The following is a 144,179-nucleotide window of genomic DNA, read 5'->3' on the forward strand; positions in this document are numbered from 1 at the left end:
CAAGTAAGTGGATTAATCTCATAAGCGCAGGCATTAGGCTGCTAGAGTAGGACCTGCCAAGAAAGGGGTACATTGATGTTGTGTCAGGCCCATGTAATGTATGGTCATATAATGTAATTAAACCCCCATTATTTTTGCCTAAGTCAGGTATTATGCATACCACCTCCATGCTGTCCTTAGGGCTGCTAAATATGATCCAAGACCGGGTGCACACTGAGGAATTGTGTAAAATCAAAGTTTCTTTAATTTACTAAAAGGTACAGCAGTTATTGTCAACGTTTCATTCTATTAACGTGACTTTTATCAAGACACTTGGCATGTGCAGAATGCTGAGTGTATATAGCCTTAATGAAATGAGAAATGGCTGCGTGACTTCAGCATGACCTCATAGACATAAATAAACGTAAACAGACAACGAAGTGTTCTATGCAGCGCTACAAAATTTCATGAATATAAAGGTAAAATATTCCACTGTTTGTGCGCTTTCACCTTTTTTTTCTGTTCACTACATGGAGTATATAGTCTATGGTTGGTTGTGAATACTTATATTAAATGTGCTTTATTTACTTTTTAAAAGCCAAACTAGGAACTGCACTCATCCATATATAGAGAAGACTTGGCAGCACCAAGGCCCAAATAGTAGTTTGCAATATAAAAAAAAAAAAAAAAGTCCAGGAATTAGGAAAATTTATTGGAACCAAACTGTCTAGTAGGAACGTTGCGACCTTTTGGTCCAAATGTTGCTCCTGGACATTTTGGTCCCAATAAATGTGCTTACCTAAGTCTTGGAGCTTACTTTTAGACATCTATAAATATGGATTTTTAATTTTTTTAGTTCTAACTATTCAGCCTATTTTCTGGTGACTATATCTGTTAGTTATTGGAGTACCATAGGTACTGAAGAAGTTGTGAGAGGAAAAAAAAATCTCTCTCAAGCTTATCTCCTGTTTTCTGTTATGTTTATGTACCAATTTCTGATTTTTGTTTTCTCTGTCTACTGCTTGTGTTCCTCTAGAGTTCATTGAGCTTGGTGGCATATGTAGACATGTCAAATAAATGCTAAAGAGCAGTCCACCATATAAATGTATGTCCTTCCTAAAACGTTACTTCTCTATTACTAGATCTACTTCTCACACACTTTCATCAGTTTTTATTAAGTGTTCCAGGTGAATGTCACATTTTATGCCCAAAAAAACTTTTCCAACAACACCTCATATCCTCGTCCTGTCTGAGTCCCTCAAGGTCCTTTTGTTATACTGCCTCTCTTGGCAAACTCATTAATTAATTTGGATTCCACTACCACCTGTGCGCAGACGACACCAAGATATGTCTTCTCCCCTGCTGTCCTACAACAAGTCACCAATTGCCTTTCTTCTATCTCTGACTGGATGTCCTCCCGCTTTCTGAAACTTAATCTCTCTAAAACAGAGTTTCTTATTTTTTCTCCTGATAACACTGATCCTCCATCTTCACTCTTCCTGCAGGTTGACGCTACCTCCCTCACCCCATCCTTTAAAGCTCGCTGTCTTGGTGTCAGTTTTGATCCTTGCCTCTCCTTTGTGCTCATGTACAGTCTGTTGCTAAACCTGTCTATTCCAGCTTAAAAACATTGCCTGTATTGCCCCTTTCTTACGCAAGATGCTGCCAAGGAGCTTGTTCATGCTCTAGTAATCTCTTGCATCGATTACTGTAATTATCTTCTAATTAGTCTCCCCAGAAGCCATGCTGCCCCCCTACAATCTGTGAAGAATGCTGCTGCCAGGCTGATCTTTCTCTCCTGTCGCTCCTCTCACACCTCACCCTTCTGTCGATCCTTACACTGGCTTCCTGCACCTTACATTTCTCAATTTGAAATACTAACCCTTACCTATAAAGTTCTACCCAACTCTAGCCCCTCTTACATTTATTCACTGATTCATAGGTATGCCACCTCTCGGTCTCTCCGCTCTACTGGTGACCTTCTCCTATCTGCTGCTTGCACCCTTACTGCAAATTCACACCTCAAGACTTCTCACGGGTGGCTCCTTTCCTTTGGAACAGCCTGCTTACCCCTGCGTGACTCTCCCCTAGTCTTCAATCCTTTAATAAGTCCCTCAAAACCCATCTTTTAAGGAATGCTCATAGCCTCCAAGAGTAACTTCTATCTCTCAAACCTTCCTCTTGCTCTCTCCTATAGGGCTCCACTCTCACCTCCAGTTCTGCTACTTTCCCCACCATGTCCATTTGCTTTTCCCCCCAATACCCTTCCTATTGTGGTTTTTATACCCCCCACCACCTCCTCTAGACTGTTAGCTAGTTTGAGCAGGATCCTCAACTACCTATTGTTCCTGTTACATTTTGTTATTGTCTCATTTGGTAAATTCCCCTTTTATTGTAAAGCACTGCGGAATAAGCTGGCGCTGTATAAATACCAATAATAATACCTTACATTACTGACAATTCCCATTTCAGTGAATACTCCTGTAAATGTAGTTACTTGGTAGGTACATAACTGGAACAACACAAGACACAATACAATGTTACATCAAACTATGTTTATTTTACAAACACATATGCTGAAAATAAACAATATTGTATGTAGCATTCTATTTTAAACAAGCATTCTGCAAAATAACGCAGTAATATGCAAAGCAATTGGAAATGGTACAGCAGGTTTAAAAATGTTACACAAAAACACAACTGTATAAGGTTTGATTAACAATGTAACATTTCAATCGAGTCTGTAATACAAACAATACAAAAAGTGCAGAATATGACATGAACCCAACACTACAAAATTCTGTCCCCCCATTTGAGATTGACTGGGGAACAACATGAGAAGTACAGCTGCCATGCCAAGGCTGCTAGAGAATGTTAAAATGCCAAAATATTTCGCTGCCAGATTATCCATGGGTGCAGTGTCCTAAGGTGAGCTGGCCTGTGATGATTGAAAAAGGCTATTACAAACTCACTGCTCAAACTACATACCGAGGGTGCTAAACACAATCATGTAGGATGCATTTTAAACAAACGTGCCTATAGTTTACAAGCTGCTCCTCTTACAGCAGTATTGGCTAATCCTTGCCCCTCAACTGTCTGGACAACCTTTCCCAAGACGTTTACCCCAACATTCATGGTGCCAGGAGCTGGCCATTACTGGCTTAGTGGAACACTGAATTCAATGCAAATCGAATCTGTGTAAAGTGTTTAGGCCCCCGCTTGTTAAGTCAGATTTAGTAAAACTGTACAACAAGCATTGTCTCATGCTGCAGAACAATCTCAGGCAGAAATACTAATCTGAAATGGCATTCCAAGACACAAAGATCTAGAACCATGCTGGTGTAACTATTTTATTAGAAGTTCATTCTTCTTGTATTTTTGCTGTACAGGTGACAATAGACCATTAAGGTATACCTTTTTATTTTTTTATTTTTTATTCTTTCAAACATTAGTCATGTATCTTTAAGAAACCATTTTAGCACTCTGTAAAATGCAGGGCTTTAACCTCTGTTTCTTACTGCAACATTAATTTCATGTTAAAGGTTTGAAATGATGCTGTAGAGATGGAACTTTTAAGTGAGTCAATACTATATCCTGATATGCCATATAATGACAAAAAGAGAACATTAAGGAGTTTTTTTTTTTTTTCTTTTTCAAAACAGAATTGTGATAAACTGAGTTGCAAACATTAGGCTAAATTAAGGGGTGAATGAGTTTTTTTTCATGATATAAAACTGCACAGAAATTGAAGCAGGGATGCTGCTTTTAAACCCAACTCGTATATATATTGTTTTCATGTTAGGACCTGTACGAACGGGAACACATTGTAACACAAAACATATCTATACCTGTGATGCCTCAAGAATGGTAATAAAAAAAATACATAAAATGGAATGTTTTTGGCAATTGATTTTGACATTGAACTATACATGCTTTCAAAAGAAATGGTTTACATAAAACAGAGAAACACAAACGATACACCATTGTGGGAGAGAACTGTGTTCATTTTTAATTTGAATGCAGCAGTAGATGGCAAAAATGTTCTATATAATTTTCATTTTAATGGAATATTTTAACTTTATCAGTCAACCTTACATGTAACATGCATACCTGCCACCTGATCTACAATATATTGATAATGTAACAATACAAAATAAAAATAACAAACGCAATCAAATCGATCAGGTCACGGTGAGTTCTATTTGGCACTACTACTGTATAATCTGAAATAAATACTAAATATTGCCACCATCCAAACAAGTTTGTCATTTAGTTATATTACATATGGGTTTATAAGCACCATGTGGTTTCATATGGCCGAGAAGATAAAGGATCCAAAGTGCAAATATTTATTATAATTTTATTAGCTAAAAGGATTTCAAAATTATTTTTTTTATCTGTTTTTATTAATTTACTACATATTACAAGTCAGCTGGCTGTTTTCTACCAACATATATTTTGTTTAGAAATAATTAATTATAAGGGACTGCCTGCTCGGTGATTTCTCTCTCTCGCTTAGACCGTAAACCCCAGAAATCTCAAGTAACTCCTAGTACGAAGAGCCTTCACATACCGTACAAATGGATATTATTCTTAAGAAAATGTACTTTAATAATTTTCATGCTATTTATGATGTAATTTGCAAACATTTATTTCTAGTAAATATTAAATCAGGAAAAAAAAGAAATAAAATCTGAATCTGGCCTTGCTAATCTGACGGTTGCCCAGGTTATGTATTGGGCGATAACACTTATGTAGATCTGAACTATACTACATTTACTTATAGAGAAAATTTAGTAAAGTTATTTTTTGGACTTTAACTGACAGGTATTACCTAATAAGAAATGATGGGATATGTAGTTTCATAAAACTGTCTGTAATGTGCGATAGGGTGGGTAGCTTGCCACCTCTTGCATCCCCATATGTTTGTTGTAAAACCTTATAGGGAGAAAATCATATTGTATGTTATTTACTTTAAATAAATAACCCCCATTATTCTCAAAGCCATTGCTGTAACCTAGAGGATGATGGTAGTTTTTAGTTTTGAAACCGTTTGAAAGCAGAAGTTAAAATATGCATGCAAAGTAAATACAAACATATTACATTATAACATTATAAATATATATGTATTTCAAATATATGTATATGTGCAAAATAGAATAAAACTTCTTTTGTATAAAATAAAAAAGTAATACCATTGAACCCCTTGGCTACAATATGTTCTAAAAATACAGGAATAATCTAAAGTGCACCCTTCATTTTGTAGAACTCCACGATCCCAAGCAAACTAATTTTCTGACCATTATTGGCAAGTTTAACTGGCAGAAAGGCACGGGATGTCTACATCTGCTCTATCACCGTCAAAGTCCGAGGATTTTTTTTTATTTTTGGCATCGTTAAGGTATCATCAAAATATATTCTAAAATAGTGCTTGGAATATAGTTTTTTTTTTTTTTTTTTTTAAAGTTGGCTTTATTGTGCAATTGAATTAGCTTTAAACAATGCTAAAAGATTATATGGGTGTGATAGCACTCATCTTTTTCATGCTTGATATTTCAGGGGATTGTAAAATTGATACTAAGAGTAGAACTGGAGATTGGTTATTTTCTCCTAAAATGTTCATTTTTATGGTCAACTCATTGCAGTTCCAGGTTTAGAGAATCATCCCCATGGAGTGATCGTGAGATACTCTGCAACCTCACATTTGGTTTTTAACACCCATCAGCTTTAGACGGTGGGTGATAGAATAGTTGCTATGGTAAAACTAGAGCCTATGAAACCAATTTTAGTTAACTGAAAAGCAAAACGCAACATTTTGGTTTTTAATTTATTAGATTTAGAATTTATTTACTAAATTGTGACTTGTTGGGAATTCTGAATGAATTTCAATTGTAGGCCAATATAGCCAAACTGAAAGTGTAGTATATTTCCAGTGTGGATGCTATGGATTACAGTTTCACAATTATGAATTACTGACAAATCACACTGTAGTGAGTAACTCTGTCGATGTTTAGTGAATTATTTTTAGAAACTTTCCCTAGTGAAAACATGACATACCAAAAGCCATTCTTCCTCTTTATTGCATAAACCACATACAAGTGCCCACTCAGTTGCTAATGCTAAACTCGGGACAGGACTATGTAGATTCCATCACTGCCCCACTAAGTCTAAGGAGAACTGAGTTGAGCCAATCTGCAGCCAGAGATAATCAGAAAACACTTTTTCAGAAAGAAATTCAATGCTAGCAAATATTGCCAAGCTATACAGCCAAATGCTACGTGAGCGGTTGAAACTCTGGTTTTGGTTAATTGAAAAAAACAAAACACTGAGAATGGCCTGTGATCAAGAGATCATGCCAGTGGATGATGGTGGTGTTGATCACCTGGTTTGTTTGGCACTTTGTACCTGTAGCCACAGGAAGGCTATAGGTATTGTCCCTTATTTTAATCATTTGTAATGTACGTTTTGTGTGTGTCTCTTTTGTATCTCACTCTGCAGTGGAGGGGGTTTCCACCACTTGAAAAACTCTGCTGTGATATAATTAAATCCGCATTGTTGTATAGAGGGAAACAAAAGTCGGTCACTATAAATATTTATAGCTCATTTCCACGAGTGGGTCAGACAGGTAATTTAGGGTCATAAAGGAGGCCCATTCACTAAAGGCTACATTGGTATGTGACATATTAAATATAGTTGATTTATAAGCTCAGAAGATTAGTTATAAGAGATCTAAACCCTGCAACTGAACTCAGCAGTTAAACAGCTCAGACACTGCACAATCCAGAGTTAAATATTTGGAAACGTCTCCTGTGAAGTCAATTCGGACTTGACATCAATTGCGAGGTCTTTGTGTAACCTGGTGTATGGGAATTGTTCTAGCGGAGACTTTTTATTTGGCAAAATCTAATACATAAAACTCACAGCTCAATGAACAGAAATCTAACTTACATTTTCTTTTCTGGCACCACACTCCAGTGTCAACCTGGGCCATCAGATTCTGATTTGAACAATCTGTGTTCCACCATCCGGTCACTCCTAAATAACTGACAATTAAGGTTCTCTTTTGTGTGTGTGGTTTTAAATCATGTTAAAAATAATGTAGGTAGTTTTCGTGCTATACAGGGTATAGTTGTACTATTTTTTATTTTTTTTTGTCATGTAAAGCCATGACTGACTACTGAAAATGCTCAGATCAGCCACAGTAATGCAAATTAATGTGATTTGCCCTTCAATTCTCCTTTTGTTGAAATTGTGCCAGTGAGTATAATCTGCTTGTGCTCGTGAGATACCAGTGAATCCCCACTAGCTTTACAACTGAAGAAAATTTTAGCAGCAAAATGGTATCTGCACATTCAAGGGAAAGGGTTATTTGCTAAATTCACCCAAACTCTGAATGGCAAAAATAGCTGATCCTGAATGTCTCAAACACAGCCATATTCATATTTGCCATTTGGATAGAATTCATAAAAAATGTAGAGTTTAGTAAAAAAGAAAAAAAAAAGCCTGTAAAGAAACTGCTTCTTTCCGAAGTCAACCATGCCAAGCTTGAGTTTGCTGACAGTCTGACAGAGGGATCACTTCATTTGCAGAGTAAAAATGATGACACTTAACTGATCATCTGCAGAGTTGGCAAGCCTATTTCACATAGAGTTTTGTTTGAATTTCAAATGTGACATGTAAACAGAGATCATGGGCCTTGATATACAAAATCAGAAATATGACCGCTCCTATTTTAACAGTATTGATTGTCATTAAAGGAAACTGTATTCACTGTTTTCTACTGGATAAACTCTTACAATGTTTAAAAACAAACACCTTAATATTTTTGAATAACTAACTGAACGTGGCAGGCTCCTTCCCAGCACACTGTTTTTTTTTTTTTAATTCCGATTCTAAGTGACGTCAGACTGTAATAGACTGCCATTCTGTGAATAGCTATTTATGATGGCACCTGCCAATCACTGAACTGTAAATGCTCAAAATCTTAGTGTTTGAAAAGAGCGGGAGGGTCAAGCTGCTCTGCTGGAGGTAGCTCATGAATTCTGAAACATTTAGCTTAAATGCCTTTTTTTTACAGTACTGTTTACTTCTATCCTGTTGTGTAAAGAGCTTAGTGATCAAGAAAAAAAATGCTACAATTTCCTTTAACAACTGGAGGGCATATAAAATATATAAAAGTACAACACACTGAACGTTGACTATATGCATACAAAAAGTAAATTTTTAGAATGTTCTGAATAAGTAGCTTAGAGAAAAATATGAATTAGTCATATTGATATAAAAAAGACCCTTAAACTCAGACATTCCAAATGAACACTTGGCGGACAGTCAGAATCAGAAAAGTTTACTCCTTTTTAAGAAAAATACCTTCTCATTCCTGCTTTCATAATGTTATATATCTTACACGTATCCTGCAGAGCTGGTTCTATAAAGATTCTTATAATAATGACACGTCTGCAGCTGTTGCAGATAGAGGTAATACTGTCCTGTTCTACAACAGAACATTCATTGTTCTGATTCTGATGAAAATTAAGCATTGTTTTACCTTGAATGGAATGTCAGCAATTCTAATGAGAAAGATGTATCGAATTTATGTCGGCATATTTCTTATTATTTTTTCTATCAACAAAGAAAATATGACGCCATTAGCTTTACAAAGAACCAAGTCACTTAGGAAAATAATCTGTTACTCAATAATGTAGTTTAGATGGGAGTGATTAAAATAAGTGTTTAAAGAAACAGTCTATAAATGAAAGTCAAAATCCTGCCTTAACCACCGTTAAGGTAAGATCTACAACTCCATTTTTAAAGGTTAAATAATCTCCTGTTGTCCTATTTTGATAAAGAGATGTGTGCAATCATTGGGCATGTGAGCACCTTATTGGTTCTTTTGACGTGACTATCACACTATAGTCAATACGAACTTATGGGATTGCCTTCAGGAGTTCGATTGCTAGAAAATGTGGAACTCCATCAGAACTAAACCTAAAGTTGGATGTAACTTGGAAATAGCAGATTCCAGCAGAATTTAAACTATCCATATACAAATCTTTTCTTTAGTAAATACTAACATTCCACCAAGTCAAACTGAATATTTCAATTATTTACTTTTTTAGGTCTTCATATCTCTCTTGTTTAAGAATTCTGATAATACAAATTTCAACCACTCTGATGAACTGGGTCTTATGTGAAGACATTTCCTAATAAATACTGTATCTAGTGACTCAAGCGTGCAAATCATTATTCTGCTACAACAAACCATTCACGATGGGTAAACATCAGAACGGCGACATGCCAGTTGCAGATTGCGCTACAAAGAAGCCAATAGCACTGATTCAGTGTCAAGTAATTTATATGCTAGTTCCGGTTTCATACATAATGCATATTTCTATATAATCCTTCCTCTCTTTGGTCATTTAGCTCGGTATGCTATTAGCCAAAAGATTTATTTTTTTTTATCCAGGTTTGCAAAAATTTACTGAAATGTTGCCTTCATTCTTCTTAGGGTGTCCTGTATCTTTCGGGAATGTTTTTCTGATGGCATGTGATGAAAATTGGTGTTATTGGAAGCTGCCAGAGCTGAAATGTCTGCATCACTAAAATGTGCAATTCGCTGTCTAAGGTAAAACTGAAGTTCTGGATCAGGAACAAAGGAGTACGGGATCTCTTGAAATGCATGAACCTGGCTGACAACCTTGGCAATATTCCTGTGGAATAAAAGAGCAAATGGAGAGCAATTACAACTTGAAACTTGGTAAACCTCTGGTCATTCATATTTACTAACCATTATCCTGCACCACCGGGGTATATCAGAACATTCTAGGGCAGCACACTGCATTATTTCCTAGGGTGGTAAAAATCCTTGCACTGGCCCAGCTCACACCGATACAGCAATACAATTATAAATCAGGTTCTGGCAATAGAAAATGATAACTATGTCTGATAACAAATGCCTATGATTACGAGTTTCAAGCCCTCATGTTCAAGCTAAAGCAGACCAGAAGTTGAATCACTCAATGATTTGTATAATGGATCTACAAGAAATTACTGCAGAAGTTTTGTTGCATCATAGACGTGTCTATAGCCATTTACAGAGGCATTTACAGAATAGGCCATATACAGAGGCATTTGTTATCATACATAGAGTTCTCGTTCTCTATTGAGAACCTGATTTTTAGTTGTATTGCAATATAGGTATGAGCTGGGCCAGTGTAAGGATTTTTACCACCCTAGGCAATAATGCAGTGTGCTGCCCCCTCTTAAATCTTCAGTCTCTTTTCCCAAGGATTCCATCTCTTTAGTTCCTCCCTCTATCAGTTTCCCTCAGTCTATTTCCAGTGATTATCTTTCTATACATTGAATATAGAATGATATGAATGAGACCCTGCCATCTACACATATCTGATAGCTGATACACAAAAACAAACTAACAAGCTGGTATAGCTAGCCTTTGTTTCATAGATAAACGTTTATTGCAACACAAACACCGCATAAGGGAGTTTTTAGTTCCTCTGCTGGTCACAGGACTAAAGCCTTCTGAGAAGTTTCTTGTATATTCACAGGCTTTACTGTCACAACCTGGAAAAGTTAAACGGTTACATTTTTTTTCTTTTCTTCAAGTAAAAGCAAACCGAATCACTATGTATGTATGTATGTATGTATGTATGTATGTATGTATGTATGTATGTATGTATTAATCACTTCCGCTATTTAAAACTTAGAAAGAAAAATATACTTTCTTTATTATTATAACTGTGGAAATTGATCTGACTTTAAGCTGGTATTGTTTAGTTTTCTAGGTTTTTACAAAAGTGAATTGCTGATGTGATACTGTCATCTGGTGCCAAGAAATCAATCATTTAACTAAAACTAAACGAGCAGCCTAACAATAATTGCACAAATCTGTCTGTGCAGTGGTGGAGGTCATTCACTGGAACAAACCTTTTCCACTTGTGATACACTGCAGGCAGCTCCTTCTCTCAGGGACGCTCAGTCCAGGATAAGAGATTTATAATGTTTGTCTTTCCTCTTGTATGATTTTAAAATGAAATGATGGGGAAGAATCAAATGTTGCTTTGGGCTCAAGCCTCATATTTTTGGAGCCTAGCAATGCCCCAGAAATGCACAAAATTTAAACTCACCTTAGTTTATTCCACTTGAAGGCCCCATTAGCCATAGTGAAGCCACCCGTCTCAAGCTGCTGAATGTGCATTGCTAACACATAAGCTGATGGAATTGTGGGTAATGTTCTAAATCTGTCTCCTTTCATCAAACACAAGCTGTCACTTTTTAGAAACACCTAGAAGATAAAGGAAAATCTATATACTCAACACATGCATGGAGCTAATGGTATATTTGCCACTACCTGACAGAGTACTCTGCATCATTCTGAGCTAAAAACTATATATATATTACAAAAGAAATCAAGTAAAGAAGGCGCTGTGAACACAATTATATAGTGAAAATAAACTTAAAAAAAAAAAAAAAAAAAACAGTATTCAAAAGGTAAGAAGCACCTTACCTTACGGCTCAAAAACACTCAATATAAAATTATATGGAAAAAAAGTGCGCTATGCCTTTTAGATACTTAAAAATATAAGTGCAAACCAATATAGTTAAAGTGCAATATCAAGTGCACTATAATAATGCAAATTATGCAATATTATCACAAAGACATTGTGGACTATCTAACCACTGTGCACTCTGTGGTATGAAAAAAAGAGCACTTACTCCTTTTGTAACTTGAGGAAAGGGACTAGGCAATATACCTTTCTAGATATGGGTAGTGCAGCTCAGAACATAACATTGGGAAAAGAAAAAAAAGGGGATATATAGTGTAATTCTGTAACAAAAGTATTATATGAAATACAAGAATCAGGCAACTCACAAGAGTGGAGCAGTGAAAGTCTGCTCTAACTTTGACAGCTTTGGTGTCCAATGTACAGGACCACGATGTAACAAGCAGGACGATGTGATAAGATGTAACAGGCAGGACAGCAACTGGATGCAAGTTCTACAGCAATAAAAACAAACTCTCTACTTAGTGGAATGCTGATGGTGCTATTCCTCAGACCCTCTGACACGTACTGACGTTGTGTTGCATGACGACACGTTTTGCCTGGGCGGCTTCCTCAGATCACGTTTGGGTTTGCCGTCCATCTGAATTTAGATTGACCTCCATGGGTGTGATAACTTAGAATCACTAAATGGTCCGAGCATTTTTTCTTATTTGCATAAGGACTTATAACAAGTTTTATGCTAGGACCACTCAGTATGTGATTCTAAGTTATATCACCCATGGCGGTCAATCCAAATTCAGATGGACGGCAAACCCAAGACGTGATCTGAGGAAGCCGTTCAGTCGGAACGCATCATCACGCAACACAAAGTCAGTACGTGTCATACGAAATTCAAACTCCTGGAAGTGTATCAACTACCCGAGGACCGCAAGTGCTAGCCGCATGTCAGAGGGTCTGAGGAAAAACACCATCAGCATTCCACTAAGGAGAGAGTTCGTTTTTATTGCTGTTTATGTTACAAATACAGGACTTGTATCTAGTTGCCGTCTTGCCTGTTTATCTTATCACATCGTCCTGCTTGTTACAGCGTGGTCCTGCACATAGGACACCAAAGTTAGAGCAGACTTTCACTGCTCCACTCTTGTGAGTTCCCAGATTCTTTTATTTCATATAATACTTTTGTTACAGATTTACACTATGTCCTCTTTTTTCTTTTCCCAATTTTATGTTCTGAGCTGCACTACCCATATCTGGAAAGGTATATTGCCTAGTCCCTTTCCTTAAGTTACAAAGGAGTAAGTGCTCTTTTTTTCTTACCACAGAGTGCACAATGGTTGGATAGTCCACAATGTCTTTGTGATAATATTACACTATTTTATAGTACCTTTATATAGTGCACTTGATATTGCACTTTCACTATATGCACACACACATATATATATATATATATATATATATACACACAGAAGTATATATTTTAAGTATCTAAAAGGCATAGCACACTTTTATCTATCTATATCTCTATATATCTCTATATATATATATATATATCTATATATAGCTATATATATATATAAAAATTCCATAGATTTGCTGCTGAAGAACTGCAACAATGGGCTTCTTCTTTTTGTTACTAGGAAGAGCATCATGGCATATAGTGCGTAACAAAAAGGACATGCCCTCGAAAATTACTCTCAATTACATTGACTAAATAGTGTCCAACAGTGACTATGCCTAAAATAAATGGATTTCCCCATAAAAAATACTTTCTACAGGTACCCTAAACTTCTTGTGTTTTGACTTTTAATACAACATTAAAAAGAGAGGCTGAAATTGAAGAAAATAGCATTAATAACTCAAGGCATTATATGAGCTGCCATGTCTCAACAAGTGCCTTTTAGATTATATAAATGAGACATTTAGAAAACAAAAACAATATTGTTTTACCTTCCTCTTCATCATATCACACTCCCCCTTCAGGGAAAATCAGGGGCAAGCATTTTAATCATAAATACAGAACCAAAACACACAAAGGGAATAATTCTATACCTTGTACTGTATTTTGTAAAGTGGCATTGTAGGCACTATAATGATTTAATCTCATTGAATTATTTATAGTGCTTGGAGTGCCTTGCACTTTCAGTGTTAAGCCACTAAATGAGGTTCCCTGGTCACTGGAGCAGTGGCTAAGGCACAAAATGACATACTTCCTTGTAGCCATACCGATTCATAACCGCAATGGCACTGTGATAGGCTGAATAAGGTCAGTAGACACTAGCAGCCCCCTCAGTAGCCCGAGCATCACATAGGCTGTTGGGGACTCTTGCATAGAATTAAAACCGTAAAAATGTTTAATGCTGAATAGAAGGACAGCACTAGGGGACTCCAGACGCTATAGCCACTTCAATGAGATGAAGCGGTTATGGTGCCTACAGTGTCCCTTTAAGTACTTTCCTTTGAGAGAAACTTGTTACATTTAAAGGGACACTATAGTCACCAAAACAATGTTAGCTTAATGAAGCAGTTTTGCTGTATAGAGAATGCCCTCACAGTCTCACTGCTCAATTATCTGCCATTTAGGAGTTAAATTGCTTTGTTCATGCAGCTCTAGTCACACCTCCCTGCATGTGACTTGCACAGCCTTCCTAAACACTTTCTGTAAAGAGACAGCTAATGTTTATACTTCCTATATTGCAAATTCTGTTTAATTTAGAATGCCATATCTCCTGCACTGTTAATAAGACTGCTAGACCCTACAGGAGCCTCATGCGTTTAATTTACAGAGCAGGAGATAAACGTTTCAAGTAAGTTAAAATGTGATTGAAAATGAAACCATTTTGTTTTCATGCAAACTGTCTCAGACATAGCCAGGTGAAGGCTAGGGCTGCATAAACAAAAACAAAGTGATTTAACTCCTAAATGGCAGATAAATGAGCAGTGAGACTTCAGAGACATGATCTATACACACAAACCGCTTCACTAACTAAAGTTGTTTTGGTGACTCTAGTGTCCCTTCATTCAACATGCTTAGCTTAGAATGCACATAATACAATCACTTTTAGTTGAAAAACAGATGTAAACAGTTTTTATTTTTCTTTTTACCTCTACAGCTTTGAGTTCTTCGAGAATTTCGCACACCTTAGAAGGTAAACTCTTCCATGCCTTTAAAAAAACCAGACATTTATAATTTGTGGGCATTTTCAAATACTTAAACAAAACACACAAACAAAATTCCACCACCTGATTATTGAAAGCGTAATACTCACTGGAAGCTGTCGCACAATAAGGTTTTCCAGCCCGACCAATATCTGAACAGCACTTGCGAAATCTCGTTGTTCATAGCACAGTTTTGCAACAAGAAGAAACTTTGTCAGTACGCTTGCCTGCAACTAAAGTGGATGAAAAATGTAATGTAGACCTTGAGATTATAAGGTACATTTTAATCAACCAATATAAAAAAACAGTAACAGTTACAAATTATTTGTAGGTGGTGACAAGTATGAAGATATACATAGCTTGGTGTAGGATTCTTGATTGATTTAAATAAAGCCACCCTTGGCACTGAGTTTTCTAAACTACATTACCCACAATGCTTAGCAAACTTAAAGTAACAATCAGCTTAAAAACATCTTTGATGCCAAATTAAGTTTTTTCTCTAGTAAGACTGTAGATAGAGACTACAATCAACAACAAAAAACTCTGGAACTGGGTGCGGCCACACTCCCAACAGTAGTCAACTGAAAGGAAGGACCAGGCACTCCAAGTTCCATATAACTGGTGATTACAAACAGCAGCCATCTCAGGCCTTGTGTCAAGTTTAGCCTTCATTGTCTTGCAAATTACCAAAATCCTATACTATCTTTTAAGGAACATTATAGTATTAAGAATAAAAAGCTACCCCACTAATGCGCATGCCACGCCTGCATTAGCCCTTTCCCTTAGAAAAGCATTGAGTCAATGCATCCTACTGGGGGTTTGAGGACGCTGGATGTCCAGCATTGTTTCACGGAGTGAAACAGCAGGAAGTGCCTCTAGTGACTGTGTAATAGACAGCCACTAGAGGCAATTTTAACCCTGCAATATAAACATTGCTCTTTCTCTGAACGAGATGAAATGGTCTGGGTGACTATAGTGTTCTTTTTAGTAACTTCCTTGATTACAGTAAAAAAAGCTTTCTGGCCATCCACTCAACATCTCTGGAGGGTTTTAAAACTGGTGTATTAAATCTTTAGAGGATTTGTGTTATGTCTCCACTATGTCTGAAATATAAAGCAGTTTTCTTTATTAATGTAATGTTGTGGGTGCTAGTTTGTGATATTAACATTGCTCCTCAGTGCTTCTTCATAAAGCTAAGGATATGGAAGTGGAGAAGAGCAGTTAGTCTGGGGCTGGTAAAACTGTGGTTACTTGCATTGGAGAAGTTGACACTACTAAGATTCACACACATTTATTCATTAAAATGAGAATTGTCAGAAGTTAAAACTGCATTTCATATTTATAGCCAAAGTAGCAGAGCTGGAGACATTTTCTAAGTCAACTAAGCTTCTAGTTAGAGCCTTAAATTTACTTTTAAATCCTGACAATTCGCACTTAGTGAATAAGCTTTAAAGTACATAGTTACATAGGCTTAAAAATAACTTGCGTCCATTAAAGGAACACTATAGGGCCAAGAACACAAACGTGTATTCCTGACCCTATAGTGTTAAACTATTGTCACCCCTTGTCACCCATAAAGCTAGTAAAAGTTCCAGTGCAGTGAGGGCTTCCGGTGCTGGCTTCGCCTCCGATCCGCCTCCTTGGTTGACACCATCAGAATTGATTATCTCAGCCAATCACAATTCTTTCCCATAGCAAAGCATTGGTTGAATTAGTAAATTCTGCTGATCTCAGGCAAGGAGGTGGGCTGAGGGTGGAGCAAAATACCACCCTGGCCAATTACCATCTCCTCATTGAGATGCATTAAATCAAAGTTCAGCGCTGCATCGTGTTTATGGTCAGTCCCTGCAGGCTTTATGACAAAGTCTGCAGGGACTGATTATACTCACCAGAACAACTACAATAAGCTGTATTTGTTCCGGTGACTATAAAGCTCAGACTCTTACCCATTTGTTTCTGCTGTTGATCCAAAAGAAGGAAAAAACCCAATTTTGGAACAAACTAGAAAAAAATCCTTCTTTACCCCAATGGCAGCTTGATCTCTCCTTGGAGAAGCTTTGTGTTTTACACAACAGAAAAAGCATATAAAATATCAGCCTTTTTGAGAGAAGTTTGAAATGTCTTTCACACATTACTACACAATTCTCACCTTAGAAGTAGCACTGGTCACAATCTCAGCAGCAACCCAGGAGCTGACATTATCTGCAAACCGTAGCAGCTGTAATAGATATTTATCTTGAGTGCAGTTTGGCATAAAGAGGCTGCAGACTTCAGCAGGAAGAGTCTCCGCAAAAAAGGCCCTGAAAACACAAATTCAGAGATGGTTATTTTTGCAATCTTGTGTTCTAGGGTTTTTGTTTGTTTTGTAAGCAGAGTTTGTGGTGCTCACGTTACTCTAGTGTGTGTACAGGATGATTTGCAGCCTTTATTAAACAAGTAAATACACAGCGAAACTGGATAAACTGTGTCTAACTGGTGCTGCAACAGTATTATGATCTTCTAGGTCTGACCGCTATATTTCCCAGGCGTCTTGCAATGCGTGTGACAGAGTTGCACATGGCATTCATTTCTCCTTTTGGCATTTACTGTACTAAAAGCATTCAGGATACAATACAGCATTTAAAACCTGATATTTACTAACAGGCCTCACACTGGCTATGTCATGCTCATCTGGACAGCAGAGTTATGACAGCCCGCCCACCTTCCACCTGACTCACAGGCTAGTGTAACAGTCATGATGGGAGGTCGCTTGTCTCTCAGAGACCAGAGCAGTAAAACTGCAGGAAACCTTCACAGGAAGTAACATCAATTATCACTGTGGCCAATAAAGATTACTCATAGCCAAATGCACAGCGATGGATGACTAAACACGAAGTTCTGCAGCAGCTAAGGTAGATAAATATTTGTCTTCAATATACTGGACGTTCCAATCAATCACCTCCCCCCAGTTACACTTATCAAAACATTGGCCACTGAAGTAAAGTCATCCATCTTTTGTAGTGAAATTTGTCACCTAAGCGGAGACAGATACGTACGGCAATCATGACACAGTTAGTGTCCATATATAGATATATTGCAAAGATGATTGTAGGAACCGCATTTAATCTCAGCAGCCACCGGTGCTCCGGAATAGGACCAGCAATCCCAACACGTTAAGGCAACAAAGAAATTCCCAGGCACTCAGAGTGTTAAAGCCGCAGGCAGATTTAATGAAACCAAAAAAAGGCAGCAATATTCCGACCTTCTAAGAGGTCTTTTTCAAGCATATATAGATATAAACCCAGATAACTATTAATTGTGTGACAAAGGGTTACGTCAACACAAAAAAAATAATATTGATCATAATAAAAAAAACAAAAACAAAAAAATAAAATAAAATTCACCACAATCCATCCTGCATCCTGATCCTGGAGAGAGGGATGGATGCCAGGAGGGTGGGCTGAGGGGAGGACATGGGTGGTGCCATTGGCTGTTAGTGGCTTCATGCTGTGCGTACTGGCGTTAGACAACAAACATGCAAATAATTAATTTAGCCACTTGTAATTGGACACGTTTGTTCCGGGCTGGCTAATGCCACTAGAGGTGGAGTAACATGTCTGGCAGCAGAAGAGATAAATCTATTTTTTACCTGAAATGGTCATGGTGCTTGGAGTAACCCAAAAACACAATCCAGATTGCGCGCAAATTCACCTACTGGAATACTATCATACAGGGATTGTGAATCCAATATTCATACATTTTACATGACAATTCCACAATGGTTTCAAAATTATTACTATATGGATATATGAACATGTCAGAGAATATCTCTCTCATCGTGGTAAATTATTTGTATCCAAAGACCTAGTCACAAAAGTGCACCATTTGTATGATCATTGTATTATGCTAGAATTGTATGCCATCCTGTATCTGATCTCATCTTTACTTTATGAAAACTCGCCAGGTAAAATTTAAAAAAATGCTTCAAACATTGTATGTAAAGTCACAATTATGTATATTTTTGGGGGGGAGGTAGGGGGGCAAGAAACCCATTCAGATAAATACACATTTATATAGAACAAATTGATTACGATCAAATGGATAATGCTTTTAAAAAAATAAACTATTTATTTATTTACACATATGTTCGAAAAGCAAAGTAATCGCCATAAAATCCAGAATGTTCGAATAATAGAACTTCACAGCATAAATACGGTAAACCCCTATTGCATGGCTTCGAAAAACTTACTTTGGGACATTGGTGGATTTATCTTTAACTCCCAGTGCTCTCGAATTCAGGAAGTGGACAGGATGACATTTCTGGAACATTTCCTAATAATCAAAGGGAAATAAAATATGGCGAATTAATGGGGACACTAACACTTAACATGGCGGGGCTTGTAAAGCAGTGTAGTGGCAGGGGAATTATTGTTGGGAATTCAAAGTTCCCAATAAAAAAAATAAAAATAAAATATATTTTTAAAAGTTTTTTTTTTTTTTTTATAGCAGTCCTGTATAAAATGGATTAAGCAGTCCGTATTACATAAAATGTATACAAAAATAGGTCATTTTTCTACAACCACTGGATTGGAACTATTTTTCAATTTACGGTTTCTATTTTATTGTTTCATACCCTTTTTTTGCATCACAACTTAAGAATTTAATGGGTACATTTGCCATAGAAAGATGAAGATTGTTCAAAACTGAAAACATTTTTCTTTTTTTTTTATTTTAGGTGCAAACTGGGATTTCCACTGGCATTGTACTAAACGCGGTACAGACTTTGTTGTGGAAAGACATGGCATTAACATGGCACTATACATCTTTTGGGGGGGTGGGAATATCAAAATATTCTTAAGAGCCAGGGGATAGGAATAACAGCTTGCACGTTCTTTAACCAGGGCTGAAAAGTTAAAGTAATATGCTACTAGCCATATTTTAAAGCTTAGTCACCACTTCAAGCTATAGTATATTTGCCAGGGCTAAATTTTCACTCACCAACGGCTAGTGGCAAGTGGAAGTTTTAAACCTTGCTTAACCCCTTAAGGACCAAACTTCTGGAATAAAAGGGAATCATGACATGTCATGCATGTCATGTGTCCTTAAGGGGTTCAACTGTATTTTCCAGTACCACGGCAATCTTAGATATACCCTAGTCAGGGCTCCAAATTTTCCACAACCACTAGCCAGCAAGTGAAAATTTTGCCCTTGAGACTAGAAATTCAACTTGGTGGGTACTGGTGAGTTTGTCATGGATCCTTTTTACAGCCTGGATCACAGGACATGGTATTCAGAGCCCTGTCTTAGTTATAAGTTTGTTGTCTAGAGAGTCACAGGATGGTGATAGCTCCCTGAGAATATTTTTCCAACACCATTTGTTTTTTTCAGCTGTTTCTAGACACAAGGCATTATAGTCTAATTAAAAACAAAACAAAACTATAAATGTTAATAAACACAAAATGTTTACAAACTGTATTTTCTGAACATTTTCAAGGAAATTGCAAGGTTGTAGATCTAGATTGGGGGAGATGTTGCCCAATGTAGCAACGTTACATATAAAAAAAATATTTAATATGTAAAATAAGAGTAGTGATGCAATTGTCTGAGTTTTACTGCAACTGCATATGTGAAGCAGAAAATTTCCCACGAGACATTAAGATAGTGTTTAGCTCCCTCCAGTGGCATAGACTTGCAAATATATTTTAAAGCATGGTTCATGGTTAAACTTTTATTTTCACTGGTCCTCCTGATCTGCTAACATCAGACTAATCTGATCTATATAACAATTTTCTGGCATATCAATTTATCCAGTAGAACAGATGAACCTTCGAAAAGTAGCAATAATTAGTATAAAAAAAACAAACAAAAAACATTTTTTAAACTGCATACTTCAGAGATGCAAGTGGTAAATATAAGGCATCAAAACGAACAGAAACATTTTACTAACAGACATTAATAAACGAGACAACACAACTTGCTCTGACTTTATTCCACTATGTATTCGTTAGACAGCAATAGGTTCACTTGTGTAGTACCAAAGCCAGTCAGTTTCTAGATGGGTCTACCTATACAACTGGTCAGCAGTCTGGAGTTATAGGTTACCATTATATATGTAAAACTTGTGGGCGGTACTAACCTAGGACATACTATAATTATACAACCTGTAGAAAATGTACATAGTCATGTGTAAATGTTATCAGTTTACCCAAATCAGTCCTGAGGTATGCATTTTTAAACCAAGGAACAAATAAGCAACACAGTTTCAATTGTCAAATGCTAATACAGTCACATTTTATTTTTATTTTTCTCAAACTAAACAAGATTCTAGTTAAAGATATACTGAGGATTAGATTTGTGAAGCAATCGTAGAGATTTAATCTAAGGATTAGCCATCCAACATAGTAAACCAAACACTTCACATATAGTGACCTCGACGAATATTGGCAGCCTTGGTAAATATAAGCAAAAAAGGTTCACATTTTAATTTAACTTAAAAAAAATAAAAATAAATAAACTTATTGTTAAATATATGTATGGCACAATTATTGGCACCCCTATGAATTCATATGAGAAAAATATATTTGACATTTTACATTTCCTTAGTACAGCTGGGTGACTAGGAAAAGGAAATTGTTCACCCAGGACTTCCTGTGAAAAGGATAGTTTGAGTGGCAAAAAAATACCCAAGGATCATAGCTGAAAAATTGCTGAAGTTCGTTGCGTCTTGGGTTCAGAGAGTCTCCAAAACTACAATCCAATGTCACCTACACCACTACAAGTCGCTTGGAAGGGTTTCAAGAGAAAATGCCTCTACTCTCATCAAAAAGTTTGCCAGACACTACTGAATCTTCAAATGAGATCAGGTTCTATGGCCAGATGAAACCAAAATAGATCTTTTGGAAATAAACACCAGAGGTGGAGTTAGCACACAGAGAGAGGTAACCAGATGGAAAAATACCGCATAACCATGGTTACATATGGTGATGGCTCTCTAATGTTTTGGGGCTGTTTTTCCACCAGAGGACCTGTACATTTTTTTTTATTTTTTTTTTAAATACAATCCTGTGTTGTGTATGCAATTGTTTGATATCCATGACAGCAGAGTAAAAACAACAAAATATCAAAAGGTAAAAAAAAGAAAATTTGAAGTCTACTTTGCTCATATTTACCAAGTGTTCCAATATTAGTGTTTGGCAAAACATATAACGCACATCCAAAGAATGACATGTCTGAATATTTAGTAATTACTTTTTTTGTTAGCTTGTTAATGTTACTTTTGGGTTTATTCACTAAACAGCATATTGCAGAGTGTTGGTCAAACCTGACTTTTCATTTAATAAAATAATATTACTTTTTATATTCTGTCTATATAACTTTTTTTTTATCAAATGTTTTTACTACCTTCCAGGACTTTAGTCCTCCTCCTTTGTGTTTTTTTTTTTTTTTTTTTAAATAAACCATATTGGAGCTTAGACACTAACCAGTTAAGTGAAAAGTGAATTATAAAAATGCTTGGCCCAAATACCGAATAAAAAAAACAAAAAAAACTAGACTATACTAAACTTGAATGTTTGTTTTACTGATACTCTTAGTGAATAATCCCTTATATGACTTAAATGTTGTCTGATTCAGTTATCCATAACATTACATGGCAAGGAATTCTAACAGTCACCTGGACAGGAAGTTTAATACTCTTAACAAAATGATCACTTGAAAAATTAGACACATTCAAAAGATAGAAAATATATAATGGGGCAAACATTTTAGTAAAAATTTGACATGCTTCTGCATAATTGCTGAAGTCAATCCAGTTGCCATTCATTGGCGTCAGATGAGTGGTCTCAGCCAAGGAATGGCACACTGCGGGAAAAAAAAAAAAAAAAAAAAGTGCACAGAATTGACATTAGCCAGACTGGAATTCTGGTTCCATGCTGGCTGAAGACACCCATGACACTGCTGGAGTTACACCTCCGGTAGCCAAGTGGTTAGATTCGGTATGTGCAGCGTTTCAAAGCGAAAATAGATTCCAGGCACCACGGCCACTTCAAATATCATGGTACTTGGAGTAGCCCTTTAAGTAAATTATTATGATTCATTAAGTTAATTCTTACTTCTTGAAGTATTGTCAGTTGTGATGCAATCTGCCCAACACTGCACTCATATATGGAATACATTCCATTTTCATCTCCTTTCATATAAGACGGTGAATAATCCTCCACAATGCTTGGATAACATGGACGAGGTAAAGCAGATGCTAATGAGTAATGCTTATCCTTATTAAACACATTGGATCCATTTCCCTTGGACAGTTTCCAGTTAAAGCTCTGTAACACAAGAGTTAACGGTAAACAGGTAGTTCTCATATTTTTAAAAATTCCCAAATATGAAGCAACCCCATATACTTAGATGTATGGTTTTTTTAAGGTGCTGTCTTTGTAATTCAGCCGTAAAATTTAAGGATACATTACATTTCCAGTATTCTTGATTTGGCACAAAAAACACTGTAAAAGCGGGTTAGACTGGCATTGTTATGTTAATGTGATACCGAAGAACTATCAATCTGAGTAGTTAATAAAAAAATAAATAAATACATAAACAGATTTTTTTTACTTGAGGTCAGACTGACAGATGCATTTGCTCTATGTCCCAAAATTCCAGATCGGGGATTTGCTCAAATGGATTTTGGAATAGCATTAGTGAACATAATTTTATTTTACATCTAATGCGAGAACACTATAACTATAACTATATATATATATATATATATATATATATATATATATATATATATATATATATATATATATATATATATAAAAAAATACAAGTAGTGTTGCACTCACTGTGGTTAAATATTCACTGCCGGGTGCTTGTCTGGCAAAAATATAAAGGAAAAGTAGATAGCACTCCACGGACTCGCTTTGTTTAAATATAAAATTTAACTTTTAATGCTCCAAGTTAAAAAATCGACGTTTCAGTCTGACCAATCCTTGTCCTGATGAAAGTCTGAATGGTCAGACTGAAACGTCGATTTTTTAACTTGGAGCATTAAAAGTTAAATTTTATATTTAAACAAAGCGAGTCCGTGGAGTGCTATCTACTTTTCCTTTATATATATATATATATATATATATATATATATATATATATATATATATATATATATATATATATACATACATATATATACACACACACACACACACACACACACACCTAATGCGAGTGTTCTCACATTAGATGTATGTATATAAAAATGTATATATATATACACACACACACACACACACACACACACACACACCTACATACATGTATCATGTATGTACTGTTATGAGGTACTGGTCACACTGACTTATTAAGATACTAAAATACCAACATCACTCTTACCTTTCTGGATATGTTATCATCGGACAACTTTGTACACAAGGAGTGTAGAGATTTGGTATCTTCCTTTTTATCACCAGAATTAAAACTTGGAGAGGAAAATGTATATTTTCGATTGGAAATTTCTTGCAGCAAAGACAATAGGTAATCACCATATTCATCTTGTGGAAGAACCTGAAAAGAGATTTATTGAGGAACTTCTGAAATAGTAACAGGCACTAAAATCATTGGAATTTGTAATGTTAGACATGTGGGAAAAGCACCAAGAGAAAACAGTCCATGCACAAGCTAGCATTAGAGTAGTATTTGGAACCTACTGTTTATGAACAGGCTCCATATGTTTTAATGTGGCACAGTCACATCAATGTAGAGACTACCTTGTCTTATGTAAGTAATGAATTTTAGCAAAAAAAACGTGACAAAGAACAGACCTTCAAATATTTCTTCTACTTCACATTTTGCCATTTCCCAGAGAGGTTACACAAGTTAAATACTGGAAGATCTTGTAATTTCACAAAATCATCCACACCACTAGAGCAGGTCCTGGAAGATGATCCCCGCCAGGAGCTGAAGACTAGGCCAAACTAGAAGATGGCAGTGCGTTAAGATGAGTATATCTGCTGTCCCCCAGGAGCCATCATGTAAGTAGACATGTCTGTTGTTGGGTAGTTGGGTACATAGCTCAGTCATGCTCCAGTTTGTCACAAATGTGACCGGTTTACACAATTTCAAATAAATACCATTCTAGACTTCTCTGTACCATTGCCCTATATTTATTTTATATCCCATTAAGAAGTTTGCATTGCTATTCTAGAACAATACCTGGGAATTGGATAAATGTTCAAGCTTGTCCAGAAGATCAGGATCTGAGATAAAATCTATATGCCAACAGTCTTCAATCCAGGTCTGTAGCAGAACAAGAGAACGATGGTAGACCTTTTGCTTTTCTTCTAGTGGTGAGGGATCTTTCCCCTCCCTACAAACAGAGACCATTTCTTTAGTCACAGCAAATGTAGCAATAATTGTATCTATGCTGTATCAGATAACATTACACAGAATTAAAAAAAAATATCATCTTCTTTTTTTACTTTGATTAGTGACTAGTACAAACTTCCCACAATTCCTCCTTCCCAAATACGAAGTTATTGAATCCTTATTCATTATTTTTTAATATCTCTACATGAACCTTAATTCAATTTATTTTTTGTGGCATTAGTATCAGTCAGCTCTTACACAACTCAATGAAGCCCCCTAGTGGAGACTAGGGACTGACCTTCCCAAATCTACCTTGGCTATCGAATATTTATGATCATGCAAGGCAGTTTAAAGATTTGCCAGGTATCATGGGGTTACATAGTCACCGTGGCAAACTTATGCTGTGCTTTACCACATTTTGTAACTGAATAAACAACTTTATATACATTTTAATGTTAGTTTAAAATGGAGTATTGGCATCAAAGAAGCACAGTTTCTCTGCTGTGTTATTTGTTTTGCTTTTGTTTGCTGATACTCTTATACATGGCCAACCACACTTTGTTTTTCAAATATGAACCAATTCATTACCTGAGGAAGTGGTTATCGATTTGCTCTATAAAAAATTGGAGAAGATCTTCTTGAGAACAGAAATATCGGAAGGTGTAGAGGAAATGCTGAACATACCCATCGTGGAAAGCATTGCTGCAAGAAAAAATAAAAAAATATAAAGAATCAATGGAAAACCATATTAATTCGTAAACGTATTTCTGAGGATTCATAATATTAATAAGTACTGGCTGTTTACACGGTAAAAGATAGTGATCCACAAGATCAAGGTATGAACCCTGTAATTCTAACGCACCAACACAAAGGAAGTAGTGGCCAGGGAACCTCTTTGATAAATGTCAAACCCAAGCTGCTGTGGCCTACGTTTGGTTAGATCAGGCTTCCCAAAACTCCAGCCCTTCAGATGTTGCTGAACTACAACTCCCATGATTCTCAGGTAATATACAAGACAAAACAGTCTTGTCTTGTATATTACCTTTGTTCATAGGGCTTAGAGGGAACCCTATTTTTAGGTTGCTGCCTCCTACTTTACCTATTTATAGGATTGGTCTATTTTAGCGCTGTTTCTTTCTTTTGTACATTCCCATGATTCCCAGCCTATTTCATTCATAGAATCATGGGAGTTGAAGTTCAGAAACATCTGGAGGGCCGGAGTTTGGGAAAGCCTGGGTTATATGGACCCAAGTTAAGGGACTAAAACAATAGTGATTACTGGTGGCAATTTCTTGAACATTGTGTGCTTTATTCGTGGTTTTTTTTTTAGAAATAGGACAGGGAATAGATTAGAGGAAGTAGATGTAACTTGAGGGATATAGCTGAATGGAGAATGATGTGATGAATATAGCTGCAGTATGACGTGGAGGGATAAGGCAGAAATGAACAGGTGAATGTAGGATTTGGTGGAGAGAGGATGGGTCAAATGAAATGGCATTTGTGGATAAATTGGGAGAATATGGCTATAAGTTGGGGGAACGCAATAAGGGGTACAGGGATATTACATTCTGTGGGGCAGGCAATGGTAGAAGAGTGATGTAAGAGATGGGGACGTATGTGAAGTGGGGGGATTGTTGGCATTTCTACAGAAGACATTTTTTTTTGGTGAGTCAGGGCACAGGCAGCATTTTGTATTTGGATTTAGACAGCAGAGTGTCATAGTTGGTATTTGGTTTTAGACAGTTACAGTTATTTGTACTTGCTAGACAGAAAGTTAGTACGTGGGTAATTTGGTTGGAATAATTTTTCCTAGCGGTGCTGAAGAAACATTACTGCAGTGAAACTGAACATACCAGGAGTAGAGATGCACCATCAGTCCAAGTGAGGTACCAGACTGTAAACTTTTTGATGTGTTGTTGTGACTCGTTTTCCCTCTTTGATTATAAATCAGCATAAAGGTGGTATCTTCATCAGGACCCCGGTCTTTTTCTTGGCTTGAACATTTTGCGACTGTAGGAAGCACATGCGGTTCAACTCCCCACTGTTCTGCATAAGACACCTGCAAGCAGAAATAAGAAAATATAAAAAATAAGCTATAGGTTGTTTATAGAAATAATACTGACAATTCCATACAGGTGAAAATGGTATATTTTAAATGTAATGTAATGTAATAATAAAAATGCAAATATGATGTATAGCTACTCATGTACACATTTATTAGATTGGTGAATAAAACATCACCAGTGAATGACCATCACAGCCACTGATGAAATCTGAGCAGGCATATATACTTCTGATACACAATGGTAATTCCCCCTTAAAACAGTCCAAGATTTCATTATCTATGTCAATTTTAAGCTTGTAGGTTATAGTTTTAAGCAACAGAGGAAAAGATGGAACAAGAGATTATGGAGAAATCAAAAATGCACACATAACTCTAAAGTCTATAATACATAAACAGGAAAAAAACAAACATTTTAAAGCCTTATGCTGGAGAAATACAAAGAGGAAAGTGTTGTAATGTAAATCGTTATCTGTATAATGAATAGAATAAAAAAAGATGGGAACTTTAACCTCTAGAGTGTACCTTTATTTATATACTATATAAATACAAGCCGTCAAAAGAATACCTAATGTAAGAAATTAAAACCGCATTTAATCTGGGGATCAACCCCTTTTGTTAATGAATTATATGGATAATGTATAATAAAATGCAAAATAAATACACACCCCTGGGCTTTGCAGCTGCTGCATTCATTTCTGCATCCCAAAAGAGGATGCAGACATATTCCATTACCCCTGCTCAGCAGAGATTTATGGGACATGTAACTTCATTAGTTATATAAGATGTGTAGAATATGCCGATTGTACCTTAACCATATCTCCAAATCCTCAACAGTTTACTATTTCAGTCTATTGACTTTCTTAACCATCTATTACACTCGTTTCCAGTGTCATTGGCTATAGTCCTCAGTCTTGTCATCGCTTAACATTTATAATGTTAGGTCAAGGGATTTGATGATGGTAAATATTGGCACTACAGTTGTGGAGTGCATTCCATGTAATCCCCAGGGAACATTTATTCCAGCTGATAAGATGACCTTCAATTTCACTTTTCACATCACAAAAATGAAACTCTTAAGATTGTCTGCCAAATATCCAGACTAAATAATGTCAGACTGCTTACCTGAAGTAACTTTCTGCACAATTCCAGAAACTGCACCTTTATTTTCATTTCCTCCAAATGCCCTTTTAGTTTGGGTAGCAATTCTTTAACGTCAGAACCTTAAAAAAAAGGAGTCAGAATAGAAACCATGTATAAGGCTAGGTACAAGCAGTACCACCTGTATTTGTAAGCAAAATAGACATACAGGGAAAACTTTACTTCTGAAGAGGAATGGTAACTTAAAATAACTTTATATTAACTATGTGTCAAAAAGAATCCAAATGTTGTGTTATTTTAAAAAAAGTGATCACAGGAAGGTAGACATCAATTTGTTGGATAGTTATCAGATTTAAGATGTATAAATATTTTAGCAAACATGCCAGCTTCCGAACAGTTACAGGTTTTACAACACAACATAGCATTAGGAAATTGTTGTGATAATAAAGACACTTTGTTTTCGATTTAATAACTTTCCCTGTGACCCAAAGATCTTCTCTGGAGATCTCATTATGGTGATGGAAGTGTCCCTCGGCTAAAAGAGTATGAAGCACTTATAAAAGAGACAGCCATTTTTGTTTAGTTTGGTATAATGGTTACATTACTGTAGGCAGTAATTTACCAATGTTTGTTTTAATATGGTTTTCTCCCCTACAAGCTGAGGTATGCAGTGTGAGTGCCTTGTGTACCCATGTCTATTTGCAATATAGCAGACTTCCTATCACAGGGTCTAAAGCCTTTGGATTCTTACACATGCACATTGATATCACCAGCAAAGTTGGTGTAATCTATTACACACAAGAACATCGTATGTATAAGTTAAACAAACCGTAAGAAGAGCATTTATACAAACAAATCTTTGTCACAATCACACAGGGAACACCACTCCTTTAGTTAACGCAAGCAATGATCTTTTGTGAACTAGATGAATTAGACATCACTTGCAAGGTTTAATTACCCAAAATCATTGGGGACGAGTTTGGCAAGTGAAAATCTGCATTAACCAGAACTGTGCTTCAAATATATTGGTATTGGGTTCTGGTATTAATCATATACTCACCTTTATTTTTCTTCCCTTTAAGCAACGAGTTCTGGTATAACTTAATGGTTTTCCGATAATTTTTAGTTTCAATCATAAGCTGCTGTTCAAGTTCCTATAATGGAAACAAAGTTTTAGTTTTATAATTGAGTCAGATGACTCTCAGTCTCTTTTTTAAAATCTATTAAGAAGCAATATGCCACACCGTAGATCTGCTATTTTAAGCAACCATTAGCACATGACAACCAATGTAAAATTAAACAAAACATTTTAAAAGCTACCAAAAAGTATTGAGGATTGTATTAGTGTTAAAGCACTAGGACACATTTAATATAAATGCAAGAATCCTGCAAAAAGTGTTTTGCTATCACATTGTTCCCTTTCTGTATTAGGTATATCAGCTCCACCCATATTTAGAAGTACTGTAATTTATTAGTTGAGAGCCTTAACTGTAACTCTTAAAGGGACACTATAGTCACCAGTGCAACTACATGTATTCCTAACCCTATAGTGTTAACACTACCATCTAGCCCCCCTTGGCCCCTCATGCCTCCATAAATATAGTAAAAATCTTACTGTATTCAAGCCAGAAGCTGTAAATCTGCATGCTGTTAGACTCAGGAAAAACAAGCAGTCTGCTGACATGTGAAAGCCTGATCCAATCACAGTGCTTCCCCATAGGATTGTCTGAGACTGACAAGGAGGCAGATCAGGGGCAGAGCCAGCATGATTCAAACACAGCCCTGGCCAATCAGCATCTCCTCATAGAGATGAATTGAATCAATGAATCTCTATGAGGAAAGTTCAGTGTCTGCATGCAGTGGGAGGAGATACTGAATCACAGGATGCTCGTGCACAGCAGATCTGAGTGGATGGAGGCACTCAGAGTTCACTCTGAGTGACTGCAACTGGAGGTGTTCCTAGCTTTCAATGTAAACACTGTATTTTCTAAGAAAATACAGTGTTTACATGAGAAAGGCTGCAGGGAGCTATAGTTCTCACCTGAACAACCTTATTAAACTGAAGTTGCTCAGGTGACTATGGTGTCCCTTTAATGAATTCTGCCCATAAACTATAGAAATTATATAGAATTTTCTCTTTTTTAATTCTTTATTTATTCTCAGCCCTTCTCCGTGGAGTGGGCATGTCATATAATGCATAACAACATTTACATATAGAGAATATCCAGTTGTACACATCGTTGTGTAATTAACATCTTGTAATATGCTGACTGGTGAGCTGAGGGGTTTTATGTGTTTAAAATATTTGCATTAGTCTAGTGTAGGTGTTCCATCGCGTACATGGTCCATGACTCGAGTGTACCCCGTTTGCTAGGTAAGTATCTCCATGCGTGTGGTGTATTGCCTTCCGTGTGTATGCCCCTGCCAGAGGGTCAGTAGACCAATTAGTATGTAGTGTGTGACGCAGTGGGTGTCACATAATGGGGACTGACAAGTAAATTTATGTGTAGCACGCTGGGGGCTAGGCGCTGGGGCGATATGTTAGGGCCAGGCCTGTGATCGGTTGTAAGTGGCCAGGTGGATTCACAGTGAAACAGGCCCTTGGCCCCAAAGGCTAATTTTGCCTCCGTCATTACCCTGGTTGTTACAAGGGGACAGAGGCGGGGGGGGCTTATCACCGCTACGGGCTATCACCGCTCGGTCAGTGAGCGGAAGGGAGAATCATATCTTAGCAGGTTTGTTTGAGCAACATAAACAATCATGAACAAAATCATAGAACCAAAACTGGTGAACTGTAGGGTGCCTGGCACCATTCAACTCAAAGTCCCGGTGGAGTTCTAACCGTTAGCGGATACCGGATAGCGTTCCGACATCCAGGGAGCTAGTCCTGTGCTTCAGGTAGGGGCCAGTGCAGGGGCAATGGAGCGTGCCTGTGATGGTTTGGACGGTGCAGCCCTTGTCATATCTCGTGGTTGCCGGCCTGTAGAAGTCCCCTTCGTTGTGGGCAATGAGAGAGAGTCTCTTGGTAGGCCCAGGGCTTCCAGTATTCCAGCCGCTTGTTGTAAAGGTCTGCACCAGGTAGGTTGCATCTCCTTTTTGTACGTGGTATCGGTACCGAATGTTGTGGGCTCTTAGAAGGCTCGTGAAGGGTTGTAGGGACCTCCTCCACTGCATAGTGTCCCCTGTGAGGTCCGCGTAGAAGGAGAGTTCCATATTTTCAAAAACGAGGGTTAAAGCCCCTTTCAAAGCAGTTTGCACCAACACGTTGTCCCTGAGGCTGTGGAACCGGACTACTACGTCTCGGGTGGCCTTTTCGGGGGCTCCCCTTGGCTTCGGGATCCGGAACACTTCCTCAAAAGCAAGGCTTTTTGACAGTTTGGGGTGCAAGAGGGACTCCACTAGTCTTCTCATGAGATGTGGGAGCTCCGCGTTTGGTATCTCCTCTGAGAACCCACATACTTTAATGTTCGTGCTGCGTCTGGCATCCTCCATTTGTGCGAAACGCTGCTCCAGAGTGGCCTGATGTCGTTTCAGGGCTTTTACCTCCGCGTCTAAGGAGTCGAGGGACTTGGTGTGGTTTTCGGATACTGTCTCCACTGTTGTTAGCCTGCCAATCATGCCTGTTAGGTCCGTCCGTAGCAAGGCCACGTCTGCCTGTAGTGTTTTCTGGAGATCGTTCAGCATCTCCTTCAGTGTGGCTGCAGTTACTGGCGCCGAGCCCAAGCTTCCTGGTGTTGGAAAAGTCTGCAGTGAGTGCAGCATGACCACCGCTCCTCTACTCTGCAACATCTCCTCCGAGGAGTCAGAGTAGTCATCAGTGTTGGTGGCCATCTTGGGCCCTCCGGAGATATCCTTCTATATTACCCCTTTCCGTGGGTTTGTCCGCCCTTGATTTCTTGTTTTTTAGACCCATCGTAAGTACTAGCGGTGATCCACCGTTTTTCTGGATATTTTGCAGAGAATAGTGATTGTTTTATCGCTGTTTTAGTTTTGGTTGCCTCGGACCTCAGCATGCGTGCGTGCGTCCGTCCGTTCTATTTGGCTGCTTCTTGTTATGTACTTCAGTGTACTCTGTATTATACATCATGACTTTAAACACCTGCCATTTCCAATTTTGATAGATAAGGATGGAAATCCACCTCCACCCCCCCACCCCCCACCCCCCTTTGAAATTTGTTTTTTTTCCCCTTCCCTTCTTGTTACCCCATATAATAACGGTTAAGTTTCTATTTTATTCCAATATTGTATTGTTCTATAAAAACCTGTTAATAAAAACAATTTGAACAAAATAAAAACATTTACATAAAAAAAAAAAAGAAATGATATCACTGATGTGGAAGTAGGAATGGTATTCATGATCTCAGAAGAAGACGCCAGACCAGAGGCACCCAGGTAAGTGTGAAAGATTTTGAAAATAAGTTGATTACAATAAGAGAGATGCTGCCATGGCAGTGTCCTTAGACAGCCACTTAAAGACTGTTAGATTATCTATATATAGATATCGCCAGACGGATAGGATGATGCTTTTGCCATGATATGTGTATTTTGAAATTGTGTATGCAATGTAATTAGCATTTGCAGATGTTCACCCATACACCAATCATTTGATGGCTCTTTTTTCACATCCTTTTTAATCCAGTGGGTTTCAGAGGAAGGTTGTCTTGTTAAAAAGGCAAACGAGACATAACTGCCTCGGGACTGTGAAAGGTTTCAATATATTTGTCTCGTTATTAAAGGACCACTATAGTGCCAGGAAAACATACTCGTTTTCCTGGCACTATAGTGCCCTGAGGGTGCCCCCACCCTCAGGTTCCCCCTCCCGCCGGGCTCTAGGGGGTGGAAGGGGTTAAACTTACCTCTTTCTCCAGCGCCGGGCGGGGGACTCTCCTCCTCCTCGGCTGAATGCGCATGCGTGGCAGGAGCCGCGCGCGCATTCAGCCAGTCCATAGGAAAGCAGTCTCAAGTGCGGAAGCGCCTCTAGCGGCTTTCAATGAGACAGCCACTAGAGGCTGGATTAACCCACATATAAACATGCAGTTTCTCTGAAACTGCTATTTTTATAGAAAAAAGGGTTAAACCTAACTGGACCTGGCACCCAGACAACTTCACTTAAGCTGAAGTGGTCTGGGTGCCTATAGTGGTCCTTTAAGAAATACTTGGCGTAAAACCATCATTACAAATTAACCTTTGATTTGTTGCATTTGATAGTAAAATAAGCCATGTTGTAAAGCTGCAAAGGTCATCGCAATTGGCATTAAAAAAGTTGAGCAGAGAATAAAAAGACTAATATATACGTCTATGGACATTATAACTTTGCTGATATTAATCCATGCTATAACACAGATTATATTTTAAAGGGACACTCCTAGCACTATAGCCATTACTACCTGCTCTAGTGGTTATGATGTAAAAAGAGCCACTACACGGTCCAACAGTAAGCAGTCAAACAGTTTTAGTATGGTGTGACATGATAGCTCGGTCCAGCAAGGTGTCTGTGGCTGCAGCCTGGGATTCCAGTTTTCATAGAAACATAGAATGTGATGGCAGATAAGAACCATTCGGCCCATCTAGTCTGCCCAATATTTCGACATACTTTTAAATAATCACTGGCCTTATTTTAAGTCTAGGATAGCCTTAGGCCTATCCCACGCATGCTTAAATTCCCTCACTGTGTTAACCTCCACTTCAGATGGAAGGCTATTCCATGTATCCACTACCCTCTCAGTAAAGTAATACTTCCGGATATTATTTTTATACCTTTGCCCCTCTAATTTAAGTCTGTCCTCTTGTTGTGAACAAAAGACTGTCCTCTGGTTGTGGTAGTTTTTCTTCTTTTAAATATAGTCTCCTCCTTTACTGTGTTGATTCCCTTTATGTATTTAAATGTTTCTATCATATCCCCCCTGTCTCGTCTTTCCTCCAAGCTATACATGTTAAGATCCTTTAACCTTTCCTTGTAAGTTTTATCCTGCAATCCATTAACCAGCTTAGTAGCTCTTCTCTGAACTCTCTCTAAGGTATCAATATCCTTTTGGAGATACGGTCTCCAGTACTGCGTACAATACTCCAAGTGAGGTCTCACTAGTGTTCTGTACAATGGCATGAGCACTTCTTTCTTTCTACTGCTAATACCTCTCCCTATACAACCAAGCATTCTGCTCGCATTTCCAGCTGCTCTATTACATTGTCTTCCTACCTTTAAGTCATCTGAAATAATTACTCCTAAATCCCTTTCCTCAGATGTTGAGGTTAGGACTCTATCAAATATTCTGTACTCTGCCCTTGGGTTTTTACGTCCAAGGTGCATAATCTTGAACTTATCCATAATAAATGTCAGTTGCCACAGCTCTGACCATTTTTCTAGTTTACCTAAATAATTTGCCATTTGGCTTATCCCTCCTGTAACATCAACCCTGTTACATATCTTAGTATCATCAGCAAAAAGACATCATCAAGACCTTCTGCAATATCACTAATAAAAATATTAAAGATAATGGGTCCAAGTACAGATACCTGAGGTACCCCACTGGTAACTAGAACTTGCTTTGAATATAACCCTCTCTTGCCTGTCACTCAGCCACTGCCTAACCCATTTAACAATATTGGAATCCAAACTTAAAGATTGCAGTTTATTGATGAGCAATGTCTACTGCACCACCCTGATCTATTATTTTAGTTACCCAATCAAAAAAAATCAATAAGATTAGTTTGGCATGATCTTCCTGAAGTAAACCCATGTTGTCTCTGATCTTGAAATCCATGTGATTTTAGATGTTCAACAATCCTATCCTTTAACATGGTTTCCATTACTTTCCCCACTAGTGAAGTAAGGCTTACTGGCCTATAGTTGCCCGACTCCTCCCTACTACCTTTCTTGTAAACATTCGCTAATTTCCAATCTTCTTGGACTCCTCCTGTTAACAATGATTGGTTAAATAAATCCGTTAATGGTTTTGCTAGTACACCACTAAGCTCTTTTAATAAAATTGGGTGTATTCCATCAGGTCCCATTGCCTTATTTGTCTTTACTTTTGACAGTTGAAATAGAACCTCTTCCTCTGTAAACTCACATGTAACAAATGACCAATTTGTCCTTTTTCTTAATTGAAGTCTGAATGACTCTTCCTCTTCACCGGCAGAAAGATCCGGTTAGCTCTACTGAGCAAAGAAGAGTCCCGCAGAAGGCCCCTGCTGACTGCATCAGCATTGCTTAGCTCTTAGCTTGTAAGTTGTCAAATAGCACTAAAACTGTTTGATTGATTGGCACCATAACGACTAACACGGACTGTAGTTCTTACAGGGCTTGGAGTGTTTCTTTAATAGCAGTTATCATCCCTTTAATGTATGGAAATGAACACTGACAAAAGCTAAAAGCATTAATGATAAAACAGGGTCAATATGCAAAGCCGAATGGATTCCTGTATTTAACCCTTTAAAATCCAATGAAGGCATCGAACGTCATGACATTAAAGAGTATCCCTTGCAGGCACGGGGGACGTTTAACGGACCCCAAGGCTGACTTATTGGCTGGCCACAGCACTCCAAGTTACCTTGGCTTCATCATCTTAATACCACAAAGACTGAATAAAATTAGGGAAAAACGGCCACTTGATAAGGCTTAAAGAAAGCCAATTCCAACATCTCATGGTGTCTTCTTTTACAAATGCACCTGTGGTATAATTATAATTTGTGAGCTAAACAATGCTCCTAAACGAGATATATAACCTGTATATCAATATTACAAGAATACTGGAATGGCAAGTCTTAACCCCTTAAGGACCAAGCTTCTGGAATAAAAGGGAATCATGACATGTCACACATGTGATGTGTCCTTAAGGGGTTAAAAAAAAAAATATTTTTGTGTTGGTAAAAGTTGAAATAATGAATACCTTAAATTCAACATCTCTTGCTCTGAAATAACGGTGAGAATTTTAAAAGCTCAGATGTTTCTGATCTACATTGCCTATCGTGCACAACCAGCATTTATAGGCAAATCTGGGTTGTCAACGATTTCTATCAGCGCTCACAATTACAATTATTTATATAGCACCAACATATTGCACAACACAAAAGAGAAAAGACTGCAAGTGAAATGTTTGAGGACAACAACAACCCGTACACCTATGATGGGCTCATAAATTACACAATTAATGGCCTCAACAATCAGACACAAGAAAGTTACAGAAGTTAACATAAAAGTTAAATACTTACCAGCCTTTTGGCCTCTATGGTTTCTGAGTATTTATCTTTTTGTCTTCCAAGAAAGTTAACATACTGATGGACTTCTGAATCAAATAGCTTGGCACCGTAGAAAGCACTTGTCCAGCCTGTGCTACATTTGTAGAGCTCATCGGGGCTGATGGACATAGCTTGGCTGCTGTCTCGATGCCTCACTATGGAGTCATCGAGGTTCTCTTCATGCTCCTCTGTAAAATCTGGACTGAGGCAGTAATGGTTACAAACTGAGAGCTCTCTATGCCTGCTGTTCTCTTCAAAAGGTCTTGTCACATTGGGAGATTGTGATTGCTGATCCTTTTTGGTCGTCTCTGGCACAATATCAGTCATGTACACCTCATCAAATGAAGCACGTCTGCTAGTGTCAACCACCACCTGTGTCTCAGTGCCTTTAAAAAGGGAAAAAGAAAGGTCAAATGTAGGATAGTTCATGCTGTGCTTTTTTCAGGAACATAAAATGCCACAAAATTATAGCAAAACCTCAAGCTACATTATGCAGTGTTGGAGGAAAAAAAAATTATGAAAATGATTCTCTGGTTTGTGCCTTTCAATACAAAATTGAAATTCTACTGCATGTATAAGAGCACTTGCTCTATATTAAGTTGGTGAAACTAATAATAGATATTAGGTGTATATTATTCAGTCGATTGGTCTATTTATAATGAACATTTGATCATAATAATAAATAAAGAAATGTATTAGGCAACAGGGTTAGGCAACTTTTGGCACTCCAGATGTTGTCGACTACATCTCCCCTGATGCTTTGCCAGCATTAGGGTTTTAAGAGCAATGTAGTGGAATCTTCTGATAAAATGACACTGAATGTTTAGATCACACTGATTGATTTTGCAAACTGTATAAATCGAACAGTACAATTTCTTTGGTTTCTATGAAAGACTGTACCTGAATTGAAGATCAAAGGGCGTCTCTGGGATACGGGTGACATTTCTTTTTGTGGAGTCAAAACTTCATTTGAATTATTGGATATGTCCATTTCTTCAAGGGTAGAAAGCTGCTCATGCTTTCTTGATTTCCGTGACCTTCTGTGCACTCTTTTTAATATCTGGGTAGGAATACAATGATCCTTTGGATTTGTTCTGGAAAAAAAAATCAAGTTATTATGCAACCGAGTACAAAGATCGAGGAAAATAATCCCAAAACAAAACAATAGCTGCTCTTAAAAAAAACAAAAACAAAGATTGATTAGAAAGGAATCTAGTTTAATATAGCACTACTAGGCCCTAAATAATTAAGCATTAAAATTACAACGGAAAAAAAAAACTATAATAAAGAACAATGTAGGTATAAATGATCTTCAGTTTGTCCTGTTGAATTCTGAGATAGTGACGGATTTACTATGTTTTAACTTGACCCTACCTCACCCAGAGATCATTCAGATGTAGGAATTCAAAATTCATCACCTCAGTATTCATTAAGATTTACTAGCTCAGAAGACCACCAATACATAAAGATGCTTTAAATCACACTGGCTCTACCAAGCTCAATGTCAGTACACCAATTCACATTGCCTGCCATGTGGAACTACTTGTACAATGGGTGAGATCATGATTTTTCTCCAGAATTCCAATGCTTGCTGTTTTAATGGACTTGGGCTTTCCACCACTATTTTAGACATCGACTTAGACAGACTTGCATGTCTATGGATAAGTGTACATTTTTAATACCGTGTAAGGTCTCTTTTGCCAGCAGAAAAGCCTGGATTCTTGGAACCAAATAATATTCTGCAGTCAAAGACAATATCTTCCCCATTCTGACATTTGGTTTGAATTGAACCTCTTGACCATGTCTACATACTTTTATTCAAGGACTGTAACCACACAATTGACCAATTGGGTATTTGCATTAATTAGCAACTGTCCAGGTGTACCCAATAAGAATATTTGGCATATGTAGAAAGCAAAGCCTTCTTATAAGTGCAGAAATATTACATTAATTTGCATGGTGACTGCAACTCCTAACAAAAATTATGCTGGTTACATATGACCTGGTACTTTTATGTAAACAGGTTATTTAACTTTTGGATGCATATATACTATATGTTACAGTAAAGTAGAATTTATAAGTAATGTAATAAAATGAATTAGAATGGAAGATGTCTTAGTACTTGAAAGATGGGGGAGATTTTCCATTTACGACTTGGAAGAGGTTTTCAAGCAGCTGGTCATCCCAGTAGAGATCACAAAACTTCTCACTTATTGCACCGCAGAACGTTGTGTATTGGAGGCCTTCCAAGGAAAAAATATATTCACCTACAGAAGAGAAAGTACTCTTATTAAATAAATAACAATGTTATCAAAGTATTTAACCAGGAAATGTACATTATCTTCCATAGGTTTCATCTTGGTTCTAGATGTTTTTATTCAACTAGCATTTAAATGAATAAATAAATAAAATAAAACAAGTAAATATACCAATGTGAAACATTATATTGGAGCAGAAGTCACAGTATAAATCATAGAAGATGCATGAATGATGTAAGATTAAAGGTTTCATGTGAAAAGACTCTGATCGACATAATGAAGACAGATAGGAAAGCATTGGATTGGCTGAAGTCATCCATACTGATTATCTCAGCCAAGGAGGTGGGGCAGGGGGCAAAGCCAAAGGCTGCACTGGCCAATCGGCATCTACTCAGAGACGCATTGAAGCAATGCATCTCTATGTGGAAAGTTATGCGTCTCCATGCAGACAGTGGAGATGATGAATGTCAGTGCTGCACAATGTGCAGCACTGACCCAGGAAGCATCTCTAGTGGACATCTGAGGAGTAGCCACTATAGGTGTCCCTAGGCAGTAATGCAAACACTGCTTTTTCTCTGAAAAGGCAGTGTTTACAGCAAAATGCCTGCAGGAACTCCTATAGACACCAGAACAACTACAATAAGGTGCAGTTGTTCTAGTAACTATAGTGTCCCTTTAAATTGTAGCCAATTTTGTTGGAGCAGATAGGCAAGAACGCAGCTAGCAACATATATGTAAACCAAGTTGAAATGTAAACACGTATGTTAGTAATAGTAGTAATACACCAATACTGAGGTACTCCGGCAAAATTAAGTGTTAGCCTATATGATTTGAATAAATCTCCATATTTAGTATGCAAGACAGGTGATTTTAAATGGCATTGAAAGAGATTTTAAAATGTTTTAAATTTATGTTTGTGTAATATATATATATATATATATATATATACATACACACACACATACACACACACACACACACACACACATGTATATATACATACATACACATACTCTGGTTGTTTCAGGTCAGGCTCCAACAGCGCCACTGTTAAATAATGCATGCTTTGGATGTGCCCACAATGTTTTTTTGTAAAATTAAATCCATGGCTGAAATAACATGTTTAGATTTTGTCTGATACTTGGTAGGTAAAGTTGAATTTCTCTAGAGAATATTACTGTGAATTTCATGAGACCTATCACCACTAAACAATCTATTCTGAAGATGCACAATCATTTATAGACATTTTAAATGAACACTATAGGGTCAGTAACACAACGTGTATAAAAAAATAAATAAAAATAAATACCAGTGTTAAAACCACCATTTAGGTGGCATGTCCCCCCTTCCCTCCCTTAAAATGTAAGAACACTTTCCTTATTTATAGGGTTGCGCAGGCCCGCCGGTGCTGGCCCTGACTCCGATCCGCCTCCTTGGCTGACACCACCAGAACTGATTATCTCAGCCAATCCAATGCTTTCTGATAAGAAAAGATTGTCAACGGAGGCGGGGCAGGGTCAAACATTGGCCTGGCCAGTCAGCATCTCCTCCTAGATATGCATTTAATCAATGCATCTCTATGGGGAAAGTATAGCGTCTCCATGCCAAGGAAGCACCTCTAGTAGCTGTCTGAGGAGCGGCACTAGAGGTGTCCATAGGTAGCAAAGTAAATATTGCCATTTCCCTGAAAAGGAGAGTTCACAGCAAAAAGCCTGCAGTGACTGACTATACTACCAGAACAACTACATTAAGCTTTAGTTGTTCTGGAGACTATATAGTGTCCCTTTGAGGTAAAATAACAGTTTTTTTCAGAAGTTCAGAAGTTACTTACCTTGGTTTCATTATGCAACGGGCCTTGTGTTCCTACAATAATAAAACGTCTATATATACCGCTTTTGCAAATCTTGTCAACTGTAAACGTGCATTTCTAACTAGTGTTTGCTGCCATTATATTATTTCATGTAAATCGTTTTAGAGGTAATTCACAAAATACTGAATGGTTATCAAAATTGCTAAGATCAAACAAAGTGCAAGCTGCCAGATAAGGATATCCACTATATAGTACATATATGTTGCTGCAATAAGTGATTTGAAAGCACCACTGTTTGGCTTGGTAGAATTGGAGAAAACAGAGTGCTTTTTTTAAATGGCCAAACCAAATGCCATAATCCTATATATTCCTAGCATTATACAGGAAGCTTTCCTCTTAAAGTTTCTGCATTTTGTTGCTTGCAGCTAAAGTAATCAGCGAATATTAATTATAGCTGCAAGCACATCGTACATGTTTCTGCCTGTCTCTAGAATTACTCGAAAAGCAGATTGTCTAGATCCAGCTCCAGCCTTTACTGAACCATTCTAAAAGTTTATCAAATAAATTAAATTTGTTATATTTTAAATTCATACCACTCGCAGTAGCACTTTTCTACCACAACAGTGCCACCTAGCAGAGAAAGGGTGGAAACATTCCATTCGGTTTTAAAGCTGATGATACAAACCAAAGGATTATACCTAAAACTCAAAGCCTCCCACTTCTAAGTCACCCTTATCATACCCAGTGACCCCTTAACAATCCAAGGATACCCCCAACCTAAATCCTCCACCCTAAACCTGACTCTTACATTAGTAGCATTTCTATGCTTGTAGCAGGGAAACTGAGATCCAACTAAAAATAGCAGGAATACATTGTGCTTATTTTAGTTACCTTTTGGTTCTTAGTGAAGATAATTAACCACATAGCACTTTAAACAATCAAATACTGGAGAATGGAGCCAAACGCAGACCCCAGACTGTATTATTTTGATAGAAATACAGCTTACTGAGCATTTAGTAACTTTGTTACCAGTGAAAAATAAGAGTAGTAAGGAACATATAAATTGGAAATCCACAGCTGTTTTCCTTTCGCTAGCTTTACTCTTTTCTCCTAGATGTAGACAACAGGATTGAGCTGAGTGATCTCTCAACCAATCCTTGTCCTCCCATTACTTTCACTGAGAGTGCTGGGTATATACCATATAGTCTGCACAGCAGAACTTTACCTCTCAGTTTTCTTTTGAAATCTGTACATCATACAGCAGCCAAAATATGAGTAGTGTAATCAAGCTCCCATTTAATTTTTAAAAATTTAGTTTTAATCCCCCCTCCCTGCTTCTTACTTGGCCAGGGAGGGGGAATTTGGCATTCCCTGGTGGTCCAGTGGCATGGACTGTGCAGAGGGGGCCCAGCACACTCTTACTTACCTTCCCAGCAGCTCCCCTGTCCAAAGCTTGCGGCCTGTGTGCCGTGTGGTGCGTTGCCATGTTAGCGAGGTTTAGACAGGGGAGCTGCTGGGAAGGTAAGTAAGAGTGTGCTGGGCCACCCAGGACCCCGATGGCGGACCTGGTTTGCATTATCGGCATATCGGTATCTTTATTGGCCGATATCGCTTAAAATACAGAATCTCGGCCAATAATATCGTCCAGACCGATAATCGGAAGATCCCTAATTTTTATTACCACAGCTGAAAACTTTAGAGTTCTGCATGTATAATTAAGGAGAGGTATTTTGTGATCAGTACATTTGCAAAAATTCAACTTATCCCCCCCCCCCCACACCCCTCCAAAAATAAAACATGAATTTTCTTTTTTGTATTGCAGTTTCAGAAAAGCATCCTTGTATGTTAGGTACTTAAAGTAACCCTTTATCACATTAAATAAATTTAACTATCCCAATGGGCGGAATCTAAAATTCGATACTTGGGCATATGGCTAACTAAGCATAGTACACACTTATACGCGGATCATTTTGCCACTATGCGGAGCACACTTAAAAGGGACATGAGGGAATGGTCATACCCACATATATCGTTGCTGGGCCGCATCCAGGTGGCCAAGACTAATTTCCTTCCCTGGTTACTTTACGTTTTACAGGCCATCCCTATCCTGATCCCGAGGATGTACCATGACTCTCTACATGCGACGCTAGGGACATATGTCTGGAACGGAAAAACAACCTAGACTTAAATATAACCTACTCACACAGCCCAAGGAGAGGGAGGCCTGGCACTGCCGGACTTTTCCCTCTACTATGTCGCATGTCATCTTCTCCAGATAATTGAGTGGTCCAAACACAAAGTACAAAAACTCTGGGGGAAAAAAGTGGAGGAAACAGATGTAGGGACGCCCATGACCCTGCTCCCGTGGGGGGCTGGGAGAGACGCATCCATACACACGCAAGCCACCTTACGAATCTGGCACAGGATAGCGGGAAGGTATGACCTCACCTCACACCTATCACCACTGTTCCCATTGACACACAATGCGGACTTTCAACCGGGTCTGGACCCGAATACATTCCGAGACCTGTTCACAGACCCACTACCTAGGCTACTCCACATCCATCCAGAGACGGGTCTAAAAGCCCTTCCAGACATCTTAGGTGAGTCAACCCCGACCTTTATGCAATCATTCAAATACAAACAGCTGACTAGCTTCCTTAAAACACTACCACAGGGACAGGCGCTGAAGCACGCACCTACGTTATCTGATCGGACATGCATGGATCCGGAGCCGCTCCCCCTTTCTATACTCCATGTTGCATACACACGTCCCCGTCAAACCACAGAGATTCATGGGAAGGTGGGGAAACGGCCCTGGACCGCAGGTCTAGTGATGGGGACTGGGAGAAAACAAATGCCCTGTCTTTAGCAAAACCCAAGAGACGGCATATAAACTACCTATGAAGTCAACCGATAAGTCTCAAAAATATCTAGACATATGGGCACACTGGGTACTTACCACAGCAGGGGATAGATTTGCTAACAAAATCCACCAGTACGAAGGGAGTAAACCCCCAAACATAGTGCAAGCCACGATAGAGGCCTGCTTCCCCCCTTCTTCCGCACCCCCCCACCAATCTCTCTTCTAAAATGGTCTCATGCTCAACATCCACCAGACACACTATATACACGATAGCTGAATGATTGCACACCTTTCACGTATACAAATTACTGGAATGTTTTAATGTGAGTTTCGCTTGAAAGGACCTGCGAGTTCTGCTCAGGTTACGATAAATCGCAAAATAGAGACCTGAGCGTCTCATCTAATGATATGCATGAGACTGATACGAGACCTGCGTGTCTCATATGACAGTATTTACTATTCTCAATTTACACGCTGTAATTTACACCCTGTTGTCTCCCCTGTTTGATGCCACGCAATATAACATGCAAAAGAAACACAATAAAAATATATTTACCCAAAAAAAAAAAAATACATTTAACTATCATCAGTATGATGAATCCGTGTTATATTATGCCAGCCAATCGCAATACTTATTTATATCCCATAGCCTGCAAATGATATTATGCTGCTCGGGCATTGCATATTAATTTTTAAGCAAATAATTACTTATTTGGATGCTATTCCAGGACATTTTAATTATTTATTGTTTACTTGTTCAGAGCAATCTGATTTTTATCCCACTTTGATTTGTCTTTTATAGAATACTGCAAATTTCATCTGAATTAGAAAAGAAAAAAAAAAAACAATCATGCAACAAACTAATGTGACTAAACAATATGCTCAATATTTATTGTTGAAGCTTTGACACATACCCATTGCAAGATCTTCTATGCCATTTTCCAAATACCCATCAAAAGCAAATTCATCTCGTATAAGGTCCACCACTTTTTGCAGAGGTGAGGATACTGTCCTCTTATCGGGTGAATCGCCATTAGCAGCATTCAGTTCTGAAACATTGTTTGTTTTGTTCTCGCAGTCCTTAACTGCTTCATGAGTCCTAGCAGTATTGGAGCTGGAAGTCAATACCCCATTAGTCAGTGGAAGCTCACTTGTGACATCATTAACTTTAGTATGCGTCTCTTTACATATAGAAAGGTCAGAAATGGGAAGCTTTTCAGAGTTTTTGAAATTATTGATATTAACATCATTATTTGTTACAGTGCTTGATGTATTAACAGTCCCAAAGACCACGGATTCAGATTCTAGAGATCCATTTTGTATGTGATCAGGAATGTTTAGATGAACACGTACAAGCTTGAGACTCCCAGTTTTTGGGTCTTGCTTTAGCAAATAATTGTTTATTAATGGGCTGTTCCTCAACGTTGAGGAACTGGAAGAAATTGAAGAAGCTGCAGAGGAAATGTTTTCTTTACAATCAGACAAACAGTCAGAAACCGTGGAATTAGCCTTATTTGAACTCAAGGTTCTTGGAGAAATAACACAGTTTTGATTTTCAGATGTCTTGTCTTCTGTATTGTCTTCCAAATCTGTAACTGATATATCCTCTCCAAAAGGGTAATTTTCAACCGAATCTCCAAATTCTTGCACACCAGACGAATATGGAGTCTTTTTGCTAAAGAGAGAAAAATATATATATGCATCATGTAAAAATGAATTGATTGTGACAATCTACACAAAGAAAGCAAATTATAACATACCCGGAAGTATCTTCATTTTGCATTAGAATAATTGGTTTAAAATATGAGGCCGAAGATGTGAATGCAGCAGGTAAATTGAGATGTTCTTCTTTCATAGGGACAGGACCCTTAACTGCCTTAAGTTTGCTGGTCGTAGAAACAGGTAAAAATCCTATAAATGGATAGCACATACTGTTATTTTTTTTTTTTTTACTCTGTTGATTTAACTTTCCACTTACAACACACAAAGAAAGAAATAATCACAGCCAGGTATGCTAATCAACCTTCAACAAAAAGCTAAGAAACATTTTATATGTACAACAGGGAAGTATAGGACACACACAATGCTTCTAATGACAGCAAACGGAGGGCAAGGATTGGCTGAGAGACCCTGGCTGTTTCCTGCTACATGGGTTTGTTATTGCAGAATGGACAGCCTCCTAGATTTCCCAAATAAGATGCACTGAGCTGGTAACTATCAAAGAGGAAAGAAAACGGCAAAAGTAGCAGAACACATAAGAGAATTTTTCACATAAACAATATAGAACGGGGGTAGGGTAACCTTTGGCACTCAAGATGATGTGAACTATATCTCCCATATTGCTCTTACAGCCATCATCAGGGGAGATGTAGTACAAAACACCTGGAGTGCAGAAGGTTGCTTACCCCAGATATAAACTCCAAACCACAGTTTTTCCATCCAATCAAGGAAGGTCAAGGGAGGATGAGGTAAAGCAAGGGTTTTTTAAGACAGCAAACAAGCATATCTTATTTAAAATACCTGATGAAGTCTCTGAAAAGTTGCTAGGTTCTGCTTGAAATCCAGAGTTTGGCCGACACTAAACATAAACACAAATTTTACAAGGAATTATTAAATGTAATGTTTTTTTCCCAGTACATGTTGACTATTTCTAATTAACAGAGCATGACACCACAAGCATCCTTATAGGTAAACACATACCATAGTGCTATATTACATATATATATAGATATAGAGATATATATATATATAATATAGCACTATGGTATGTGTTTACCTATAAGGATGCTTGTGGTGTCATGCTCTGTTAATTAGAAATAGACAAGATGCCAAAATACCAGAGTATTGCAGTATGCAATGATACCTTTTTTTATTGGACTAACATAATATTTCAAAGACAAGCTTTTGAGAGTTTTCCTCTCTTCAGGTCTGAAGCAATACTGATCAATATGATAGAGTTTAACACTTAAAACAACTGATGTTAGAGAAGGAGAGGTGTGAGTGGGTTGTCATAAATAGCAGAAGATGTGCCTGAAAGTGAAAGGTGCAGGTTGGCTGAGAATAACCAGAAAAAGAAAATAAACAGAGGAGAGTCAATAAGCTAGTTGAAAAAAAACAAAAAAAACACAGCAGAGCAGGGCGTGCAAGTATATAACTGCATATATGTTCGTATATAAATTGATCCAATAAAGGTGAAGAATATTGAAAAAGATAGTTACATACAACTCAACTCTAGAAGGAGTATGTAACATTATTAAAGAGCTACAACTATTAATTTCAGAGGACCCCACACTCAAATAAATATTTCCTAAACCCCCCATACTAGCATTCAAACAACCACCTAACCTGAGACAGAGATTGGTCCGCAGCAAACACACAGAATGGCACTGTACGATGCAACAAATCACTCTGCAAACTGCGTCAACATATATGTGGCACTAACACAGCCAGACAATAACAAATCATACAACATTAAGGGATCACATTCGTGCACATCTGCAAATGTGGTGTACATGATACAGTATACAGTGTGTGACAAAGGTTGCTACATTGGAGAAACTGACATTAAGCTGCATCAGAAACTCAATCAAGAACCACAAGGAAAATGGATATTGTACCCCTGTTGGTCATCACTTTACCCCAACTGGTTACTCCATCCAAAACCTCAGGATTAATGTTCTTAAGTGGAATTTCAAAGACTCTCTTTAACAAAAGACATTTGAGATGAAAATGATCACACATTTCAACATCAGAAATTAAGGACTTAATGTAGATTCTGGCTTTCTCACACACTACCAAAACTTTATATAAACACACATCTTAATGTCTTAAATACCGTATTTATCGGCGTATAACACGCACCTCATTTTAAGAAGGAAATTTCCCCCCCTCCCATTGTATTCCCCCCCCTCATCCCATAGTGTCCCCCCCCCCTTTCCATAGTATTCTCTCCCCCCCTCCCATAGTGTTCCCCCCCCTTTCCATAGTATTCTCCACCCCCTCCCATAGTGTCCCCCCCCCTCATCCCATAGTATTCCCCCCCTCATCCCATAGTGCACTTTCCCTTGTCCCATAATTACTTACCTGTATTGTAGCGTGGGCCGGCTTCACAGCGCGCACCGCGGTACAGGAACTTCAATTTCAGGTTCTGGTTTCCGGCGGGACTGAAAGGAAGTGTGCACACTTCCTTTCAGTCCCGCCGGAAACCGGAACCTAAAATTGAAGTTCCAGAACCGCGGTGCGCGCTGAACACCGGCCCACGCTACAATACAGGTAAGTAAATAGGGTATATCGGCGTATAACACGCACCCATCATTTTCCCCCTATTTTCAGGGAGAAAAAGTGCGTGTTATATGCCGATAAATACGGTAGTTCTTTTTCAATATCCCTGCTTCACCTTTATTGGATCAATTTATATAGATACATATAAACAGCTATATACTTGCCCTGCTCTGCTGTTTTCTTGTTTTTTGTTTTTCTTTTCAATTAAACTATCAGATTGATCTGTATTGCTTCAGTCCTGAGGAAGAGCGGAAAACTCACGAAAGCTTGTCTTTGAAATATTAGGTTAGTCCAATAAAAAAAATGTATCATTGTGTACTGCATACTCTGGTATTTATATAAATACACATGTTTATATATATTTACACACAAACACATATATACACATACATAAACACACACACACACACACACACACGTTTCAGTAAAATGGTAGAAACACAAAGGATTCAAATTCCAGAAGTACTGGAAAGAAGTACAGAAAGATGACGGAAACAGAACAAGTACAAGTATTTATTCTAACAACAAATTCTGCAGTGCTGTACAATAGGAAACATGGGGTATTTTTGGAGGACTGCAGAGAGGAGGTGAATTGGTTGTCCCGGGGGAGGGCATTCCATGAAGAAGGAGCGAGGACCAGCTGCCAGGAAAGATAGGAGTAAAATAAATATATATATTACCATAGGACCCATGCTTGAGGCGGTCACCTCCTTCTCAAAAGATCAAAGGGCCTCAAGAATGAATATCTAATAATTTGTTTGCTGTTGAATTAAATACACACATATCTAACATGTACAGAGCAGCAGTGGGAGGGAAACCTCTGTAATGTAAATATGGTCCTAGCTACAAGAGTTCGGCTTAAGGGTAATAACTATGGCATGTAAGTCAATAAATAAACATTAATTATCCACTTCCTCACCTGATATGCAAGTCTGTACAAATTGGCCCAGGTATCTTTACCGTCTATACTTCTTGGCTGTAGATAATTTCTGCAAACCTTGAAGGCAAAATAAAGACGTGCAATAAAAAAGGTTTAACAGGTTATAAAACAAATACAAGACATAACCCTTTGCATTTTTAGTCCAAGAATCAATCTTTACAGATGTTGACGCACTGCACGTCCCATGATTGCTAGCCACAGTGCACATTACACACGCATGCAAGATCTAATGACAACATACATGGCTATGAAGGCAGTTGAGACACTTAAGGCAAGATTATTATTATTAGTGCTTGTCAAACATTGCATTTAATTATTCATTTTAATTTACACAGAATATATGCTTTATAATCAAAAAGTCTAGACTAAATATACAAGTTTGTTTGCTTGCAAATATGACATCGGATTGTCTTTACAACACTCATGGTTTTGTATTTCATCCCCCACTAGGCACCCTTTCTTTTTGTCCTGAACCCTTCATTAGGTTCTTTATTTCTTGAGGGAGGTAGGGGGTGGCGGGGGGAGGGGTTGCTTTATTTTAAAATCTCAATGTGGGCTGATCAACTCCAATTTGAATCCTCATTCTTGAGTATCCCATCTAAGTGATTGCCAACATCTGGTGCACTGACTCACTTTCCCAAGATGCACAATAAACTACTTGGACATCCTTTCCCTGGGCATGTCTGGCAGGCAATTACCTCACTACCTCAGCTAAAAGTTAAATCCACCCCTCAATTGAAAAAAAAAATTATATAAACAAATATTTGACCACATTGCATTGTGAATTTTACTAAAGTAGTTTACTACTTTCATCACCAAATCAAATTCAGCTACATCCCCACAGTACATAAGCAACCACATGTATACTTCAGCCTCACATTTTGTGAAGTTTGAAGGTCAAATTTGGGCCTTCATTTTGATATGTCTCTTAGCTAGCTCCCCAGGATGTTATCTTATGTGATGGTATCTGATGATACTGGCCAGTGATGTGACGCTATCGGACGATACTAGCCAGTGCCAAACTTTGACCCAATGTCAATAGCAAAGGGGCATTTATATAGCAAGCCTATGAGCTTCTAAAAAAAAGAAAGACACAAGGATAGGAAATAGTGATATGGGTCCCAAGGAAGTACTTGTCCCTCTAAAATGGGAGCCCTTGAGAGATATGTTTTACACACTTCTGCATTAATTATCACATCCTCACCATAAGCATTTTCTTTAACAGAAACAGGCTGTACAATATATATATATATATATATATACACACACACACACACACACACATACAACAAATATGCTTTTTATTATTGGTTACTTTTATTGTGCAAACAACGAATAGATTAATGTATGCAATTCTGTTCATATGATAGTTATACATCATATACCATGCACGTATAAAAAAAAACAGAAAATAAAAGTGTAAAATAAAATCTATCTGGCTTAGCCAATGTAAGTACCTGCAAAGCTTCGGTTAAATTAGGCCGTTCATCAGAATCCCGTTTTGCCATATGCAAAAGAAACCGTTTAAGTTTTTTAGGCAGTGCTAGCTTGTGATTACAAGGGAAATTTAGTTTTGCGGATGACCATAAAATAGCTGCAATGCCATAAACACAACCCTGTAAAATGGAAATTCACTCACATTAATTCTGCAGGAGAATGAAAAGGAAACCAGACAAAAGAAAATCGCAAAAGCTATAATGTTAAACTGATTGTATAAAATCCAGAAATACAATTGAATCCGAAATGTAATAAACTAAAAGACATTGCTTTACAAGACCAGACTATAGCCAATAAGAAATGTAAAATATACTCAACAACTAGGTACAATTCAAAAGACTATAATCATGCAAATAAGATGAGACATCAATACAGTATACTGCATACTGTTTAACCTATGCATTGTGCAAATCAAATTGCTTCTTTAATACAAAAACTTACGTGCATAATCTACATGTATGTTGGTTGGTCTGGGTGTATATGCATACGTGACATCTCACACATATGTATAAAACCATAGACAGCAGGTTACAAACTTCAGGCAAGCATAATTTTTAATCTGAACAATATCTAGCCATTTCACTAGTACAATATATTGTTTGACTTGCAGGACTCATATGATGGAGACCTTGTTATCCAGAATTGGCCTGATCCAGATTTCACATGGTCTTGAACAAAGGTTCAAACATAGGCTCATACTACAACTGTCCCACAACCATCTGGAAAAGTAGTTATCATATTATAGACTGGCGTGTATAGCACATTATGGACAGTACCAGGTGTAGTTGTCATTCAGTCACATGCTTATGACTACAAAAAAAATGGTGGCTGAGAATAGACTGCCTGGCATGCTGTTTTTCAGAAAGTCTGTATTCTAAAGCAGGTTGTGGGCCATGCATTAGCACTGTTGTGATATAACTACGCATTACATAATTGTAAACTGTAATGACTGCCATAATCTGTATAGTTTTGATTATCTCTCTAAATTGTAAGCTCATTTGAGCAGGGTTCTCATCAACGCATTGTTCTGGTCAAAATGTGTAAATAAATAAACGCCAATAATAATACAAGCTAAAATATAACAGTTCTAAGAAGTCTCATCTGACAAAATATCTACCATGATTTACTGTGATTACATGATAATATAACAAGGAAAGTTAGTTACCTTCTCTGTTCCCACTCCCTCAGGGTCATATTCAGGAGGTACACAAAGAGCATCATATGGTTCTAAGGGGAAAGATAAAAGGAAGGGGAAAATAAGCAGCTTATGTCTAGCTTTCATTGTTATTTTCGATTTATCCTGAAACATGAGTGAGATACAAACATTTTCAATTAAGCTATAAAGTGTAAGTGAACACCTAAATAACAGAGTAAATTACTGGGCCTTGAAATATGCAAATACCACAAGATATGTAGGACTGGCCTTACCTTCATTCAGGTGAGGGACAAAGAGGACTTCTCCTCTGTGATCAATCAGGACAGATTCAAGACATAAAACTGCTGAATAAAACAAAAGAAAAACTTTTAAGTTTTTTGACAAGTTTGACATATGAAAACATTTTAATGTATTATATTATTTAGGCATAGACATATACCCATATGCATCTAAACTTTATCCAAAACTAGGTGCCCTGTACAGAAACAAATCCTGCCTAAGCCCTACAGTAAAGGAAAAGATTGTACAGCAAATGCTGATGCCAATCATTGATTAAGGGGATGTAGTATATGCATCTGCATCGCAATCCCACATTAATAAACTCAACACATTGTATAACTCGTGCTGCCGATTTGTGCTACAATGTAATTACAGGACCCACCATTGTGACATGCTAAAAGAACTAAACTGGCTGTCGCTGGAATCCAGACGCACCCTTCATCTTTTCAGACTTGTGTTTAAGAGCTTTTCTGGGAAGCTCCCACCCTACCTGAGCACAATGCTTTCCCCGGCTATTCCCACTTCCTATAACCTCCGATCCAGTACCAACACTTTACTTAGTCTACCTCAATACAAAAAGAAAGCAGCCCGATCCTCCTTCTCCTACAGAGCACCGCAATTGTGGAACGACCTCCCACACACTTTCTAATCTTCCCTAAGCCTAAAGTCCTTTAAGAGATCCCTCTCTACAATAATCAAAACAGAATGCACCTGTCATGGTTGATTATATATTTCCTACCTGTTCTATGTTAAATTTTGTATTTATTGTGTATTAATATTGTTTTTGTATTTTATTGTACCCTAATTGTAACAATTCAAAGATTTGTGGACCCAGGACACACTTGAAAACGAGAGAAATCTCAATGTATCTTTCCTGGTAAAATATTTTATAAATAAATAAATAAATATAAATAAATAAATATGCCCTAATGCTATTGACATGGGTCATTATGGTGACACAGATAGTGACACATCAGATAAACTGGGATGCAAGCCAAGAAATATATCAACATTATATATTTCTATATATAATTTGATCTTTAAACGTAACAAAGTGGGGTTGAAGTATACCTGAGGGTGCCTATGCACTGTGGGATTGTAGCTGAATATGATTTGGGGGTTAAAGCAATTGAAAAAGTCAACTTTGATAAAACTTCCCAAAGACTGCATAAAAAAAAATCAAAAAAAAATTAAAAATCTGCAAATGTTGGCTAAAATTTTTTATTAAAATGAACATGTTAAGACTAAGACTTAACACTTCATTAGACATAACTTATATCATCGATAATAATTGTTTAGGATAGTTCTCATGGCTTAAAGGACCACTATAGTGCCAGGAAAACAAACTCATTTTCCTGGCATTATAGTGTTAATAGGTCCCCCCCCCTCCACCTTCATGGCCCCCCTCCCGCCAGGCTCCAGGGGGAGGAAGGGGTTAAATTCTTACTTTTCTCCAGCGCCAGGCTCCCTCGGCGCTGGGGACTCTCCTCCCTCTTCTGCCGAATGCGCATGCACAGCAAGAGCCACGCGCGCATTCACTCAGTCCATAGGAAAGCAATCTCAATGCTTTCCTATGGACGCTGGCGTCTTCTCACTGTGAAAATCACAGTGAGAATCGCGGAAGTGCCTCTAATGGCTGTCAATGAGACAGCCACTAGAGGCTGAATTAACCCTATTATAAACATAGCAGTTTCTCTGAAACTGCTATGTTTACAGCTGCAGGGTTAACCCTGGATGGACCTGGCACCCAGACCACTTCATTGAGCTGAAGTGGTCTGGGTGCCTATAGTGGTCCTTTAAAGAGATATTCGGTTAAATGTACTTAACGTCCAGTGCTGAGAACATGGCCATCGTGATGGCTTTGAGTGTATTACACTTCGCCTGTACCTTCCTTATTCAGTGGGTGAAGCTTGGGAGCACTTTCTTTGAGACAGTGATAAAAGAGGGTGCGGAGGTTAGGTAGAATTGGGGATGGCTGTATTAGAGATGGCAGGAAAAATAAAGAGTTTAGATCTCCTCATTAAATTTCTACACCAATAATTTACAGATTCGCTGAACAGCAGTTCCACCCATCACATATTAAAGGGGGTGATTACTTCTCTGGAAATTACCAAATTGTAAAAAACACGGAAAATCTCCTATAACATCTGTTAACTTTTTTCCTCGTGGTATGTTCTATTTTCTTTTACTCATATTATAAGTTTAGCAATTAGCATCACAGTCCAGTTATGCTCAGCACAGCAAGGGCACATGGTGCAATGAAGATGAGAAACTGGGACGCTGTTTTGGTTTATCATCCCTTCTCTATGCTGTCTGAAAGGTGTGGAGAGTAGAACTTATAACAATCGGAGCCAAGATGAAGGAGCTCAGTGAAATGGCAGAGTAACATACAGAGGTGTGGAGTACTTTATTCAATTGTAATTTTCAGATCGCACAAACATTATTTCACATACAGTGGATAAGGGAACACAATAGTAAAAGTCATGGAATAAGCTGGTCTCCTTTTACTCAAAACTCAATGCAAGCAGGATGAGTGGGGGGACCATTTTAACATTAAGTTAATAGGAATTGGGGGGGTTCTTAAATTTGCAGATGGAGTGGCGAAGAGGAGGGGGGCCACAAAATTATTTCATGCTACAGTCTAGTAGTGGAGATTTCAGCTTCAGATTTCACACAATAAAACACAGTGGTTTTGCCAAGTCCAATACAATGCATTTCTCACAACTAGCACTAAAACGATTTTCTGTGTGCATGCGATTACGTAAAAATTAATTTGCTTCTTTTTGTCTGGCACTATTTTTTTTTTTTTGTAGCAAGAAGGATCTTTTGTGTACTTTATACAAACAACCTCTGTCGCCATTCTGCTGAGCAAGCAAGTAATAAAGGGGTCTTTCTCTGGATGCTATGACAGCCGTTAAGATCTTATACTTTCCATCCTTTAATTCGATAGCTTCAACAATGCTTTGCAAAACTGGGCATTTCTATTTTTAATAATTCACAGTCACAGAGGCTTTAGTAAAACTATCACCAAAAGGAAGATTCTTCCATAGTGTCCCTTTAATTGGTTGATGTAAAAAATAAATAAAAAAAGTCTTAATTTTCAGATCAATCCTGCCGAAAGGCTTGTGTTTTGGGGAAAACATAATCCATACCTCATTCAGCAACAGTTTCAGGAACAAAAAGTCAATTTCCTACCCTCGCTTCATCTTCAGTGCCCACCTCAGCTTTTCCATCCATTTCAGCTATAACTATCCCCTTACATTTTATCTTTTTTTTTTTTTCATTGCATCTTAATACTCCCTTGCCCTCTCATTAATTTGTTCCCCATCCCCATGCATTTGGTTGTGTATAGATGTGGGGGTGAGACATGTTTTCATTTTACACATGTATTATATTAAACATTCTAAACCCCTAAAGCACGCCGCTAGCTGAAGTTCTTTATATGTGAAGAATGTCTTCTCTTTTTTCATTTTACAATAAGAGCAGATTTCAATAGAAATTGGCACTTTTATAAATTAACCTTGTTACACCCCCTGGATGTCAATCAAACAACAGGTCATGTTACTTCCTGGTTGTTTAGCTCAGTGGAGCTAAACTCAAGAGGCAGCAATATCCCAGCACACCTCCCTTGCAAATACCTCTCATTGAGCTGCATTGGGAAGTCTGTGATTGGACAGTCACTTAAAAAGTAACATGGTAACGGCTTGCAAAGGCATCAGACAAGAGATCTGCAGTGTTTGCAAGCCGTTTTTAGTTATATCCCCAATAAAAAAAGCACAATTAAATGCAAGCATGTTTTCATTGGGGGCATATCTACTAAACACAGATTTTTTTTGTATTTGGGCAGAGTGTCTCTTTGTCGAGAAGATGTGAAACGGCATGCTACATTATTGGATTTCAGTATCCAAAGAAGATTTGTATCACCTCTTTTCCCCTCCTGCTTTACTGTTCTACTTTATGGCATTATATGCAAAGTGCAAGACAGATGATGCACATTTTACAGCCGAGTCATTCCAAGCTGCATGACAACACAGGACAAATTCATGCGCAAAACAGAGTGGCTGAGATTTTCACTTACTGTCCATTATCAAACTACAACACGCTTTCTGGTTATTTGCCCATACATTCATTACAATAATTCTGAAATGCTGCCAATGAATTTCTTACCAGCTTTAAAATATACCCATCTTGATTTTATTTATCAACACAAAAAAATATGAGAAGGCCTAACTTACCTGGACAATCTATGTATGTTTGAAGAGTACATAAGCACTCGTGGCATAATGCCCATAGTTCCTCTTCTTTTAATGGTTGTCCATAGCGTAACAGAAGATCTTTCAATGAAATCCACTTAATAGAACAAAAAAAAAGGTTATCAAATTTGCAGCGTTGTGTAATGCAACATATATGCATCGTGTGATGATTTTATAGTGAATTCACATAGGATGAAATATAACTCATTTACCATCGGTGAATGTTAGCTTTTCTGATATTTCTCAATTTAATAAGCTTTCCAAATTATTTAATACTGTTGGAAAAATGTTGCAAATTATTTATCTACAAAATTCCCAGACTTAAAGGGGACACTATAGTCACCAGAACAACTACGGCTTATAGTAGTTGTTCTAGTGAGTATTCTCATTCCCCTGCAGGCATTTTAATGTAAATGCTGTCTTTCAGAGAAAAGGCAGTGTTTACATGCCCCCCTAGGGAAACCACCAGTGGTCACACCTCAGATGGCCACTGGAGGTGCTTCCTGAGACAGTGCTGCACTTTGTTTTCATAGCACTAGTTTCCCTTTAATTGCCAACTTCATCCTCAAAAAAATTACATATAAATACACACACACACACGGGTTTCTTCTCACCCACAATGTTGTAATCGGCATTGGACAGATTCATCTGCTCCATATAGGATCGACACAGAGAGGAGTAAGACGGTATAAGACTAGTATGTCTCTTATCCTTATCTGATCATTTCTTTAGCATATTGCACAGATTATGGACAAAATAAAAACATTCCCTAAATTGTGAACTGTTAAAAATTGCAATGGTTAACTCGAAATATCCTACATTTCATTTTTAGGCTCTTTTCATTGCAATTCACTGTAAACTCTAAAATATAACATCCCTAAAGTGGACCAAAATGGTCAACTTATTTTTTACATTTTTTTTTACCTCCTGCTCCTCATTTTCTTCTTCTATATCAGAACATTGTTCAGGAGAGTTATTTAGTCTAGAAACAACTGCAATATCACTACTATGATCCGGCACTGGATTAAGTCTTTCATGTATGCGAACGTGTTTACTTCCATTATGCCTGATGGGATGCGGAATACTTTGATCCAAAGTGAGATTGTTCCCTAAAGTCATTGGCTCATCTATATTTTGGGAATGCTGGTTTTCTTCTGCAAGAGCAGCAACTAAATTTTCATAGGAAACTTGAGAATGGAACTCGGACCGCCCTAGGGGGGAGTTACAGTTTTTAGGTTTTGGCATAGAAATATTTGAAAACATGGTGTTATTTGAGGTCTTTGAATCCACAAAACATATATTTTTTGGCTTATCTCGGCAATCCAGACTTTCCTCATTCTCGATATCTTCATTTGGGGAAAGGCAGCTAGGCATTGACGGCCAGCTTTTAAGAGTAGTTTTTCCAACAGGTGGCGGAGAGGGAGAAAAAGAACGTTTCTCTGACATACTAGCACCAGGCTGTGGTTTATTTCTACGATGTTTCTTTAAAGAAAGTCTTGACATTTCATCCTCCAGTTTTCCTTTTTCACAATTCTCATATTTTTCCAAACAGAGCAGTTGTGTTCTGTCGCCTTTATTTTTTTTTACATGATTTACTAACGGTAAACATGGCTTTGTATATGGTTTTTCCACTCTAATATCGGGTTCTCTCCACCAATTTTTATTTTCGATCTCCTGTGACGTAAGGATGTTGCGACAGATGTCTGGGTAGCGGCTACATGCGGGATTATCTATAACAGCCATTGTGTGAACTGGAACATTTTCACCTGCTTGTAGCTTCATTCCTCGGTCCATTTTGTCTATCCCTTTCCATAGGTTTTCCAAGCCATCTATACCAAGTAAACAAGAGTTATGCAGAGATTTTGCAAGGTCTCCAAAAATAAAATAAAAACGTGTAGCATAATACCCCTTTATTACACAAATTAAAATTAAACTACAATGCTTACTGGCTATAGTGGTGGAAACCACGTGTATTTTAAATCCACAGAATGTATTTAGAGGTTGATATGTGTTGTGATATCTATGTTTTATAGTTTGATAGTGTGACGGTAGTCACCAACACTGGGAGCAGAAGGACACTTTACAACGGCTCCTATGAGCCATAGGAGACTTTACAATGGTTCCTAAATGGCTCCTATGAGCCATAGGCCACTTCACAATGGTTCCTAAGGCTCCTATGAGCCATAGGAGACTTTACAATGGTTCCAGAATGGCTCCTATGAGCCATAGGCCACTTCACAATGGTTCCTAAGGCTCCTATGAGCCATAGGAGACTTTACAATGGTTCCAGAATGGCTCCTATGTCTCTTTGGAGCCATTCTGGAACCATTGTAAAGTGTCCTTCTGCCAGTGATGGTGACTACCATCATAGTAATGATGAATACGATTTACTCACAGAATATAATCATTGAAGCTGCCCTAAGGACTTAAAAAGTATATTGTATTTTGTGTGTATCTTCTTGAAAAATACTTCCACACCACTCATTACTTTGTTAAAAGTTTATATTAACACACACCTAAAACACTACTGATAAATTGGGCATTAAATAGTTATTTACTTAAGTGAGAATTCAAAGTGAATTTACAATTTAAGGTCAAAGTAGGTAAATGAAAAGCATAGCTGACTTAGAAAGTTATTCGGGTTTGGCTATTTCGACATTAAATGTGAAATTTACTTTGAATTCTCTCTTTAGTTAATAATCGTGTAAGTGACACATGTGAGCAGATGTTAAAACATGTTTGTGAAACATTACAGATAATCGTTACTAAAATGATGGCTACAATGATTTAAGAATTCTAATATATAAATAAGGTTACGTACAAGGGAGAGACTTTGCATTTTTAAGCTAAAACAATACAATAAAAAAATGGTATTTGTCAGACTAACTTAAATATACAAAGAAGATTTTCTTTCTTGTAATTTGTGTATTAGGGAATGAAAACATTTTCTCTCTCACATTGCATTTACTGTAATGTATTGTTGCAATGTATAGTAAAGTATCAACAATTGTTTTGTGTTCTTTGCCTTCTTTTTCTTGCACAAGTACCGTAACTTCTTAAAAACTCAAATACTTTCCAACATTCTGGGGCAAATGTAACTTAATTTGTTGACTGTATGTGCTTGAAATTAACACCCCAAATACCATAGGCACTTTAGCTTGCCAAGTGATTTATGTATTAAGACTGTGTCCTCTGTTTTTCATTTTAGAAAAAAAGTGTAGATTTCAATGAAAATTGGCACTTTCATACATGAACCCTGTTACACCCCCTGGCTGTCAATCAGACAACCGGTTCTGTTACTTCCTTTTTGGTTAGCTCAGTGGAGCTTAACTCAAGAGGCAGCAATTGTCCAGAGCTCATACCTTGCAAATACTTGAGCTGCATTGAGCAGTCTGTGATTGGACAGCCACAGAAAGTCTGGACTGGCGAAGAAGGGGATGATTTGCAAAGGCTGCAGACAAGAGAGCTGCAGTTTTAGAAGCTGTTTTAGGTATATACATGCATTTTGTTCATAGGGGGTATAACTACCAATTAGAGTTTTTTTTTTGTTTTTTTTATTTGGGCAGAGGGGAGTCCATTTAAGGCTGCACAGATTATTTACCTTGGAGAGCACTGACAGACTCAATAGAAAGCACTCTTCTCCCGATGGATGAGAGATTTCGACAGATCATTGAGGACGAAGGAGAGTTCAGTTTATTTTCACATAGTGATATAATGCTCTGGATGGAGGAAACATGTATTTGTAAGGTTAATGTGAATGTAGAATAGAATAAATAAATAAAATATTCATAAAGTTCACCAAGCTAAATATTCTCCAAGCTTATAATGTATATTTTTAGAGCTGTAAAGAGATACTAATACAACAAAATCTGTACTTAACCAAGAGACATGCGTTGAGATTTCCTCTCATTTACAGCCATACAGATGTTACCTAAATGATACTAGTTTGATCGATCACATGAAAGTGAACTAAAACGACCTTAAAGCGGCACTGTCATGCCGAATCCCGTTTTTTTTTAACCCCCCTCCCGCCTCCACTACATCCAATCGACCCCCTAGTCACCCCCAAATGCCCCTAAGCCCCCCACATTACCTATTTTTTATTCTTTATCTTCTGCCCCGATCTATATTCAGGGCGCCGCCATCTTTGTGTGGGTAGGTGAAGTCCCTGTGGGACACGTCATATACCCACACTACACAGACTGTGAGATTCCCGCACATGCCCAGTGAAACACCTGGACATGCGAACGGGAATTTCATCTATTCATTCATTCATCAGACAGACGAATGAATGAATAGAAAAAATCAGATGAACAAACTAACACTGAGTATCAGTGTTCATTTGTTCGTTCAGTTTATTACAAGGAGGGAGCTACCGGCACGCAGCTCCCTCCTTGTAATATGTAACTATAGAAGCGGCAGGGAGCAGAGCTCCCCACCACTTCATAAGCCCCCCATAATAGCCCCCCCATAATTAAAATCTCCCCAATGCCCCTACTCGCTATACCGCGAGTAGGGGAATGTCCACTAAACAGTGAGCAGCAGGGCCGGACTGGCCCACCGGGATACCGGGAAATTTCCCGGTGGGCCGCGGCACCTGGGGGCTGCTCTGGCAATGTATGTGCCACCGGGTGGCCGGTCCGGTGGCACATACTCTGAGGGGGCCGGCCGGCGGCCGCATTGCACGCTGGAGCCACCGGACCGGGTGGCAGCCTCGCCTGTCCGGCGGCACTCCTAATGCTGGGGGCTGAAGGAGGAGGGAGGAGCATGTCTCTGTACCATGCTCCCTCGCGGTTCCCACAATTCACAGCACAGGAACCGCGAGGGAGTATGGTACAGAGACATGCTCCTCCCTCCTCCTTCAGGCTCAGCCCCCAGCATTAGAAGTGCCGCCGGACCGGCGAGGCTGTATCGTGGAACACGCTGCCCCCCCTGACTCCTCTCAGGTAGGGGGGCAAGAAAGAGACAGATGGGGGGGGGGTGCAAGAAAGAGACAGAAGGGGAGGGAGAATTGGGGGGGGGCAAGAAAGAGACAGAAGGGGAGGTAGAATGGGGGGTGCGAGAAAGACAGAAGGGGAGGGAGAATGGGGGGGTGCAAGAAAGACAGAAGGGGAGGGAGAATGGGTGGGGGGGCAAGAAAGAGACAGAAGAGGAGGGAGAATGGGGGGGTGCAAGAAAGAGACAGAGGGGGAGGGAGAATGGGGGGGTGCAAGAAAGACAGAAGGGGAGGGAGAATGGGGGGTGCAAGAAAGACAGAAGGGGAGGGAGAATGGGTGGGGGTGCAAGAAAGAGACAGAGGGGGAGGGAGAATGGGGGGTGCAAGAAAGAGACAGAAGGGGAGGGAGAATGGGGAGGTTGCAAGAAAGAGACAGAAGGGGAGGGAGAATGGGGGGTGCAAGAAAGAGACAGAACGGGAGGGAGAATGGGGGGGTGCAAGAAAGAGACAGAGGGGGAGGGTGCAAGAAAGAGACAGAGGGGGAGAGAGAATGGGTGGGGGGTGCAAGAAAGAGACAGGGGGTGCAAGAAAGAGACAGGGGGGGTGCAAGAAAGAGACAGAGGGGGAGGGAGAGTGCCACAGGGAAAGGAGGGAGAATAGAGAGACAGAGGGGGGAGAATAGAGAGACAGAGGGGGAGGGAGAGTGCCACAGGGAAAGGAGGGAGAAAGAGGCAGAGGGGGGGAGAATAGAGAGACAGGGGAAGAGATATGTGGGGGAGAGAGAGAGAGAGAGAGACACATGGAAAGGGGGGAGAGAGACAGAGGGGAAGAGATATGTGGGGGAGAGAGACAGATGGGAAGAGATGTGTGGGGGAGAGAGACAGATGGGAAGAGATGTGTGGGGGAGAGAGAGAGAGACACATGGGAAGGGGGGAGAGAGACAGATGGGGAAGAGATATGTGGGGGAGAGAGGGTGGAAGAGACAGAGGGGAAGAGAGATGTGGGGGAGAGAGACACAGGGAAAGGGAGGAGAAAGAGACAGAGGGGAAGAGAGATGTGGGGGAGAGAGAGACACAGGGAAAGGGGGGAGACAGAGACAGAGGGGAAGAGAGAGACAGGGAGAAAGGAGAGAGACACACAAGGGGAGGGGGAAGAGAGAGACAGGGAGAAAGGAGAGAGACACACAAGGGGAGGGGGAAGAGAGAAACAGAGGGAGAAAGGAGAGACACACACAAGGGGAGGGGGAGAAAGGCAGAGGGGGAAGAGAGAGACTGGGAAGGAGAGGGGAGACTCCTCCTTCCCCCCCCCCCCACGAGGCTCTCCCCTGGTGGTCGCAGTGTTGAGAGTGAACTCTAGGCCCATAGACACACTACCCCCACACACACACCATACACATGCACACATTGCCCCTCACACACATTCACAGCCCCCCTCACACACATTCACAGCCCCCCTCACACACATTCACAGCCCCCCACACACACATTCACAGCCCCCCACACACACATTCACAGCCCCCCACACACACATTCACAGCCCCCCACACACACATTCACAGCCCCCCACACACACATTCACAGCCCCCCACACACACATTCACAGCCCCCCATACACACATTTCCCCACACACCCTACGCATTCACACACTACACCCCCCCACACACACACACATACACTGAACCTTTCACACACACACTGCACCCCTCACACATTGCACCACTGCTCCTATACCCTACTACAGCCCCATATCCCAGCAGACCCCAGGTAAGTTGTCAAACTGTTCTTAACCCCTTAAGGACCAAACTTCTGGAATAAAATGGAATCATCACATGTCACACATGTCATGTGTCCTTAAGGGGTTTTAAACGGTTTGACTTCTTACTCTGTGAAGGGGTCCCGGCACTCCTTGCACCATAACCACTACACAGAGCAGTACTGGTTATTGTACATGGATTTTTTCCCCTCCCGGGATCAGGCTCTGGATCCTCCAATGGTATATGACATGTATATTAATGTGTGTATTAGTTATATACATATATATATATATATAATAAACAATACACAAGATCCAGCGCACTCTCCTATCTACTAAACAGCAACTTCAATGTTATTCGTTTTTAAAAGGTTTTGTTTAAAAACACCTTATCTAGGCAAAAAATAAATGGGATTTAGTTACATTATATGATCATACATTGTCCCACAGGACTTCAATATAAATAAGATAACGTCAATTTTTTACAGTTGTGCCGTACATACATTCACTATTTCAGTCCCATTACCAAGCTTTCCTTAATATGTCAAGGTAGTTGGACCGAAACATTGATTACATGCACGTCTGCTTAAAATAAATCAGCACTTTTGTTTATTTTGAAGCCTATGAGTGCTTTTCTTTACATTGGAGTAATAGTTTTTAATTTTAAGTTCTCTTTTCTAACTCTGTATCTGCACACTATGCTGGCGCGATGCATTATGGGGCTGGTAAGTATTTTTTTCCAGGGCTGCTTTTAATTCCCAGTCCGGCCCTGGTGAGCAGCCTGTGGCTGCTCACTGTAAAAAAAAAAAAATGGTAATGGGGGGGGGGGGGGGGGGGGGGACCTACTGTCCTCCCCCCTGGCCCCCACCCTTGCGCGGTGGGTGGGGGCCCTGATAAAACAATAAGGGGGGGGGGGGACCTACTGTCCTCCCCCCCTGGCCCCCACCCCTGAGTGGTGGGTGGGGGCCCTAATAAAATAATAAGGGGGGGGGGACCTACTGTCCTCCCCCCCCGGCCCCCACCCTTGAGCGGTGGGTGGGGGCCCTCATAAAACAATAAGTGGGGGGGACCTACTGTCCTCCCCCCTGCGCGGTGGGTGGGGGCCCTAAATGATCCCCCCCCCCATCAAGGTGACTAGGGGTCCCAAGCCCCTAGTCACCCCCCCCCCACCCAAAACATTCTATCCCCTACCTACCCCCCTCACCCTAAAAATAGTGAGGGGGGAATAAAATAACTAACCTGTAAAAAAAAAAAAATTAAACTTACCATTTGATGTCTTCTTTTTTCTAAATTCTTCTTTCTTCAGCCCCCAAAAAGGCCAAATAAAAATCCATCATACCCGTCGCACTATAAAAAAAAACAAAAAACGAGCGCAAACAAAAATTAATCCATGTTCACCCATGGAGGGCACGCCGCGTACTGAGCTCCGCAGGGCGGGTCAAGGCTTATAAAGCCTTGCCCCGCCCTGCAATTAGGCTTAGAACACACCGATTGGTTGGTTTAAGCCAATCAGAGTGCTCTGTGTCATTTTACACAGCGTGGGAAAATTCAAAAGAACTTTCCCACGCTTGTAAAATGACACAGATCACTGTGATTGGATTTTTTTTTTTTTTTTACAGTGAGCAGCCACAGGCTAGACATGCCCCTACTCGCGGTATAGCGAGTAGGGGCATATTATTTACTAATACTAAGTAATCTTTACTTAGTATTGGTAAATTTGGCTGAAAGACCAATTTAGGTCTTTCAGCCTTTTAGTAGATAGCTCCCTGATACCGTGGGAATTAGGGAGTTATCTACTAAGCGGCTGCAAGATGCAGCCGCGGCAATGAATAGGATCGGAGTTTCATTCATTAGAATGAAATTCCGATACGATCAAAGTACCGAATTGCATCCTAACACCAATGGAGAAACAGTGCTCATTCTGTTAGGATGCAATTCGGCAGTTTTGCCGGCGTTCTGTCTAAGTGACAGGACGTTCGGCAATACTGACAGGAAGCATTGTGGGAACAGGGAGGAAAGCTAGGAATCATGGGAAAATTGCTCTGACCAGCGGAAATGAAGCACACTTTGCTCCTCCGCTGGTCTGAGCTGGTCAAGCGGAGAAATCCTCCATAAGACAAAGAGTCCCTACTTTGTCTTATGATTTTAAAGAAAACTAAAGAAGACAGGAAGAAAAGAATAACAGATCCCGAGAGAGGGGGAGAAGAGGAAGAGATTGAGGAAAGGTAAGTTCGGCATGACAGTGCCGCTTTAAGTTTGAACCTATACTACAGTTCATGTCATAACCAACTGTACAATTACATTTGAAATATAAATTCAACTAGATCAGTTTTAGAACTTTTTTATTAAACATTTGTTTTGGAAACACTGCATTTATTTGTCAAGGACTAAATTAACTGAGCAGAGACACAACGGACTATCTTATCCTTCCCTTAAGGACTAATTGCTACACTAGGTGGTATACAAAATTTTGTTCGATATATTTGCAGTTCACAAAAAGTTCCAAGGCATCTTACCTCGATATCTGGTCTGTCTGCTGGGGTTTCCTGTTGCATGAGATCCAGCAAAGTCTGCAGATCTTGACACATTTCGGTCTCGACTTCTGGTTCAATCACAAATTCGATTGCTGCTTTCAGAGTGGCCCCCAGTGAATATATATGTGCCTGTGTTATGAATAATAATTTATCAATTTGCTGGAACGCGTTAACAAGAATGTCACATAATTAAACATGGGCAGTCTGAAACATGTCTTATAGATAAAACATAAAGAGGGGAAAAAAGGTTTTAACTCCGGGTTTGACTAATACTGACAAAGATCCAATCAAACTATATAGCAAAAAACCAAAAAAAAAAAAAACACAAATGCAAAACAAATATCTGCAGGTTATTAATGGAAAGTATATAAAGGAGTTAAACTCTAGCAATTCCCACAGCAAGGCGGAAGTGCAGTGGATGGTAAATGCTTTAACAAAAAAATTGCTGATGCGTAACTTTACATAGATATTCATTGCTTTCAATAAATTCAAAGTTGCCTGAAGATGTGTTGGCATATTCTACACAAATTTGACAACCACGTGCATTCATATTAAGTGATCACAACTACATTCTTGAAAAATAAATCCACAGAGGTCCATTCCTTACAGGAAATGTATTTATGGAATTTGCGATCGAGGTCTAATACGCAAGAATGAGGTGTAACAGAATATTACAATACTAATGAGAAGCATTGTTACGCCACCTTATTTGAAAGGGATGAGAGAGCACGACTGCTCCGTAGTAAAACACTGCACACTTGGTAAAAGAGCAGGAGAAGAATATGCCATTTAATTCAGGATGGGTGATTTGCTATGCGTAAGCACTGATAAAGAGCTTTCATTTCTTATGTAGCTCACACAATATTGGTTTTAATAACGCTTATAATGTATTGTTGCGATCTGACTGTGATCTTTATTCTGTACCATTTTAGTTTTTTTGAAAAGACAAATATATATAGCTCAAAATGGAACAAAGTGGGATCAGTGCAATATTTTAGTTTAAAGACATGTGAAATGTAGCATTTATTGATATTTGAAACAATTAGAAATGGAATGCAACAAACATACTGTCCGAGTGAATACCGTTCTGTAAACAAACGTTATCCTAACATTATCCTAGTGAAGAGGTTTTTTTCTTCGGGAAAGGAGGCACTTTGTTGGTCTGTAGGACTGTTAGCGTGACATAACTGCCCATCCGCAGTAGGTAGTTACTTTTTTTTATGCCTACTGTACAGTAATGTATCTTTCATTGTATTGTGTATGAGCGGGGGAGGACCAAAACTTATTGCAGCGTCTATAGTCAGTGTGTTATGATTAAGAAAGTGCTGTGAGTGGGAGTTACTTCTACAGAACAATAGGCAGAACCATCGCACTTGGAAAATGTTTTTGTAACGCTCCAATATATTTATCTAACAGTAAATGCTATGCATAAATAACACTGTCAAGACAACATAGAACATGTCCAATTGAAGAGGCTTTATAAAAAAAAAAAAATGCAACAATCTTACTTAAAGACATTTTCAGAAAATCTTTCTCCGCATCTGAACACATTATGATTTACCGTAACAGTTATTTGATTTAAATTTTAAATCCTTTACTGAACAGTGGGTGACGTCGTCCTAATGTTATTCTCAGTTCAATGCAGGAGGGTCTGCATTATCAGGGCAGCTCTGGGAAATACATTTCCCAGCTGACTCTTTTAGCCATTGAATTCTGTCCAAAGATGGACAATATTAATATCGCTAATGCGGAACTAGGACTGTATTGCTTTTCTCTGTGACGAGGCTAGCCTGTAACATTTAACAGTATTTATTTTAACCGTAGGACTCGTAGTGTAATATATAGACACATCACACCATGCAATAAAGAGTATGGCATGATGTAACTTACACTGTTCAATACAGGGGCATCTTATGCCAAATAATTAAGGACAGCAGTTGGACATAGAAGCTATTGCCTAAGCATGTAACCTCACCAATCTCAAATAGCCCATGACATCTAAGTCCCAGTGCTATTAAAAGCAAAAAATGATTTATGCATAAAAACACAACTTAACATAAAAATGAAGAGCAAGGAGAAACTCTGGAGCATATATTAGGGGGATTTAAAGCCATTGTATCTAGAAACATTCAACAGCATTATTGCCCCCAATAAACACGTCATCACTATCTACACACTATATAAATGTATATATAAAAGGGGAAAAACATTTTTTGGAGCAACTTGCTTAGAAAATACCATCGGGGAATTTCATGTCATTTTCTGAAACTAGACTTCATTTAGCTATGTTTGTAACTTTGTTGAATAATATAAAGCAGCTCTGTTCCTTTTTAAAATTTGAATCCATGAATCTTGATGGAGAACATTCAGCTTCTCCTTGAAAATTATGTGCAGTACTGACCTAGGAAGCACCTCTAGTGTTCATCTGAGTGACTGCCACTAGAGGGGTTACTAGCCAGCAACGTAAACACTGCCTTTTCTCCGAAAAGGCATTGTTTACATTAAAAAGCCTGCAGAGACATGCTATAGACACCAGAACCACTACGTTAAGCTGTAGTGATTCTGGTGACTATAAAATCCCTTTTAGTAAAATTCCATTTAAGTTGCCAAGCTAATTAACCCACAATCCATCAGTAAAAAGTAACACACGGTATTAAGATCCAGCTCAAGGAAGAGAAGATAATAAATAAATGCAAAAAGGGGAGGATAATCATTAAGATACAAGAAAAGGATAGAAGAAGGAAAATAAAAAAAAAAGCCATGACAGAGTGGCTTTAAGTAGATCCCATGTGAGGAAACTGCCGGATTATTACAGATGTCCTGCTTGGCTGGAGGCAACTCAGTTCCATGTTAGTGGGCTCAAGGGAAATAAAATGATTTATGTGGAAGATACACTAGTATAACATGCTGGAAAGACAAGCTCTTTTTTGTAGCTGCGATATTATAATAGGGGTTTCACCAATGGTAGTTTGATAACAATAGGTCCTGATTGTCCCCAAGTACAGTGAAAACTGACAACTGCTCTGTCAGTCTAATCTAGCAGTCGTGACATTCATTGCCTGTTACATCCAGAGATACTGAATGATTATTATACGCAGAGGATTGCTGGAGGCCACAGAGTGAACCATTGTTCTATGATTACAGAGTACCTTGCGTTACACTGTCATTTGCTTTAGGGCAGACCTCTAGCATGAGCATATTCCCAGCTGCACATAACTCATATTCCCAACATGTTAATTTTACATGTTTTTACTGTTTGGTAGTTTAACTTTGTAAAACAATAGGCAAATTAGCAGACATCAGAAACCCACAAAAGGATCATTAACAAAATAAGTACGTTAGCACATTGGTAAGTATTAAAAGCACTCGCTATGGACAAGAGGCACAGCTTATTGTAGTGGTTATAGGGCAAAGAATCTTTAGGTGCAGTCCCTCCAGTTTTTGTCAAATATTTTTTTGTGTTTTGAAAAAGAAAAAAAAAATTTTTTTCTGTAATCCACAGTACCATGGAGAGAATGTGAAAAATCTTATTAGCATTTCTAGAAGAAATACTGCATAGCCCTCAAAATATTTACACAGTGCAACAAACCACGCACGGAATAACAGGACTTAAGGAGTCACTCCAGACACTTTAGCTTGCTGAAAAGCTGTGTGTGAACAGTATGCCCTATTTTTTTAGTTTTGGAAATAGTGCAGATTTCAATAGAAATTGACACTTTTAGAAATTTACCTGGTTACACCACCTTGGCTTTCAAGCAGATGACATATCATGTTAGTAACTGGTTTGGTTAGCTTATTTGCACTTAAAGGGACACTATAGTGTCAGGAAAACCGCTTGGTTTTCCTGACACTATAGTACCCTGAGGATGCCCCCACCCTCAGGGTCCCACTCCCACAGCACTGAAGGAGTTAAAACCCCTTCAGCTACTCACCCTTTTCCACTGCCGGGCTCCCTAACCTCTCCGCCCCCGCGACGTCAGCCGAAAGCACATGCGCGGCACTGCCACGCGCGCAGTCAAAGTGTCAATGTTTTCCTATGGACGCTCTGCGTGATTAAGGCATAATATGCCTCAATCATTGCCGTTGCGCCTCTAGTGGCTGTCCGGAAGACAGCCACTAGAGGGTGGCTGAACCCTAGATGTAAACATAGCAGTTTCTCAGAAAACTGCTACGTTTACATCAGGCAGGGTTAACCCTAGAGGGACCTGACACCCAGACCACTTAATTGAGCTGAAGTGGTCTGGGTAACTATAGTGTCCCTTTAACCCAAGAGGCAGCAATTGCTCAGAGCACCTGCCTTGAAAGGACTTCTAATTGAGCTAGGAAGATTGTGAATGGGTTTAGAAGGGGAGGGCTTGCAAAATCAGCAGACAAGTAAACTGCAACTTTTGTTTTCGGAGATACCCCATATGAAAAAATGCTTAAAGGGACACTATAGTCACCAGAACAACTACAGCTTATTGAGATTGTTCTGGTGAGTAGAATCATTACCTTCAGGCTTTTTGCTGTAAACAATGTATTTTCAGAGAAAATTGAGTGTTTACATTACAAACTAGTGATAACTTCACTGGCCGCTCCTCAGATAGCTGTTAGAGATCCTTCCTGGGTCATGGCTGCCTAAAATGCATCCAGACATTCAGTATCTCCTCCCTCTGCATGCAGACACTGAACTTTCCTCATAGAGATTCATTGATTCAATTCATCTCTAGGAGGAGATGCTGATTGGCCAGGGCTGTATTTGAATTGTGTTGGCTCTGCCCCTGATCTGCCTCTTTGTCAGTCTCAGCCAATCCTATGAAGAAGCACTGTGATTGGATCAGGCCACGACTTCTGATGATGTCAGCAGGCAGCTTCAGGCTTGAATACAAGTAAGATTTTGCTATAATTAGGAAGGCATGAGGGGCCCAGGGGGACTAGATGGTGGTTTTAACACTATAGGGTCAGGAATACATATTTGTGTTCCTGACCCGTTAATGTTCCTTTAATAAATACATGCAAGTTCAGCGTATATCAACTAAACTGTGAATTTTATTTTGTATTTGAGCAGTAAATTGTCACCTTAACAACTAATGAGATTACTTTAAACTGGCCATGTTGATGCTATGATTTTTTTTTTTTTTTTTATATAAAGTTCTTATTAATGTTTCCGGTAAATGCAACTTATAGTTAAAATAACAATTGGTTTTTTTCTGGACTATAGATTCCCTTATAGCGAAGTGATCCCTGTCCACCACCATTTGCTCTGTGAAACTTAATTACAAGAAATATTACTTACCTTGATTCTAGCCCATAGACTCCTCCGCTGCAGCCCCCAGCTCCTCCACTGGTGTAAGCATCCAAGCTGACAACACCCCCAATCTCCTCTAATCCATTGGATTGGCACTAGGCATGTGCAGCCAAACACCACAGTCTGCCAATCACATGCTGCTATCAGCACCATTTGATTCCAGGACTGAGTTTAACTCATTTCATTAAAAAATAAGTGGTTTGGGTCACCTTAATGGTCCTTTAAGAATACAACTACACCCCTCAACAGGTTTTTGTACAGATATGTAGACAGAGAGACACACAACTCACCTCCAATGTATTGCCCGTTAAATCAAACTCTGGAGGTACAAAATCACCTTCAGGATCATCTAAAATTGAGAGAATTAACAGAAAATGTCAGCAATCTGGCTTTCTAAGCTATTTATAGTCACAAATCACAAATACTGCACACATGAACAACGTTTAAAAACAGATGAAAAAAAGAACATCACAGAGTAATAGCAACATGAACTTACCTTGGTTGTACTAATTATAAATACAAGCTTGAAAAAGAATACAAATGCTACTAAGGTTTCCTTATACTCATGCGAAAATATAACGGATATGCCTGCAATGCCAAATATATGAATGGAAAATATGTAAAAAAAAAAAAAAACAACACATTTTTCTAGTGTGTGTTTTATCCACGTTAAATAAACTCAATGCGACACCCAATTTCATTTAAATTCTTTTGCAAATTCTGAATTAACTTACTTTACTTTTATCTACCGTAATTGTTGGACGGCAAACATTCTAGTGACTTAAGTCACCAAAACAACTTTAGTTTAATGAAGCAGTTTTGATGTACAGATAATTCTCCTGCAGTATCACTGCTCAATTCTCCCCAATTTAGAAGTGAAACCACAATGTTTGTACAGCCCTAGTCACACCTTGATGCAAGCAATTTACACAGCCTCTCTAAACACTTCCTGTAAAGAGTCATCTAATGTTTACACTTCCTTTATTGTAAATTCTGTTTAATTTTTTGTTTCTTACCTCCTGCTCTTGTAATAGCTCGCTAGACCCTGCAGGATCCTCCTGTATGTAATTAAAGCTCAATTTACAAACCAGGAGGTACAAACTTTCAAAGTAAGTTGCATCTGTTTGAAATTTAAACCATTTTGTTTTCATACAGGCCTTGTCAGTAACAGCCAGGAGAGCGGTGCATGAACAGAAACAAAGGTGATTTAACTCCTGAAATGCAAAGAATTGAGCAGTGAAACTTCACTGGCATGATCTATACACAAAAACTGCTTTATTAAGCTAAAGTTGTTTTGGTGAATATAGTGTCCCTTTTAATTTGGCAGCTAAAGTTCCCATGATAAAACAGAAAAGAGGGCGGTGGTTGCGCACACAGTGAATGATATCCTTGGTCTTAAGTGTAGACCCTTAGGTTCTGCGAATATAAAAAACCATCATAGGGCAATACATCTTAGCCACAGTAAAGAGTGTAAAAAACTTGGAAAACTCACAATATTTAGAGCCTTTCTGAGTTGGCTCTAAACTTTAAAAGCAGTATGCTGAATCTGGTGCTGGTAATGCAGTCACAGGGTCCCTTGGGAAAAATGCCAACCGCCTCCTTTGTGTATAAATCAGGAACCAGGGTCACCAAATAGATAATAAGTAAATACTTTAATTTAATACATAAAAATATATAAATAAAGCTTTATTTATATATTTTTATGTATTAAATTAAAGTATTTACTTATTATCTATTTGGTAGTCTATTTGGTTATCTATTTACTTATTATCTATAAGGCTCTAAATATTGTGAGTTTTCCAAGTTTTTTACACTCTTTACTGTGGCTAAGATGTATTGCCCTATGATGGTTTTTTATATTCGCAGAACCTAAGGGTCTACACTTAAGACCAAGGATATCATTCACTGTGTGCGCAACCACCGCCCTCTTTTCTGTTTTATCTTTGTAGTAAGTGTTATAAAGTGACTATACACTTGGGTGGTTTTTATGTGTGCTGCGCTGTTTTTTTATATATGATATTTTGAACATATTACTATTAATTTTTAGTGCCATTCTTTATCTCTGTTTTTTAAAAGTTCCCATGATGTTCAGCCGAAATAACGGATGATTGAGAATCAAGGGAAATCAAGTCTCTATACATCCTAGTACGTCATACTTAGGCATCACTGTTTTAAAATTGACAGCTGACTGCCCTGAAATATCAGAATTGAAGTCCAAAAACTTTGAGAAATCCGCAGCTGGTCACCCAAGATCTGAGAAGTATTGGTATCATCCCAGCCATTTGTATCTAAACCACAAAAAGATAAAACCACTGTTGGTGGTTCGCTATTCTGTATGTCTTCTTTATGAAAAGTGCTCAAAAGTAACACGTTTTCATTGTTTAAAAAGAAAAAGAAAATTGCACTTTTTTTTTTATGTGAAAGTCTCTCACCTATTATATAATTTTGCTTAGTTTCAAAGCTATTACTTTCCAAAAAATGAATTGGTGGTTGAATAATCTCCAACGGTCTCACCTCCCCCAATGCACATTCACAAATCAGACCTTTATATAAGCAGATCAGCCAAATACTGAATGTAATTTTCCAAAGTACTACGCACAACCTGCAGGCTTCCTGCGTGTGGATTTTAAATGCTGCAGAGTGACGATGGCTCGGCTTCACTCCTGCTGAGTCAAGAAGGGAAAGGGGAATACAGAAATACAGATAATGATGTCAGATGAGACCCAGTTGCCTCATCCTCACTTGCTATTCTACTCGTGTACCAATGGGTTTGTTTTATTTCATTATCTCGTATATAGTCATTTTTTTAAAAGTATAAATCCTGTTGTTTTTTTGTTTTTAATCATGTCCACAATGCGTACAGGGGCTGCACACTGCAGTATCCAGACACAGAATCAACCAGTCTAACTCATTTCATATACATTTCTCCATTCTCTGCAACAATGGCTAGTCCCTGAGAAAAAAATATTTTAAGATAGAAAGTCTAAGCAGTCTTATTACCTTAAAGTTCCTCTGTTCCTCTATTCCGTTATCGTCAGCCTACTAGTTTGTTGCATCAGTTAGACCCACTCCCCTCCCCCACTCATTCCTGTGTATTTCAATGAATACTCTAAGCACCAAAACAACTTTAGCTTAGTGATGCAGTTTTATTTATAGATCATGCCCCTGCAGTTTCACTGCTCAATTTCTGCAATTTCTGTTTATGCAGCCACACCTCCCCTGGCTGTGACTCACACAACCTACACAAAAAAGGTTTTGTTTATAATCAGATGTTATCCTACTTTATAAGTTTTTGTCTTTAATCACCGGTGTCTATCTGGCATTTACAACTTGATTTGAACTTGCTATTATCGACTAGAAAACATTATATATTAAATAGAGAGGTGCACTCACAGGTCTTCTTCCAAGTGTAAAGTTTATTCTGTTATTTCAAGATTGTCCTTTTTTGGTTTTGGGACAATCTTGAAATAACAGAATAAACTTCACGCTTGGAAGAAGACCTGTGAGTGCACCTCTCTATTCATTATTTATATATTTTATACGCTGGTAGCACCAAGGCAAAAAAACTTAAGGGTGAGTGCCGTGATACATTGGAAATATATATATATATATATATATATATATATATATATATATATATATATATATATATATATATATATATATATATATATATACACACACACACACACACACACACACACACACACACACACACACACACACACACACATATATATATATATATATATATATATATATACACACACACACATATATATATATATATATATACACACACATACACATATATATACACACAAACACACACACAAACACACAATATTTACTATATATATATATATATATATATATTTTTTTTTTTAACTATTTAAATTCCACAAGCAGAAAAGTGCTGCTAAAGAGGAGTAATATGTACTATTAGAGGTTCACTCCTTTCTCATAGGAATATATATTCAGGTCATACTAAAAATAGCTGGAAAGGCAACAATGCCCACACCTGCTCTAGGACATGTACATTCACAGAAGTTTTCATAACCACTTACAGATCCAAATATGCTGGAATTGATGCCTTTTCTAATTTACTACAGATCATTTTAAAGGATATACTTTAATACATGAACTAAACTTGATTAAAAAAAAAAAAAAAAAAAGAAACCCACCTTCAAAGTTGCTGTCACTAATACATTGCAAGCTAAATCAACGGGCCCACTCCTCCTCTCAATCAGGGAGAGGTTTCACCAATCAGGATTGGACTAATTATGGGGGTAATTACTCATAACATTCTGTCCAGCAGGAATTTAAGTGATGATGAGTGGAAATGCTGAATAAGTCATACTGCAGTTGCTTATTACCTTATTCAAAGCACGGGTCACAGTTTTGTTTCTCCTGAGCTACCAAATGGGCAGAGCTAAAGGAAGGAGCATGGAGAGCTGTGTGTGCAACAGGTGCATACTGTGTGGGAAGCACTAACTGAATTAATCTCAGTTTGCAAAGGAAGAAGTAGTATCTGTGACTTTACTTGTCCAGAGGGAAGGCATATAGCTGCAACAATGTTTGGAGATATGGACCAGAGTACTTTAAAAGACCACTATAGTGCCAGGAAAACTTACTTGTTTTCCTGGCACTATAGTGCCCTGAGGGTGCCCCCACCCTCAGGGCCCCCTCCCGCCGGGCTCTAGGGGATGGAAGGGGTTAAACTTACCTCTTTCTCCAGCGCCGGGCGGGGAACTCTCCTCCTCCTCTCCTCCTCCATAGCGACGTCATCAGCTGAAAGCGCATGTGCGGCAGGAGCCGCGCGCGCATTCAGCCAGTCCATAGGAAAGCATTATCAATGTTTTCCTATGGACGCTGGCGTCTTCTTACTGTGAAAATCACAGTGAGAAGCACGGAAGCGCGTCTAGAGGCTGTCAATGAGACAGCCACTAGAGGCTGGCTTAACCCATAGATAAACATAGCAGTTTCTCTGAAACTGCTATGTTTATAGAAGAAAGGGTTAATCCTAGCTGGACCTGGCACCCAGACCACTTCATTAAGCTGAAGTGGTCTGGGTGCCTATAGTTGTCCTTTAAGCACCATAACATTGCAATAATGCAAATTTTGATGGTGTGTAGAGTGACCCTTTAATATCAGGCAGCTACTTGAGAAATCTGATTGATGCAGAATGGATCACAACCTATATTTTGGTTTGAATAACTGGTGTTGGCAAGGATGCCTGCACAAATGCAGAATGAATTCTGAAACATTACGTCGGCCTGTACTTATCTGCATGTCAAACTGGAGAAATGTGTAAAACATGTCTTCTCAGAATTACTGTGCTTAAAATTGACTTTTCATATATATCGCCTTTTAACACCCACACATTTAACAACTATATGACTAAATAACGAATGATGCTTTATAGGCAGGGCAATACATGTTGGCAAAAAAGCCCTTTAATTACCACATTGTCAAGATGACAAAATGTGACAAATAGCCCTTTAGGTGTTAATGAAAATGCATAACAATAGCCAACAATAGTAAGAGACAGTTTCCCTTTAAGCACTGAGCTGACAATGGCATGAAAAATGAGTTTTACCCTTTGCATTTATAATTTTTTGGGGAGTTAAAGTAATATTATTGCTTTTCCCACATTTCTGTGGGAAAAGCAAGTCTTATGGCTTGAATGGTGTGCAGATTTCTGTTTATTGTATTAACTATCCACAGACTTCAGGTGGAAGGGGTTTTCAATCACAATTTTTCCCCACCATAACCTATTTGGATTTTAAGATATATATATATTTTTTTATTTTTTTAAACTTCGGTTGAACGGTTTGAACTGACTCTTGAAGCAACGTAGAAAATTAATTTAGAATCTGTTTTTTTCCATTAGGAATGGATCTAAAATTGTTTCTGGGTAACAGTGCTGTTAATAAAGAAAACATTTGGTGTCTAAAACATTATTACACTATTTGTCATTTCGATCTCAATTAGTGATCCCTCTGCAGTATTTCACATTTACATAATTTCCCAACTTCAATAAAAGGAATGTGAACAGTGAGAAAACATGTTCTAGATATTCACGGGACACCTAACCATTAACCCCTTAAATCACAGAAGGGAGTATGAAACAATAAACTTAGTCCCTTATCCAACACTTAACCGGGGGTTAAAGAACGGGGGTTATGTTGGAAGCAGAGTTTGTCAGCCTGCCAATGATTCATGAAAGTTTTCCATTTAATTATAGAAGATGCCTTTAACAGAACCCAGAGATGCAGATGTCAGTAGTGTCTTTTCAGCAGAACACACAGCATGGTTTTGTTGCTGCCCCCTCTCACTCTCTTTTCAAAGTATCTTATTTAGTGCTGAAAAAAACATCGAGAGCCTTGACGCCAGTGGATGGCAAATATACGTACCACTAAGCTGCTCCATGAAACAGATGTTGCCGTTTGTGTTGAAAGCCAATGTGTCTGGAGTAATGCAAAGCGTCTGGAAGATGGCCGAATGAGCAATACTCTTCATAGAATAGCAGCACTCGAGACATATTGCCCAAATATCCTGCTCTGTAAGACAGTTGTCTCGTAGCGACAAAATATCAGCCAAGGATACATTCTCCTGCCAAGACAATTCACAGACATTTGTTAATGGCTTCATGTTTTACCACATTGCATGTAGCTCAATTTACTAATTTGTAACAAAACATAGCAATTCAATTTGTTAAATAACATGACTTTCACACAGTGCCTATTTAAATAGCACAGTAGCTTATGATTTTATCATAATACATATTCAATTTACCTGTAGCGCTCAATATGTCAAATTAGACCTCAATTTAATATTTGTGGATAAGCTGTTAAATGATTGATGATCTTTTCAAAATATTAAAAGATGGGAAAAAAAAGTCATATATAAAAAACAAAAAATACACACACATACATATATATATATATATATATATATATATATATATATATATATATATATATATATATATATATATGTGTGTGTGTATTTTTTGTTTTTTATATATGACTTTTTTTTATATATATAAATAAATAAATAAATAAAGAAAGAAAATAAGATAGCACTCCCAGGACTTGTAAATCAAAAGGTAAAACTTAACTTTTAACCGGCTTGCAAAAGATCAACGTTTCAGTCTGTTAACCACAGACTGTCCTGATGAAAGTCTGTGGTTAACAGACTGAAACGTCGATCTTTTGCAAGCTGATTAAAAGTTAAGTTTTACCTTTTGAGTTACAAGTCCTGGGAGTGCTATCTTATTTTCTTTTTCTGTATTTTTCTGTATTTTGCTGGACAAGCACCGGGCGAACATACCTTGTGAGTGGAGTGCAGGATTATTTTCCTTGTTATATATATATATATATATATATATATATATATATATATATATATATATATATATATATATATATATATATATATATATATATATATATCTTCCCTCGATGGTTCAAGACCTCCCCCATCCCTACATACACACGCCTCACACAATCTTACCAGAACTCTCGAAACACACCCTTTCACAAACATACATGCGGACATACAGACAGACTTCACTCACAAAAAGCAATTGAAGGATGGACTTCAAACCGGTTTCTTGGAACCCTTTAACACAAAACCCAAGAGTAGTGTATCCTACTCTCGATATGAAGTGTTTCTTAGATCCAACCGAAAATTTACATCTATGTCAAACACATACAGATGTTATGTATTACTTAACCGTTTGACACTGTAAGCCTTTTAGGCTACTAATCTTCACCTCACATCTTTTCTATTTTTGTAAAAGAATACCAACAATGTGCATTACCCATATTTGCGTGTATTGACTCAAGTCATGTACTCACTCTTTTAAACTTCTGTTTATTACTATATTACAATGTTCCCATGTTTTTATCTTATTCAGGGAAAAATAAAAACTTCACATATAAAGAATTATTAAAAAAAATTAAAAAGCGTATCTAGAAATATTAAATCAAGGCCTTAAAGGGCACATACCTAGAGGCCTAGTCATTAAACAGGGAGTTGTTTCAAGGACACAACATAGTTGAGCCAGGTAGGAGAAGTGGAAAAATTATCCAACTTCGCTAATACGGCCTAAATTTGCAGAAACAGCTACGATTACATTGAAGAGTTAAAAACAACTCCAAAGCCTGTTACACTGACAGCCACCGACTAACTAAAACTCTGTCACGTGATGCGGAAGCTCCCAAAGGAAAGCGTTGATTCAATGTTTTACCATGGGGAAGCTTGCATGCGCATCAGGACCCCAATGCACCCCTATGAAGAGCATTGAAAAGATCCACGCCAGAGGAAGCCATGCCTCCTCCATGATGTTGAGGGAAGAGAAGAAACCAAAGCCAAGGGAGTCTTGGCGCTGGACAAAAAAAAAAACTAAAAACAAAACTTAATTATTTTTTTTTATTTTTTTTATGGGACACATAGGGGACAGGAGGGGGCTGTATAACAAACCAGTATTCCTAATGCTTTAGCGTTCCTTAAATTATTATGGGATAGTGAATGCCAAGGAATATAAGTGGAAATCATGAAATGTGTTTTTAAAAAAAAAAAAAAAAAAAGGTTTTATTTCACATTTGTTTTAACATTTACCAATTTATGTAATATTTTAGCAGTTAATTTACATACAGCCCTGCATGATGATGCGACAAAGAAGGTAACAAAAAGATCTATGGATGGATCTATATATAAGTTTGCTATTCTTTTAGTAAATTAAAAAAAGGTTTAGGTGACAGTGTGTTAAACTGAGGATTAAAAAAAAAAAAAAAAAAAAAAACATTTCAACAACCCATTGTACTAGCTATGGTTAGTGGAGATTACATTTTCATTTCTAAAGAGGCCATTTCCATTACATATATGAGATATAACATTTTAGTGTGTGATTTTCGAAATAGCATATAAAATTAGAATAGACTCACAATCTGACAAACTTGCACAAATTTCTTTAGATAAACCCAATATTTTATTTGTTTCTGTATTCTATACTCTTAACTAGGGTAATTTACAAGGTTTAATGATTAAGCACAGGTTGGGGGTTACAGAATACAAAGCCACTTCCGTGATCTCAATAGATCATTTAACAGTTTTATTTAAGTACTTAGTGGGATGGCCCAAGAGCTTACAATCCAGGGTAACCAAGGACAAAAGCACAGGCATTTAAGATTACATGGTGAATAATCTGGTTATTTACAAGATGTTAACACTCAATCACAATGCAAACTTTTATGTCAACAGCGCCATAAGATAGGATAGATATAGTCAGCACTACCCCAAACAGAAACATTGCTTATTCACTTTGTTTTAATATAAAGCAAGTGATTTTCAAATTATCTATAATATGACTGTGTGAGCTCATGTCAATGTCTGACAATGTTATAATATCATGGATATCAACATGGAACAGATTGAATTGTGAATCTGTTTAGAGAGACACAAAGAAGGAAATGATAAAGGGTTATTATGCACAAAAGGGAGAAAAAAAAGAGCAAGGGAGTGTGTAAGCTAGGAAGAGAGATGACAGATGGGGGAAAGATGTAAAAATAAAAAAATAAATTAAAGAAAGTTTAGAATGGTTTACAGGACTTTCTGTATGGACGTATTTTGAACCAATTATTTATGGTCTCCTTCCTGAGTTTATGTATGTATGTGTATATATATATATATATATATAGTCCAGACTCTGGCACTCAACCTTAAAGCAATATATATGCAATGTATATTACCAGGGTGCCTCCAGGCCAGTAGATAGAAAGTAAGAATCAGGAGCACTCGCTTGGATTTTTCAGCAGTGGATCAAGTGTTTAATCACAACTTTAACATCAACTGAGGGGTCGAAATCCAAGCGAGTGCTCCTGATTCTTACTTTCTATATATATATATATATATATATATATATATATATATATATATATATCTCTCGACTATTTATCCTTGAATTGAAACCTGATATCTACTGTACTTCTATTCTATTTATTGCAATCTGACTAGCTCCTGGAATACCCAATTTTTTCTCTAAATGATATTGCTATACCTACTTCTTTAGGGAAGATTGGTGACCTCTACAGATGTCCCGAACAGTTCGCCAGGAACTGTTCGCCAGCGAACATAGCTTGTTCGCGGTCGCCGCGGCAGGCGAACATATGCGATGTTCGGTCCGCCCCCTATTCGTCATGGAGGTGGGAGGGTCTGCTGCTGATTGGCTGGAATGTGTCTGCTGACTGTGAGGTACAGGGTCAAAGTTTACTCAGTGATGACGAATAGGGGCGGACCGAACATTGCATATGTTCGCCCGCCGCAGCGACCGCAAACAAGCTATGTTCGCTGGCGAATAGTTCGGGACATCTCTAGTGACCTCCCTTCTTTCCAGTTAAGAGCAAGCACTCTATTATTCAACTAGTTATGTGCTTTTGATCTATATACTTTTACTCCCTCTATCCCTAGAACCTGATTATTTATTTCTGTATTATAGGCATTTTTTATTTTTCTGTGCTTTTAATATTTTTATTTGTATTCTGTGTTCTTAATATTCCCTCCGTATATTGGAATTCCCCTGACTGTTTTTCAGTGGAACAGTCAGAAAGTTAATTTGCATGCACAGTCTCAAATCACTCAGAAAAGGATACCATGCCTTCATTCACCAAAAATAACAGATGGCATATTGGGAGGTGCTTCTGTGTTATTGCACTTATAAGACATACTGTGCAGATGGAAATAGGGAATGTTCAAGCACCACAACCGATACAATCAAGATACATTCTTACAATACAGTACACAGAAACTGCTAATGGCTGCAACTTACCCATTATTTTTCATTTATGTGGGCAAAAATGAAATTATATAGCTCAATTAAAAATGTAAAATATAAAATTAATACATAAAGAAAAATCTGATCTTTGAAGTCCATGTGTTTGACATGTCACAGTGAGTGTTCAATAAACCAGGAAGTGGTTTATTAAGGAACTTTTATTTAGAATATTTGTTTTTACCTTTTTCACTTTGTTTTGTAAATGGAGACCTACTGATGGGACTGAAGCCTTAGTCCAGGGGTGCCCGGATGTTTTAAAAAAGTAGATCACCAGATGTTTTAAAACTACAGCTTCCATGATGTTTTGTCAATCTAAAGGCAGGCAAAGCATCAAAGGGAGCTGTAGTTCCACAACACAAGGGGATCTACCTTACTCAAAACGGAAGTGATTGGGCAGAGGTCCTGGGTGCCAGGCTTAAGACTTTGTAGTTAAATAGTTAAAGGACCACTATAGGCACCCAGACCACTTCAGCTCAATGAAGTGGTCTGGGTGCCAAGTCCATCTAGGTTTAACCCTGCCTGCAGTAAACATAGCATTTTCAGAGAAACTGCTATGTTTACTTGAGGGTTAATGCAGCCTATAGTGGCTGTCTCATTGACAGCTGCTAGAGGCGCTTCCGCGCTTCTCACTGTGATTTTCACAGTGAGAAGACGCCTGCTTTCCGAGCGAGCACGGCGTTGGAGAAAGGTAAGTGTTTATCCCCTTCCTCCAACTTCAGCCCGGTGGGAGGGGGGGCCATGAGGGTGGGAGCACCCTCAGGGCACTGTAGTACCAGGAAAAAGAGTTTGTTTTCCTGGTTCTTTAACGGTTTAACACCTGAAATTAAGCCAGCACCAGGGACCTCTACGCACCATAACAACTTCATTCTGATGAACTTATGATGTCCAGACTGTTCTTTACAAAAAATAAATAGGTAAATAACTTGGCTTCTAAGTGTGATTTTTGGTGGCCTCTATCCTTTCTAGAAAAAGTTTGTTAAAGTATTTACCAATAAAGTGGTTTGTTTTTTCTGCAAAATGTGAGAAGCTGTGCAGATATGATCAGATGTGCAAATTCAGAGGTAATTCAGTGTTTAGTAAATGTTTTGAATTCCGACTTTCTCATGGCTTTTTTCTTCTTAAAATAGAAATGAGCCTGTTCAAAAACATTTTCTTAACTGTCCTTGAATGGCTTTATGTAAATTGTCCTATTAGCAGAAATCCTGGGAGTTTAGTGATTAATGCAATAGCTTATCTTCCCCCCAGCCCAAATCTGTTGCAGGCCAGTAACGGGTAACCTTGGCCCTGCAGATGCTTGTATATGAAAACATCCAATGATGTTCAGCTGTATTTTCTTATACTTATTTAATATCTCCCAGTGTCTGTTTGAAGCATTACATACAAGTATAATAAGTGTTAAAAGTTCGCTCCATGCTGGTTTTTACTGTATTATACATATTTTGCATTGATAATATGTAAAAAAATAATAAAAACAATTCATTAGATTAAAGGAACACTCCAACCATCATAACCACTACTTTGCATTTACAGTTTGAAAACGTACCTGGGGTACGCCAAGCGTTAGTCACCTTCTCCATGAGAGCAGTCGGTGCAGGACTTCGGTCATTGGCTGAGAGCAATCAGCTGACCCTTCAACCAATGCCCTGGCCTTGCATAGCTCATGCAGGTGGACCCTAGGTAAGTTGACAAACTGTTTGCAAACAGTTTGACTACTTACACTGTAGCAGATGCCAGAGTATTCCTGGCTCCATAACCACTACAGAGCCCTGTTGTAAAAGTGGAATCTGCTCAATGTATTCAAGCCTCAGAAAGTGGCGCACTGATTTTGTATTTGGCTTTTGGGTTGATGAGAATAAGAGAGCTAGAGGATATCCATACATGGTTTGCCATATAGGCTTAACTGGGTTTAATTCTATATATAAATCTTCAGGAAGCCAAACAAAATTACCATGGAAGTTTACAAACTTCTGAATGTTTTTCATTCTCGTTTATTTTTTTTCTTGCAAATGTATTTCCTGTGGCAAGAATTACTGTCTCAGTGACCTCTGAACTTATATAAATAGCAGGTTGTTGGTTGATATCAACACCACAAGTGGGACGTGAACCGGTGTTGAGGTTACTCTACCCTAGGGATAGGCACCCTTCGGCATTCCAGATGTTGTGGACATCTCCCATAATGCCCTCATACCCATAATGCTGGCAAAGCATCATATGGAAGGTGTAGTCCAAAACATCTGAAGTGCTGAAGGTTGCCTCTACCCCATTAGAACTCCAGGGAATATACCCTCCTCCCTCTCCAACTGATTACATCATGTATCTTTATGATATATGGTTTATTCCATGTATACGAGAGCATTCAAAGTTTATTTTTTTACTACAGGCAAAACAGAGCACAACACACTACACACAGCCAGGAGACACCACAGACACGTTACATACAGACAACGCACACACTGCATACAAATAATCACATGACAAAAGTAAATGACTGCTTGATGACTCCGATCTCTTTTCCCTTTTTTCCGTGAAACCCTCCAACAAATAAACCTTTAAAATCGCACACTTTACACTCGGTCAACAAACTAACAGATTAAAATCAAATGACAAAATTTTATATATAATTTTTTTAAATAAATTTTTTTACACAAATGATCAGAATTGCCAGATGTACCTGAACGCATACAATTGCATCTGTTCTCTGTTTCAATGCATTTTAGAATGTCACGGGCGATAAAAATATAATTGTAGGTACAATGCAACTTGTCCGTGGTTTACCCAATGATTCAGCATTATGACACATATAATTATCAACCTTAGTGGGAGGCACAAAGCATTCTGGAAGTCAATGTACTCACAGCACCATACGTTACTTGAATTGTTCCCATGTAAACAATCTGCTGAATACAAACGGTTTACTTAACGGTTTCAATGCTACTATTAGCCAACAATTGTGTTAATAAATAACAGTCGTAGACGTTTACAAATCCACAGGTCCTGCAACCTGAAGTTATTTCTACTCAGCTAAAGATCAGCTTGGCAAACATTTTAATCTCTGATACCTTGGGGGCAAACATAGCAAGGCTAGGGCTATGGGATGAGTGTTCAGCAATAAAACCTTCCAACAAGGCATCAACCATAAATAGTATTACGGTACTTTAACTCATAACTTACATAAAGCATTAAAAGGATCATGTATACAGACATTCCAGATATCACCAACCATATATTTTTTTTAAACTCTGAATTATGAATTTGAAGCCAAAATAGCTGTATTAGCATAGAATTTAATATCACAATATGCCAAGTGGCCCCTCCTCCCCCCCAAAAATAAATAAATACAAAAATGAGTATGTCAAAGATGAAGGACTCACCTAAGAGGCTTGCCTTGACATGGCAGGTGAGCTTACACCTAATGGCCATTGGAGTAATATTAACCCCTTAATGACCAAACTTCTGGAATAAAAGGGAATCATGACGTGTCACACACGTCATGTGTCCTTAAGGGGTTAAAAACCTCCACTTATTTAAAAGCATGGGGATTTGGGATAGTGTGCAAGTAACTCTTATCTGGTTTTTGTTGTATGTATTGGGGCTGATGTGTACTATGATCATTGCTGCCACCCAGGAGTAGTTGGGAGTTTAAACGCAGGACTTATTATTTGTATATTTAGAATAATTACTTCATATCCGGCATCATCTGTGGAAGAGCTTGGTAAATGAGGAAGCTCACACGGAAGTTATAGGCTAAAAGAGTTAACTGAAGATCCAAGCCCAGCATTGGCCACCCATAGCGAGTAATGCTCCAAAATCGTTAATACATTTTTGAAGTATTACTTGCAATTGTAACTTGAGAGTGTACACTGAAAATCTCAGCGTATCACTGCTGCTCGAGAAAATGCTTCTGCATTTGCCAAGCAGTTCTAGAGAGGATACCAAATTGCCTTCTATAGCATTCAAATTAAATGTTAAACCATTATAGAAAGGTATATCACTTGAAGACAAGAAGGGTCCTGGGTGGGGTCTCCAGAAACAGTAACTAATGCAGCGATGCACTTTGACATCAGCTTTTTAGGGCTAATGATGGCTGCTTCACTAGTGAAGCAATCCAGCAATAGTGACCGATTTGCTCTCCCAGATATGCTCTGATCCCTGGGAGTCAACTATAGTAATCATTTGACAAAGCTATTGGTTAAAGTAATGTAATCACTGTGATTGACTCTTGCAGTGATCACTCAGCCTATGGGACAAACTACTAAAAGGTTAATTGTGAGGATTAGCTTTGGTTAATATTATCTATTGTTAAAAATAAAGTGTCAACGTGTGGAGTATCGTGACACAGATGGTGTCTCTGGGAAGCAAAGAGGCATCTCTCTTATATCACCCTGAAAGCTCTGTAAACATCTGCATCAGGTGCAGGATATGTGAGAAATTTCTGTACTTGGGAGACACAGTAAAATACAAATCTAGAGTATTTAAGGTATAATACACACTATGGCTGAGAAAATCACTTAAAATTTTCATATGCAAGTGAAAAATATAAAATGTAGTGCTAAATTAATTAGAAATTAATGATGAATGTTTCAAGTGATGAGACTAAAAATGCTCCATATTATTATTAACATTTATATAGTTCCAACACAATCCACAGCCCTTTACAATTATAGAGAGGGGGCATTTAGAAGTGAAGAAGGCCCTTCTTAATCAAGTCTTACAATATGTGTGGATTTGAGGTAAACACCTGTCCCTTACCGGTGAGGTGATCTTGAACCTGGGTTTCCCAGTCCCTGGCAGTGATATCATCGCTGTTCTAATGAGCCAATATTAATTATCCCAAATTGCCATTTTTTTTAAAAAATTTTTTAATGGTATGCACCTGGGAACTATCATTTTGCCCAAAATGTATGGTGAAAACTCAAATTTGAAAACTAAATTTGCCATGTCTTATAACTTTGATATAAGGCAGGGCTCAACAAGTTTGCTTGAAATCTAGGAGCCAGATTTTTAAAAATCAAAACTACAATTCTTAAAGGGACACTATAATCACCGGAACCACTACAGCCTAATGTAGTTGTTCTGAAGTCTATGTACTGTCCCTACATGCTTTTCAATGTAAACACTGACTTTTCAGACTAAAGGCAGGGTTTACATTGCTGTCTGGTAAATCCTCTAGTGACAGTCACTCAGAGTGTGTCTATGGGGAAGCATTGGATTGGCTGAGATCGTCAAGATTGATTAACTCAGCCATGGAGGTAGGGCCAGCCGCGGCAACTCCAGCACAACATGGGAAAAAGTGTGTAAAAACACCTTTCCTTGTGATTGGAGGGGGACAGGTCCCCTAAACATCCATACTAACAGACACACTCACTGACTGACTGACACTGACACACACACACACACACATCCTTATTTTTTTATTTTAAATCCACCCGACCTGCCTACCTTTTGGAGAACTGGAGTGGATCAGCTTTCCCTGGGGTCCAGTGTTGCTGCTGTCATCTCCCTGCTATGTTCCTTAGAGTGCTGTTTAGTGATGCAGGGCTGGAATGACAGCGCTCATTCAGGGCTTGCCAGCCCTCACTAAACCGGAGCACACTCTGCCTCACTATCAGTGCTGTAGGTTAAGCTTTAGAAAAAGTCAGCTTCCAAACTTGAAAAACCCAATGATGTTTTGCAACCCTTAATTATGGCTAAGGCTCCTGATAGTTGCGCTCATTCAGGGTGCTCCTCTACACAGCCGGCCCCCTGCTTCATACAGCTGATCGTCCGTCTGCCCGTCTCAGCCCAGGGAAAATAAATAAATATAGCCATCGGATTTGGCACAGATTGGCAATAAAATGGTTAAATTAAAAATATTAAAATTGCTCTTTGCATATGTGAATTATACTTACCTGTTGCGATCCCCTGTGGGCACCGCCATTTTTAATCTTCAGCTCTTGGTGATTCATCTTCTAGAATCTTACATGCTGTACTCAAGCATCTGTGAATGGAGGATCCTGCGTGAGTCTCCAAGGATATTATCTTGCAAGGAGCGAGATAATGCTTTAATCCCACAGCCATTGCCAGTAAAAGCTGGCAGAAGTGACAAAACTTGATGGCGGCAGTTCTATTTTTTGCTAAATTATGGATTTTCCATAAGACAAAGTAGTACCTACTTTGTCTCATGAAATCTTTTTACTGCGTAGGAAGTCCAATGAAATCCATACACAGTCTTTATGAGCATTTCAAGATCTTATCTTTAGGAAACGCACAACATTAGTTTTCGGTGACAGAGCCACTTTAATACCTTAGGGCTCCAGGTGAATATTTTAATGAATACATTTTCCTTGGCCAATGTGGCAAACCTAGCCACTTCTGAACTATATGTATTGCAGGTTGTCCATAGGCTGAATGTATACTGTAAGTCCTTACCTGTATAAGTGCTGTGTTATGGCCGTTCGCATACTGGCAGCCGTACGCTGCCAGCATACAAAGCATTCGTTCGCCGAAACACGGCTATCCCGGCCGTTCGCCGTACGAATGCGGGCTCCCCAGGTAGACCACACATTCACAAGTCGTGTGGCACCAATTAACCGATTGCAACAATGTTGCAATCGGTAATTAAGGGCTCTCCTAGGTGGCCGCCGTTCGACTACCGACCATGCGGCGGTCGGCCATCTTGGATCCTTTGTCTCTGCAGCGGTGTTCGGTCGTCGAGAGCCTGGAACTGAATACGGCTACTCAATGATCCGAACACCGCTAGACTTCTAGAGCGTTCGGGAGTTCCGCGTTCGGTACATTATGTTCCCCATAAGGATTCGGTACTTTTAAACCGAACTCAATGTTTGAATGTATTCTGTGCGGCGTTCGGTCAATTCAGCTGGGATCGGAGCGGTATTCTCACAAAGTATGCGCTCCGACCCCAGCTATCTGCCGAACGTTCCGCCAGCGCAAAGTACCGAATATTGCGTAAAATATATATTTTAAAGTCAATTGTCGGTTTTGCTGCACGAGGGGATAATCCACTTAATCGTCCATTTTGGTGGGAGTATCCCTCTCGTGCAGCGGTGCCTATTGGGAAAGTCACAATGCATGTTGGGAGAAATCCCCTGGATTATCTGTGTGGAAACCCCTTGCATGGGGAACTGCTTAAATATGCCAGCTTGCGAATAAACTGAGTTAGTTGACTCCCAAACTGTGTTTCGTCCGGTTATTGGGAGGATGGGGAATATTGCCGTGCTTTCTGTTCTGACTGTGGATTTCCTGAGGATACCAACGGATATCGTGGACTAATATACTGCATTCCGTTACAGCCAATTTATATAGAGCTTTGATTAGCTCCTAGAAAATTTTGATTTTTTCCAAAAAAGGTGTCAAAATGCTCTTAATACCCAAGGGATACAATTTCTACAAATACTTTTGTGCTGTGGTTTTTAAAGGGACACTATAAGCACCCAGACAAATTTATCTCATTGAAGTAGTATGGGCGCTGTCCCATTAACCCTGCAATTGTAATCATTGTTGTTGTTGATAAACTGCAATAATTACCTTGCAGAATTAACTCCAACTCTATTGGTTGTGTATCAGACAGCCACTAGAGGCACATCTGGCTCCTTAACAGACTTTTGGCCTGCTAAATGACGCTAGTAGACAGCCACTAGAGGTGGAGTTAACCCTGCAAGGTAATTATTGCAGTTTATAAAAAAGTAGTGGGAGTTGGCACCCACACCACTCCAATGGGCAGAAGTGGTCTGGGTGCCTGGAGTGTCCCTTTAAGTATGTGAACGCTATTCATTTTAACAGATCTAATTTTACCATGACAATTCTGATATATTAAAATTGTGTGTGAATGTGAGTGTCATTAATTGGAAAGCACATAGAAAAGTGCTAAATATTACTCAATTGTGAATGCACAGATTTTCATGGAAAAAAAAAAAAAATCTTAGTTACTAATGGATTAATCACAGCCAATAAAAATTATAAGGCATATAGTTCTGCTTACATTTCCTAATGAACAATTTTAGCACTGAGGATTGCGTTATTTACATGAATACTCACATTGCTTTGCTATACAAGCTATATATCCAGTAGAATATATATTGCAGATATTTAGTCTATATGTGGTATAACTAATGTGGAAAGAAATGTAATATTCCTATACAGTACTCCCATTTTAGATATACTTGCAGAATTGCTTAGGCATAACCACTAAACTCACATAAAGATAAATATTCATAATATTCATAATGTGGAAAAAGTCCAGTTTCAGAGTCTAGCTGATTCACCAAATAATCCTAACTGCCCACATTTTAAGCATCACCCTACGGTTACATGAGTGAATTAGTCTACCATGCACTGGCGTACATACCGCGGTCGCAGCTGCGACTGGGCCCGTCACTCCAGGAGGCCCAGCCGCCCTGCGGACCGCTGCAACCAGGTACCTGCCGCCATCTTTTGCGGCCCCGGCCCGGCCGCCATCCAAGGGGTCCATGCGCTTTAACAGCGTGACCAGGCCCCCTGTGATGACATCAATGCTGGGAGGAAGTGACTGCACGTCACTCCACCCAACTATCAGAGCCCGCGCGGGAGGAAGCAGAGGGAGTCAGTGGGAACTCTGACTCCCATCAACCTGAGCCACCAGTGGACCCCAGGGAAAGTCACCCTCTTGCACCTAAAAGGTAGGAAACAGGAGGGTGACAAACATTTTGTGTGTGTGTGTGTCTTGTGTGTGTCTGTCTGCCTGTTTGTATGAACGTATGTATGTATCTCTGTCTGTTTGTATGGGTCTGCATGTATCTATGTTTGTTTGTGTCTGTAGGTTTGTGTGTCCGTCTGTACGCATGTGTGTCTGTATGTATATATGTGTGCCTGTCTGTGTGTCTGTATGTATGTATCTGTCTGTGTCTCTATGTATGTGCGTGTGTGTCTGTCGGGGTGGAGAAGTGGGGGGAATAGGGAGGGGGCCCACAGGTTAGTTTCGCACCGGGGCCCCATGAATTGTGTGTACGCCACTGCTACCATGCCAAGGTATTGATTACTCTTTAGTGCTCAGGCTATATTTTAACTTTATACCCCACTATTTGTGCAAATGAACTGACTTGAAACTCCAAAAGGCATAACTGAGATTACAGACCTCCCGCACCACACCGTAAGATGTGGAGTAATCAGTCTATACTTGTCAAGTAAAAGGAATTGAAGGAGAGAAAGCATGAAATATTTCCAGTGCCTCACTCTTCCCATTGTGAATAGCTCTTAAAATCAATAAGACTCAAGATCATTTATCCATGTAAGAAAAGAAAAAAAAACAACAACCCACTATATACTATATTGGATCATTCAATGACTTTCAAACAGCAAGATCAAGCGGACATATATTTACTGGCTGTTTATACATAAAAAACAAAACACACACACAAAACCAATACTATTCTAATCAAACTACTAAAACTTTATGGATTTTAAATCCTAGTTAAAGCTGAGAAAAAGCCCTAGAGCCAGATAGATCCCAAAACATACTACAGGTCTCAGATGAACACATTGTTTATAGTTCAGTCAATCTAGAAACTCATACCTATATATTTCCAGACAAAAACAGACATATCTTCACATTGTTTGTCTTTCACAGGCTTGTTTAACAATGATAATCTTAAATGTGCATTTTTGTGAGTGCATAGCACTATTCCAAACTATAACAGATAGCAATCCGTTGTTTCTCAATACTTGCAAGTAATTACACATCGGTCAAATGCCAGGTTCCTAATCTAACAACTATTGGTGGAAGTCCAAACAGCTAAATAACACGAGTTCAAAAAGTATACCTAAATACATTTTAACCACCACAAAGAGTACAGACCAATGAAGAGGGTAAGGTGCCAGGGGTCTCCCCCTTCAAACAGTTTGACACTTAACTGGATAGGCCAGGCCCCCTTTTTGGATATTATTAAAGCAGAAGTCCCTATTAAAGAATTAACTATTCTTTCAGGTCCCTCTCTCCCCCCTAAACATACACAAATATGTAAGTAAATGAATACATCTGCCTATATCTTTTTACTCTTTTAGACATGCGGGAAAAGAGGGCTGCACCAAGGGGACCACATAAGTTGTTATCAAGCTAAGAAACCTTCTTTAGGAGTTTAAAGAATTCCGAGAGAGAAAAAAAGAGAGAGAAAAAAAGAGAGAGAAAAAAAGAGAGAGAAAAAAAGAGAGAGAAAAAAAGAGAGAGAGAGAGAGAAGAGAGAGAGAGAGAGAGAGAGAGAGAAGAGAGAGAGAGAGAGAGAGAGAGAGAAGAGAGAGAGAGAGAGAGAGAGAGAGAGAGAGAGAGAGAGAGGAAGAGAGAGAGAGAGAGAGAGAGAGAGAGAGAGAGAGAGAGAGAGAAGAAGAGAGAGAGAGAGAGAGAGAGAGAGAGAGAAGAGAGAGAGAGAGAGAGAGAGAGAGAGAGAGAGAGAGAGAGAGAGAGAGAGAGAGAGAGAGAGAGAGAGAGAGAGAGAGAGAGAGAGAGAGAGAGAAGAAGAGAAAGAGAGAATCGTTTGACATGAAAAAAATGTTTTCTTTATTACCCAAGTGACCACAAGGTTGAAGCTGCACCTGATCACAGGTTGGACAGATATCCTGAATGGTTTAACAATCATCTGCTACCTCAGCACGGACATTTTGGTTTACGGACTGCCAAGAGCGTACATTGAGCACCTGGCAACTTCTTTTTTACAGGTGGTGAGGCAGTGCCTTTGCATCGCTTAGAGAATAGAAATGAATAATCATGTGGACATTAGAACATTGGGAGTGTAAATAGGATCTTTTTAAAAAGTTTGTATTAACAAGAGAATCTTACGGAACACTGCCCGATAGAATATAGAATTACTTGCCATTGCAAGACTGGAAACATGGACATGGCACACTGACCAGGGCTGAATTTTCACACACTAATAGGTAAAGGGCCAAAAGAAATGTTCAGCCCTGTTGAAGGGCTCTGTGCATGCAATACACAATACAGTAGTATGGTATATTTTTCTGTGGTTTTGCATAATCTTTCATTTTGTACTCTTATGCCCGAGCAAGCATACAAATGTGACAGTGGTCCTGATATGTCAGGAGAAAAAAAATATATAAAAATTTTGCCACGGTTATAAAGTTGTTTGTAAAAAGCTTTCCCAGTGCCTTTTTCCTAAGGTATATTGAGCAAGCAATGATAAAATTGCCCACTGATTAACACAGTTTCATATTTACCGTTTTGGCATCATCTCCACAACACTAGGCTTAAATGGACAACTGCAAATGCCAAACTTTTAGCCAGATGAAATTATCTACCTCTTTGTAATCACATGGTGACAGTTGTGTAAATGTGCAACACTGCTTATGTGCTGATGAAAAATAAAGCAAGTATCAATGTATTATTTGTGGGGAAACACTTTGTATTATTTAAGGTTACATGTCAAAGACATCAATGTACAGGTGTATCTCTACCCAAGGGACAGGTAATAGCAAGCGCACACCAACATAATTACTAGCAACCCTTAGAATGCATTTCTTTCAATCCAGTTTGATGTACGTGCACTGTAACCTCCTGTCTAGCTTTTATGTTGACCTACATACTTAATGACAGCAAAGCTGAATACTATCAGGGTAACTCACTACAGTGAGAATTTATCAGGAATTCAAAGTGAATTTAAAATTGTGAGACATGTTATATATTAAACAATCTGCTTGAAAAGCAATAGGATTCTTATCCTTGGCGTAATCAATTTAGCATTAATAAATCCTGAAAATTCATCAGATGGCATTAAAAAAAAAAAACCTTTAATGTCTACCAATTTTGGTTTGCCACTTATTTTTGCACTAGTTCTGGTTCTCTTATTTTCTGCATGTGATTGTGTGTAGTCAAGACATGTGATTATGAAAGCAGGTGTATACATAGGTGTAAATCAGAAAAGTATATATTTCTTTTTTTTTTTTTTTTTTTTAAACGGACTCACGTATAATTGGGTGTATCTGGCATGCAATAGATGCACACAGAAGCTGTGGGGTAACTCTAAAAATTTCAAACTTACAAGAAGCATGTGTTTAACCAGGTTTCTATTGGTCAGAGGTGATGGGATTGACTGTGAAGGCACCATGCCATCCCTCACAATTTTGGCTGGGCTGGAATCAGTATGAGTGGGTTAAGGAGTGTCACAAATAACACCACTAGTGTTGCCCCTAAATTGGCAGACCCACCTGGAAAGTAGGTGGTCCACCAACTGAAGGGGTGTGTTAGCCTGGCATGTAAAGCGCTGCGGAATTTGTTGGTGCTATATAAATAATAACATAACAATAATAATTAAGCATGCCAGGTTCACAAAACAGCCTCCTGCGCTAAAGTGCTCCGTGTGTATGGTCCTAGTGCCCACTACACAGCACCTGCACGCCTAATGATGCACTCACACTGTACTGTCTGGAGAGAGTTCCCTAGTGTCCCCGGATGCAGTACATCAGTCAGGAAATTAAATTGGGACAATACTCCGAAATTGGAACTGTCCCGTTGAAAGTGGGACAGTTGGGCGGCATGACTGTAAACTCTTACAGGCCTTGCTCCCCATCCACTGTATAGATATGATCACAAACATGGTATGCAACTAGCAGACTGAGATGTGGGTGGCTCCAGTGAAAAGAGGCTGCAATTTTTTAAGCAAATTGGTATAACTTCTTAAGTAGAATGTGGCTGTAGCTGCTTCTCCTGTAAACCTTATGTTAAAATGGAAATACAACGGAGACAAAAATCTGGATGGCGACCTGGTGTCTGGCATTTGTCGAGCCCTGGTCTGAGCCTTGTTAAGATATTGAAGCAGAGTCCTTCCTGCCCCTTCTAATGTCACAGAATCATTGAAGAAACTTGGACCCTAAAAACGGTCATAATACATTTCTCAGTGTATGTGCATAGTTAGACACCCTACATATAAGCTCACTTGAGCAGGGCCCCTCATCAACCTATTGTTCCTTTACCATTTTGTAATTGTCTCATTTATTGTTAAATTTCCCGTTTATAATATTGTAAAGCGGTGTGGAATATGTTGGGGGAGGTTGTTTGTTTTATTGTGTTTAGCCTAACCACAATCTTACTGATACCAAGCTTTTTGCTCTTAGAGAGACATCAACTTCCATAACCGGTGCCATGGTGGTGAGTCCTACAAGGTTAAAACTATAGCCCATAAGTGATTTCTGGTCAATGGTCCATTTAGAAGCTCATCAACCATGCATTTGTTTTTTTTTGTTTTTTAAAAGATGTGTCTTACGATGCCTGTCTGCTCATTTGCATATCAAGGAAACTATGGGATAGTTGTGAAAACATGATTTCTCTTATCATCAGTGTAAGATTTGTTCTCAAATATTCTGGCTACAACCTTGCAAGAGCGCCAGGACACTACTGGCACCATAACCACTACAACAGACTGTTCCCTTAATTATCACATATCATATCCCAGTTACTCGTTAAGGGGAAAGATCAGAAAACAAGCAATGTACGAGATGTCATGAATGAAACAGATGGGATGGGAAGATGATCAAATCTCTATCCATATGAAAGACCTGTAATAATGTATTCTGCAAGGTTGAAGTGAAACTAACAAGGCAGTATGCATTTTTCATAAGTATTCACCATCAAAGTCATCACAGAGATGTGAAAGAGTAACTGAATGAATGAACGAACGAGAAGAGTGCCTTTTGTGTGCATGCCTTATGCTCAACACAACATGCTGCCTAGCAGTTTAACCCCTTAAGGACCAAACTTCTGGAATAAAAGGGAATCATGACATGTCACACATGTCATGTGTCCTTAAGGGGTTAATGTAAAGAGACATCTATTTACCAGAAGACCATATTAGCAGAATCCTGTTAACGTGAGCAATTCATCTTTTGTATATTTCCAGTTTTTGTAATCGAAGACCATAGTAACAAATGACACTCCTGTTTAGTAACTAAATTGTGTATAAAAAAATAAAATAAAAAAATAAATAAAAGGGACTGACTGGAAGGCAGACACACACACACACAGAGATCAAACAAATGTATATAACAAGCAATTGATCTACACAGCCTATATAAAGGCATCCAAGATGAGAACTGGACTTTTATTCACATGAGACCAGAAAAATGCTTATATGCCAATTACACATATTCACACAGGAGTAAAAGGAACCTGATGTACAATTCTCATTGTGTATGCATCTTGGTTTTGTTTTGTGCTTTTATGCACTGATAAAGAATATAGTATATTTCAATATATTCAACATATTATTGTTTATCAATATTAAAAAAAAAACGGATCAAAATATTAGGATACATTTTATTGCAATAAGAAAAATGTATACATACTTAATTGGGTAGAATCATACAATGCTATTAGATAATAATGAACTTGGAACCTGACATATATGGAGACAGAATGTTATGCAGTGTGACATAAGGCTGTGTTTAATCTTAAATATGATTAATGTTTGAAGCCACGTTTCTTTTTCACTTGCGGTGATCTGAGAAAACATCAGCAAATATGACAGTTTCCAACTGCATAACATAAAGTATACTTAATTAGCTGGAAATATCACGGGAAAGCCCTGCTTTGGAGTCTGTCATCCACTATGACAGTGTTTCTAAAATTATTCTGCACCAACCCCCAAAACCAGTGCTTCTCCAGTTATTTTACTGACATAGTGGTCACCAGCCATATTTATCCAATATTTCACTGACCAGCTTTTCAGAACGCATAATAACATGGACAGTTTACATATAGCTATCCAGGGGTCATCACCCATGAAGATCTGACAGCATACAGATTACTGAAGGCCTACCTGCTAGCCACCGCTACAATACACATAGTACAACATATAGTGGTACACGTGGTGACTGCCTGGGCTATAGCCACCCTGATTCCACAGTATTGTACGGATTAGTGATCTGTAAAATTACTAATATTTTCCTTGATAAAACTTCTATACAATGTAAAGAAATTGGGTAAAATGTTCTCTTCTGCCATTCAGATTACTGCCACAACTGCTGTTAACAGACAACCAACACTTACAAACTAGTGCTATTTGTCCTACTGTCACATTTAAAACCAGTATCAGTGGATGACTAGTATGTTCCTCAAGCCATTTTCACTGAATGACAAAATGGCCTTCAAACAAAGTGCCACCAAATAAGCTGCCGTCAACCTAACCAATAACACCAAATGACATTACGGTCTTACTTCATCCTACACAGGAACTAGCCGTCTTCACCATACCAAGCACCACCACAATATTACCAGTTGTCTTCAGTATAACAGGCACTAACAGAGATTTGTCTGCAATTATCATAAGCTCCACCATCACCAGACGACAAGTCTCCATCACCACAAGTTCCACCATCACCAACAGATCAGTCTCATCCACCACAAGCTCAACCATCACCAGATGACCAGTCTCCTTCACCACAACAAGATCCAGCACTACCAGATGACCAGTCTCCTTCACCATACCAATTTCCACCACTAGTTGAACGTTTCTCTGCCCCCAGATGTCAGATCCATTCACTCTAACAGGGTCCATCAGATCCACTTACTTACCATAAGAGCTATTACTAGATATCAGCTGCCCTCACCCTACCTGAAGCCACTGACAGACATGTTGCAGATGCCCAACTTTCCATTATCCAATAACCAGACAACCTGACGGCCAGCTGTCTTATATCAAACCTTGCATTGATTTACTATCCTCTCTCCATACTTCCCTGCATCTCTCCAAAAACAGAGCATTGGTTACCTGCCCCGAGTGTCCAACAGATACACCCCTCATACTGCACTCCATCCCTCCACACACCAAGCCCAGGGTCACCTGCACTGAGTGCCCAGCAGGTACTCCCCCAATACTGCACTCCATCCCTCCACAAACCGAGCCCCGGGTCACCTGCCCTGCGTGTCCAACAGGTACACCCCTAATACTGCACTCCATCCCTCCATACACAGAGCCCCGGGTTACCTGCCCTGAGTGCCCAACAGGTACTCCCCCCATACTGCACTCCATCCCTCCACACACACACACAGAGTCCCGGGTAACCTGCCCTGAGTGCCCAGCAGGTACTCCCCCCATACTGCACTTCATCCCTCCACACACAGAGCCCCGGTTACCTGCCCTGAGTGCCCAACAGGTACTCCCCACCCAATACTGCACTCCATCCCTCCACACACAGAGCCCCCGGTAACCTGCCCTGAGTGCCCAGCAGCGACTCCCTCCATACTGCACTCCATCCCTTCACACACAGAGCCCCGGGTTACCTGCCCTGAGTGTCCAGCAGGTACTCCACCCCCCCCACCCATACTGCAATCCATCCCTCCACACACCGAGCCCCAAGTTACCTGCCCTGAGTGCCCAGCAGGTACTCCCCCAATACTGCACTCCACCCCTCCACACACAGAGCCCCGGGTTACTTGCCCTGAGTGTCCAACAGGTACCCCCCCATACTGCACTCCATCCCTCCACACACCGAGCCCCGGGTAACCTGCCCTGAGTGCCAAGCAGGTACTCCCCCAATACTGCACTCCATTACTCCACACACAGAGCCGAAGGGTTACCTGCCCTGAGGGTCCAACAGGTACTCCCCCCCCCCATACTGCACTCCATCCCTCCACACACCGAGCCCCGGGTTACCTGCCCTGAGGGTCCAACAGGTACTCCCCCCCCATACTGCACTCCATCCCTCCACACCCCGAGCCCCGGGTTACCTGCCCTGAGTGTCCAACAGGTACTCCCCCCATACGGCACTCCATCCCTCCACACACCGAGGCCCGGATTACCAGCCCTGAGTTTCCAACAGGTACTCCCCCCCATACTGCACTCCATCCCTCCACAAACAGAGCCCAGGGTAACCCTGCCCTGAGTGTCCAACAGGTATTCCCCCCATACTGCACTCCATCCCTCCACACACAGAGCCGAAGAGTTACCTGCCCTGAGTGCCCAACAGGTACTCCCCCCATACTGCACTCTATCCCTCCACACACCGAGCCCCAGGTTACCTGCCCTGAGTGCCCAACAGGTACTCCCCCCATACTGCACTCCATCCCTCCACACACCGTGCCCCGGGTTACCTGCCCTGAGTGTCCAACAGGTACTCCTCCCCCATACTGCACTCCATCCCTCCACACACAGAGCCCCGGGTTACCTGCCCTGAGTGTCCAACAGGTACTATCCCCCCCCCCCCATACTGCACTCCATCCCTCCACTCACAGTGCCCCGGGTTACCTGCCCTGAGTGCCCAACAGGTACTCCCCCAATACTGCACTCCATCCTGGGTTACCTGCCCTGAGTGTCCAACAGGTACTCCCCCCAATACTTCACTCCATCCCTCCACACACAGAGCCCCGGGTTACCTGCCCTGAGTGCCCAACAGGTACTCCCCCAATACTGCACTCCATCCCGGGTTACCTGCCCTGAGTGTCCAACAGGTACTCCCCCCAATACTGCACTCCATCCCTCCACACACCGAGCCCCGAGTTACCTGCCCTGAGTGCCCAGCAGGTACTCCCCCCATACTGCACTCCATCCCTCCACACACCGAGCCCCAGGTTACCTGCCCTGAGTGCCCAGCAGGTACTCCCCCCATACTGCACTCCATCCCTCCACACACCGAGCCCCAGGTTACCTGCCCTGAGTGCCCAGCAGGTACTCCCCCCATACTGCACTCCATCCCTCCACACACCGAGCCCCAGGTTACCTGCCCTGAGTGCCCAACAGGTACTCCTCCCCCATACTGCACTCCATCCCTCCACACACAGAGCCCCGGGTTACCTGCCCTGAGTGCCCAACAGGTACTCCCCCAATACTGCACTCCATCCCGGGTTACCTGCCCTGAGTGTCCAACAGGTACTCCCCCCAATACTGCACTCCATCCCTCCACACACCGAGCCCCGAGTTACCTGCCCTGAGTGCCCAGCAGGTACTCCCCCCATACTGCACTCCATCCCTCCACACACCGAGCCCCAGGTTACCTGCCCTGAGTGCCCAACAGGTACTCCCCCCAATACTGCACTCCATCCCTCCACACACCGAGCCCCGAGTTACCTGCCCTGAGTGCCCAGCAGGTACTCCCCCCATACTGCACTCCATCCCTCCACACACCGAGCCCCAGGTTACCTGCCCTGAGTGCCCAACAGGTACTCCCCCCATACTGCACTCCATCCCTCCACACACCGAGCCCCGGGTTACCTGCCCTGAGTGCCCAGCAGGTACTCCCCCCCCCCAATCTCTCACCTCATCTTCCAGCAGGGTGGGGAGAGGCTGAAAATCATAGAACTCCTTCCCATCCTCCTCCTCCTCCTCATAGTACTCCTCTACCTCCTCGGCCTCCTCCATCCCTGCATGGACAGCTCGGCTGCCAGTCACGGTCTCCGGGGGGCTCAGCAGGCTGGGGGGCTCATGATACCTCGGGGAGAGACCCAATGAGCGTCCAGCGCACAGCCCGGCTCTGCGGCCAGCAGACGGAGTGTGAGAGTGAGGGGGACCCGGGCAGCGGGCTATGAGTGCCAGCCGTGCCGGTATCCTGCCACAGCCGGCCGCACACTCACTGCATTCCAGTACGTTCGCAGCTCTGCGCGCTTTCCCCCAAAGCGTTTGCTCAGGTACGCGATACCATGGCAACGCACCAGGGAGCGACGTCACTACGTGACAGCACCACTCGTACGCGCTATGGGGAGGTCACGCCCCCTCCCAGCGCAGAGCTCGTGCGTGTCAAGCCTCGGTCTCGATGTGTGCACTGATTGTGGGCAAGGAGAACAGTTACAGAATGGGCAATAGCTACTTGTAATGGCTGCCCTCTCTGTGTGAGCTTCATAATACACACTATCCATAACCTGTCACACAAACCTGACAACACTTCTAATGGACAAAGAGTACAGAAATATTATGTGACTCAGTAATAACAATTTATACCAATAAAATATAATTTAGAGACCAATGTACATTATTTTCACAGACTGATTTTTATTTATTCTAGTTCAAAGACACATTACTGGGAGTATTATTGCTGTGGAGCTCTGTGATACACTCAGACACATTACTGGGAGTGTTATTGCTGTGGAGCTCTGTTATACACTCAGACACATTACTGGGAGTATTATTGCTGTGGAGCTCTGTTATACACTCAGACACATTACTGGGAGTATTATTGCTGTGGAGCTCTGTGATACACTCAGACACATTACTGGGAGTATTATTGGTGTGGAGCTCTGTTATACACTCAGACACATTACTGGGAGTATTATTGCTGTGGAGCTCTGTTATACACTCAGACACATTACTGGGATGATTATTGCTGTGGGGCTCTGTTATACACTCAGACACATTACTGGGAGTGATACCGGAGAAACTGACGGAAGCCAAGCACAGAGAGATGGACACAGGTTTCTTCAGGAAGGAAGAGATTCTTTATTGGATCACCGATCGGGACTCAGAGGGACTAGCGTCACCAAAATACAGCAAAGTCTGAGCCCCGGACAATAGTGCAGGCTCCTTATATAGGCATATAACTCCTCCCATATTAAGCTCCACCCGCACATTCTCTTAACCAATCAACACAAATAAGAATTAACTTCCTGTTTGACCGCATGGCTTGTCCAGCACAATGGAGGAGGGGGAATACTATATCCTGTATTCTTGCACATGCTCCGTACACTACTGATCGTATCTTGCCACGTGCAACCAACTGATCGATACGTCAGCATATGCACGTACACATGCCACGTGGTAATCTCGGCCTACTAAATTTATTTTTACCGAGATTCCACCACATTCCCCCCTTTGATGCCTCTTGATATTTTACAATTACTTGAGGCATCACATAACCTTAGTTTTGCTTACACCGCAAGTTACCTTGAACCAGACCAGACTTATCTTATGATGTGAATCTTTTAACACTCATCTTCCTGCATTGGTTCTCCTTGATCTAGAGCCTTATACTTATATATCGCCATTATCTGTGCAGCAGCCTTCCTCTCTGCTATACTTCCTATCAGGCTTTGCACAGACCTAACTACTAAGGGTATAAGACACGGTAGGAGTAGACACAACAGTAAAATCAGTAGGACTCCACCTACCACTGCCTTAAGCCCTCCAAACCACTCATACCAGCTACCAAACCAACTACTTGGATTGTACCCTTTCCATACTTGAGTAGGCACATGCGCTAGTTTAACCATATGGCTAGTAAGCTCAGCTATTGCTTGCCCTTCGTCGTCTATTTGAAGACAGCAATTGCTTAGGTTAAACTTCCCACATACACCTCCCTCTACTGCCAAAAGGTAATCCAAGGCTAATCTATTTTGGTAGACTGCTGTCCTCATCCTGGTGTTATGCTTCGCTAGAAGATTGAGCGCTTGTGATGTCTCATTTGTGATAATCTCAACCACCGCCTGTAATCTTATAATACGGTTGAGCATATAAATAGGGGTTCTATAACCAAAGGTACCATCCTCAGCCCACGTGGCTGGCCCATAATAATCTATAATACGCTGGGGAGGCCATTCATTATCTTCCCAGGTGCCTATCTCTATGGGTCCCCTTTTCTTCCTATGATTCACATCATACACTTTAACACCTAAAGTCTCACCTGTTTCAATCGGTAACAAGAAGAAGGATGGTTTGAGCATACCCAACACACATGCCCCTTCCCAGTCCTGTGGCAGCTCTGAATAGGCTTTCTTACCACAGATCCAGTACAAATTTGCTGGGGCTCTCCAGGTAGATGTGATAGATAGATCAAACCACACATCCTTTAAATTGGCGTATCTAGCAAACGGGTTTGATGGTTCTGAGACATTTGAAGCCGACCACCAAGTTGTATTCTTTGTATCATCATCATAAGCTTTTTGCCCTAGACAAGTTAATTCTCCTACAGAAGTATTATACATTATTCCTTTCCTTGCTATGCAAACATAACCTATGATGGAGGTCTTTAATCTCCACTCAGATTTACCTCTAACACTCATATGATAATCGGCTTGTGTAGATATTAATTGGTCAACTGCCTCAGAACCGGACATTACCTCCTTTGCTTCCCAAGGCCATTGGTCTCCCATGTTAGTACCTCCACACACATAGCAGTTGGTAACATTAAGACTACCGGCAATACTTTCAGCTAGATCAATGAACAGGTTTTTAGCGTTATGGGGGATCTTATTATCTATACTCATCTCTTCATAAAAGGAATGGTATACTTGATGAGTCTGGGAGGATACCGTATCAGTCTCTATTCCTATAAACAATAATGTCCCAGGATCTAAACCCGTCCCGTATATCTGAAACCCAAATAAATTGCCATACTTATCTAGGAACTTGTCGGGGTTATTAATAAGTATATGGACTGGGTTGCATTCCATAGACTTACAATAAGGGCTAGTCGGCAACTTAGTCACTATCATGTCTTTGTCTACTGTCTGTCCCCAAGTCGCCCACCCCACACAAGACCAATATGGGCAAAAGTTATAGTCTTTATTTGGGCATCTAGGACTCACATATTTATTTTTACTACTGGGACAAATATATTTATCATTAGACCCATACGTCCTCTCCCATCTAAGATCCCCACATACATTCCACGGCTTTCTACCACTCGATATCGCTTTGCACGCATCAAATAGCAGAACACCCGAAGAATGTACGGATTCTAACACCGTCTTGTTAATTAGGGTCCCCTGAGGATCTCCATTCCTGAGAGTCAACCAAATTGTACGAGGTTGATACTCCGGACTGAAGCACTTAGGTTCTCCTACTCCTAAATGGCACACACTATAGTCTATATTTAAGTATCTACATCTCGATACATCTCCTTTACACTCGTATTGTGAATGCCAAATTAGGGTTTGGGAAATATGGTTACCTGTTCTCGTAGTCTTAATGCATACCTCACAGCTAGGAGTGTCGGTACCTCTACCTTCCTGAATATAAAAACACATGTAAATAAACACAATCAAAAGCACATCTTTCGCCGTCATCCTCAGTCTTCGTCCGTGCGATGGAACCTCAGCTTCCAGGATGTGAGGGCTGCAGGGAATGGAGTCCTGCTCGTCTTCACAGGTGTCCCTTCGAGACTTTCCTGGCTTATACACTATGTGTTGGTAAGAGGACAGGCTTTATTATGGCCTTCTCACTCACACCTGTAACAATAAAATTTGTAATCCACAATAATTCCTCGTTACTCCGACTGAGTAGTGCGTTTCAACCGGATCTTGCAGGGATTCTCTGGATCTGCTGTAACTTGCCAAGAATCGACTGCTGCTGGTTTAACCCTGGAGTGATGTATCCACGGAGTCACTTCGGCTACTTTTATCGCTGTAGGGGTAGACAAAAGAACAACATAAGGACCTCTCCACTTGGGCCCTAACGGTACATTATTCCACTCTTTAATCCACACTTGGTCTCCTGGATGATAACTATGAACAGGGGGATAAATATTCACAGGTAATCTATCTTGTACCCATTTCTGTACCTCCTCCATAGTCTTACCCAATTCTACAACCTGCTGCCGAGTAATTCCTTCTCCCAACTGACTCAAATCCCCCCTTAAGTTACCAAGTACGGGAGGTGGTCGTCCATACATAATTTCAAAAGGAGAGAGGCCCATCCTTCTGGTAGGGGTACTGCGGATTCGCAATAGAGCTATAGGTAAGAGAACGTTCCACTTAAGTTGGGTTTCCTGACACATTTTAGCCAACTGGTTCTTAATAGTTCTATTCATTCTCTCTACCTTACCAGAACTCTGGGGTCTATATGCAGTATGAAGCCTCCACTTTATACCAAGCATATGAGTCAGTTGTTGTAGGCACTGGTGAACAAAAGCTGGACCATTGTCCGATCCTATAGAACAGGGTAGTCCATATCGAGGTATTATTTCTCGTAGCAGGAATCTTACAACTTCTCCTGCTTTCTCTGTACGAGTAGGACATGCTTCTACCCAGCCTGAATAGGTGCACACAATTACCAGCAGGTAACGATGTCCACCCGATTTAGGCATCACTGTAAAGTCTATTTGTAGATCGGACATGGGGAGTCCCCCCATAAACTGGACTCCTGGTGGCTTTACTGGTCCTTGTCTTGCATTATTCTTAGCACACGTTACACATCTGCGTACAATGGCCTGAGTCAAGTTGGACAATCTTGGTATGTAGAAATGTTTCCTGAGAGATTCTTCAGTACTGTCTCTCCCAGAATGTGTCCCGTTGTGATAATTTTGGACAATTTCTACCGCTAGTGATGCTGGTATGACTATTCTTCCATCTTCTAGCTGATACCACTTGTTCTCCAAATACTTTCCCGGTTCAGTCTTTAACCACTCCTCTTCTTGAGCTGTATAAACTGGAGTCCATTGGGACAGTGGAGTTGGTATTAGAGCAGCTATATGCCCCACATACTCCTGTCTTCCTGATTCAGCAGCACGCTTAGCTGCACTATCTGCCATCCGATTTCCCTTGGTTACATCACCATCTCCTCTCAGATGCGCTCGACAATGTATGATACCGACTTCTTTCGGCTCCCACACTGCTTCCAATAGTTGTAGGACTCCAGCTGCGTACTTGATTTCTTTGCCTTCTGAATTCAGTAGTCCTCTTTCTTTATACAAAGCTCCGTGGGCATGAGTGGTTAAAAACGCATACTTAGAGTCCGTATAGATATTTACTCTTAAACCTTCAGCCAATTGTAACGCTCGTGTTAGTGCTATCAATTCTGCCTTTTGTGCTGATGTTCCTTTCGCCAGTGGCCGAGCTTCTATCACCTTGTCTATTGTTGTTACTGCATATCCTGCATAGCGGATCCCTTCTTTCACATAACTACTGCCGTCGGTGTAATATTGAACATCGGGGTTCTGGATGGGAAAATCACGAAGATCTGGTCTACTTGAAAATACTTCATCCATTACTTCCAAACAATCATGTTGACTTTCAGTAGGTTGTGGCAAAAGGGTAGCTGGATTTAAGGTGTTTACAGTCTCTAAATGCACTCTTGGGTTTTCACACAACATTGCTTGATACTTGGTCATACGGCTGTTACTAAACCAATGATTTCCTTTGTAATCCAACAACGTCTGTACTGCATGTGGGACTCGTACATAAAGTTCTTGACCCAGAGTGAGTTTATCGGCTTCAGCTACTAGCAGGGCGGCTGCAGCTACGGCTCTTAGACAAGGTGGAAGTCCGCTGGCCACTGCATCCAGTTGCTTAGACATGTAGGCAACAGGTCTTTGCCATGATCCCAAGTACTGTGTCAATACTCCCACAGCCATTCTTCTTTGCTCGTGTACATATAAGTAGAATGGTCGTGTGTGATCAGGTAGACCTAATGCTGGGGCACTCATCAAAGCCTTCTTCACATCTTCAAATGCCGTTTGCTGTTCTTGGGTCCATAAGAAGGGGTCGTGCTCTGTACCTTTGATAGCTGCGTACAGAGGTTTTGCTAGTATCGCATAGCTGGGAATCCATATCCTACAGAAGCCTGCTGCCCCCAAGAATTCTCGCACTTGTCTTCTATTCTTGGGTATTGGTATTTGGCAGACAGCTTCTTTTCTCTCTGGCCCCATAATCCTTTGACCTTCAGAGATATGGAATCCCAGATACTTGACAGTTGGCAAACACAACTGAGCCTTCTTTCTGGACACCTTGTATCCTGCCTTCCAGAGAATGTGTAGTAGATCGTGCGTTGCTTGCTGACAGATTTCTTTTGTAACTGCTGCTATCAACAAGTCATCTACATATTGTAACAAGACACACTCTCCTGGGATGGACTCGAAATCCAATAGATCTTGACTTAGGGCTGAACCAAATAGGGTAGGTGAATTTTTAAACCCTTGGGGCAGTCTTGTCCAAGTCATTTGGCGTTTTGAGCCCGTTACAGCGTTCTCCCATTGGAAAGCGAAAATACATTGACTTTCTGCGGCAATTCGGAGGCAAAAGAAGGCATCTTTGAGATCTAAGACTGTGAAGTAAGTAGCCCCGCCTGGAATTAAAGCAAGCAGGTTATATGGATTGGGTACAACTGGATGTATGCTAACAACCGCATCATTGACTGCTCTCAAGTCCTGCACAGGTCGATACTCATCTGTACCGGGCTTTTGAACAGGCAGCAATGGGGTGTTCCAGGGGGAAGTACAGAATTTTAGGATACCATACCGTATGAACTTATCCAGATAGGATTGGATGTTCTTCTTAGCCTTCTGCGGGATGTGGTATTGTCTTAGGCTTACTGGATAAACCCCAAGTTTTAGTTCAATTTTTATAGGTGGAATATTGCGGGCCAGTCCTGGTGGGTTGTTCTCTGCCCAAACTCCTGGTATGTTAAATAATGTCTCATCACTCCTAGGGTTTTGGCTAGTCAACACTGTATAAAGTCGCCACTCTTCTTCCTTTGGTACGGATAAAGTCATAATACCTGAAGGTCCATTAAACTTTAAGGATGTTGTTCCATTTGGTAGGAACGTAATCTGCGCTTGTAATTTTGATAGCATATCACGTCCCAGCAATTGGACTGGACATTCAGGCATATAAAGGAATTGGTGTTTTACTACGTGGCCTCCCAATGTACAGAGTCGACTTTTAAGAACCGGTCTTTCAGCACTTCTTCCAGTTGCTCCTATCACAGTAATAGTCCTTCCAGATGGAGGAGCAACTAGATTAGTCACCACTGAATGTTCAGCACCAGTGTCGATCATGAACGCGCTCCTTTTTCCCCCTATTGATACATCGACCATAGGCTCCGCTCGACCAAGGGGGATGGAGCCCGGTCGGTATCAATAGTCCTCCATGACCGTGTCAGCCAATCCTACGAAGTCCCTACCTTCTCTATCGCGGGACCTTTGCGCTGCTGGAATATACCTGTCTTCCCTAACACTTCCTCTGTTCCCATTACTCCCTCTATAACCATTACTCCCTCCGGGGCCTCCTCTACCTCTCGCTCTGCCTCTAAAGTTTCCATAACCTGTCCTAGGTCTGTCTTTCTCAGACTGTTCCCTTCGCGGACACTCATTTCTCCAATGCCCTTCTTCCCTACAGTAAGCGCACTGATTTCTACTTAGAGGTTCCTCATTCCATCTACTATCGCCTCTATCTGGGCCCCGTCTATCTACGCCCGCGATCGCTACCGCTAGCATATCAGCCTTTTTACGCATCTTGCGCTCTTCCTCTTTCTTACTTTCTGTATCCCTGTTCATATAGACCTTATTTGCTACCTCCATTAGTTGGGTGATGGACATACCTGCAAACCCTTCTAACTTTTGTAGCTTGCGCTTAATATCTCCGTATGCTTGGCTGACAAAGGCGGAGTTAACCATTCGGGAATTGTCTGCGTCTTCCGGATTAAAGGGGGTGTACAAGCGGTACGCCTCCAATAATCGGTCATAAAAGACACTGGGCGCTTCATCGCTTTTCTGAATCACCTCAACTGTCTTCGACATGTTAATGGCTTTCTTTCCTCCGGCTTTCATGCCAGCAATTATAGCGTCTCTATAGGCTCTAAGTTGAACCATATCAGCACCATTTACGTTCCAATCGGGATCAGTGTTGGGATAGTGTGTTGCGGCCCATGCTGCTGGATTAGCTTGGTTCAAAGCACGGGCTCTATCTTCTAATGCTTTAATGGCTGCTTGATTTATTCTTGTCCTTTCCTCATTGTTAAATAAAGTCATTAGTAACTGCTGGCAATCAGCCCATGTCGGATTGTGCGTCTGTACTATTGAGGTGAACAGATCAGTCATGGCTTGTGGTTTCTCAGTATACGAGGAATTATGGGTCTTCCAGTTTAAAAGGTCGGTAGTGGTAAATGGGACATATACGAAGACTGGGTCAGCGTGTGCCATTTGTCCTGCGGCATCGATATAAGCTGACCCGGGATTTAAGCGAAGAGGCATCTGATAGTGCTTTAATTGTTGGGCACCAGTCAACTGTCGGGTTTGGATGGGGCTACGTAGGGAAGCGTCAGTCATGGGTTCCGGTCGGGGAGAGATAGGGTATGGGGATGTGGGAGGTTGGTTTTGGGAAAAGGTAGTGAATAGAACACTTCGGGCCGAGCTAGATGAAGCTTGACCGGAAGTCTGAAGTGGCGCCAAATCAGGATATTCGTTTTTAATGGGGGTGGGTTCTGGTTCCGGAAGGGGAGATTTAGTACGAGGGGGGGTGGATCCTGTACTGGAGGAGGAAGCGGAAGTGGATGAGGGTAATGAGGGGAGGGGTGCAGGGCTTCCTGCGTTTGCGTCACTTCTTCTTAACGGAAAGTAAGGGGGCGGCAAAGGGATCTCGGACTCAGGGGGCGTGTCCAAAATGGGCCTAACACCAGTCCTAGTGGACGAACAAGTCCTAGCTACCATGAGGCGACACTGCTCCTCGTGGCATGTCTGGAGCCATTTTGGCGAGTCATTTACGGCCTGTCTCCAACAGTCAATATAAGGAAACTGGCCGTAAAGTTCAGGCCTACCTGATACAGCCACGTGTAAGCGCTGTACCAGAGTTGGATCCAAACTGCCACGTGGCGGCCATGCCGCAACCAAAGTAGGCCACTCCCTAGTACACAAAGTGACCAAACGTACAGGAGACATCTTTACCCCAAAATCACAAACTTTGAATCCCTTTTTAAAATTCTTAACCATACATCCTAAGGGATCCGGAATCGTTGACTGCGACGCACCCATATTTAACAATGGAACGTCGTCGACAACGAATACTATACACGCGTACTTATTCAACAGTCACACCCGTTTCCTCTGGCAACAGCACCACGTGGTACGGTTACCAAGTGAAACGTACACAATAACAATAATCACCCAGGGAATTCCCGTACACACACAGCTGTTACACCAGTCACTATATAATCAATATTATGCCCTTTGGCGTAACTATACAGTCACCCACGCTATAATTCTCTATATACGAATTACCCGTCTATAACACACCCCAGTAACATCGTCTTTTACAAATAGCGGTTACAGTACGGTTAGCATAGGTCAAAGCACAAGTTAAGGTCACAATACAATTATTAGTGGTTATGGTGTTAAACATGCAATGGACGACAATGATTAGTACTTATTATACAATGTCAGTAAATATACAGGGTTATGGTACCGTGCACTATAATACAGCAACACACTATTAACACTCTCGCTAGACGGCTGAGCTCGCGCTATCTAACAAGATATACACTTTACTAAAACAATCGTTAACACATTTACAATTCCCAACTAAACTATTGGCCAGTACCTTGAATGGACTACCTAAAAACAATCTACATACGTTTTGGTTAGCCACACTGCCCAATCACCACATATATAGCGAGCTAGAGAACCGAATTTACACAGACGCCTCTTAGTCGCACTATCAAAAGTCTAGTGGGTTCCAAATTTACACGCCTTCCCACTTAGCCCAGATAGGATGAGAACTAGCGAACCGGATTTACACAGACGCCGCTTAGTCTCCCGGTCCCTCCGACCTAGCGAACAAAATATACACCCTAGAACGCTAGTCTAGACAAGACACCGGTGTCCGGCTAGGGCTTATTTTACACCAGAGCGCCCTGCCTGACTAACCAAATCAAACGGTCTGACTAAAGAGCGTTCGATCGAGCGGTGCGCCTTCGCTCCTTCCCTCCGACAGAGGGGGCAGATACAGATTCAAAAACCCCTTTGGGCCTACCGCACAATCGGTATACCCCTAGCGGGTCCTGCCGTCTAAAACAGCAGTTATCTTACCTCCTCGTTCCTGAACCTGAGTTCACACTCATCGACGGGGACACCCCAGCACTTCTCACGTAGAGGCCGATGATCTCCTGGACAACAGACCAGTGGCGCCGAGACGAAGGGAGGTCCACGCAGAAGTTCAGGGGTGCAGCCGTAGAGAACGTGGGCAAAGATAGACCGTCTCACGCCTCTGCCTCTCAGCTACCGTTGAACGATGAGCTTCCCGGCCAATGCACCAAATGATACCGGAGAAACTGACGGAAGCCAAGCACAGAGAGATGGACACAGGTTTCTTCAGGAAGGAAGAGATTCTTTATTGGATCACCGATCGGGACTCAGAGGGACTAGCGTCACCAAAATACAGCAAAGTCTGAGCCCCGGACAATAGTGCAGGCTCCTTATATAGGCATATAACTCCTCCCATATTAAGCTCCACCCGCACATTCTCTTAACCAATCAACACAAATAAGAATTAACTTCCTGTTTGACCGCATGGCTTGTCCAGCACAATGGAGGAGGGGGAATACTATATCCTGTATTCTTGCACATGCTCCGTACACTACTGATCGTATCTTGCCACGTGCAACCAACTGATCGATACGTCAGCATATGCACGTACACATGCCACGTGGTAATCTCGGCCTACTAAATTTATTTTTACCGAGATTCCACCACAGGAGTATTATTACTGTGGAGCTCTGTTATACACTCAGACACATTACTGGGAGTATTATTACTGTGGAGCTCTGTTATACACTCAGACACATTACTGGGAGGATTATTGGTGTGGAGCTCTGTTTTACACTCAGACACATTACTGGGAGGATTATTGCTGTGGAGCTCTGTTATACACTCAGACACATTACTGGGAGTATTATTGCTGTGGAGCTCTGTTATACACTCAGACACATTACTGGGAGGATTATTGCTGGGGAGCTCTGTTATACACTCAGACACATTACTGGGAGTATTATTGCTGTGGGGCTCTGTTATACACTCAGACACATTACTGGGACTATTATTGCTGTGGAGCTCTGTTATACACTCAGACACATTACTGGGAGGATTATTGCTGTGGAGCTCTGTTATACACTCAGACACATTACTGGGAGGATTATTGCTGTGGAGCTCTGTTATACACTCAGACACATTACTGGGGGGATTATTGCTGTGGAGCTCTGTGATACACTCACACACATTACTGGGAGGATTATCGCTGTGGAGCTCTGTTATACACTCAGACACATTAATTGGAGGATTATTGCTGTGGAGCTCTGTTATACACTCAGACACATTAATTGGAGGATTATTGCTGTGGAGCTCTGTTATACACTTAGACACATTACTGGGAGTATTATTGCCGTGGAGCTCTGTTATACACTCAGACACATTACTGGGAGTATTATCGCTGTGGAGCTCTGTTATACACTTAGACACATTACTGGGAGTATTATTGCCGTGGAGCTCTGTTATACACTCAGACACATTACTGGGAGGATTATTGCTGGGGAGCTCTGTTATACACTCAGACAAACCAACAATATGTAGCTCCTAGAAAAGGGACATTAGGATAGAAAAGAGGGACAGAGGGTTTGATCTGAAATAGGAACTATTCCTTATATATAGGGACACTTGGGAGGTATGCAAGGCCGGACTGGCCCACCGGGATACCGGGAAATTTCCCGGTGGGCCGTCCCTGGGGCCGGGGTGACCTGCGGCCGCAGGGAGAAGTTGAATGGCGGCCGCAGGGGAAGCTCTTCTTGCGGCCGCTGGGGGAGAAGGCTGTTCTGTCTCTGCTCCCCCTCCCTGGCGCGCTAGAAAGAGACCGGGGCCGGAATATGACGTCATATTCCGGCCCCGGTCTCATTAAGCTGCGCGCGAGGGAGGGGGAGCAGAGACAGAACAGCCTGCTCCCCCAGCGGCCGCAAGAAGAGCTTCCCCTGCGGCCGCCATTCAACTTCTCCCTGCGCCTGCGGCCGCCATTTTCAACTTCTCCCTGCGGACGCCAGCACACATATCTGTCTGCCCACCCACAGGTACCAAAAAGTATGTGTCAGTGGTTTGAGTGTCTGTGTGTGTCATGCTGCGTGTGTGTGTATCTGTGTCATGGTGTGTGTGTGTCTGTCTGTGTCATGGTATGTGTGTGTGTCTGTCTGTGTCGTGTGTCTGTGTCACGGTGTGTCTGTATCATGGCGTGTGTGTCTGTCTGTGTCATGGTGTGTGTCTGTCTGTCTGTGTCATGGTGTGTGTGTCTGTGTCGTGTGTCTGTGTCAGGGTGTGTCTGTATCATGGCGTCTCTGTCTGTCTGTCATGCTGTGTGTCTGTCTGTGTCATGGTGTGTGTGTGTGTGTCTGTCTGTGTCATGGTGTGTATGTCTGTGTCATGTGTGTGTGTCTGTGTCACGGTGTGTCTGTATCATGGTGTGTGTGTGTGTCTGTCTGTGTCATGGTGTGTGTGTGTGTCTGTCTGTGTCATCGTGTGTGTGTATGTCTGTCTGTGTCATGGTGTGTGTGTGTCTGTCTGTGTCATGGTGTGTGTGTCTGTCTGTCTGTGTCACGGTGTGTCTGTATCATGGTGTGTGTGTCTGTGTCATGGTCTGTGTCATGGTGTGTCTGTCATGGTGTGTTTGTCATGGTGTGTGTATGTCTGTCATGGTGTGTGTGTGTGTTTTTAAAAAGTGTTTTACTCACTTTTTTTTTTTTTTAACGTCGTGCTGGTCTCTGCCTCTATGACTGAGATCATCCGCACTGACACAGGAAGCGCCTCTAGTGACCGTCTGAGTGTCTGTCACTAGAGGTGTCACTATTAAGCAATGTAAACACTGCCTTTTCTCTGAAAAGTCAGTGTTTACATTCAAAAGCCTGCAGGGGCAGGCTATAGACACCAGAACCACTACATTAACCCCTTAAGGACCAAACTTCTGGAATAAAAGGGAATCATGACATGTCACACATGTCATGTGTCCTTAAGGGGTTAAGCTGTGTGTGTGTGCGCGCCTGCTAGTGAGTGAGCTTGCTTGCATGTGTGTGTGTGCCTGCTAGTGAGTGAGCTTGTGTTTTTATGTCAATGAGCTTATGAGCTTATGAGCTTATGTATATTAGTGAAATTGTTGTCTATGAGGCTGTGTATCAATGAGATTGTCTGTGTCTGCATGTGAGTATGCTTACTGTATAATTAAATGTTTTACTCTGAAAGGACCAATATTTTATATTAGAAAAAGCCTTACATATTACATGCGACAATATATGGCGCAATGACTTATGGGGCTGGCATACATTTTTTTTATCTAGGGCTGCTTTGTATCCCCAGTCCGGCCCTGGAGGTATGGCTAAAATGCTGAAGATAGCTTTGACATTATAATAATCGGTATCCTGTCAGTGCCCTACTCCAGACCACCTAAAGCACTTCAGCTTTCTTTAGAAGTTAAAGGAATACAAAGGTGTACCCCTGTGCCCCGCAGCCCCCTCCCATCATTGTAAAGGGTTCAATTACCCTTTATTCACTTACCCGATTCCAGCATTAAGGTCCCTCGGGGCTGGATTGCAGTCTGCCTCACATATTTTGGGGGGGGGGGGGGGTACCTAATGTGCATGTATGGCAAGTGCTGCGTGCATTAAGCCTTCCCTACAGGAAACCATTGACTCAATGCTTTCCTATGGGGTTTTCTCTGTTGCTGGATGTCCTCATGCAGAGTGTGAGAATGTCCAGGGCCATTTTACAGAGTCAAACTCTGTGAAGTTTCAGGAAGCACCTCCAGTTGCTGTCTAGTAGACAGCCATTAGAAACAGTCTTAGTACTAAACATTGCAGTTACTCTAAAACCAAGGGACTAAGGGGGGCAGGGACACTGCACCCAGAGATAAAGTGATCTGGGTACCTATAGTATCCCTATAACCATCTTCTCTCCACTGTCCATGAGAAGTCAGCAATTCAATGCATTAATTCAGGAACAACCCCCTAGCAAACAAGCTCACAGCCAGGAGAGATTCTGTATTCACTCTGCATCGACAATCCATCTAGCAAAATTGAGAGCTTCTCAATGGATGCAGTGGTCAATGCTTCTCTATAAGTCACATTCTATTGGGCGAATACTGTATCAGGCTGTGATAATTTCATCCAAACAAGAAGGGAAGACTGTCGTCACTGGCAGTCTCCTGTGGTGGAGTGGAGCCATGGCAGAAGGGGACTTACCACTGGATAATAAGGTAAGTTATATTTATTATTTTGTTATCTGGATGGGGTGTGTATTTGGGGGTTAACAAATGAATATTGTCTTTATTTAATAACCGGAGGGCTCAGATGTACCTTGGACCTTTTGCTAACAGTAGGAACCTCTCTTTGCCCAAGACGTTGTGTATATGGGCCCTCTGCAGCCCATGAACCAGAGGATGGATTACTCATGTGGTGCGATACAGTGACTTACATACTGCGGTTGCAGGGGCCAGAGGGGCCCGCCGCCATTTGTTGTGGCCCCGGCCCACGCAGCAAACTGCTGGGGCCGCACATTCAATGGGCCCATGGTGTTAGGGCCACCCGCTGGAGATGAATTTCCAGGGGACCCAGTCATCACAGCTGGGAGGAGGTGACTGCCAGTCACTCCTCCCAGCTATCAGAGAGAGTTCGCACGGGAGGAAGGAGAGGGAGTCAGAGTGGGAACTCTGACTCCCACCAGCCTGAGCCACCACTGGACCCAGGAAAAGTCAGAATCCTGTATGTATGTGTATCTGTATGTGTGTGTCTCTGTATGTATGTATGTGTCTGTGTGTATGTCTGTCTGTATGTGTCTATGTGTGTGTATGTGTCTGTCTGTGTATGTGTGTATGTTTGTGTCTCTGTATGTATGTGTGTACGTGTGTCTGTCTGTATGTGTGTATGTGTCTGTCTTTCTGTCTGTTGTATATGTCTGTATGTATGTGTCTGTGTGTGTATGTGTGTGTGTCTCTGTATGTATGTGTATCTGTATGTGTGTGTGTGTGTGTGTGTCTCTGTATGTATCTGTATCTGTGTGTGTGTGTGTGTGTGTGCGTGTGTCTGTATGTATTTGTATCTGTATGTGTGTATGTGTGTGTCTCTGTATGTATGTGTTTGTGTGTCTGTGTGTGTGTGTCTGTATGTATGTGTCTGTGTGTCTGTCTGTATGTAGGGGGGGGGGAGACATGGATAAGTACGCCACTGATGCGATAGGTTAAGTAGAGAGTAAAATGTTGCTAGACCAAGCATTGCAAACAAAGATTAACCTTTTATGAACTCATCTATTTAGCTATATTGCAATATGACTCATCAAAAGTAAAACTAAAGATCAGTATGGAAGAGTAAATACTAAGCATCGTGCAAAGTCTTATATACCTACTATATATGCAGAATTACCAATCATATTTATTAACCTATTTGGTTCTAATTGTCTGCATAAAGGATCACCCCATAAATCACACAATTTATGTAAAAAAAATAGATATTAAAATCAACTAAAAACAATTAAGAAAACAATTATTATCTGACTCTTGCCACATTTTTAATTCAGCATAGTACACGTGACAGATCCAGCTTCATGAAATTGAGTTCCTTGTAAGCAACATGGAGTTTGCATTGTTAGCACAACTGCTAAGAAATACTAGGAAATACTAGGACAGCAGATATGTATTATTGCACTTGTGTCCCCTGCCTTATAGTTCAGGGCTAACCACTTGTACACTTTGTGAAGATTTACTTGTTAATACTTGACATATCTAGTTTAAATGCGTATGGGAATCAGGGCCGGTGCAAGGATTTTTGACTACACAGGCGAAGATGAATTTTGCCACCCCCCTCCCCATCGAAAAAAAATGTATCTTCACCTGTGTGTCTTTTACCCCCCTTTTGACTAACTTACCCCCTTTAGTGTTTTATATCCCATTGTGTATGTCTTGCCCCCCCCCCTTTTATCCTGTGTGTCCCCTTTGCTGTATTTTATCTCTCCTGTGTCTCTTACAACCCTCCTTGTGTATTTTTACTTCCCCCAGCCCCTTTGCCTTTCTCTTTCTCCCCCCAGCCCTTTTGTGTGTCTTTCGTCCCCCTGCCCTTTTGTGTGGCTCTTTCTCCCCAACATATTTGTGTGTATTTTTATCCCAGTACCTTTGTGCATCTCTTTCTCCCCCTAGCCCCTTTGTGCTTCGTTCTCCCCCACAGCCCCTCTGTGCTTCGTTCTCCCCCACAGTCCCTCTGTGCATCTTTCCCCCAGCCCCTCACCCTTCTGCGCGACTCTTTCTCCCCCCAGCCCCTTTGTGTTTGTCCCCCCTCAACCCCACTGTATGTTTCTTTGTGCCACCCAGCCCTCCTGTGTCTTTTTATATTCTCCCGTACCTTTTATTGCCCCCCCTCCCCTCCTGTACCTTTTATTGTCCCTCCTATACCTTTTTTTGTCTCACCTCCTCCCCTCCTGACCCTTTCATAGTTGTCCTTTCCCTCCTGTGTCTTTCAATGCCCCAGTGCTTTTTAATGTCCCTCCTCCCGTCCCATTTATTGTCCCCCCCTTCTTTTTCTGTACCTTTCATTGTCCCCCCTCCTGTATCTTTCATAATCCCCCTAATGTTCCTTTTACTGTCTCAACTCATGAACCTTTCATAGTCTCCCCTCCCTACCTGTGCCTTTTCTTGTCCCCCATCCTGTACCTTTTCTTGTCTTCCCTCTTGAGCCTGTCATAGTCCCCCCCTCCTGTACCTTTTATTGTACCCCTACCCTCCTATACCCTTTCCCCTCCTGTCCTGTATCTTTTATTGTCCCCCTCCCCTCTTGTACCTTTTATTGTTGTCCCCTGTATCTTTTATTGTCCCCCACTCCCCTATTCTACCTTTTATTATTGTCCCCCTCCCCTCTTGTACCTTTTATTGTTGTCCCCTGTATCTTTTATTGTCCCCCACTCCCCTTCTGCCTTCTATTATTGTTCCCCCTCCTGTACCTTTTATTGTCTTCCCTCTTGAACCTTTCATAGTCCCCCCTTCCTGTACCTTTTATTGTACCCTTACACTCCTGTTCCTTTTATTGTCCCCCCTCCTATCATGCCTCTTTTATTGCCCCCCCCCCTTCCTGTACCTTTTATTGTCTCCTTCCTCTCCCCTCCGCACCTCCATCCATGTGACTGAGCTGGAGGTCCGCGGCGAAGGATCCGGTTTCCTGTTCTGGTCTGACAGGAAGCAGTTCGTTGCATTTCCTGTCAGACCGGGTAAGTAGCGTTCCGCCCGCTCAGCCACGCACTGCAGTGACAGACAGGAGGGGAGCGATGCAAATGGCGCCCTCCTCCTTCTGTTCACCGGAGATCGCGCCCCCTGGACCCGCGCGCCCTAAGGCGGCCGCCTGGGCCGCCTTAGGGTAGCGCCGGCCCTGATGGGAATGATTTTATATATATATATATATATATCTGCAGGTCATATGCTCTTCTAAGTATGAGAGCAGGCATACAAATTTACACTTTGTAATTTCTTGTTGTGCAGAAGTCTATTACAAACAAGAGACAAGAGACCTTTACCACAGTCACACATGCTACACACAGTCAGAGCACACTACAGCCACACACATTACAGACAGCTAACACATACCACAGCCACACACATTACAGACAGCTAACACATACCACAGCCACACACATTACAGACAGCTAACACATACCACAGCCACACACATTACAGACAGCTAACACATACCACAGCCACACACATTACAGACAGCTAACACATACCACAGCCACACACATAACTGACAGCGAGACCGTTATTGAGTTCTTATAGCCAGTCTTTGGAGCGATTCATACAGTGGCAAGTCAGTAAAATAGTCAGCAAAAAAAGAGAATAGAATCCGCACTCAATTCCACTCAATCCCGAGTGGATCAACAAAGCAACGTTTCGACCTGCTAAGAGGGCTTTATCAAGCTATTAGAAGGTCGAAACATTGTTTTGTTAAGTTCTAGAAAGCTGCCTGTGGCTTGAATCCCATGAGTGCCTGGAGATTTTTCCTGTTCTCAGTAAAATAGTCAGCAACCAAGCTTCGGCACCTTATAATGATCGGATAATCTGTTTAGACAGTCAAATGGCTAATCTGATGTCTCCAAATATTGAGGAAGGCATTTGTCGTGATGTAGGGCTTAGCAACTGCAGAAGTGCTACAGGTTTTAGGATCACTGTTACGCATGGATAGTCATTAAATTCCATATTGAAAAAAAAGTGAAATTCAGATGGCACCATTTAGGCTAAAATAAGTGACTTGAAAACAACTTGGTTATTTTTGCCTACCTATTGCCATTTGAATTTCAATTCTGAGTATTGTAAATAAGCTTGATAGACAGAGAAATCTTAATAGTACAAATATCAATCAGGGTATTAATTATGATGCAGCGTTTTTTTAATAGAGCCAAATTATTCATAGGAGAGGTTATACAGCTTATTTAAAAAGATGAAGTTTATACAACTGAATTTATTTTAAAATGTTTCAATAAATATACAAAACAAAAGTAATTGGGAAGGGAAAATTACTGAGTGTGGTAGGATTTATATTGTCTTTTATATAATCTGTTGAAAAGTGTTTTCTCCTAGAAGCAATTTAAATAATCATTGAAGTTATATTTTTTTCTTTTACCCATAGCGATCAACAAATGAAAAGAAAACAGAAATGTTTAAAGTATCTATTTGCTACAATGGCAACAACAAAAATAAATAATTGAATACTACATGCCAACAGAAGATCATATTTGTAATAAAATTATTATAGTAGCTATCTGTACTAGTAAGCATATACTCTGTGTGAGTAAAGCTGGATTAATTACAAATTGTTAAATAGACGGGATTATTTACTAAAGTAAGAATTCAAAGTGAATTTGGTCAGTGTAGCCAAACATAAAGCATAGCTGACTGAGAGAATTTTTCCAATTCGACTATTTTACCCTTAACTTTGAAATGCACTGTGAATTCTCACCTTAGTGAATAACCCTGTTAATGTAGGTGTAAGAGCACCTATAGATATCCAAGTATTAAAGGGACACTATAAGCACACAGACCATTTCAGTTTATTGAAGTGGTCTGGGTGCAGTGTCCAGGTCGGTTGCCTTAGGGCACACCAGCACAGGAGGCACAGGATTCGGGTGACCAGCAGGAGGTGAGTGCACAGTACAGCTGACCGCGGGAGTGGAGCTTGTTTCCCTCTCCCTGGTCTGACAGGAAGCGCTCACTGAGATCACCGAACTGCTTCCTGTCAGACCGAGGAGAGGGAAACAAGCTTCTTCACTGTGGTGTGCGCTCCGCCATGCTACACAGGAGGGAGAAAGTGAGCTGTCACATGGGGGTTAGGGAGGAGAGTGGGTAAGATACATGGGGGAGGGAGGAAAATAAATGATACACATGGAGGGGGGCTGGGGGAATGAGACACATTGGGCTTGGGGGATTAAGACACATAGGGGGCTAGACACATGGAGGCTGGGGGATTGAGACACATGGGGGCCTGGGGGATTGAGACACATAGGGGGCTAGAGGATTGAGACACATGGAGGCTGGGGGATTGAGACACATGGGGGCCTGGGGGATTGAGACACATAGGGGGCTAGAGGATTGAGACACATGGAGGTTGGGGGATTGAGACACATGGGGGCCTGGGGGATTGAGACACATAGGGGGCTAGAGGATTGAGACACATGGAGGCTGGGGGATTGAGACACATGGGGGCCTGGGGGATTGAGACACATAGGGGGCTAGAGGATTGAGATACATGGAGGCTGGGGGATTGAGACACATGGGGGCCTGGGGGATTGAGACACATAGGGGGCTAGAGGATTGAGACACATGGAGGCTGGGGGATTGAGACACATGGGGGCCTGGGGGATTGAGACACATAGGGGGCTAGAGGATTGAGACACATGGAGGCTGGGGGATTGAGACACATGGAGGCTGGGGGATTGAGACACATGGGGGCCTGGGGGATTGAGACACATAGGGGGCTAGAGGATTGAGACACATGGAGGCTGGGGGATTGAGACACATGGGGGCCTGGGGGATTGAGACACATAGGAGGACATCCATCACCAGTGAAATGCCCATAGGAAAGCATTGAAGCAATGCTTTCTTACAAGTGCTTTTTCTTTACACTTCAGAATCCCTTTCAGTGTAATTCCGCTAACTATTCACAAAGCTAAGCTGAGCTCAATGGAATCATCGAAGAATTTGTATCTCAGGGTTATGCTTGGACCCACCTGACCCTTTGTGAATACGCCTTTCTGCTATGGATCCCTTCAAGCCTTGGCATGTTAAGGTTTCCATGACAACATGTAATATAATAAGTCGGGTATTATGCAGATGTGTCATCTTATTTGGCGTCAGGCCAACACAGGAGCGTAGGTGGGAGAGAGTCTTCAAAGCTCCCTTAACCCCTTAAGGACCAAACTTCTGGAATAAAAGGGAATCATGACGTGTCAGACATGTCATGTGTCCTTAAGGGGTTAAAGCAATGTAGTTGTAGTCAGTAGAGAACTATCATTATGATGATTGGCACTTATATAGCGCCAACATATACCGCAGCTCTTTACAATATTGTAAAACAGGGCAATGTAACAATTGATGAGACAATTGCAAAATGTTACAGGAACAATAGGTTTCTGTTCTGACCTCGATTTGTACATCACTGACAGCCAGTTAAACGTTTTAGTGTTAAAGGGTTTTGTGTGCTTGTTTTAGTGTTGTTTGGCAGAAGCATTTTGAGCTAAGAAAGAAAAACCTGGCATCACAAGGATAACAGTGAGCCGTGTCACAGCACATTTGTTAAAGTAGTCGCTTACTGGAGCCCTTATGCGCGCATTTAAATAATCTTCCAGCTTTAGATGGAGGTATTACTGCCGCGGGGCTGTTTGTGTCTCAAGAACTAATCACTCAGAAAGCCTTTAATGCTTCTTGACAGTTGCAGTCACAATTGAAAATGTTTGCAGTGGCAGTGCTAATCACAGTTTGTTCCAGGAGAGTTGAAAACTCGATCCAAGTTTTGGCAAGCATGGCCAACAGCGTTAATGCTATAGGGTAATCTACTAAACTCCAAATATTCCTCGCAACCGCAACATTTACGAATTGACTTGTGCAGTTCGGTTTGAGAGGATTATACGGAATGTTTACGGTCTGCAATTTACGGTCTGCAAAAAAAATTCTCAAAAAGTCAACGTTCCATGCGAAGTATTGGAATTTTGCCAAATAACCAGATGCATCTTACTTTAATTGATCTAGCACTCATTGGGTAGATCCCTGGGTAGAGTGACTGAAGAATGCCTAGTACCCCTACTACTACCAGCTAACAATATAAATTCCTTTCACCCCAGTGCCACTAAATACATGTGGGTAGGTAGAGGAAACCACACTCACTAGGCTGCCAGTGTGCACCAGATCCGAGGATGGCCAAACCCCGCATGAGATATATAAAATGAGAAAGTGCTCCAGACACTCAATGTAATAGCCAGAAAAGCAGCTTTATTGGAGCAAAAAACAGTAAGCTGGACAAAACCCGCGGGGTTGAAACGTTGCTGTTTTTTGGCTGTGTCTGGACCACCATTTTATTTCATATATCTAAATATATATGGACATTTTTGCCATTTCCTTTTTATAGAGAAGTGTTTAAATACTTAATTATATAGAAGCTCATTATATGTTGAAAGATGTTCTTTAAAAAAAGAATTAGAAAAGACAAAAAAAAAAAAAAAGAATTCTTGCACCTGAAATCTTACATGAAAAAAAATGAATAGTCAGCTTTAACTCCTTAGTGATTGAGGAGTTTATGAGAATCCATGAATTTTCGACCATTTGAAAATTTTTGCAATGTGTTTCTATTATTTCACACCTTATAGTTAAAGGAACACTATAGGGTCAGGAACACAAACATGTATTCCTGACTCTACAGTGTTAAAACAACCATCAAGCCCCCCTGGCCCAGCCACTAGCCCTCCTAAATATAGCAAACTCTTACTTTTATTATTCCAGTCTGCTGATACTGGCTCTGCCCCTGATCTGCGTGCTTGGCTGACATCAACCAGCAGAGCCAACACACGCCAAACACAACCCTGGCCAATCAGCATCTCCTCATAGAAATTTATTTAATCAATGCATTTTTATGAGGAAAGTTCAGTGTCTCCATCCCAGGAAACATCTCTCGTAGCCATCAGGTTCCGATGACTATAGTATCCCTTTAAAGGGCCACTATAGTCACCTGAACAACTTTAGTTTAATGAAGCAGTTTTGGTGTATAGACCATGCCCCTGCAGTCTCACTGCTCAATCCTCTGCCATTTAGGAGTTAAATCCCTTTGTTTATGAACCCTAGTCACACCTCCCTGCATGTGACTTGCACAGCCTTCCATAAACACTTCCTGTATAGAGAGCCCTATTTGGGCTTTCTTTATTGCAAGTTCTGTTTAATTAAGATTTTCTTATCCCCTGCTATGTTAATAGCTTGCTAGACCCTGCAAGAGCCTCCTGTATGTGATTAAAGTTCAATTTAGAGATTGAGATACAATTATTTAAGGTAAATTACATCTGTTTGAAAGTGAAACACGTTTTTTTTTTTAATGCAGGCTCTGTCAATCATAGCCAGGGGAGGTGTGGCTAGGGCTGCATAAACAGAAACAAAGTGATTTAACTCCTAAATGACAGTGAATTGAGCAGTAAAATTGCAGGGGAATGATCTATACACTAAAACTGCTTTATTTAGCTAAAGTAATTTAGGTGACTGTAGTGTTCCTTTAAGTGAAACCATACATATTATATATTGCTTTTTTAGCCTTTATGTTCATATAACCTTACATGAATCCTGAATAAAGTACAAAAAATTTGAAAAAAATGCATTGACAATACGAAAACATACATTCTGTATATTCAGTGCACCTGGAAGACACTTTATATCAAACGATTCCTAAACCAAAGAATGGGTCCAGGGCACTTTTACCTGATCTTTTATTGTGACTTCATCCATATTTGCATTTTGCTGCACCTGAGTATGCCAATAGCTCTAAATTGACCCTAGCCAGGTTTGTGGTAAGTCATATAATCAAATTAGAGACATGCCTTCAATTTTGATGGACTGATTTTTCAGACCCATGTCTAATATGTGGTCAAATAGCAAATCCCAAATCTAAATTACCTCCATTATATTTGAAAATATGGACCTCACATGCAATTTTTTTTTCATACACATTGCATTTTTACAATGAATTTCATAAAGGCTGACACTACCATCTACTTTAACATCCATTTATTTTGTGCTCAGGGAGGTTTAATAAATATATTTTTAAATTTCTTTTAATTTGAATCGACTGAACTGACTGAAAGTGCCCGTTGTATTTTTGCTCGCTGCTGTCCAAGCATATTGCATCAATCCTGACACGTTAGAAATTAGAAAAAAGTCTTGTCACGTTTCACTCTGAAGAAAAGCCCAGGTTCATTTAAAGAATATTGTAATATAATTACAATATCATAATATAATTAATAGTGTTTGATTAGCAGTTCAGAAAGTGAATATCTACTCCTAATAACATATTGTATATTTCGCCTTGTAGTAGTTGGCCCTTAAAGGAACACTCCACAAGCTGTGATAGTTATGGTGCCCCACCTCCTCTCAAGCAATGTAAGTAGTCAAACCACTTGCAAATGGTTTGACAATTTAAGTGGGGTCCGCCAGACACCGGTCACTTCCTCCATTGAAAGCTCCTTCTAGAAGGTTTTGTTAGCTCTCCTGAGCTAAGCCCTGCAGTATGAGGCCAGGTCATTGGCTGAGAACTGAAAATTATGTATTAAAGCATTCTGCTACCCGTATCAGTGGATGGCACCTCTCCTTCAGAAATTTCACGTCCTGCATTTCCTCCTTTTACACCAGAAATTTAATTTCTCTCTTTCCCCCGGCCGCCAAGTAGTGTGCCCAATTCTCCACAATCTTATCTTTTTTTTTCCCAAAACAGCAGGTAAATGTCGCAAGCTCCCAACACCCAGCCAATGTAAAAATAAAGACAAAGAAGTCAATTGGGTGGAACCCTCCTAAATACTCCCCTAAATCGCAATAGACAGCTATATACAATAATACACAATCAATTTCAGCGTATATATCTTCAAGAAAGTTCATTTTTATATCTTTATTAACTCCACAATGTGATATGAGAGTACACACAGAATTTATATGCACATAGGTAGTCATAAAAGGGACATCAAGGTCCTGAGTGTGGATTCAGATGGACCACACCTCCACCGGATATTTGGAGAGCAAGTGCGGAGAGGGAATTAAAGGAACACTCCAGCAACATAAAACATTTCTGTTTGCTAAAGTGTTTTATGTGTCTGCAGTCTCTTATTTTTTTAGACAGTTTATAAAAGTGTAGATTTCATTAGAAATTGGTATCCGGGGGCAGAAACACATGCCTGGCTGTTAATAAGACAACAAATGGAAATGGAACACGTACTCTGCTAGAACACGCATGCATTCCCCTCTTCTCAATCAGCTCTAGTACAACTCATACAGAAACATTGGAAAGCTGCAAGCGCATACTTGCGGCTCCAGCACAGAGTCTTCTCAGTGAGAGGAAGGTGTATCGCTGGCTGTGGAAAGAAGGGAGGGATTGCAAAAGCTGCAAACAAAAGATCTGCAGCTTTTGCAAACTGACATTTTCATATACTCCCCCAAAACATACATACATTTTTTATTAAAAAAAAAAATACATGCATGTTTACTTTGGGGTATATCTACTAAATAGTTTAAAAAAATTGAATATTAATTTAATTGAGTTTTCCTTTAACAAACATACCAATACTGCTGAAATGGAACAACTTTAAACTTGTGGACTGTCTCGTGTAATAAGCATGTTTTTAGATGTTCTTTTCTTGTTTGTGGACATAGTATCCACATATGAGAAGATTGATTGGGGTGCCAAAAAAATAAACAAACATATATATTTTTTTAAACTGCCAAGGCAATATTTAGGCGTTATGCCCCTATTAAGGTACCTGGAAATAAGAGAAAAGTGTTTTTTTTAGCGTTTGCTTTTTGAAGAATAATGTCCTTTTCATTTTTCTTGCAGTGCCAGATGAATACAGCCTCTTTATCATACTAAACTAAAGCACGACTGTAACGGAAGGTTCTATAACAAGCGTTGACCCAATTACTGCTGGTTTGACAATGTTTTTGTAAAACTGAAATATTGTGCTCTAGTTTAAAATTGCATGGCCATATAGGTTAATCTGTCTGTTATATGAGAAGTGCATATCATATTTTTCTTAAATTGTTTTTAATATAAATTAATTAATATAAATTTAAAGTTACCAACCACCCCATCAGCCCATCACGTATCATCCCTAATCTCCAGCTAGGCAACTACTTCAAGTCCCCAATATCGGTAGCAGTTGGTCAGATAACAGTAGAATCTAACCCAGCATGGATGTAATTTTAAATTTTTTTTGCATTTAATTAAATATGTTAAAACTAAAAACAAACAAACAAACAAACAAAACAACATAGTGTGGTCTGACCATGCCTCAACAACCTTGACCTTTACAGACCAATATCAACACAGAGGCAAGCCACCTTGGCACCTGCATGATGCCCACTCCTGCATGATGCCCACTTTGTAGAACAGTTATCATACAACATACAAACGTATTTCAGACTTAATAACACCCTCTCCATTTGGCAAGCCCATAAACCAGTGATAAGAGGCCTACTAATTAGTCAAGCCTCTTACCTCAAATGAAAAACCCAGCAGGAGCACATAGCTCTTCTACAGGAGACATGACAAATACCCATTTCCTACACCCCTCAGACACACACACGATAAAAACAATAGCAGAAACAGCAAACCATATCAATACATTGACCTTGAATAAAACAGCACACATATTAACCAAATTGAAATTAAAAACTTACTCCCAAAGCAACAAAGCTGGGAAAATCTTAGCAGCAATGCTCCGACAAAAACAAGCCAACTCCAAAATCCCATACCTACTCACGAAAACAGGCAAGAAGATACACAACCCTCAAGACATAAATGACGAAATGGAGGTATACTACCACATCTTTACAATCTTAAAGAAGATGACACCTTGCACCAACCAGCTGACCAAGAAATAGAGGATTTGTTGAAACTAACAACCCTTCCAACCTTGATGGCCACACATAGAATCTCCATACAAAACCCAATATTAACACAAGTAATACTAGAAACTATCCACTTTCTCCCTCCACTGAAATCCCCCTGACCAGACTGCCTTACTAAGTCCTACTATAAGCAGTTTGCACCTCTTTTAGCACCCCACCTGGAAAAAGTAATCAACCACATAATGAAAACGGGAACTATGCAATTGGAAATGCTAACGGCACATGTTGCCACCCTTCCAAAGCCAGGGAAAACCCCGAACAGAAGCCAAAATCTAAGGCCAATCTCTCTGTTAAGCATAGATGTCAAACTAATAGCAAAATTCTTCTCCAATAGAAGGCCCATATTATTCTGATCCAAGAAGACCAGGTCACTTCGTGGAAGGCAGACAGGGTGTGGATGGCACCCGGAAGGTCTTAGACCTCCTTTATGGGATGCAGGGGGCGAGGGCCCAGAGCGTAATGCTTTCATTGGGCGTAATGCTTTCATTGGATGCTGAAAAAGTTTTTGACAGACTCCACTGGCCCTTCCTTCTCGCAGTCCTTCGGAAGTTCAGATTCTCACCCCAATTTTCATCCCTCTTCACTGCACTATACGCCACCCCGACAGCACGAGTGGTAAATGGAGGCTTCATATCCTGCCATTTCACTATATCCAACGGCTACAGACAGGGGTGCCCACTCTCCCTACTGCTATACATTGTAGCATTGGAGCCATTAACCCAAATGATAAGGGACAACCCAAACATCCACGGAGTCACTCTCCAAGGGCACGAATACAAACTATCCCTATTTGCAGACAACATCCTCCAAACTTTAGAACAACCACATATATCTCTGCCAAACCTCTACGATGTCCTTGCCCTGTACAGTAAGTGCACCTATTATAATCACAAAAACATTGGCCTTAGAGTAAATATCCCCAAAAAAGACAGAAAGAGGCACCTGTGTTTTATTTCTGGAGTTTAATATTGTGACGGGATGTAGGAAATTCTGTGTCTTATGACTGGACTGGACTGTTCCAGCTGTTTGAGATAACATTTGCTCTAAATTTCATTTGTATCACATTAAATCTGTACATTACTATATCTGAAGAGGCTACCTAAATGCACTCAAACAGCATGCCATGCGACATAGCTACTGACAACAAAAATAATATATAGTACGTATACATTTATATATTACAACATGTAGTATTATTAACATATTAAAAATGAGGAATGTGCAGTCTATCGGGGAACAAATGTGATTATGCATCCCAAATAGATAGACATACATACAGATAGATAGATAGACATACAGATAGACAGACAGACAGGTAGGTAGACAGACAGACAGACAGACAGACAGTACTCTTTATCTCAAAACAAGTAAAATATAAAATACAACCCATAAATGAACACGATTGGAATATGTGGATACATTATATATTGTCTATATATAAAATCACATTTTACTAAAACTGCAGTTAGGCTTTCATTAGGATGCATTGGTGCCTTTCTGGGTGACAGACAAACATTCCCAGAATTTTGGTATTATATCGCACATGTACAGAAACAGTTACAATGTGCTAACTAACACATTAGAGGAACCATCCATACACAAAGCTTGCTAACGCACTTCATGCACCTGGAGCCTATTGCCTTTGTGACATTTTTTAAAAGTGCTGATTTTAATGGAAACTGCCGTTTTTATAAAAGGGAGCAAAAAGACCTCCCTGACTGTCACTCTGATAGCCAGGTAGACGTTCTTCTGCTTCCACTAGCTCCACATAGCTTCTACTAGCTCCACAAGTGTGTTCCTGCCTTCCCCCCTTCTCAATGCACCGTATTACAGTCAGAAGCTCATGACTGCAATCTCTGTTAGTTAAATAAAAATGGTATCAAATAAATAAAATATACTGCAATACTCCACTTGCACTTGCAAGCTCATTGAGAAGCATTGGGAAGCTTCACTTGTGGCTCCAGTACAGAGGCTTCTCAATATGAATCCTCCGATCGGAGTATTCCCTCAGAAAAGACTGAAAGTCTGAGGTCTGCGGTCTTGCAAGGGCTACAGACAAGACATCTCCATTTTTAGTGAGCTGTTAAATGCATAAACACAGTTTCATTGGTAGGGATATCTGCTAAATAGTGATTTAAATATTTTTCAGGGGAGGCATATTCATTTCCTTTAAAACAGTTTGTTTGAACCGTTTAAAAGACTCTTACTTGTTAAAATGGTGAACAAATCCAACATAGACTGTTCACTTTGGAAGAATATCTCTAGGGTGCACGGGTCACTTTAAATAACCTTTCTTGTAATGATGTGTATCTAACTATCGCAAAATAAAACAAACAAACAAAAAAAACGCCAAACATCTATCCAGTGAATATTAAACGTAAATTATAAATTATATGCAGACAGGAAATTATAGATTAATTAGTATCTGTTGTAATCATTAGATAAGTCACACTCAGCTGGAACATAATTGCTGCGTAGTGTCTTTCCAGTAAAGCGCAAATAAACAGGAAACAAAAATAAACAATATGTCAGTGAATATTATCAAATAATAAATTACACTGAATGTAAACATTATGACACTGGGCCATCTGGTCTGCTTTTTAAACGACTGTCTGTAATTAGTTTAACTGCATTTTATCTTGCGACTTTAAACAATAAAAACAGATCCAATGTGCTAGCTAGGCTATTAGTGAATGTGAAATGTCAGAGTCTGATCTAGATTCATGACCTGTGCAGACCACTTAAGCCACTCCAGCTTGCATTTTGAGAGAAATCACCAACTGGCTCATAACTCCCAACAGTCCCAGTTGTAACAGAACAGTCCTGTCCCTTATTTACGGAATTTTTCTTTGATGTCTTGCTTCCCTGCAGTATGAGTGTATCTTTAAAGAAAATTAGAAGAGAATGCTAATTAAAAAAAAAAAGAAAAAAGAGTAAACTATTTAAAATACATTTTAAGTAAATTATACTTGCTTTTATATGGCTATGTTTAACATTCTATTAATGTATGATCAAGAAAAACAAAAACACACAAGGAAAGCCAAGTTATCCCACTAGACCTTTAGAAAAATACAGAGGATATAAATCTAGACAATGTTTTACACCCTGGGTAGATTCGATCATGCTTTATCAAACTTTTATCATGGAGCATTCGCTGGTTAATCACATTTCTTGCAGTTTTTTTGTCTTTGCTGTGTGTGTATTCAGGCACGTTACCAGTTACTGTTTTTCTACCTGTATTAAATCTCCTGCTTAGATGACCTTATATGTTCTACCAGTAGTAGGTAACCTTTGGCACTTCCGGAGTTGTGGACTACATCTCTCATAAAACTCTTACAGCCATAGTGCTAGCAAAGCATCAAGGGAGATGTAGTCTACAGCATTTGGTGTGCCGAAGGTTGCCTACCCCTATGCTATATCTATAATCTGCTAGAGTAAACTGCCTTCAGTATGTTTCTTGGTAGGACAATTAAATTAGATGCTCTGTTTGAAGACCTTGTTCTTCCATAAATCAATAGTGCCTTTTTGAATCCTATGTTCAATCTTCTAGACTTAAATGCCTCCTTGCCAAAGTAGTTTGGGGCTGCATGGCTGTTATTCTGTGCTTTCTGTGTTCTGTGGTTGTGCAAGTTACAATGAAGACCCTGCTGGCCACCAGTAGTCTAGGGGTGTAGGTGAATGTTAAGGGAAGGTCTAACTGGTCTGCCTAATCTTTGTATTCCTGCCACAGCCCAGTGATACATTGTGTTAGTCCTTCCCCCCCTCCCCCCGACTCTGTTTGCTATTTTTGATTGCAAAACTACACGTCGGCTGCCTGGTAGCTAATATTGTTTGGCTGAATCCTGGCTATAAAATGTGTTTATTGTATAATTATTCCATAGAGAGTGTCGGCATATGACATAATGCTGTACAATGAGAAAACGAACACAAAAAAAAACAACAAAAACAAAACAAACAAATAGTTACAGACGCGTTTAGTGGAAGGAAACCAAAGACGCTTACTCAAAAGCGTATGCCTTCCCGCTTTCAAAATAAGCTGGTTTCTTTTTTTTTTTAAACACGAAAATAAACAGTCAGCAAGTCAAATAAATTTCACTTATATATTTGAATTTTCTGTGGTTAGTTCACATAAGTTCCATTTAAATGACAGAGTTATGCTAAGCTTCATAATTCAGTTCAAAGGCTAACTATGCCTAAACAATAACAACAGCAATTTGTAAAACTCAATGTGATTAAACGGCAGCCCTCTTGGCTCTTACACAGCAAAGGAGGAGTTTTTCATCTTTTTTTTTTTTTTAAATTAATATTTTAATTATTTATTCATATAATTCATTAAGAATGTTGCTCAATCCTTGCCACTGAGACAAATAAGTTCAGTGGCCACATATAAATAGATACAGGTATATATCAAGATTCAGTTGGAGTGGTTCCTAAAATACCCAGCAGGTGGCAGTAAAAGTTTACTACTTTTGTCTTTAAAAAAAAATAAATAAATATGCTTATCCAGAATTTACAGTTTAATAAAACACCATCATTTCATGTTCAATCATTGCTCTGGTAACTGCAATAATTCAGAATCTCTGTTTAGAGTTATATATTGATTTCATGTTTTATCTGCAGGAAATAGTAAAAATTAACCCCTTAAGGATATAACTTCAGAAATAAAAGGGAATCCTGACGGAATATTTCCATCATGTGTCCTTAAGGGGTTAATATTCATCTTGAAAACAAAGATAAAACACGTTCACAGCCGTGTTAAGCACTTACCGATTTACATATATAGTGACCTAGCTAACATCTTCTATCATTTAATAGCTTCGTTTACACCTGACACAGCACATGGATTTCATTTGCATTCAAATCTGATGTTAATAATATCAATGTAGCTTGCCCTAACGAGCCTTCTTGTAGCTCTCATCATCCATATTATAAAATGCCCTTTATTATTATAAACACCGTGCAGTGCCCTTTATTATTATAAATACCGTGCAGTGCCCTTTATTATTATAAATACCGTGCAGTGCCCTTTATTATTATAAATACTGTGCAGTGCCCTCTATTATTATAAATACTGTGCAGTGCCCTTTATTATTATAAATACCGTGCAGTGCCCTTTATTATTATAAATACTGTGCAGTGCCCTTTATTATTATAAATACTGTGCAGTGCCCTTTATTATTATAAATACCGTGCAGTGCCCTTTATTATTATAAATACCGTGCAGTGCTCTTTATTATTATAAACACCGTGCAGTGCCCTTTATTATTATAAACACCGTGCAGTGCTATTTATTATTATAAATACCGTGCAGTGCCCTTTATTATTATAAATACCGTGCAGTGCCCTTTATTATTATAAATACTGTGCAGTGCCCTCTATTATTATAAATACCGTGCAGTGCCCTTTATTATTATGAATACTGTGCAGTGCCCTTTATTATTATAAATACCGTGCAGTGCCCTTTATTATTATAAATACTGTGCAGTGCTATTTATTATTATAAATACCGTGCAGTGCCCTTTATTATTATAAATACCGTGCAGTGCCCTTTATTATTATAAATACTGTGCAGTGCCCTTTATTATTATAAATACCGTGCAGTGCCCTTTTATATTATAAACACTGTGCAGTGCCCTTTATTATTATAAATACCGTGCAGTGCCCTTTATTATTATAAACACCGTGCAGTGCCCTTTATTATTATAAACACCGTGCAGTGCTCTTTATTATTATAAATACCGTGCAGTGCCCTTTATTATTATAAATACCGTGCAGTGCCCTTTATTATTATAAATACTGTGCAGTGCCCTCTATTATTATAAATACTGTGCAGTGCCCTTTATTATTATAAATACTGTGCAGTGCCCTTTATTATTATAAATACCGTGCAGTGCCCTTTATTATTATAAATACTGTGCAGTGCCCTTTATTATTATAAATACTGTGCAGTGCCCTTTATTATTATAAATACCGTGCAGTGCCCTTTATTATTATAAATACTGTGCAGTGCCCTTTATTATTATAAATACCGTGCAGTGCCCTTTATTATTATAAATACCGTGCAGTGCCCTTTATTATTATAAATACTGTGCAGTGCCCTTTATTATTATAAACACCGTGCAGTGCCCTTTATTATTATAAATACCGTGCAGTGCCCTTTATTATTATAAACACTGTGCAGTGCCCTTTATTATTATAAATACCGTGCAGTGCCCTTTTATATTATAAACACTGTGCAGTGCCCTTTATTATTATAAATACCGTGCAGTGCCCTTTATTATTATAAATACCGTGCAGTGCCCTTTATTATAAATACCGTGCAGTGCCCTTTATTATTATAAATACCGTGCAGTGCTCTTTATTATTATAAACACCGTGCAGTGCCCTTTATTATTATAAACACCGTGCAGTGCCCTTTATTATTATAAATACCGTGCAGTGCCCTTTATTATTATAAACACTGTGCAGTGCCCTTTATTATTATAAATACCGTGCAGTGCCCTTTTATATTATAAACACTGTGCAGTGCCCTTTATTATTATAAATACCGTGCAGTGCCCTTTATTATTATAAATACCGTGCAGTGCCCTTTATTATAAATACCGTGCAGTGCCCTTTATTATTATAAATACCGTGCAGTGCTCTTTATTATTATAAACACCGTGCAGTGCCCTTTATTATTATAAACACCGTGCAGTGCTCTTTATTATTATAAATACCGTGCAGTGCCCTTTATTATTATAAATACCGTGCAGTGCCCTTTATTATTATAAATACTGTGCAGTGCCCTTTATTATTATAAATACTGTGCAGTGCCCTTTATTATTATAAATACTGTGCAGTGCCCTTTATTATTATAAATACCGTGCAGTGCCCTTTATTATTATAAATACTGTGCAGTGCTCTTTATTATTATAAACACCGTGCAGTGCCCTTTATTATTATAAATACCGTGCAGTGCCCTTTATTATTATAAATACTGTGCAGTGCCCTTTTCTATTATAAATACCGTGCAGTGCCCTTTATTATTATAAATACTGTGCAGTGCCCTTTATTATTATAAATACCGTGCAGTGCCCTTTATTATTATAAATACTGTGCAGTGCCCTTTTCTATTATAAATACCGTGCAGTGCCCTTTATTATTATAAATACTGTGCAGTGCCCTTTATTATTATAAATACCGTGCAGTGCCCTTTATTATTATAAATACCGTGCAGTGCCCTTTATTATTATAAATACCGTGCAGTGCCCTTTATTATTATAAATACTGTGCAGTGCCCTTTTCTATTATAAATACCGTGCAGTGCCCTTTATTATTATAAATACTGTGCAGTGCCCTTTATTATTATAAATACCGTGCAGTGCCCTTTATTATTATAAATACCGTGCAGTGCCCTTTATTATTATAAATACCGTGAAGTGCCCTTTATTATTATAAATACCGTGCAGTGCCCTTTATTATTATAAATACCGTGCAGTGCCCTTTATTATTATAAATACTGTGCAGTGCCCTTCATGAAATGAAGGTTTATTTTTCGAAGCCAAATGATGAATTCTGGTACAGCTTGATTCAATGAGCTCAGACAGGTATTAGTAACGCAACATAGTAAACATGTTTGGCCTAGTGAGGACGTAAAAGTAACCCATCTTGAATAAAGAAGGCTGCGAATACAGATTATACTTCTAGAACCAAATCAAACTGAACATGCGATCAGCACATATTACTGGGAACACGCGCAATGACACACTCTGTGCCAATTCTATCTGGACTAATGTTAACAATAACAACAACAAGATGTGTTGATGTGTCAACTGTGTCCTCATAGGTCTCTACAGTAGGAGTTAACTATGTTCTTCTTATCATGTGTTAGTTACACAGTATCCTGCATCACTGCATTCCCATAATCCCCAGCATCACTGCATATTCCATCTCCAGCGTCACTGCAATTACTATATCCAGCATCACTGCATTTCCTATCTCTAGCGTCACTGCATATTCCATCCCCAGCGTCACTGCAATTACTATCTCCAGCTTCACTGTATTTCCTATTCCCAGCGTCACTGTATTTCCTATCTCCAGCGTCACTGTATTTCCTATCTCCAGCGTCACTGTATTTCCTATTTCCAGCGTCACTGTATTTCCAATCTCCAGCATCACTGTATTTCCTATTCCCAGCGTCACTGTATTTCCTATTCCCAGCGTCACTGTATTTCCTATCTCCAGCGTCACTGCATTTCCTATCTCCAGCGTCACTGCATTTCCTATCTCCAGCGTCACTGCATTTCCTATCTCCAGCGTCACTGTATTTCCTATCTACAGCGTCACTGCATTTAAACTGAAGAGTGGATTGCCAAGATAAAGCCATAGGTTTTATTTGGTCCCCTGTCAGAAAGGGTTATGAACCAGTGGCATGTTTGACCTATGAGGCTGATATATAGTATAGCTCACTAGGCAAATTAGTATTTATTACAGGGAGATGAAGAGTCTAAATGAAGCTTATCTTTAAATCATTGCTAGCTGCTTGTTGTGATGAATCAGATTTGTCTTGATCGTGAACTGGTTTGTTGGATACATAAGGCTGTTACATTGCATTAGAGAGGGTTTCTGTATTCAGGTTAGAGATACAATGTAGTTTATACCTATGGAAGTCAGTGCTCTCCATGTTTGTACAACATTTCAATATTATTCCAAATCAAACACCCATCAAACATCCGATGTTTCCATAACAAGTTTCTTCACAGTCATCACCTGAACTTCAACATGTAGACGTTTTCTCTATCAAACATGCAACATACTTGAATTCTTAGTAGAATTGGGGATAAACTAATTTAATTAGAATATAACATAATTTGGGGAATACACAAGTATAGAACATTCAGTATATAATATTTTTTGCATATATTAAAAATATTGAATTATTTAAAATATTCATTCAGTCCAGTACCAGAGCTCCTTCACCTATAGTGGTCCACTTTATCTACATAAACACATCACTTACGAAGAAGTAAGTAGAAGTATAGATCAAGGTGTTGCAGTGGATGTGATCTATTTGGATTCTGCCAAGGCATTTGATACAGTTCCACACAATAGATTAGTGTTCAAACTCAAGGAAATCGGTCTAGATGAAAATGCTTGTTCTGGGGTAGAACATTGGCTTAAAAACTGAGTACAAAGAGTTGTCATTAATGGTAAATTTTCAAGCTGGACAGAGGTGGCAAGTGGTGTCCCTCAGGGGTTTGTTCTGGGACCACTTCTATTTAACATGTTTATAAATGATCTTGAAGACAGCATTGAAAGTCATGTTTCAGTGTTTGCAGATGACACACAACTTTGTAAAATAATACAATGTGAGCAAGATATTACTTTGCTGCAGAGGGATTTAGATAGAATGGGGGACTGGGCACTCAAATGGCAGATTAAATTTAATGTTGAAAAATGCAAAGTTATGCACTTCGGCGTAAAGAATACACAAGCAAAGTATATCCTTAATGGAAGTGAATTAGGGATAACAACACACGAAAAGGACTTGGGAATTGTTATAGACCACAAACTATGCAACAATGTGCAATGTCAATCAGCAGTGGCCAAGGCCAGTAAGGTATTGTCATGCATGAAAAAGGGCATTCATTCTTGGGACGAGAATATAATTTTGCCTCTTTATAAATCACTGGTAAGACCACATATTGAATATGCTGTGCAATTTTGGGCACCTGTTCTAAAGAAGGATATTATGGCACTAGAAAAAGTGCAGAGGCGGGCTACAAAATTAATAAAAGGAATGGAACATATCAGCTATGAAGAAAGGTTAACACATTTAAACCTATTTAGTTTAGAAAAATGTCGCCTGAGAGGGGATATGATAACATTATACAAATATATTCGGGGCCAATACAAACCATTGTGTGGAAATCTATTCACAAACCGGACTTTACATTGAACATGAGGCCATGCGTTTAGACTGGAAGAAAGAAGATTTCGTCTAAGGCAAAAGAAAAGGTTTTTTTACTGTAAGAACAATCAGAATGTGGAATTCTCTGCCTGAAGAGGTGGTTTTATCAGAGTTCATACAAATGTCCAAACAGCTACTGGATGCATACTTGCAAAAACAGAATATTCAAGGATATACTCTTTCAATGTAGGGTAATAACTGCTTGATCCAAGGATAAATCTGACTGCCATTCTGGGGTCAAGAATGAATTTTTTTTCCTAGCTTGTTGCAAAATTGTGCTTCAAACTGGGTTTTTTTGCCTTCTTTTGGATCAACAGCAAAAAACAAATGTGAGGAAGGCTGAACTTAATGGACGCAAGTCTCTTTTCAGCTATGTAACTATGTAACTTTGTACCCAGCAGTTAATGTATCCTAAAACAAACCATTGATCTGTTAATATATAACCTGCATATATACATTATTTTTCTAGGCCATGTGTGATTATTTCTATTGTTAAGCCATCCCATACATTCTAAATATATGTATAAATATACTATTATGTTGTTGTTTAATGAGTCTCAACTATGTCATGAATATTTTAATTTATTTGTTCTGCATTATGTTTCAGTTTAACAATGATTACATATAAATATAATTTAGAATGCATTTGCTTGTAATCATTTTATTATATTGCTTTTTTCTCAGCTTGCACAATTTTATGAATCTGTATCCCTTTAAAACCAATAAAAACTGATTAAAAAGGCAGAGAAATTAACAAAGCTTAACAAAGCAATTAACTGCTTCACATGTGTTAACTGCATGTAGTTCCAATAAATTCCAAGTATTTACCAAAAGCTTAATATTACAAAAAGTTATTAAACAAGTTAATGTTAGAAACGTGCATATGTATTGTACACAGTTGGGGGTACATGTAATATAGAATGGTGATATGGTTGAAAAATTCAACATATTTTGCAGATTTCAATAGAAATTGACACTTATGAATTACCCTGGTTACAGCCCCTTGGCTGTCAATCAGACAACAGGTCCTGTTACTTCCTGGTTTAGTTTGCTCAGTGGCGCTAAGCTCAAGATGCAGCAATTGCCCAGAGCACATGCCTTGCAAAGACTTCTCATAGAGCTGTGTGTGTGTTTGGACAGCCACAGAAAATTTGGGCAGGGTTAGAAGGTGGGAGATAGCAAACTACTCAATGAGCTGTGTTACAGTCTATGAATTGTCTGCACGTGGGTTTGTAGCTCCAGCACAGTGGGAAATCTCTGATTGGTCAATCTGCCTGCAGATTGTCTGTGTTGGAAATATAGGGGAGTGCAGAATGATTAAAAAAAAAAAAAAAATATGTGCATGATTTCTTTGAGGGTATAACTATCAAATAGTGAAATCATATTTTTTAATGGATTATTCCCATAATAATTTTGCCTGAGTCCTTCATATTTGCTAAAACATATCTCTCTATTTTATATTTATTATTTATGCTGAAATATGTATATAGGAAATATCTTACTGCAGTGATGGCTATGTACCAAGTATTGTCTGAATATTATTATTATTTATAAAGCGCCAACAAATTCCGCAGCGCTGTACAATGGGATACAATGAATATTATAACACACTACCCAGTAATCCTTATTCACAGTTAAGTGTGTCATCGTCTATCAAACTAATTCTTAGAAACAGCGAACATAAAGCTTGAAGCCAGTTTACTAACCTGTTCATTTAAAAAAAACCTTGCACATAACGCTCATTTTCACGAGTGGAAGCGAAATGACAACCGGAAATTTCTAAACTAATTTATTTATAGTTATAAGTGGTTATGTCTGTAAAGTTGCTATGCGAGGCTTTTCCGGAATTAACACCCATATGCAAGCACTTTTGCTGTACTCTGCCTGTAGGCCGCTACATGTAAGGATTCCAGTCATTTACAGCTCAAACAACACCTAAATGTATTTCAGCACCATGGATAGTGACACCTGTGAATTAGGATTAAACAGTGCTCATTGTCCCATTGGCTAGAGACGTGCTGCACATATTTAATATGACAGAAACTAGACTTGTGCAAAAATGAATTAAATTGCTATAATCCACACCTTATTTAATTGATTCCTCTGGAGTTTACCTGTGGAGTATTATTTAATGAATAAGACTCCACAGGTAATTTATGCACAAATCGATTTGTTCAGATGTGGACTAAAGGGATTTCGATATTGACGATCTGGCTGAATTTTTTTTGCCACAAGTCCATTTGAAACCTCTACAGATTACATATATTGAGAGGAACAGTTTCTTGATCCTAACTTCTTGATCTGATTGCCATTCTTGGGGCAAGAAGGATTTGTTTCCCTAGGTTGTTGCAAAATTGGAACAGAGGTTTCTTTTGCCTTCTTTTGGATGAACAGCAAATATAGATATGAAAATCGCTGGGCTTGATGGTCGCAAGTTTCATTTCAGCCTATGTAACTATGTAATTAGCATACACTAGCACTCCACTTAAAATATAGACACAGCTGGAAGGTTTTATATCCAATGTAAATATAAAAATTGGATGACAAACTGCAGTCAGTAAATGTAGTCACTAAAATGGTGGAGAATTGGTAAGACTGTTTCAAAACTTAGGCCAGAAGTAGATGATGTGTAAAACTTGCATTTCCTTGCCAGTTCTAACCAAGTTTAGTGAATAACCTTAAACAGTATTTAAATGAATTCGTATTTAGACAAATGCCTTGATGGTGTTTCCTTGTCCTTCACATCTAAACTTTGACTAACAGGGTTATTTTCTAAAGTGAGAATTTAAAGTGAAATTAATGAATTAAGGTCACTTTGAATTCTCACTTCAGTGAATAACCCAGTAAAAGTCATCACCAATAGGGCATTCTTGCACGCACACTACAGCTCTACAATTCAAACAGAAGATATAATTAAGTGTTCTTGCATAGCAAGACCACTTAATGTTATCTCACATATATATTATTAAGTGTTCTTGCATAGCAAGACCACTTAATGTTATCTCACATATATATTATTATTATTATTATTAAGTGTTCTTGCATAGCAAGACCACTTAATGTTATCTCACATATATATTATTATTATTAAGTGTTCTTGCATAGCAAGACCACTTAATGTTATCTCACATATATATTATTATTAAGTGTTCTTGCATAGCAAGACCACTTAATGTTATCTCACATATATATTATTATTATTAAGTGTTCTTGCATAGCAAGACCACTTAATGTTATCTCACATATATATTATTAAGTGTTCTTGCATAGCAAGACCACTTAATGTTATCTCACATATATATTATTATTATTATTCTTATTATTCTTATTATAGCCAAATTTGCCACCCTAACTCCTCCCACAGTTTTTACACTACATAGACAAAAATATACCAAAACGTGCAGATTGTTCCCGATCGGATTGCTATTACTTTGTGGAACGTTTCGCCGAATGGTTCACGGAATATCGTCGTTCTTCTGGCGAAATTTGTCCCATAGGAATGAATGGCAAAGCTAGAGTGGGAGCTGTCAAAAGCTGAAAAATCAGGACATGATTTCTAAACTGCCACCACTCCCTCATTTTCAGGCCCACCTACACAAATCTTATATCAAAACGTTCAGCTATCCCTGCTGCCACTAGAAATGTCCACGGCTAAGCCATAGTCCTGATAGTTTTTTACAATATGACCATTTGTTTGCAACTCACGCCTTCCATTGACATTCATTGAAACGCCACTCTGCAAAGCTCACATTTGAAGGGCAATTTCTAAACTGCGACTGTGCCTTCCTTGTTAATATCTCAGAGACATACTATACATCAAAATGTAGGTCTGGGTCTTGTGATTCTCACAATATAAAGCTCTTCACTGTAGGATTTATAGTTTTTAAAATACGACCGTTTGAACATGGCAACCGCAAAAATACTCTGACCTGTGCAAGGCGGCAGCATCAAGTGATGTCATAGACAGGGCCATTTGCACCTGCTAATGTTTTTATAACTGTATGTTTTAATGTAACTGTGCAACAACGTTGCAATTAAATGTGCTATATAAATAAATAACAGTTACTCCGCCCACTCCAGTTGTATACTACTGGTGGAGGCAAGAACACTTCACACAATTTCCCCAGAAATTGTAGCTTTTCTAGTTAAGTGTTCTTGCATAGCAAGACCACTTAATGTTATCTCACATATATATTATTATTATTAAGTGTTCTTGCATAGCAAGACCACTTAATGTTATCTCACATATATATTATTATTATTATTAAGTGTTCTTGCATAGCAAGACCACTTAATGTTATCTCACATATATATTATTATTAAGTGTTCTTGCATAGCAAGACCACTTAATGTTATCTCACATATATATTATTATTATTATTCTTATTATTCTTATTATAGCCAAATTTGCCACCCTAACTCCTCCCACAGTTTTTACACTACATAGACAAAAATATACCAAAACGTGCAGATTGTTCCCGATCGGATTGCTATTACTTTGTGGAACGTTTTGCCGAATGGTTCTCGGAATATCGTCGTTCTTGTGGTGAAATTTGTCCCATAGGAATGAATGGCAAAGCTAGAGTGGGAGCTGGCAAAAGCTGAAAAATCAGGACATGATTTCTAAACTGCCACCACTCCCTCATTTTCAGGCCCACCTACACAAATCTTATATCAAAACGTTCAGCTATCCCTGCTGCCACTAAAAATGCCCACGACTAAGCCATAGTCCTTATAGTTTTCAAGATATGACCATTTGTTTGCAACTCACGCCGTCCATTGACATTCATTGAAACTCCACTCTGCAAAGCTCACATTTGAAGGGCAATTTCTAAACTGCGACTGTGCCTTCATTATTAATATCTCAGAGACATACTATGCATCAAAATGTAGGTCTTGGTCTTGTGATTCTCACAATATAAAGCTCTTCGCTGTAGAATTTATAGTTTTTAAAATACAACCGTTTGAAGATGGCAACCGCGAAAAAACTCTGGCCTGTGCAAGGCTGCAGCAGCAAGTGATGTCATAGACAGGGACTTTTGTACACCTGCTAATGTTTTTATAAATGTATGGTTTAATGTAACTGTGCAACAACATTGCAATTAAATGTGCTATATAAATAATAACAGTTACTCCGCCCACTCCAGTTGTAGACTACTGGTGGAGGCAAGAACACTTCACACAATTTCCCCAGAAATTGTAGCTTTTCTAGTTATTATTCTTATTATTCTTATTATAGCCAAATTTGCCACCCTAACTCCTCCCACAGTTTTTACACTACATAGACAAAAATATACCAAAACGTGCAGATTGTTCCCGATCGGATTGCTATTACTTTGTGGAACGTTTCGCCGAATGGTTCACGGAATATCGTCGTTCTTCTGGCGAAATTTGTCCCATAGGAATGAATGGCAAAGCTAGAGTGGGAGCTGTCAAAAGCTGAAAAATCAGGAGATGATTTCTAAACTGCCACCACTCCCTCATTTTCAGGCCCACCTACACAAATCTTATATCAAAACGTTCAGCTATCCCTGCTGCCACTAGAAATGTCCACGGCTAAGCCATAGTCCTGATAGTTTTCACAATATGACCATTTGTTTGCAACTCACGCCTTCCATTGACATTCATTGAAACTCCACTCTGCAAAGCTCACATTTGAAGGGCAATTTCTAAACTGCGACTGTGCCTTCATTGTTAATATCTCAGAGACATACTATGCATCAAAATGTAGGTCTGGGTCTTGTGATTCTCACAATATAAAGCTCTTCACTGTAGGATTTATAGTTTTTAAAATACGACCGTTTGAAGATGGCAACCGCCAAAATACTCTGACCTGTGCAAGGCTGCAGCAGCAAGTGATGTCATAGACAAAGCCTTTTGTACACCTGCTAGAGTTTTTATAAATGTATGGTTTAATGTAACTGTGCAACAAAGATGCAATTAAATGTGCTATATAAATGATAACAGTTACTGCGCCCACTCCAGTTGTAGACTACTGGTGGAGGCAAGAACACTTCACAATTTCCCCAGAAATTGTAGCTTTTCTAGTTAAGTGTTCTTGCATAGCAAGACCACTTAATGTTATCTCACATATATATTATTATTATTATTCTTATTATTCTTATTATAGCCAAATTTGCCACCCTAACTCCTCCCACAGTTTTTACACTACATAGACAAAAATATACCAAAACGTGCAGATTGTTCCCGATCGGATTGCTATTACTTTGTGGAACGTTTCGCCGAATGGTTCACGGAATATCGTCGTTCTTGTGGCGAAATTTGTCCCATAGGAATGAATGGCAAAGCTAGAGTGGGAGCTGGCAAAAGCTGAAAAATCAGGACATGATTTCTAAACTGCCACCACTCCCTCATTTTCAGGCCCACCTACACAAATCTTATATCAAAACGTTCAGCTATCCCTGCTGCCACTAGAAATGTCCACGGCTAAGCCATAGTCCTGATAGTTTTCACAATATGACCATTTGTTTGCAACTCACGCCTTCCATTGACATTCATTGAAACTCCACTCTGCAAAGCTCACATTTGAAGGGCAATTTCTAAACTGCGACTGTGCCTTCATTGTTAATATCTCAGAGACATACTATACATCAAAATGTAGGTCTGGGTCTTGTGATTCTCACAATATAAAGCTCTTCACTGTAGGAATTATAGTTTTTAAAATACGACCGTTTGAAGATGGCAACCGCCAAAATACTCTGACCTGTGCAAGGCTGCAGCAGCAAGTGATGTCATAGACAAAGCCTTTTACACCTGCTAATTTTTTATAACTGTATGTTTTAATGTAACTGTGAAGCACTTTGGGCAACAACATTGCAATTAAATGTGCTATATAAATAAATAACAGTTACTCCGCCCACTCCAGTTGTAGACTACTGATGGAGGCAAGAACACTTCACACAATTTCCCCAGAAATTGTAGCTTTTCTAGTTATTATTATTCTTATTATAGCCAAATTTGCCACCCTAACTCCTCCCACAGTTTTTACACTACATAGCCGAAAATTTACCAAAATGTGCAGATTGTTCCCGATCGGATTGCTATTACTTTGTAGAACATTTCGCCGAATGGTTCACGGAATATCGTCGTTCTTGTGGCAAAATTTGTCCCATAGGAATGAATGGCAAAGCTAGAGTGGGAGCTGGCAAAAGCTGAAAAATCAGGACATGATTTCTAAACTGCCACCACTCCCTCATTTTCAGGCCCACCTACACAAATCTTATATCAAAACGTTCAGCTATCCCTGCTGCCACTAAAAATGTCCACAGCTAAGTCGTATTCCTTATAGTTTTCACAATATGACCATTTGTTTGCAACTCACGCAGTCCATTGACATTCATTGAAACTCCACTCTGCAAAGCTCACATTTGAAGGGCAATTTCTAAACTGCGACTGTGCCTTCATTGTTAATATCTCAGAGACATACTATACATCAAAATGTAGGTCTGTGTCTTGTGATTCTCACAATATAGAGCTCTTCACTGTAGGATTTATAGTTTTTAAAATACGACCGTTTGAAGATGGCAACCGCAAAAATACTCTGACCTGTGCAAGGCCGCAGCAGCAAGTGATGTCATAGACAGGGCCTTTTGCACCTGCTAATGGTTTCTATAACTGTATGTTTTAATGTAACTGTGAAGCACTTTGGGCAACAACGTTGCAATTAAATGTGCTATATAAATAAATACTAACAGTTACTCCGCCCACTCCAGTTGTAGACTACTGGTGGAGGCAAGAACACTTCACAATTTCCCCAGAAATTGTAGCTTTTCTAGTTATTATTCTTATTATAGCCAAATTTGCCACCCTAACTCCTCCCACAGTTTTTACACTACATAGACAAAAATTTACCAAAACGTGCAGATTGTTCCCGATCGCGTTGCTATTACTTTGTGGAACATTTCGCTGAATGGTTCTCGGAATATCGTCGTTCTTGTGGCGAAATTTGTCCCATAGGAATGAATGGCAAAGCTAGAGTGGGAGCTGGCAAAAGCTGAAAAATCAGGACATGATTTCTAAACTGCCACTACTCCCTCATTTTCAAGCCCACCTACACAAATCTTATATCAAAACGTTCAGCTATCCCTGCTGCCACTAAAAATGTCCACGGCTAAGCCATAGTCCTGATTGTTTTCGCAATATGACCATTTGTTTGCAACTCACGCAGTCCATTGACATTCATTGAAACTCCACTCTGCAAAGCTCACATTTGAAGGGCAATTTCTAAACTGCGACTGTGCCTTCATTGTTAATATCTCAGAGACATACTATACATCAAAATGTAGGTCTGTGTCTTGTGATTCTCACAATATAA

At 39.8% G+C, this 144,179-nt stretch overlaps 1 protein-coding gene across 1 annotated transcript; it reads right to left on the bottom strand.

The window, feature by feature from the left end:
* Positions 1-8,600: 8,600 nt before the first annotated feature.
* KNDC1 (kinase non-catalytic C-lobe domain containing 1) lies at positions 8,601-99,660 on the bottom strand. The gene is made up of 30 exons (XM_063434058.1): positions 99,314-99,660; positions 76,663-76,861; positions 70,537-70,595; positions 64,942-65,088; positions 59,338-59,455; positions 56,661-57,565; positions 55,719-55,833; positions 51,477-51,548; positions 51,214-51,275; positions 50,009-50,167; positions 48,531-48,608; positions 45,851-45,908; positions 45,091-45,241; positions 44,245-45,005; positions 38,519-38,663; positions 37,297-37,490; positions 36,370-36,782; positions 29,219-29,312; positions 28,183-28,280; positions 26,849-27,054; positions 25,584-25,697; positions 24,843-24,996; positions 24,024-24,194; positions 22,745-22,957; positions 18,883-18,965; positions 16,804-16,954; positions 14,765-14,887; positions 14,601-14,660; positions 11,121-11,278; positions 8,601-9,686 (listed from the first exon to the last, which is right to left on the bottom strand). Exons 1-30 carry the CDS (start codon positions 99,413-99,415, stop codon positions 9,455-9,457), a joined length of 5,595 nt encoding a protein of 1,864 aa, XP_063290128.1. The 5' UTR covers positions 99,416-99,660; the 3' UTR covers positions 8,601-9,454.
* Between the last annotated feature and the right edge of the window lie 44,519 nt (positions 99,661-144,179).

The sequence above is a fragment of the Pelobates fuscus genome, chromosome 10, assembly GCF_036172605.1.
Source record: "Pelobates fuscus isolate aPelFus1 chromosome 10, aPelFus1.pri, whole genome shotgun sequence".
Lineage (NCBI taxonomy): Eukaryota > Metazoa > Chordata > Amphibia > Anura > Pelobatidae > Pelobates > Pelobates fuscus.

Coding starts and splice junctions, on each gene's coding strand:
- KNDC1 (XM_063434058.1), bottom strand. CDS start 99,415: ATGGAGGAGGCCGAGGAGGTAGAGGAGTACTATGAGGAGGAGGAGGAG. Junction 29,313..36,369: donor CCATAGAGGCCAAAAGGCTG/GTAAGTATTTAA, acceptor TTTCCATTATAG/GAACTTGAACAGCAGCTTAT. Junction 14,661..14,764: donor TTATTGTGCGACAGCTTCCA/GTGAGTATTACG, acceptor GTTTTTTTAAAG/GCATGGAAGAGTTTACCTTC.